This window comes from Vipera berus (genome assembly GCF_964194415.1).
Source record: "Vipera berus genome assembly, chromosome: 2".
Classification (NCBI taxonomy): Eukaryota; Metazoa; Chordata; class Lepidosauria; order Squamata; family Viperidae; genus Vipera; species Vipera berus.
The window spans coordinates 11,183,780-11,312,215 of NC_138203.1; the positions used below are offsets into that span (position 1 = coordinate 11,183,780).

Below are 128,436 nucleotides of genomic sequence, written 5' to 3' on the forward strand. Positions count from 1 at the left end.
CAGCCAGGCCTGGTCTGTCTCGCCACCCTGCATCAGCAGCTCTTGGCACAGCGGTCGTGCAGCATAGGGGTGTTTTGGATCGGGGGTCCTCTCTGTATCTCCCACCTGCAACCTTTAGGCGTGGCCAGAGGGTCCCTCAGAGGCCTTCCGGCACATCCATAGTCCCCAAGAGGGCAACTGGGAGGACAAACAGCCGATGCCTGGGCAATCCATTGGCACTGATCCGCCATTGCCCATGTTGCAGAATGACAACTCCTGCACTTGGTGTCGTTGGTCAGATGGTGGCGGGGATCTAATGGGACTGAGGTCAGCAACCATGAGCCTGCCTTGACCTCCGGTTGCCGGGGTGAGGGTCCTTTCCCTTGAAAGAGAGACCTCGGCCATGATTTGGGGAGAGAGGGGGCAGCCGACATCCCCTACCTGCCGTTTCTCACCAACTCTTCCCCTCTGCAGGCGGATGTCCTCTTGCTCTGCAGCAGTGAGCCCCACAGCCTGACCTACATTGAGACGACGGAACTGGACGGGTAAGGGTCTGAGCCTCCCTCCCTCTCGGTGGGCAGCCTGACCCTCTGTCCTGCCTCCTGAGAACCTTCCCATGATGCCCTTGGTCTGGAGCCTCCCACCTGGGTGATCTCTGGGTGGTGCATCCTCCCTCCCCTCTCTTGTTGCAGGGAAACCAACCTGAAAGTGAAGCAGGCGCTGACCGTCACCGCGGCACTAGGGGGGGACCTGCAGGCCCTGAGCAACTTTAATGGTATGTAGGGGAGGGATGCCTGGCCAGCTGGGCAGCACTGGACCTCTGCCACCGGGCTCTGGAGACCCCTTAGACCCTGTCCTTGGAGCCCCAGAGAGAGAGGTTGAGGGCAGCTGTGGGGCAACTCTTGGATCTGAAGCCCCCTTGGACTCTGGTGTTACCCCACCTGCTTTTCCCTGGCAGTTTTTTCCCTTCCATCTCGAGCAGACGGTCCATGAGGATAGCAGGGTTGAGTGGGAGTGGGACCCTGGAAAGCGGGGAGTCAGGCCGGGGCCCTTTGGGGGGGCCTGGAGGGAGGGCCCTGAGCCACCTGCTAGGGCTGTGATTGGGGTGCTGCCTGCATTAGAGGTTCTCCCCTTGCCTGGCCAGAGAGAGGCCAATTCAGAAAGCGCAGCCGGGCGAACATTTTGTGGGATGCAAAGCTGGAGAGCATCACATCAGGAGTGGTGGATCCCAATTCCTCAACTTGTGCTGCTCCCAGCCTGAAGATGTTCTCCCAGCCTTGGTAGGGTGGTGGTGGAGGCCTGCCAGTTGCGGCTTATGTGTGATGGGGTGTGTTTGTCTGAATGCATAGGACCTTGTCTTCACTGCTTTCTGCTTTTTGACTCTTAAGTCACCCTGGATTAATAATACTAACGATAGGTATGCCTGAGGGCAAAGGCTGCAGACACGTTGCACGCTCTCCGTTGCACTAATATATGTGTCCACTACTACCCACTGCTGCACAGTGTGGCCTCCAGTCTCAAGAACCAACCCTTCCCCCCCCTCAGCTCTGGGCTCTTCCCAACTGTCTCTCTGCCTCCTCCCCCCACCTCCCACCCCAACTCCCCCCTTTTCTTCACAGATCTTTGCACTCTTTCCTTCTCTTCCTGTTTCTCTTCACTCCTCTGAGGGCCGAGGGGTCTTGGCGTGACACTCCGGCATGGCAGCACCTCCCAGGGTGGGTATGCTGGCAGGGCCCTCGCCCATGGGGTCCACCAGCCCCATGTGGTTGGCGGGGGGGGGGCTGGGCCAAGAAGAGAGGGGTCTCAGCCAGAGCAAAGGAGGACCCCGTTGTGCATTGCCCCTCCGGAAGGCAAGCTCTCTCTTTGGTCTCAGCTGCACTCTGGGACAGCCTGCCAGAAAACGGCCAAGGGAGGGAAGTAGCATAGGCAGCTGAGGGGAGGGGAGGATCCTGCCTGCGGGGAAGGGGCTAGGAAGGGCATATGGGGTGGGTGGGTGGCCAGGATGATTGTTGGAAGCCCCGGGGGGGGAAAGGAAGGGCTGGGAGTCATCGTCCTTTCTTCTGCAGGGGAAATCCGCTGTGAAGCCCCCAACAACCGGCTGGGCAGGTTCACCGGGACCCTTTTTTTCAAGAAGGAGAAGTTCGCCTTGGACAACGAGCAGCTGCTGCTGAGAGGCTGCATCCTCCGCAACACCGACTGGTGCTTCGGGCTGGTCATCTTTGCCGGTGGGTGAGGAAGAGTGGCTGGCCCTGGCCGGGCAAAGTCTGGGGGGTGGGGTGGGGGAGGTTGTTTGCAACCCCAGCCCTCATTGAGCTCTTCTCTCTTGGGATCCTCGCCACTGCAGCCCTTATTCCCTCCCACCCACTTCGCCCTCTTCCTTGTACCGGAGGGCTGGCCACTTCTCAGGCAGGTTCCGGAGCAGCACAGCATGCCTGAAGGCCCCCCCCCTCCAAGCAGCCCGTGGAGGGCAGTGGCCTCCTGGCTTCCCTCCTCCCCCAGGCCAGTTGCAGAGCTGGGGGAGTCACCTGAAGGGATCACCCAACGGATCGACCGCTGCTGTGGTTCTGTAGTTGATCCTAAAGGGGAAAAGCTCTTCACCACTTCCCATTTTGTTTGCCTTTAGCTCTTTGATTTTCAGTACCAGAGCTTGCAGGTCCTGCTAATGTCAGCACAGGGCAGGTTATGGATGTTTCTTCCTTCAGTTTTAAAACCTCACTCTTCTTCCTCTTCCAATCCAGCTATATATTGTATATTCAGTGTAGGCCATGAAAGATGCTTGGTGTGACCAGCTTGCAAAGGCAACTTGAATTAAAATTTGGAATAAATTAATAGGCTGGAGGGCTTGGCTTTGCCTTGTAGCATAACTCAGATCCTGGGTGTATTTTAAGATTTCAACGATTAGTGCTTACGGATCTTTATGGGCACTAATCAACCACTCTGCTACGTGAGCATGCCAAAAGGCGTCCATTCACCCCTCTGCAGCATTTGGGAAGCTGGTTCCCCAAAAGGGCAGAGCCCCACTCCCTTGCAGAGGCCCCACTTCCCTGGGCCAGAGCTGGCGCCAGAGGCTCCTGTGCCTCTGGTGCCACAGTTGTGGCACTGCTGCATTCAGTCACCCCATGGCCTGCTTCACAAAAGGGAGCCTGCGTAGCTCCAGAGCCCCTTGCCGGGGTCATTTTCTTGTCTTCTCCCCCAGAGTAAGCACCGCCCTTCTTCTGCCCTCTTCAAATTCATTTCTCTCCTTTCCATCTGGGGATGGATCGTGAGATGGGAGTCTGGGGACAAGGGACAGGAAAGGCTCCTGTCTTTCTGGATGCAGAACATGTTGATTCCCAAATTAAAGTAAACCCACCATGGTTGGTTCCCCAGGGCCAGATACCAAACTGATGCAAAACAGCGGAAAAACCATTTTGAAGCGGACCAGCATCGAGCGTCTCATGAACTACCTAGTTTTGGTGGTGAGTCCTGCTTGTTGGGTTGGGCTTCATAACTTGGGCTGCCCCATAGATACAGCTGGGTTGTCTGGTAAATGTTGGTCTTCCTCGGTCCAAATGTGCCTGCCTCCCTCTTGGAGACCTCTCATGTAAAAGAGGGAAGGAGACTTTGCAGAATAACAAGAGTTGGAAGGGATCCTGGAGGTCTTCTAGTCCAGCCCACTGCTCAAGGTTGGTCCAACCCTAGACCATTTCAGACACGAGGCTCTCCGCTTATTGGGTTCTCAATGTTCTCTGAGCTTGGCATTTTTCTTAACAGACATTTCATTACCTCAGTCCATAACCACTTCAGTGGGTGCACACAAAGTGAGGTTTGGTATCTCTTTGGATGCAGCAGTTGGTCCTTGCAGGCCTTGTCTGATGGGGCTGTTGTTTCTTCTTGATCGCTTTTCCTTAAAGGGTGTGTTGCTTTAATGGGTGTGTGATAGGAGGAATTAATTAATTAATTAATCAGGCAAGTCATAGAAGAAGAATGTGTAACCAAGCTATGCCAGCAAACCTGGAGAATGACAAACTATTGATCAGATTGGAGGAAGTCAGTCTGCCTATCACAGGGGTAGGCAACCTTGGCTCTTTTATGACTCGTGGACTTCAATTCCCAGAATTCCTGAGCCAAGGTTGCCTACTCCTGGCCTATCAATACCAAAGAAAAGAGCTTTAACAGAGTCTCCTTAATACAATATCCTTAATTCCTCATGCCGGCAAAATAATGCTCAGGATCACTGTCAGGGAATTGTGCGGCTGGTGTTCAGATGAAGTCAGAGACACTGACACAAACGCATAGTTTTATATGAATAAATACATTTTACATAAATATTTTCAGCACAGGAGCATCCTGAGGTAAATCTCAGAGCACAAAAGGGCCCTCCACACCCACAGGAAGATGAGCCTGACTAGAAAATTGGAGGAAGGAACATAAATAGCCTTTGTTATGCTGATGACCTCATTCTAATAGACAAAAATTCAAAGGATCTGCAATCTACCAATAAAACTCAAGGAGTAGTGTGGGGAAAAATCGACCGGAATTAAATACAAAGGAGATCAAACTAAGGGCAACAGGTGGAACAGCCATCCTTAGAGCTGACAATGAAAGTATCAAAAAGCTAGATGGTTTCTGCCTTTGAGGATCACCCACCAACGTTAAAGGAACAAACAGTCAAGAAATAACGCCAAGGATTAGCACTTGGTGGAGCTAGACTACTGTACCGGAAGGCCCCAGAAAAGATATTCAAATGCCTTGATGTGTCTCTGTTGGCGAAAGTCAAAATTGTGCAGTCCACGGTATTCCTTGTGACACTCTCTGGAAGCAAAAGCTGGACCTCGAAGAAGATGGAGAGAACAAAAGAGGGGCAGCAAAGTGGATGACTCAATTGCAGGCGATGGGTTTCACCTTGGTAGATCTGAAGGGCCAGGTTGGAGGGCCAGATCATCTTGGAGAAGGTTTCTCGGTGGGATCACCATTAAGAGTGGACACCATTCTTATATTCAATGGGGGAGAATGAACTCAGAGTCTCTTACCTTTGACCTTTGGTAGTTCTTTTTTGAATGACTGATAAACGGTCAGTGTTTATATATGTCTGTTGCCTGATTGGTCCTGGGGCAAAGCTGCTAGGAATTCTCTCGGGGAATTCTTGCTTGGTGTAAAGCAGGGCTATCCAACTTTGGCAACTTTAAGACTTGTGGACTTCAACTCCCAGAATTCCCCAGCCAGCCATGAAGTCCAGGTTGGACACCTGTGACATAAGTGTCTACAGTTTGCCGGTTGCAATTGTAACTGAATTGAAGGGAAACTCATCAAATTTGCAGATGACACTAAACTGGCAGGAGTATCCAACACCCCAGAAGACAAACTCAGGATCCAAAAAGATCTTGACAAACATGAACAATGGGCCCTATCCAACAAAATGAATTTTAATGTGGAGAAAAGCAAACTTTTATATTTAGGCAGGAAAAATCAAAGGTACAAGTACAGACTGGGCGAGACCTGGCTTAAAAGCAGTAATTGTCAGAGGGACCTTGGAGCCCTAGTGGACGATCACTTGACTATGAGCCAACAGTGTGCAGCCGCCGCCAAAAAAGCGGGTTGTATAAACAGAGGCATAGAATCAAGATCATGCAAAGTATTAGTACTGCTTTATAAAACCCTAGTAAGACCACACCTGGAACACTGCTGCCAATTTTGGTCACCATATCACAAAAAAGATGTTGAGAATTTGGAAAAAAAAATTCAGAGAAGAGCAACTAAGATGATCGAAGGCCTGGAGACTAAAACATACGAAGAACGATTGCATGGGTTTGACTAGTCTAAAGAAAAGAAGAAATAGGCGTGACATGTATTTGAGGGGCTGCCACAAAGAAGAGGGGATCACATTATTCTCCAAGCACCAGAGGGCAGGACAAGAAACAATGGTTGGAAACTAATCAAAGAGAGAAGCAACCTGGCATTAAGGAGAAACTTCCTGACAGTGAGGATAATCAACCAGTGGAACATCTGGCCCCCAGAAATTGTGGGTGCTCCATCACTGGAGATTTTTAAGAAGAGGCTAGACAGTCACTTGTTTTGAGATAGTATAGGTTCTCCTGCTTAAGCAGGGGGGCTGGACTAGAAGACCTCCAAGGTCCCTTCCAGCTCTATTCTATTCTGAATTCCTCTGTGTTGTGAAATTAAACATGTTTCATTATGTCTTCTACTGACAACTGATGTCCATGCAATCCTCTAACTAGTGGGTGGCTCATTGGCTGCCAGCTGTGAATGAGGCTGGCTTTGTCTCCTTTGGCTTTTGGCTAAAGGCCTTTGGGTTCACCTAGGGCGGGCTTACCTTGATAAGCTTTATTGGATGATGGCAAAGGTGTCTTTTTAGAGCCAGGAGCTGAGCTGAGAATTATTGCCATCTATTGTATACATGTATGCATGTATGTATGCATGCATTGATTGATTGATTGATTGATTGATTGATTCTTGTTAAATTTATCTCCTGCACATTTTGCTATCAAGCAAGGGCTGGGTTTCTTTGCCACAAAGATGCCAAGGGGTGATTCAGTGATGAATATGCTTGATGAGGATGAAGGGGGAAATTTGTTTTTCTTGCTTTCTCCCTCTGGGGGAGGATTTTATTTTTCCTTTTCCCACAATTTTTAATATTCTTTTTCTTCTTTCTAAATATATTTTATATTATTTTGCATTTGTTTTATCGGTTTAATATAATTTTGAATAAAACTACTGCACAAGAAAAGTTGCAGCAACATAACCCAAAAGGAAGCAGCTGCCTGCAAACAGCGACCAAACTTCACTCATGTCAGTGCTCTGATGTTGTTGGAAGTGAAATGTTTGGAACAACACCAAGAATCCGCTTTTGCAAATTGGCTGGATAGTATCTCTGACCCAACTGGGATGACAGTTGCATTGTCAGCCAGTGGAGAAGACCCTCCCTTGATGCAGGAAGCACTCTCCGTTGGAGGTCTTCAAAGAGAAGGTCTCTAGTGGATCCATCCCTGAGCAAAAAGGCTGGACTAGATATCCTCTTCTAACCTTTTGATTTGGTGTGACAGACTGGTGTGGCTCAGGCACTCGGGAGGGAGGGCTACCTGGTCTGGGCCATGGCTGCTCTGGGTGAAGGTGGTAGGGCTAGTCCCCAGACTGGAAGGTCCTTCTCTGCCACCTACGCTGCTACCAATTTCTCTCCCTTGGTAGATCTTCCTCTTTTTGGCCATCATGTGTTTGATCCTGGCCGTCGGCAACTGCATCTGGGAATACAACCAGGGCTACCGGTTCCAGGTGTACCTGCCCTGGGCAACGGATGTCAAGTCATCATTTTTCTCTGCATTTCTTGTGTTCTGGTCCTACGTCATCATCCTCAACACCGTGGTGCCCATTTCTCTCTATGTCAGGTAAGAGGGCAACTGAGGGGCCAGACCAGCCTCCCACCACCCAGCTTGGAAGGAGAACCCATTGAGCCTGGTGGTCTGAGCCTGGTGGGGTGGGGGCAATTTCTCCCCTGCTTCTGGAAGAGCTGCCATCATGGTGGGATGCTCCGAGCAGCAGGCTCAGTTGGAGGAGCCACCCAGAACCCAGGTCCCTTGGATCACTGCCAAAGAGAGGCCTCTCCTGTCACCACAGACTCCCGAGGGGGTGTCCGTGACTTGACTTGGGGAACAGGAGGAGAGAAACGTCTCCATTCACCAGCCAAGGGGCCTTGTCCCTTCAATACAGGGGACAGTTCCCAAAGGCATCAAGGGCACCCCAGCCATGGCCAGCAGTGACCCTTTGCCGTCTTTGTGTGTGGCTTGCTGCTCTAGACAATGTCACATCAGCTGGTGGCACAGCTGGCTGAATCATATCGCCTTGCCAGGGTGGGAGCGGGCACCGGACACTTCCCTCCCTGCCAGGCACCCAGTGTGTGCCTTTCTTTGCTCCAGCGTTGAGATCATCCGCCTGGGCAACAGCTTCTACATCAACTGGGATCACAAGATGTACTACCCACTCCATGATATGCCTGCCCAGGCCCGCACCACCACCCTCAATGAGGAGCTGGGGCAGATTGGATACATCTTCTCAGACAAAACGGGGACCCTCACTAAGAACATAATGACCTTCAACAAATGCTGCATCGCTGGGAGGCTCTACGGTAAGATGGGGCCAGATGGAGAGGCGCCTCACTGTAGGATGGCAAGATGAAAACAGATCAGAGCCAGCCCCGCTTTCTCTGGAGAAAAGGAGGAGATAAGGGAGAGGGGGGGGGCTTTCCCAACCTGCTCCCGGCACTTTTGGCTCTCTGGCCCCCAAATCACTTTCAGATAAGGGATGAAGGCCCTTTGCAAGAGATAGAAAATGGCAAGCAGGCATTCCTGACCGGAAGTATTCTAGTCATGAGGCTCATTATTCTGGAGGCATCGTCAGGCATAGTCAGACTGCGCCCCCCCCCCCACAATGCTTCTGTCTAAGATAGGCTCAAGGGTGGCCAAGAGGTGGATACAGCAATTTGGGGAAGGTCTCCCTCTGACTGTAGCGTGTGCTTAGCATGAGGGTCGAGCATGATGTCTCCATGGGTGGTTTGGTCCTGAGCATCCCTCTGTCTTGACATTCTTGGTGATGAGAGCCAAGGTTTGGAAGTTTCAGAACAGAAACGGAGGAACAGGAGCCCCCACCACCACCACCGCCGCCATGTCCCCTGGAGCGTAGAGGCCCTGGTTGTCCTTCAAAGCCGGTCTGTGTTTTTTCTCTCCCACAGGAGATATTCTGGATTCAGATGGATTCCTGGTGGAGGACTTTGAGGTAAGGGACGCTCCACCAACCCTCTTTTGAAACGGGGCTGGTTGTGTCCCAGCAGTGGCGGCTTCTAGGCTGCCATCCAGGCTTAAGGGAGAAGACCAAGTCTCGGGCAAGGAGAACTCGGCTCTCCCGTATTTTGCAGTAACCTTGTTCCCAGGCTATCTGCTCTTCTGCACAGCAGCACTTGAGTGCCGTCGCTGAAGGTGGAAGAGTCTTCAGCGGTGCCTCGCCCGCTTCCAGTTCCCCCAACCCTACCTCAGCCTCGGGACCAAAAGGGCATCTGCCCATAGGTGGGGTGAGGGAGGCAAGAGATGGGGAAGCCCCTGTGGCGCCATTTACTGAGAGAGCAAGATGCACAGGTCTTGTGATGTCCACTTACTTCCCACTCTGGGTGACCAGGGGACAGTGGGGGAAAGAGGCTTTGGCCACCTTCCTGTCCAGCTGGGCTGTTTTTGGACAGGAACTTAGTAGTCTTGTAGAGTACCGTCCCTTGGAGTAGAAAGGAAACTGGCACGAGGCTGATCAATTTGCCTCCAGCTCACCTCCCCATATCTTACATCACTGAAGAGGCTGGCAGCAAGCAGACCTTAAGAGTAAGAAACCCCACCCCCACCCCCTTCACAACACTCAGGTGGGCTGTTCCCCACTAGGGGCAAATGCAGATTCCCTCCTTACCTGCAGCTGAGATCAGCCTCTACACAGGAACCAGGTGCTGGGTGCGAAAGGAGAGCGGCAGCCCAGGGTGGCCTTGCAAAGGCCTTCTTTCTGGAGGGAGGCAGAGATTTTTCCCCTTCCAGCAGCTGGGATGAAATTGCATGGAGGAAACTTCCCAGGCACCAGAGGCCCTCTCCAGGAAAATGTTACCCTCCCCACTCCCCCCACTCCCCGGCCATCAGAAGCTGGACACATAACTTTTGGCCCAGAGGAAGAGACAATGGGTGAGGCCAGGGAGGGTTGAGGATGGCATTAGTATTGGCATCTCCTCAGGAAGTAACTTGTTGGGGTTTCTTCATGGTGAGCCAAGCAGTATGTATTCGGGAGCCCTGAAAAGTAGCTTTACCTCCCTGCTATGGGGGCTGGCTGGTGTCCAGAGAATGTCCAGCTCAGAACAAATGAGGTTGACCCTCCTCATTTCCTCCGCAGGCAATGGACAAAGTTGACTTTTCGTGGAACCCTTTGGCCGACCCAAAGTTTGTCTTCTATGACCACAGACTGCTCAAAGCGGTGAAGGCCAGAAATGAGTCCACACACAGGTTCTTCCGCCTCCTTTCCCTCTGCCACACGGTGATGCCGGAAGAAACAAAGGAAGGTGAGGCTGCGCCCCATGGCAGAGCCGGCAGGGGAGGACACGGTGGCTGCGGGGGGGGGGGGGCCGCTCACGCTTGCAAAACAACCAGTACCTTTCCTCGCCCGCAGGCACACTGGTCTACCAAGCCCAGTCCCCAGACGAGGGGGCCTTGGTGACTGCAGCCCGAAACTTCGGCTTCGTGTTTCGTGCCCGCACCCCCACGACCATCACCGTGGTGGAAATGGGGGAAACCCTGGTGTACGAGCTGCTGGCCATTCTGGACTTCAACAATGTGCGCAAAAGGATGTCCGTCATTGGTGTGTCTCTCTCCCTTCCCACTCTGCACACGGGTTGCTCAAGCTCTCCTCCTGCCCAGCGGTTGCCTTGTGTTCACAGGAGAAATTGTCATTCTGCACAACTCCCAAGACCTTGGCTGGGTTCCCCTGGTTTGATGTGCAAGTGGGGTCCTTGGTGTTCTTTGAGCTTGGTGTGTCTCTTGCAGATGTTTCATGGCCAAACCAGGTAGCATCATCAGGGCTGAATGTATTGCCTAGTTGGGTAATGAAATGTCTGTAAGAAAACAATCAAGGTCAGAGAATACCAAATACCCTGGGGTGGTGGTGGTCACCATTGTCCTCCTCCTCCTCCCTCTCCTCCTCCTCTCACCATCCCTTCTAGCACTGATGATGTGATGGGTAATGAAACGTCTCTAAGAAAACAACCAAGCTCAGAGAGCACCGGGCACTCCACAGTTCTCCTCTCCTCCTCCTCCTCATCTCCCTTCTTCTTCTTCTCCTCCTCCTCCTCTCACCATCCCTTCTAGCACTGATGATGTGATGGGTAATGAAACGTCTCTAAGAAAACATCCAAGCTCAGAGAGCACCGGGCACTCCACAGTTCTCCTCTCCTCCTCTCCCTCCTCCTCCTCTTCTCCACAAACCCCCCTCCCTTCTAGCACTGGTGCTGTGACCTAGCTGGGTCATGGAAAGTCTGCAAGACAACCACCAAGCTCAAGAGAACACCAAGGAGCCCACAGCTCAATCCAGAACCACAGTTATTCTCTTTTATCAGTGATGTCCTAGTGTAATTATTGAGGAACAATTCAGACAACCCGTCAGCAGTGCAGAAGGACTGGGACCTTTCCGATAGGCTACCTGGGGCATGTTTGGTGATTTGGAGGAGGAAGGCCAGAGGGGAGGGAAGAGAGATGAGGAGGGAGGGGGGGCCCCTTCCGGTTTGGGTCTCTTTCTGAGCTCCATCTGCTGCAGTCTCACCTTCTGCCCTTCCTGCCTTGTTCCCAGTGCGAAACCCGAGAGGTGAGCTGACTCTGTACTGCAAAGGGGCCGACACCATCCTGTACAAGCTCCTCCACCCCTCCTGCAAACAACTCGAAGAAGAGACTACCGAGCACCTGGATGTAGGTGCCCCTGTCCCAGTGGAGACGCAGCTGAGGGCTGCCCTCCTGCTTCTTCCAAACGCAGGCAGGAACCTGGCTTGCTCGCTTGCCACCTTCTTCCTGGCCCCACCGATCTGTCAGCGGTGCTGCTTCCTCCAAGCTGATACAAAGCTGTGTGCCCTCTACCCCTTCCCTGTTCCCCAGGCCTTCTCAGTGCCAGGAACAGAGCTGGGCACAGAAGCGAGAAGGCAGCTGAGCTGCACAGTTGCTGGCTGGCCTCCCTCTGAAAGCCCAGGGCATCTAGTCCAGCCTCCTGCTTAGGCCTGGGTCCCCCAGAGCACCTCTGATGGGCAAGCATCCGGTCTCCATTGGGGAGACCTCAGGTGTTTCATGTGGCAGCTGCTGGGACTCACTGGCTGCTCCTCTAGCCTGGCCTGGACCCTCTTCTGTGTGGGCTGATTTCCCCAGTTGTGCAGAATCCTGCTCTTTGGAGCCATAGAGATCAAACCTGCTCCCTCATCTTCATCGTGAGTCCATCAGGACTGTACCTTTCCAGGCTGTGGGGCAAAGGGCTCCCAGAGGAGCCGCTGTCAGGCCCCAAGGCAGCCCCTTTGGCACAACCGCCGGATGGAGGCCCCGGCTCCAACTCCTGGAGTTTGGCTCTGCAGGTTTGCAGCCAGAGGCGCTCCTGATCTGTGTCCTCCCTCCCCGCAGGCCAGATGCAGGGCAGCAGCTCCCAGCAGCCCCAGGAACAGGGTGTGTGTGTGACAGGCCCCGTGTGAGTGGTTTGGGACTCAGAGCCTGCTGTCTTCCTAGGAGTTTGCCGGGGAAGGTTTGCGGACCTTGGTCGTGGCTTACCGAGACTTGGAGGAGTCCTACTTTGAGGGGTGGCGGAAGCGTCACCACGAGGCGAGCACCAGTTTGCAGGACCGAGAGGGAAAGCTGTCCAAGCTGTATGAGGAGATCGAGAGAGACCTGCAGGTAGGCTCCCAGCAAGAGGTGGCCGGCAATTGGCACGGTGGGAGCCATTGCCTTTCTTCACTCACCCCAGCAAATGCCAGTTGGGCACCACTTGCTGCTGCTCCCCAGGGGAATCCTCCGATGCTCTTGAGGCACCCAGTGCCTTGTGGCACCAAGTTCTGCTGAAAGGTTTGGTGGTCACGGAATTTCTCCTTCAGTGCTCTTCTTGAGAACTCTGCCAAGCAGCTAAAAAGTATATAGAGAGAGGGAGGTAGGGAGGAAGAGAGAGGGAGGGAGGGAGGGAGATTCATCTGCAACATGGTAAATTACAGGCAGATTCCCCAGAACGTGATCCAGCTTGGATGACCCTAGAATGATTAAGCTTATCGCAGGGGAGGATTATCTCCTGAGAGGAGACCACAAGGACATTTTATGCTCCATTTTCCATTTCTTGAGCACTGGTCAGTCTGGAGAAGGAGAGTGTTAGGTGCATGGGGCCTGGATTCTGGGCATGCATGCTATTCTAGATCAAGCTGTCATATACAGGCTGAGAATTTTTTAATCTTAATTTTAACTGGGTTTTAATTTTCTCAGGGTTCTATTTAAGCTTTTTTAATTTGTTTTAACGTTTGTATTGACTTTCTTTTAAATGCCCTGTAAACCGCCCTGAGTCCTTCAGGAAAGGGCGGTATATAAATCTAAATAAATAAATAAATAAATAAATAAATAATTATTTTTCCCCTTGCTAAGATCCCTGTATTGGTCTGTATAGATGGATATGATCACTGATAACAGCTCTTGCCAGATAGCAGAACTCATGAAAATATCTTTTATCATCCAGAAATACCTTTATTTGCATGCAGAGTAGATTACAGCAGATGAGGTGAATTAGATGATAACGCACGATATTTCCAAGGTCAAAAGACAGTATCGACTCACAGTGTCTGCGCGTGTGTCTGCCGGTTATGGAGGAGGAGACTCCCCAGGGAGAAGGAGGAGGAAGTCCATCCCAGAAAGGGGAGGGGTGTAAGGCACATGATCAGGAGAAGGAGGAAATATGTCCTAGGGAAGGAGGAGTTGGCTGACCAGGTCAAGATAGCATATTATAATTTCCCCAAACAACCACGTGGTGGCAGCACACATGCCTTGCCTTTCGAAGTAGGCCGTGTGATGCACAGTGCAGGGAAGGAGTCAGAAGGTCTTTAGCCAAGGACATTCAGGGCACGAGGGAAAAAAAAGGATGAACCTGAGACCTATTTACACCAACTCTGTCCCGGTGGCCCTCCCTGCCTTTCTGTCACCACATCCGCCCACCCTTTGCACTGACCTCCTTTGGATCTTTAAGCATCTCCCTTCTCTCACTGGAGGATCGTGCCCCCTTCGTCCCTCCATGATTTCTTTCCTCCCTCTGGGCTCCCTCTTTCCTTCCTTCGCTGAGCAGCTGGTGATGGGGTCCTTCCTCGTTCCCTCCCAGCCACCTCAACACCTGCCCTGCTTGTCTCACCGTCGCCCATTCATTCTGGTCTGTTTCAGCACGTGCTTCTTAGGTTCCACCACATGAAACTGACATGCGCAGCACTTGCTCCCATATAATGGGTCTCATGTGCACCCTTTTCACTGTTTTAGAGAAATGGGCCTTCCTTGCAGGTGCCACCCGTCCCCTTTCTACCAGCACTTGTATGCCTTTAAAATGTCTAATTTAGGAGTTCCCTTGCAAGTGAAGACGTATTGCTCAGATCCCATCAATCTGGAGGTGTCTTTTCACCGCCCTGCTCAGTCAGAACTGTTGTCCTTTCCTTCTGGGGCACCGCTCTGGGTGCTGCAGAAGTTCTGGCCTGCAAGCCTCTTAAAATGTTCGGCTTTCCCAAAGCTACATGGCATTACAAGGGATTTTTTTTTCATTGCTTGCCTGCAGTGCAATACCAAAAGATTACAGGAAGGCCACAGATCCAGTGAAGGCTCGCTTGAGAAAGGCCAGCCTATGCTGGGCCCTGATTTGATGACTCCCTCTGCCCAGTTTGTCCTGCCCTTTCCCCGATACACAAACACAGCTAGCATGAATACTGAGTGGCTGGCCTGGCAACAGACGGCTCTTTGGAGAGGGCACCAGTGGCTTGAGAGGCTGGGCCAGGATTGTGGCAGGCGAACGATGCTTGCAGCAGGTTGGCAGAGGCATCGCACCTGCACCTCTCGGCTCACCTTTCCTTCTCTCCCTAGCTCCTTGGTGCCACCGCCGTGGAGGACAAGCTGCAGGAAGGGGTCCCCCAGACCATTGAGATCCTGGAAAGGGCAAATATTAAAATCTGGGTGCTCACCGGTGACAAGCAAGGTACCGGCTGGGGAAAGGGGTGGGAGGCTGAGGCCCAAGCTCTGAGAGAAACAGGTGGCACCCCAGAACTACCAGGGGGGGGCTTTCAGGGCACCTGGACCTCCCTGCTGGTCTTCTGTCATGACAAGAAGGGTCCTGCTCCCACACCAATGCCTTGCTTCAGAGCCCCTGCTGCCCTGCTCCTGGGCAGACGCAACATATTTTCAGGGTCTTTCCTGTTGGTGGGAGGGGAGGCAGGGGGGCTGGTGTTGCCTCGATGGGCGACCGAGAAGCCCTCCTGCTTCCAGGAGCAAAGAGAGAGACAGGCCAGCCAGCTTTTCAAGCCAATTTCTGGCCTGCTGGGAGCCAGGATCAGGAGAGGAGCATGGAAGGAGGCAGGGTGGGGTGGGGATGATGGGGAGGAAGCAGAAAAGCCGCCTAGTCTTTGAGGAACAGGAAATTGCACAGCCAAAAGTAGAAGAAAATGGGTTCTACACGTGGGCAAGAAAAACAGGTGGTGGGGCAGAGAGAAAAGTGCACAACTTGGAGGTAGCTGAGTCCGGGGAGCTAGCAAAGAATTAAGAATATTCAGCCGCAGAAGATCCATCTGCTGGGACGGTGGGTTTACTCCTTGGGCTGGCGTGCCAATTTCCCCCTCCCAGCCCCATATAGAAAGGCAACTGGGGACCAGAGGAGAGAGCTCCCTATGGGGGAAAGAAGGGGGGGGTCTTTCTCCTTCCTGAAAATAATGGACCTGGTCTGTGTGTGGGGGGGTGTCTGTTTTTTCCAGAGACCGCAGTGAACATCGGCTATTCCTGCAACATGCTGTACGATGCCATGAAGGACATCTTCATCATTCATGGCAATAGCTGGGAAGAAGTGGAGCAGCAGCTCATGTGAGAGAGAGAGCTCTCCCCCCCCCCCGTGTTCTGCTGCCCCTTCTTTCCCATGCCCATCTGGGGGGGAGGGTAGTTGTTCTGAGGGGGGGGGGAAACAGCTAGCAGAGAAAGAGGCAGAGGAGACGGGCCTCCTTGTGAGAACCTTCTCCATCCAGTTCCTGGAGGGCCTCAGGCTCTCTGCCGTCTCATTGGACATGCCAGCTGTGACCAAAGGTGGGTCTCTCTGAGGGGGAAGACCACTTCCTCCTCTCTTGCCCCTCCCGGACTCATCTTGGGTGTCTGATGGAGTGCTTCCTAGGACTCCCAGACAGGAAGGGGTCCTCTCCTTGGTGTCCCCCCATCTCCAAAGCGTGTGGGTGGGTGAGTGGCTGGGCCACCATATCAACCTTCTAAACTTTGCCTTCATACAACCTGCTTTTCTGGGTTCATCCAGCACAGTCAGATGCAAAGGTTTGGGTGGTGTTAACGGCCATCGCTGGGTCTTCCTGCGATGATTGTGTCCACCCAGCCATCTCTCGAGGGGGAACTGAGGCAGGGTGATCAGCCAAGCACGCTGGCAGAGGCTGCTTCTCAATTGGTTGGCTCATTCAGACATTTTCTGAACCAGATTGGACCCAGATTGTTGGGGGCAATTAAGCTGACTTTGTAATAATGCCGCTTGGGGTGTGTGTGAAAGCCCTAATAAGCAGGCATATACATAGAATGAAGGCTACTGCTAAGCTTGTAAGCCGCCCTAAGTCTTTGGAGAAGGGCGGGATATAAATGGAATTAAAATAAAAAAAATAAAATAAAAAAATTCCTCTTAGGTTTCTCTGACCTGGGGCCATTTAGTGGCTTAGGCAATTTGGAAACCCCACCCCACCCCCTACCCCCACCAGAGCAAATACATCTTAATGATAATAGGACTAGTAATAAGAGTGGACCATCAAGGCAGCAGTGGCTCCATTCACAGCTCAGTGGGGACATGATTTTGGCTGGAAAGTTGCACTGGTTGGGTCATGGTGCTGGGGCTCTGACAGCAAGTAAGTGTGCCTGGTGGCCTCCTCCCCTCAAGCCATGTCAAAGGCACAGTTGTTTCTGGGGGGTCATCCTCCCGGCTCCCATATGTCCTTGGCCCCGTCCATAGGAGCATCAAGGGGCACCCTGCATGTACTGTCCCTTCTCGCTTCATACCCTCTGTTCTTTTTCAGGACAGCCAAGGACAGGATACAAGAAGACCTTGATGCAAAGTCAGAAAAGTTTGAAGTCAAGAGGTCAACCTCCAGCTTATGGAACAAAGATCCTGGCACTGGAGACTACGGCCTGATCATTAATGGACAAAGCTTGGTAAGGTGGTGCCTGAGGCCAGGCCCCTTTTGCAACAGACCAGGGGACAAACTGGCGTCCTCAGCCCTCCCAGCACTTGGCCAACAAGTGGGAACTGGCAGGAATGCCATGCCCTTGCCCTGAGACCATGTCGGTCCCGATCCTGCCAGTCATGTGGCATTGAAGACCTGGAGGTGCTCCAGGTGGGGTGTTACTGCTGTTGGGGGTGTCACGGGCTCTCGTTTTGGCAACCACCGTAGGTTTCTAATGTGAGGTTTGATGCTATGAGGAAGGCAGCCATATAAATCAATTTAATAAATAAATTAAGTGCCGCTCCAGGACAGACAAAGGGCTGGTCCTGAAAGAGGTGGAGGTGTCTGGCCCCTCAGTCAACGCAGGACCATTGGCCTTTTTCTTTCCTCCAGCCTTGGGAAAAGGGCCATCCTCTCTTGCATTCTCACGCACCCACTCTGCCCCTTGGCAGGCCTACGCGCTGGAGGGGGAGCTGGCAGAATTGCTGGTGGACACAGCCTGCATGTGCAAAACGGTGATCTGCTGCCGGGTGACTCCGCTGCAGAAGGCCCAGGTGGTCGATCTGGTGAAGAAGTACAAGAAAGCCGTCACCCTGGCCATCGGAGATGGCGCCAACGACGTCGGCATGATCAAAAGTGAGTGTGGCAGGGGCCGCTCAGTTCTCAGCCAGGCCCAGGGGAGAAGCTGCAGGAGCAGAGGGAATCCGGGCATGACAAGCCAGGCCGAGGGGGCATGGAACAGAAAGCAAATCCAGCGGGTGGCCGTGGCTCCCGTGGCTGGCCCTCTCTCTGATTTTGGAGGCCCAGCAGAGCCTTGGCCTTGGATAAGCATCTTGCGTTCCCTTGAAGGTCTCTGCCCGAGTCTTCCTGTTTTTCCTGTGCCCCATCTCTCTGGGGCACAGCAGCTGTGGGGATACATGGATCAGGCGCCCACCAGCTTCTCCTGGTCCTGCTCCCTGCTGAGGGCCTTCCTGTTTGGTCTTCTAGCTGCCCACATTGGCGTTGGCATTAGCGGCCAGGAGGGGATGCAGGCCGTGATGTCCAGCGACTTCTCCTTCGCCCAGTTCCGCTACCTGCAGCGGCTGCTGCTGGTCCACGGCCGGTGGTCATACATCCGCATGTGCAAGTTCTTGTCTTACTTCTTCTACAAAAACTTTGCCTTCACGCTGGTGCACTTCTGGTACGGCTTCTTCTCCGGCTTCTCCGCCCAGGTACTTGCCTCTGATAAGACCAGGCTTCCACCGGAGAGGTAGCCGACTGGGGAGGGTAAGGGGGTGGGGGGAGGTCAGAGCATTTCCACGGCCTGCTCCAGCTAATGGCCTGTGCCCAGCAAGACTAGGCATCTCTTTTCCTATTCCTTTCAGACGAGTGGCAATTTGGTTTTCAGGGCCAGGTGTGGCTTTGGTCAACAAGTCAATTGCTAAGCACATTTGATTTGTGCTTAGATTGTAAGCCGCCCTGAGTCTTCGGAGAAGGGCGGGATATAAATGGGATTAAAAAAAAATTTCTCACATCATATTTTCAGTAAAGACAAAAAGGGCAACTAAGTGATCAGAATTCCCTGGAGGGATATTCAGTAAGGACGGGATTGGTAGGTGTGTAAGCTCACACTGTACTAAGGCAAACCAGGTTCTCTGCTGTAGAGTCGGCCTTGCAAGCCAACATAACAGTTGCCCATTTACAAAGAAGCCTATGTAGTATGTACTGACCCACAGCCAGAATGCAAAGAATTGTCCTGAGGATAGAATGGGGAGAAGAGCAGGATATTGAGAGTCACCTGTGGGCAAGATGGGTGTGATAAAATTTTAATAAATAAATTGTATCCCTCTTTGACAAAGGCAGAACACCACATCTAAGCAACAGGAATCCAGAAAGAAATACGGGCATCCCCTCTCCATCCACGGATCTCCGGATTGTAGGTTTGGTACCATTCCACTTTCCTGTCTCATGTCCTTCCCTCTTTCCCTGCAGACTGTGTACGATGAATGGTTCATCACCCTTTACAACATGGTGTACACCTGTTTGCCAGTGCTTGGAATGAGCCTCTTTGACCAGGTAAGACTCGCTCGTGGTGCTTTGGCGAGGTTTCAGGCCGTGAAAGTGAAGGAAAAGCAATGGAAAAAGAAGGCTCCCCCCCCGGGGCCCTCTTTCACGACACAGTCTCATTTATAGAGTATAGCCGATATCTTTAAAATTATTTTCTGAGCCCAGTAAGTCCTAAATTTCTCTCCAATGATCCGCTAATACATTTCTTTCTTTCTGGTGCCCTCTAGTGACCAGCCTTCAATGTCACCCTATCAGTTTATCTATCTGTCTGTCCTATCCTATCCTATCCTATCCTATCCTATCCTATCCTATCCTATCCTATCCTATCCTATTCTACTCCACTCCACTCCATATTTTCTATTCTATTCTATTCTATTCTATTCTATTCTATTCTATTCTATTCTATTCTATTCTATTCCACTCCACTCCATATTTTCTATTCTATTCTATTCTATTCTATTCTATTCTATTCTATTCCACTCCACTCCATATTTTCTATTCTATTCTATCCTATTCCACTCCACTCCATATTTTTCTATTCTATTCTATTCTATTCTATTCTATTCTATTCTATTCTATTCTATTCTATTCTATTCTATTCTATTCTATTCCATATTTTCTATTCTATTCTATTCTATTCTATTCTATTCTATTCTATTCTATTCTATTCTATTCTATTCCACTCCACTCCATATTTTTCTATTCTATTCTATTCTATTCTATTCTATTCTATTCTATTCTATTCTATTCTATTCTATTCTATTCTATTCTATTCTATTCTATTCTATTCCATTCCACTCCATATTTTCTTTTCTATTCTATTCTATTCTATTCTATTCTATTCTATTCTATTCTATTCTATTCTATTCCACTCCACTCCACATTTTCTATTCTATTCTATTCTATTCCACTCCACTCCATATTATTCTATTCTATTCTATTCTATTCTATTCTATTCTATTCTATTCTATTCTATTCTATTCTATTCCATTCCACTCCACTCCATATTTTCTATTCTATTCTATTCTATTCCACTCCATATTATTCTATTCTATTCTATTCTATTCTATTCTATTCTATTCTATTCTATTCTATTCCATTCCACTCCACTCCATATTTTCTATTCTATTCTATTCCATTCCACTCCATATTTTCTATTCTATTCTATTCTATTCTATTCTATTCTATTCTATTCTATTCTATTCTATTCTATTCTATTCTATTCCACTCCACTATTCCATTCCACTCCATATTTTCTATTATTCTATTCTATTCTATTCTATTCTATTCTATTCTATTCTATTCTATTCTATTCTATTCTATTCTATTCTATTCTATTCTATTCCACTCCACTATTTCATTCCACTCCACCCCATATTTTCTATTCTATTCTATTCTATTCTATTCTATTCTATTCTATTCTATTCTATTCTATTCTATTCTATTCTATTCTATTCTATTATTCTATTCTATTCTATTCTATTCTATTCTATTCTATTCTATTCTATTCTATTCTATTCTATTCTATTCTATTCTATTCATATGGAGATTTTCCCATGGTAAGGATTCTTAATTCATTAATTAATGAATTAATGCCAAAGTCTTAACTGAAGTCCAACTGGATTCTTATTCCACTTTTTAAAATCAGCCCTCTATGTTCCCCCCAAAGTAAACCCCGGTGTCATATCCATTCTTAACACAGGCCATCTCATGATCCAGCTGCACTTGTCTATTTCCACTTAGTCCTAACTTCCCCTCTTTGGGGAAAGCCTATAGAGAGGAGGGCTGGGGATCAACCCCAGAGGAAACAGATTACCTGGGACCCTTTCAGGCCCAGTATTAGACGAAACAATGTTGGTCACTCTGCTCATGACCCCTATTGGAAGTAAACCTCTCCTGATCCTCTGAGATCTCAGCAGCATGTTATAACATCAAGATGGGATCTTAGCAGGCTTCCTGCAAGGATTGGTGATCTGGGGAGTGGAGTAATCCAACCCTGTGTGGGGAGCCACAGACCTTCTGCCCTGTAGTATTTAGCATCTATGTGAAACTCCTGGCAGAGAAAGCCTTCAGTTCAAAGTGAGGTACCATCCGTGGCCAGGCCAGCAATGTTGTGGGGGCCTAGAAATGGTGCCTCATTATTAGGGTCTGGATGGGGAGAAAGCAGCTGAGATGAACCCCTAAGAAAGCAGGCCTGCACTCTGTCCACAAACATCTCGTCCTCTCTGAAACGTCATTTCTAGCTGTGGTTCCAGATGGGCTCAAACACACTCCAAGAGCAGGTCCATGACTTGAGGGTCTTCCTAGCCTTCCAGGACCTGCTAACAGTGGGGGGCAGCTGTGCCAGGTGGGGCTTTGCCCAGCTTTGGCAAGTATGCCAGCTGCAAATCTCCTTGGAGCAGGGACTCCTGTGGTCATCACCAACTTCTGTACTCCTGCAAAGCATTCTAAAGCCAGCCGCGTCTTCCCTCAGTCCAGTGGTTTGGTGACACTTTGCTTGGTCCAGAACAGAGCAGTCCACAGGGCTGAGTCTGGGAGGAGGTGCTGCTCCATCACAATTGCTAGTTGTGGAACAGCTTTTTTCTGGAAGGTCCACCTGCCCCAACCCTGTTGGCCTCCCAGAAGCAGGAACAAGCGTGGCCAACTCCTGGGCTTTGCCTTTGTTTGGAAGATGGGGTTAGGGTTTAGGATGGGGACTGCAGGAGCAGCGGCTGCCACCTGGGTCCCCAGCTTCCTCTTTTTGCTGCCAGGATGTGGATGACCGCTGGAGCCTGCAGTTTCCCGAGTTGTACGTCCCTGGCCAGCAGAACCTGTACTTCAACAAGAAGGAGTTTGCCAAATGCACCCTCTACAGCATATACAGCTCCCTGGTGCTTTTCCTGGTCCCTTACGGAACCAGTTTTGATTCCGTGCGGGGCGACGGGAAGGATGTGGCTGATTATCAGTCCTTCGCCCTCATGGTGCAGACCTGTCTGCTCATCGTGGTGTCGGTCCAGGTAAGGGGCTCCGTGTCACCAACTGCTCCAGTTCTGTGGGCCCCCCACCCCCAGAGGACAGGTCCAAATCCTGACATCAGGATTTAGCATCAGCCCACTCAGCTCGTGAGTTAAGCAAAAGCGGGTGTATAGTTTTACTGGCAGCGCCCAGCCTTGTTGGCTTGCGTTAATCCTTGGTTTACCATTAAGCTGCACAAAGGGTGGTGGGGGTAAGGGGGGGGTTCAAGTCTGGGAAAGCTGGTCCACCAAAACAACAGAAACCTAGCAAGGAAGCCAAGCCCCCCCCTCATTGCCCCAGGCAGCCTAAGAGGAGCAGCTCAACTGAAGAAGGGAGCGCTGAGGCTCCGGTGTGCACGAGGCATCTGAGTGCGGCTGGATCCTGTGGCTGCTGCCTGGAGGGGCTTTCAGGGCATGTGGCTTTTCTCGGCCAGGCTGGCAGATCCAGCGTGAGCGTGGGGTGGGTGGGGTGGGGGTGAAGACAGCTAGCCCCAATTCACGGAAAGTGTTGGGGTCCTGTTCAGGGAGACAGAGCAGCTGCTGCTACCACTGCTACGTCAGCCAGGCTGTCTTTTTGCAGATGGGCTTGGACACAGCCTACTGGACGGCCGTGAACCAGCTCTTCCTCTGGGGCAGCCTGGCCATCTACTTCATCATCACCTTCACCTTGTACAGCGACGGCACCTACCAGGTGTTCACCTCCTCCTTCCCCTTTGTCGGTATGTTCAGAAGCGGCAAAAAAACATCCCCTTGAATGTCAAATAGGTCCTCCCCATCCCTGGAGGAAGCTGCTCTCCCGAGGGGGGGGGCTTTGCCTCAGGAGCAGGGCAGCACCACAGTGGGAGGGGGGAGCGCCTACGTCCCCAGGGTTGGCGGAAGAAACCGGTTGCCTGCATTCGCTTTGAACCCCGGACGAAGCGAGGGCACCTCAGCCCAGCAGGGCAACTGCAACTGGGGCTGTCCATCTCTCCCCCTCTCAGGCACCGCCCGGAACATCCTCAACCAGCCCAAGGTGTGGCTCTCCATCTGCCTCTGCATGAGTCTCTGCGTCCTGCCGGTCATCGGCTTCCGGTTCCTGAAGATGCAGCTCATGCCGACCTTCAGCGATCAGGTACTCCACGTGGCCCAGAATTTGGGTAGCTGTTGGGCCCCAGGAGGTCCAGGGCAGGGCCTTCCTTCCCCTTGGCCTGGGGCCGTATGCCACTGCCGCCACCCGTCCCGTGCTGAGGCCGCTCCGAGGTTTGCAGCCGGGAGCAATGCCTGGATGACCGTTGTGCAGAATGTGGGCAGGAAAAAAAGAGGCTCTTCTTAAAAAGGGGTGCCAGCACCGCACCGTGCTTGGCGATGGAGGAATGCCCCTTTCTGCCAAACTGCGTCGTCCTACGGCGAGGGCTCTTCTGCCTCCAGATTCTGAGGGAATTTGTCTGCTGAGGTTTTCTCTTTTATTCGAGAGCTGATGGCAGGATCGCAGCCCTCCCCTCCTCCTATTTCCCCCACAACAACTCTGGGCTGGCTGAAAGGGACTGGCCCATGGCTGAGGGGGGGCTGGATCCCGGCTCTCCCCACACCCAGCCTCTGCGTGGCTCCAGCCTCTTTGGGGGAGCCTGTGGCTCTATAGGCCTGTCTTGCGAGAGGAACTGAGCAACCTTGGTTGAAAGAGGGTGTGTGTGTGTGTGTGTGTGTGTAAACAGGTTGGGTGGGCGGGTTCTCTGCCCACCACCACCACCACCGTGATTGACTTGCAGAGGGATCATCAGGAGGCTCCTTAAGTTGTCTAGAAGCGGGGTGGGGGGGATTTGGGGATATATTGTAAAATTTTGTTTTTGTAAAACTCTTTAATAAAAAAAAAAGTTGTCTAGAAGCAACTGCAGTGACTATCATGTGGTCCTGCTGCCCCCTAGTAATCATTTGGGGTACTTCACCAGTCCTGACAGGCAGAGCTGGTTCTGTGGGTCCCCCAGCCCTCCTCTTTCTGCTACTGCTGGCTTCTTAGAAGCTGGGAAGAGTTGCCCGGCACCAAGATCCAGAGCAGAACTGCCGTATCTAACGCCCAGGTACTCGGGGCAGGCTGCCCTGGCTCTCTCACTCCCAGAGCACGCAAACGCTTTTCAACCAGGGGAGCTAAAGGCTAAACGGGGTGGGGGTGGGAGAGCCCTAGGTTGTCCTCAAAGATCAGGCGCATCCCATCAGCAGGACAGGTGGGCTGTGGAGTGATAACAGGCATTAGCTTCTGAATTTTTTTGGGGGGGGGGAGAGGAAAGAAGGGAAACAAAAGAAAAGGAAAGAAGTGAAATCCCAGCCCCCTACAAGGATGAAACCAGGATGACTTCCGGAAGAGAGAGAGCCAGTATGGGAAAAACTAGGAAACTTCTCTCCTCCTCCCCCCCCCCCCCCCCCCCCGCCAATGAATGCAAAGTGGTGAAGCTGCTCAAAATCTGTCAAGGGTGAGCCAGGGAAGGGCCTGGAGTGTGATGGGGGTGTATAGCCTCTTCCTACCGACCATCTGGCGGGTGACACAATTGGGGGAGGGGGCGCCACCCACTGTGCCTCCATCAGCTGGACGCCACTCAGAAGCTTGGCCCGGGTGTGTGAGAGAGGTTCAAAGTACTCAAGAGACCCAAATGTGCAGGGGAGTTAAGTGTGTGTATCCTCCCAAACACCCCCACTCCTCCCACCCACCCCGCCTCCCAAACACCCCCACTCCTCCCACCCACCCCCCCGCCTCCCAAACACCCCCACTCCTCCCACCCACCCACCCCCGCCTCCCAAACACCCCCACAACTCCCACCCACCCACCCCACCTCCCAAACACCCCCACTCCTCCCACCCACCCCGCCTCCCAAACACCCCCACTCCTCCCACCCCCCACCCCCTACCCGCCTCCCAAACACCCCCACTCCTCCCACCCACCCACCCCGCCTCCCAAACACCCCCACTCCTCCCACCCACCCCCCGCCTCCCAAACACCCCCACTCCTCCCACCCACCCCCCGCCTCCCAAACACCCCCACTCCTCCCACCCACCCACCCGCCTCCCAAACACCCCCACTCCTCCCACCCACCCCCCGCCTCCCAAACACCCCCACTCCTCCCACCCACCCACCCGCCTCCCAAACACCCCCCCTCCTCCCAAACACCCCCACTCCTCCCACCCACCCACCCGCCTCCCAAACACCCCCACTCCTCCCACCCACCCCCCCGCCTCCCAAACACCCCCCCTCCTCCCAAACACCCCCACTCCTCCCACCCACCCACCCCCCGCCTCCCAAACACCCCCACTCCTCCCACCCACCCACCCACCCCGCCTCCCAAACACCCCCACTCCTCCCACCCACCCCCCCCCCGCCTCCCAAACACCCCCACTCCTCCCACCCACCCACCCACCCCGCCGTCTCAGCTGGCCTCTTCTCTGCCCTAGGTGGTGCGCAAAGTGAAGCAGCTCCGCAAAGCGCCCGGCCCGCCGGCCCTGAAGCGCTACCTGCAGCGCAGCGCCTCCCGCCGCTCCGGCTACGCCTTCTCGCACCAGCAGGGCTTCGGCGACCTCATCACCTCCGGGCGGAACATGCGCCTCAAGGGCCCGCAAGCCGGCTTGGTCTCTCTCGCGCCCTACGCCCAGAAGTACCGGCCGCGCTTGGAGATGACAGAGGCGGGCGCTTCCTAGCCCCTCCGGCGGGCGACCCTTAGGGCGGCTGGGTGGGGTGGGGGGCCGGAGGGACCCTTGCTTTCGCCTGCGGAGATGGGACTTGGCCGGCCGCGGAACGCTACGGACAGCCAGCGGGGGCAGGAGGCGGTGCGGACGCGGCCCCCTCCCCGAGACCCGGCAGAAAAAAAAAGAGCAGGCAGGGGGAGGGGGAGCCGCTCCCCCACAAGGGCCAGGCTGGCGAGGGGGCTTCTAGCAGGCTCAGGGCGACAGACCCCCTTCGCAGTTCCCAGGATTCGACCTCGGCAAAAGCTCATCCCCGGCCCTTCTCCTGAAGTCTTAACGCTGACCCGCCGCTGCTTCTGAAGGCTTCCCGCGCAGAGGAGGGGGGCTGAAAGGGGCCCTGCCTGGGCAGAGACCACCACCACCCCGGAAGGCCGGGTGGGCGGGCAGGTCTCCCCCGTCTCCAGCCCAGGAGAAATGGGGGGGGGTAGCGTTGCGCACGCTGCCTGAAGAAAGATACCACCTAATGGACCCAAGCGGAGGGAGCGGGTTCAGGTCCAGCAAAGGCCTGCGGGCTCCTGGCTCAGGAAGATGGAAGCCCCAGAAGAAGCTTGGAGGGGCCCCGCAACTGTTCTGGATGCATCACCTGCTGGTCAAGTGGGGAAGGAAGCCTGGAACAAACTCTTCTTCCGACTCCTGGGCTGGATGTGCTACTTTCCACTTGCTAAAGAGCCTTGGTGTGTGTGTGTGGGTGTGTGTGGTGGGGGGGGGCGAGGGAGAAAGAGGCTGCCTCCTGAGATTTGCTCACCTAGTCTGCAGAAGATGCTGGGCCCGCTGGGCGGTCTGTCCTCCTGGTCCTACACATGCTGTGACCCATAGCACAACTGGGCTGTGGGGCCAGAGTTGGTGGCTTGAACTTTGGGGCCTCAACACTGGGTCAAACTGGAGGCCGGAAATGCTGTTGGCAACCAGCAGGTCGTTCTTGTGGGGTTCTGGCATCTTTACAACCTTAGAAGGTTGAGGGCCATAACGGGGGGGGCTGGTAAAGGAGCCCCTCCCAGCCAGCCCCCCTTGACACAAGAAAATCTAGGATGCAGGAGATAGGCACAAATTGGCCTAAGGTTGACTCCAGAATCGGGGTGGGTGGGCTTGGCGACAGGCCCTTCTATAATGAAGCAAGGATGAACAGGCAGGATGGCTGGCTGGAGGGGGGCAGGGTAAAAGAGATGTATTCATCTTCTGGGCTAGAGATGCCTTGCTTGCTGGAAGAAGCTACAGTCCCCTCCCTCCCCCACCCACTGCTGGGGTGGTCAAGCATCCATCTCTCAGCAAAGCTCTCCAGCATCCCGGTGGTTTTTTAGTTGACCAGGCCACAAAGCTCTGCTGCCCAGGCCACTCGGAGGGCAGGCACCCTACCTAGTGCCCTCCCTTTGGGGGGCATCCCTGGGGTGGGGATGCTGTGAGGTGGGAGCTTGCTGGAAAAATTTGTCCCACAATGTTCCCCTGCTAAGGTACCTTCCCCCCCCCCGCAAGCATTTCTGTTTAATTCTTAGAACAGTATTGCTTCATCCAAAATTATTGCATAAGACAGTTATGGAAATTACGCTCAGCCAGGATTAGGGAACGGAAGGGATATTATGCCAGTCAAATCTAAATCCAGTGTTGTAATTTTTTTACGCCCATATGTTTATGCACACAGCAATTGAGGCTTGCTGAGGGTAATATATTTATAATGTTGAGCTCTTAAAAAAATAAATAATATAAGGGAAGTCTCTATTATTTATTTGTCACATCTCCAAATAATTGCAAGCACTCTCGTCTTTTGATGTATTTGAAAATAAAACCACCCCAACTACCCCTCTGCATCTTTCTATTCCAAAGTAGATCCTGGGGTCTCTAAAGGCAAAACTCGCTTCTGAGGAATTGCATCATTTGTTGCTCTTAAGTGCCTTTGGGGTGTTTCCCCCCTTAATTTTTTTTATTCTGCTGCTCTTAGCCATGGGGGGGGGGAAATCAGCTATTTGTGGAGCAGCAAAACTGACCCGGCATGCAGTTAAAGCTTTGCTGGCTGAAGACACCCAGACGGGCAGCAGAGAGTTTGTGGTTTCTGGAACAGCTGCAGCTGCTGCTCTGTCTCACTCATTTCGCACGGCAGGAGCCCCTGAGCAATGCTGGGACTGGGGTTTGTTTCCCCCCCAAAAATGTCAATCTCACACCAGCCCTGGGGGTCAAGAATGGCTTGGAGACGGACAGCATCTTAGCCTGGGGACTGAAGCAGCCCCTTTCCTGGTTGGTAGAACTTGTGGAGCCATTAAGCACTCCGAGGAATCCCCGAGAAGGCGACCAAGAGGGGAAAATAGCCAGGCTTCACCTGGTGCATTGTGCAGACCTTCCCGTTCCAGTTTGGGAAGGAGGAGGCCGCGGTCCAGTTTGCCAGATGCGTCTCTGCGGGCTGGTATGCTACAGCTGAAGCATTCCCTTGCTTTATTGATTTACCCACCCCCACCCCCAAAAAAGCAATTAGATTTGTCTGTTTACTTTCACAAAGCCCAGATAGTTCTTTGTATTCACCTTTTCCGGGTGCTTGCAGACCAACCGTTTGATAGGCTGTTCTAGGATTTTGCCAGGTATGGCTGTCAAGCTCTTATTTATTTATTTATTTATTATTTATTTTTAATTCCATTTATATCCCGCCCTTCTCCGAAGACTCAGGGCGGCTTACAAGCTTAGCAGTAGCCTTCATTCTATGTATATGCCTGCTTATTAGGGCTTTCGCCCGCCCCCCCAAGCGGCATTATTACAAAGTCAGCTTAATTGCCCCCCACAATCTGGGTCCTCATTTTACCTACCTCGGAAGGATGGAAGGCTGAGTCAACCTTGAGCCTGGTGGGATGCGAACCTGCACTAATTGCAGGCAGCTGGTGTTACTTAAGGAGGCATTAGCCCACTGCTCCACCAAGGCTCTTAGTCTTCATGTCCTTCTTTTTCCTTGACTCTTCACTGAACTCAGAGATAAGAGATGCTGCCTTGCAACAGCTCTACGAGAGTTGGTTTGGCCCTCCCAAAACAATAAAGAGATCGGCAGGACTTAAGGATGACACACCTTTCTTACCGGGTGGGACTGCTGTCCCCAGATTACACCATAATAAACAAGTCAGATGATGGAGATGCCACCAAGAGCCTTGGTGGAGCAGTGGGCTGATGCCTCCTTAAGTAACACCAGCTGCCTGCAATTAGTGCAGGTTCGCATCCCACCAGGCTCAAGGTTGACTCAGCCTTCCATCCTTCCGAGGTAGGTAAAATGAGGACCCAGATTGTTGGGGGCAATAAGCTGACTTTGTAAGAATGCCGCTTGGGGGTGTGTGTGAAAGCCCTAATAAGCAGGCATATACATAGAATGAAGGCTATTGCTAAGCACATTGATTTGTGCTTTAAATTGTAAGCCGCCCTGAGTCTTCGAAGAAGGGCGGGATATAAATGGAATTAAAATAAAAAATAAAATAAAATAAATAAACCTCACTTTTTGGCATTTTTTTTTTTTTGGTTAGGGAAAAGGATCTTCCCCAGATTTGCCAGCCGTCTCCGATTCTCCAAACAGATCCCGAGCTCAGCAATGCTCGTCTCTCGAAGGGAACAAAAAAGAAGATATGATTTGGTTCAGACCTTGTACTTCAGACAAGCATGGCTTGCTCTATAAACCCACATCTGGCCAGGTTTATACTAAGGCAAGCCAGGAATTGGAGCCAAATAACAAAATAACAGAAGAACAGAGTTGGAAAGCTCTTTGGAGGTCTTCCAGTCCAACCCCCTGCTCAAGCAAGAGACCCTATAATGTTCTGGACAAATAGTTGCCAATCTCTTCTTTAAAAGCCTCCAGTGTCAGAGCATTCAAAACTTCTGGAGGCAGGTTGTTCCACTGGTTAATTGTTCTCACTGCCAGGAAAATTCTGCTTAGTTCTAGGTTGATTGTCTCCATCCGTTGCTTCTTGTCCTGCCTTCAGGCGCTTTGGAGTTGGGTGCTCTGCGCCACCTCAAGTTGCAGGTGCATTTGGGGGAGCATTTGCACATGTCTGTCCCATTTGCCACTCATTCCGGCAGAGCCACTAAGCCTACAGAGAGTGGCCCTTTTGCCCAAAGGAGGCGTTTCTCCCACCCTATTTCTGCAGAGCCCACCACCCCAGAGAACCCTAGCTAGGCTGCAAGGAGGGTCAGGCTGTGCTGCCCCTCCTGTGTTTTAAAAGCCAGGGCGCCCCGGTTCGTTTAAATGCCCTGCCAGGACTTGCTTTGTGCTCCTTTTTTTAATTTTTTAAATCCGATGGCTTTTTAATCCGCTGACAAAGTTTAGGCTGTTTTTTTTTTCCAGGGCCCAAATGCCTTAAAATAGTGCTAGTGCTTTTCCTCTGGTTGGAAGTTAGGCACTATTATTAGATTTGGAGCGTAAATCTTTTGGCAGCCTGACTGCTGGGTGAGGAACGCGCCAAGCATGCGGCTGTGGGTTTTTCTGGTTTTTTTTTAAGGCTTTAAATATCACCTGACCTGATGTTGTTGGTCTAGTTACAGAGCTGAGGCTTGCTCTGAGTCAGAAACCCAAAGCTTAAGAATGTTCTTGGAAGTCTCTGAGAGGAGGAGGGGGGCAGGGGGGGGAAGTGCTGCCTCCCTTATGGAGCGGCCAAGAGATGAGATGGAGTCTCCCACCTGGCCTTAGCATTGCACAACATTCCCACCTGTCAGAAGATTAAAAACTTGGCTGCCTCCTGGGAGCATCTTCTCAGGAGCACTCGACAGCAAAAGCCTAGGACCAGGAGTGGCTGCCACCTCAACCTGCAGAGAAGGCCAAGGAGGCCGAGGTCTGCAAGGAACGCCAACCCCCCAAAGGGATTGGCAGGTGCTAGGCAAGTTGGAGAAGGTGAGAGGGTGACACGTACCAGGGAGCAGGCTGATCGGGCCCTCCAGGAGGAATCACAGTTGTTGGAAGAGCCACGGCCACTGCTGGTCCTGCCCTCCATGGGTCTGCAGGCACACGGAGAGAAAGCTGGTGCTTTGGGCTCCTGTCCGGGGCTCAGCGCTCCAACATATTCATCAACAGAGGAGGGAATGGAAGAGTTGCTTGGCCCTTTAAAGGGTGGTAATAGGAAAGTGAAGAAATAATGACCTTAAGCACCAGGCAGGGGATGCAACTGTTGTTTGGATTTGTAACCTGTTGGATTTCCACACCCAAAGAATAGTCATAAATAGCTTCATTGCAGCTTGGAGGAAAATATCAAGGGGGGGGAGGGGCAATGGGCAGGGAAGGGATCGGGGGTCCTTGTGGATCCCATATTAAACAAGAACCAGCAATATGGTGGTGCTGCTAAAGAGGAGGATGTTGTTGTGCTCTGTTGGGACGCATTGGTAGGACCCTAATTCCAACTCAATGGAAGAAATTGTTCCTCTGTCTCTTACCCGGATTTGGTGTTCTGGCCAGCGCAGACCAAAGACAAGGCAAAGAGGGGGTGAGCTTGGAGAGAAGGTGGAGAATCTGGACCGAGCAATGCCAAGATCTGGGTATGTCAGCCAGCAGAATGCTGAGCCAAACATCTGAAGGAAGGTTTTTCCTACGCGAAGGAGTATATTTACTCACTCTGCCCTTGGAAGGAGAGCAGCAGAACCAGCAGGCCTTAATGGGAGATGTTTCCTGATGTTGACAACCAGCGGTGGAGCAACCGCTTGGTCCCAGAAGCCCTCCTTCCCCTGGCATTGGGTGGTTTGGGCCCCAAATACGTCAGCAGATTTTGCAGCAAGCAGGGGATGGGACTGGATGATCTCTGCGGGCCCTTCCGCTGCGTATGACTCCAAGTGCCTGGAGGGTCCATAAAGGCACCGGGATTGTAAGATGGTCTCACGAGGTCGATGATTCGTTAAGGTGCTTCCAAGTAAAAGGCATCACGCAGGAATGCAATCATTCAAAGCTTTATTTAACGATAAATAGAAAGAGTTCCCTGGCATGGAGGCATCCATGCCTGGGTTGAGCTCATGGATCAGCAAGCAAGCAAGCAGAAGAGAGAACAAAGAGAACAGAGAGAGCAGCCCCTGAGCAGAGGTTTTTATGGGGGGGGGGTCTCAGCCCCTCCCTTACCAATTAACTCTCGCCAATGGGGCTGCAGGGGCCGGGGACCCCTGACCCATCAGTGGGAGCAAAGAAGCCTCTTTGCTCCCATCTGATGGACCTTTTTGGGGAACTGCCATGGCTGGCACAAAAACATCTAACAATTATGGAGGGGGATGCTCAGCTGGAAGACGAGTCCCGTCTATAATGCTGGGGGTGTTTCTATAGGAGACGAGGAAGGAAGGGGACACAGGGTGGGAGGGTCACCGGCCACCACCCCGGAGCGGCGAAGAGACCGGGCTCTTTCGTGGGGGCCGAAAGCGGGGGCAGCATCGGCGGAGCGAGCGACGGCCCGGGCCTCCTCCTTCCCAGGCTCGGAGCCGAGAGGACTTCCGAGCGGTCGTTCTGCCACTCAGCCCCGGCGGCCACGGAATCGAGGCTCCCCGGGGGGCTTCCAAGGCGCTCTGCGGAGGTTGCGGGGCTTGGCTGCCGCAGGCTTCTTTGCGCCGATGATGCATCGCTCGCATGCCGGGGTGGGGCGCGCCGAGCCCGGCCCTTCTTAGCGCCCGCCCGCCCCCCCTCGCTCGCGCAGGAGCCAGCCGGGGCCGCCGCGATCGCCCAGCTGCCCCGCCGGAGGATGCCCGCGCGGTGAGTGACGGGGGTGGGTGGGTGGCTGGGGGGCGAAACTCGCCGGCCACCCGCCGTCCTGGAGCCTCACTCGGAGCCGGCTGCAGCTGCGCCGGGCTGCCGGAGGAGGGTGGCCGCTTTGCGGGCCTGGGGAACGGGCCGCTGGCGGGAGGGAGAGGGGATGGACAAAGGAGGGAGGCATGGAGGTGGCAGCGGTCGGTGGGCCTTCGCGCTTTCCCCGCACCCGCGCGGAGAAACGGCAGCCGGGAGCCTTGTTGGGCGCAGCTGGTACCGAGGGTGGGGAGAGAAGGCGCTGGCCCTGAGGCGTGGGCGAGGAGCCAGAGAGCAAGCTCCCTCACTCACCTCCCCCATCTTCCCTGGGTATGGACGCGGAGCCAGGATAACACATGGAACCTCCATACTCAGACGCAATCTATCTGAGTGAGGCCAGGGCCTTGTGAGCTGCTGAGAAGGACAAGGCCAGCATCGCTTCAGCAAAGGCAGTTCCTGCATTCCGAGACTTGGCCAGGAGGAAGTGAGTCAGGCTGGCATGACCTCCGATGTGGCATGTCTGGCCTGCTGATTCCCCAAGGTGCAACTTAGGCTCCAACCATTTTATTTCCGTCGTTTATTAGATTTAAAGGTAAAGGTTCCCCTGCACATGCGTGCTAGTCGTTTCCAACTCTAGGGGCCGGTGCTCATCTCCGTTTCAAAGCCGAAGAGCCAGCGCTTGTCCGAGGACGTCTCCGTGGTCATGTGGCCGGCATGACTAGACGCCAAAGGCACACGGAACGCTGTTTCCTTCCCACCGGAGTGGTCCCTATTTTTCTACTTGCATTTTTACGTGCTTTCGAACTGCTAGGTTGGCAGAAGCTGGGACGAGTAACAGGCGCTCACTCTGTTACGCGGCACTCGGGATTCGACCCGCCAAAGTGCCGACCTTCTGATCGACAAGCTCAGAGTCCTAACCCACTGAGCCACCGCGTCCCCTTATTAGATTTACAAACCACCTTTTCTCCAGTAGTGCAATGTAGAGCACTTTCATGCCGGCTTCTCTCCCCTAGACACCCTCCTGGGGCCGCTTGTAAGAAAAGGGAGACTGTCCCCGTGGGCCTTTCCCACTCAGGAGCCTGGGCTTCCGCAGCCTTAGGAGGACCCATGGCCTGCTTGGTGGATGAAATAACCGGGCCCACCGGAGGCTAACCAAGCTTGGCAGATGCAGCCACCGACTGTCGGTGTGTGGCGCAGACTCAGCTAGTTAAGCAGGCATGGGGGCTTCTCGCTCTGGCAACCCCTGGACGCCCCAAGAGGAGAGGGTGCATGGGCTGCCAATGGAAAGATCTGTGCCTTGTGACGGAGCAAGTGAGGTGGGCATACGTGTTTGTGGGTGTCTCTGGGTGAGAAAGAGAGTAAACATCTCTCCCTGGATTTGTGGCTGGTGCTATTAATGCCAGTTGGCAGCTGGCAAAGATGCTGTTGTGGACAGAAGGTTGGACATAATCTACTCCCCCCCCCAAAGGCTCCTCTGTTCAGGTGCTGGAGAATCTGGATCAGAGCAGATAGCCAGTTCTAAAGAGGCCGCTCAGTGTCTTGGCACCTACATGATCCACAGTGCAGTGGTCATGCATGACTAGGAATCTGGTCCATCCAGCGGGGTGAAAGCCAGACCCTTGCAGGTGCTCAGGGATAGCTCAGCATCTCTACCGCATTGGCCCTTTGTGCTTTCCTCTTCACCTCCTTTTTGGCCAGGCAAAAACTCCTGGGCTGACCATGGGCTGGGATGGGCAGCGGAGCCAAAGGAATCAGCCAGGTGGAATTAGAGCAGAGCGGCTGGCAGCCTCTTGGTTCCACACAGCCACCGGTCAGCCAACGTTCCATCCCAGCCAGAGGTGTTCTGGGCAGGGCGTGGAGGTCCATGTTGAGAGAGCCAGCAGGGCCTGTGCTTCCTCCCGAGTGACTGGCATGGCTTCAGAGACACCCCAGGACCAAAATTGGGCCAGCATTACAGGCCCACCAGCTTCTCACCGTGATTCCGGCATTGTCCGGGCCGAATCTACCTGCCCCCACAGAAGCCCCCTTCTGGCGAGGGACTTGGGCTGTTCAGCAGGCCACAGAGGAGATGCCCCCCCCTTCTCTGGCAGGGTGGGCGGCCCCACCTGCCTGGCTGAAGTCTGTCGGCCCAGATTTTTCTTAGGAGGAACCTCCTTCAGGTCTTTGGGTTTTATTCTGCTTGGTTTACTATTAGACCCGTCATTCTGCTGTCACCTGTTCAGGCTCCGTTAGGATGGGGACAAGTTGTAGATACTGGAAAAGGAAATAAGGAAGCGGAGAAAGAGAGTCATCAGTCAATTCTCTTTCCACCTCGTGCAATTCTTGAATCAAAGCTCCGGTTTGGGTCTTGGATGGTTGGGCTGGGCAGCCCCGTCCTGCCCTTTCCGTGGGGCCAGCCGTGCTTTCACCATCTGAGCCCCTTTTGGAGCAGCTGCTTCCTTGCTCACTTGCAAGGAGTGGCCGGGCTGAGCTGAGCTGGCAGGTAGGCAGGCCTGAGTGGTGATGACAGCGAGAGAGGACACCCGAGTGTTGATCTCTGTTGTTGGGGTGGAAGAGGTGACCTTGAGGATTGGTGGGGTGGCTTCTGCTGCAAAGAGCCTTGGTGGAGCAGTGGGCTAATGCCTCCTTAAGTAACACCAGCTGCCTGCAATTAGTGCAGGTTCGAGTCCCACCAGGCTCAAGGTTGACTCAGCCTTCCATCCTTCCCAGGTAGGTAAAATGAGGACCCAGATTGTTGGGGGCAATTAAGCTGACTTTGTAATAATGCCGCTTGGGGGGGGGGCGAAAGCCCTAATAAGCAGGCATATACATAGAATGAAGGCTATTGCTACGCACATTGATTTGTGCTTTAAATTGTAAGCCACCCTGAGTCTTCGGAGAAGGGCGGGATATAAATGGGATTAAAAAAAAAGTTTGCTCACCTGGGATTCGAGGGGTTCCTTCACTGATTGTCCTTTTCACCTTCTGAGTCATTCACTGTCCCTTGCTCACAGGTCTTCAATTCTGCACCTTTTCCCCCAGGAGCCCGACACACCTTTGCACAGCCACGCTCCCAGATTCTTGGTGGAGTTCAAGGATGAGCTCTGCCTTGGGTTTAGTTTGTCTTTAGTAGTGTTATCAGTGTTAGATCCCTGGCCACTTTCTTTCTTTCTCTCTCTCTCTCTTTCTCTCTCTCTCACTATTGCTTGGGCTTATCACAGAATCACAGAGTGATGGACAGAGTAGATGGTGGTAACCAGCCACTGCAATCCCCTGCAGTGTTCCAGGAACTAACTCGGGAGGTGAAGAATCCATAGCCTCATAGATAGACTCTTCCAGGGCTGCACAGATTTTACTGCCATATTTTTCCCTTTCTATCTAGATCAGGGGCCTTCAAACCTGGCCCTTTTATGACTTGTGGACTTCAACTCCCAGAATTCCTCAGCCAGGCACGCTGAGGAAATCTAGGTAGCTGCAACTTATGCCTGTTATTTCTGGTCCTAGTTTCCATCATAGTACCTGAATGCTGCTGTCTTGTCTCATCATGGTCTTTCCTCCAACTGAGCATCCCCAGTTCCTTCAAACCCATAGGACCCGTCCTCCATCGGTCTCTCTCTTCTTAGCCCTTCTCCAGCATCTCCGTATCCTTCTAGGAAGGTGGTGCCCAGAATCATTCAGAGCACTCCAGGAGTGGTCTCCTGGGGCAAATAGAGAGAAATAGTAGTAGTAGTAGTAATAGTAGTAATAGTAGTAGTAGTAGTAGTAGTAATAATAATAATAATAATAATAATAATAATAATAATAATAATAATAATAATAATAATAATAATAATAAAAAGTTGGAAGGGACCCTGAGGGTCATCCAGTCCAACCCCCTGCTCAGGCAGGAAACCAACCCTATGCCATTTCAGACAAATGGCTGTCCAGTCTCTTCTTAAAAATTTCCAGTGTTGGAGGCAAGTTGTTCTACTGGTTAATTGTTCTAACTGTCAGGAAGTTTCTCCTTAGTTCTAGGTTGCTTCTCTCCTTGACTAGTTTCCATCCGTTGCTTCTTGTCCTGCCTTTGGGCGCTTTGGAGAATAGCTTGAGTTCCTCCTCTTTGTGGCAGCCCCTGAGATATTGGAACACTGCTATCATGTCTGCACCTGTCTTTCATAGGCTGTTCTAGCCCGAAATACACCAGCTCTTCTAGCCACTATCTCAGAGACTGCTGAGATAGTGTTCCACTTGGGGTCAATGACCACATCCAAGACTTTTTTTCAGTGCAGTGCTGCCAAGAAACGAAACCCCTCCCCCCTTGTATCTATGCACCAGCGGTCAGTGTGTTGTGTTGGGAGAACCAGAGTCATCTTGTCACATGTTCAGCTTGTTGTTGTTACCACACCTAGGTCCTCCTCTGACGTAATTCTTCCCAGCCACGCGACTTGCTGTGTGCATGTCTGCCCGTTTTTCTCCTCCCTCAATGAATGCCTGGCATTCCTCTTCGCTAAAGGCCATCTTGTTCCTCTCAGCTCAGCCCTCCCTTCTCCCTGTCCGGATCAAATTGCAGTCTTGTCCAGCCATCCTGGGTGTCACGCAGCTCTCTCACTTTTGTGTCATCCATAAGTTTCATAAGCTGCCCCTTGATTCTGTCATCCAGGTTACTACTAAAAATGTTGAATATTATGGACTCCAAGTTTGATACTGCTGGGCTCTGCTGGCTACTGCTCTCCAATTTGAGGTAGAGTGATTAGTGCCAACTCCCTGGGTGTTGCCAGCTATGGGCCCACGAGACTGTAGTGCCACCCAAACCACACAGCTTGTCAGTGAGAAGGAACCTCATCAAAAGCTTCGCTGTGCCTGAGTAACTCTGTCCACAGCAGGGGTAGGCAACCTTGGCTCTTTTATGATTTGTGGAGTTCAACTCCCAGAATTCCTGAGCCAGCCATGCTGGCTCAGGACTTCTGGGAGTTGAAGTCCTCACCCACCTTGTCAAGGAAGGAAAAGAGATTTGCTTTTTGCTATCCTGTCATTGTCTTCAAGATCCTTACAACCCTCCTGCTAATGTCTTTCCAGGGTTCAATGTTAGGATCAGGGAGGTTAGGATTAGGATCCTTTTCTCCTTTTTTTTTGCAATTGGGGGACTACAATCTGCTCTTCTGGCACCTCCCAGAGACATTGGAAGAGGTCTGGCCAGCTCTTCAGCCAGCTCTTTCAGTTCACTGGGGTGGATTCCATCCAGGCCTGGAGACCCAGGGTCCTTCATCTTAGCCAGAAGATCTTGACCAGGGCTCTTCAAACCTGGCCCTTTTATGACTTGTGGACTTCAAGTCCCAGAATTCCTCAGCCAGCATGCCTGGCTGAGGAATTCTGGGAGTTGAAGTCCACAAGTCATAAAAGGGCCAAGTTTGAAGAGCCCTGATCTTGACTGACCCCTGGCTTCCACTGCTTTGGTCATTCCCAGTAAATGCTCCTCTCATCAAATTTCGCTTAACTAATTTGCTTTCTAAGAGAGAGGAAAGTAGGAGCTGGCTTTCTCCTGGCCATTGGTCAAGAAGGGAGTCTCGTGTCAAGGTCAAAAGGCCTTAAGCTTTGTTGCTGTATCCAGTCCCTTCCTCGCCAATCAGTTACTCACTGCTGTCCTTACCGCTCCTGCTCCCCTGAGTAGCCATCCGCCAGAGAAGTACCTTTTAATAGGATGCACTTAGCCATTACACCTCTGCAAGGCAGCCTCTCCTCTCCAAACCTCTGTGGCTTCCATCAAGGTTGCAAGTTCATTCAACTTCACTTCAGCAAGGCTTGCATAGAATCGGGAGTCTGATCGCACGTGGGCATCCTCATGAGAAACCTGGATGATGAATGGCGGTTTTGTCCCTCTCAAGAGCCACTGCCTCCCTTCACAGCTTCCCTGGACAATGAGTCTAGATCAGGGGTAGGCAACCTTATCTCTTTTATGACTGGTGGACTTCAACTCCCAGAATTCCTGAGCCAGCCACGCTGAGGAGAAAGGGAGAGGTTTCCAAGCTGAGCCATGCTGGCTCAGGAATTCTGGGAGTTGAAGTCTACAAGTCATAAAAGAGCCAAGGTTGCCTACCCCTGGTCTAGATTGATGAAGCAAGGGGAGGAATATGGTGGGAGGTGTCTTCTTGTGGGTCGCTCATGAAGGTGAAAGCTACTTTGGGGGGCAGAGATTGGAATGGCTGCTGGGTCTTGGTGTTTCCGATGGGGCGGTTTTGCCAGTGGCCTTCATCCTGTCCCCTTTGCCAGCTTCCGATGCTTCTCCTGGGACCCAGCTCCTCTTCAAAAGGTCTTGGCGTCTGCTCTCCATCACTCTTGGCTTCCATAGGCTGACCACGGATGAAGTCCGTTAGACGTCAGGAAGAGGCCAGAGACGGCACCCCTGCCAGAACCCCATCTCTGGCTGTGAGGTCACCCCCATGCTCTGGGGAAAGGAGGGGAAAACAGGTTTGCCCAGTGGAGGGTGGAGTGGTCAGGCAAAGAGTAACGCCTTTGCTGCATGAGTGACTTCCCTTCTCCCAGAATGTGTGAGGGGGGCCTGCAGGTGACCCTATGTGTTTCTTCTGCCTGTTTCATTTATCTATGAAACGAGCTTATGCAGTGCCTGTCTCTGGCCTTGGCAGTCAGGACTGACTTTGGTCAGAAGACAAATGGCACATTGTCATGGTATCTCTCTCTCTCTCTCTCTCTCTCTCTCTCTCTCTCACACACACACACACACACACACACACACACACACAGTGTGCTTTGTCTCCTCCCTCCCTGAGTACTAGGCAAGGACTGGGTGCCGCATCTTGTCCTGTGAAGTAAAGGCACAGCTCCGGCTGGGTTAATGTTGTGACTCCCCTATTGTTGTTCCCTCCGGCTACTGGCATCTAGGGTAACAGGGCAGATTAGGGACTCCTTCCATGGGGACATCCATGAGCGCTGGGAAGCCAGTCCCAGGATGGGAAGGTCTCCCTCAATTCCTTCCCAGAGGCCCAGTCCTTGCTCTTCATTCTAGCCAGGGAGGGGGCCGGGCCCTACTGCTTGGTTGCGGGGCCATAGGGAGGGATCCTGGGAAGACGGAGAGGAGGAATGATGGATTTGCTGCAGATCGCCCCAGCTGCTTCCTGGAGGGGGTGCTCTGTGTCTTTTATTTGCATCCCCCCCCAGCATTTTCCTGCTGCCGAGGATTTTCTCTGCAGGGGGAGACAGGAGAGTGGCAGGCTGAGGAGGCCCCTTCCTTCCCCTCTGCACAGGGGCTGGGGGCTTTGGGGGGGGCTTTTCTGGACCTCCCCTTTGCCAGACAAAAGGAGGGGCCTCCACACCCTTAGAGGAGTCCCCCCAAAAGAAGCTAGTGGAAGCAGATGGGGATTCTCTGGAGCAGGTGCAGCCCTGAGGCTCTGATGGAAATCCTCTGGACAGGCCGTGGCCTTCCGTGGCCTTTAGTGCTACCCGCTTCCTGCTGTCTTTGCTGGTGAAAAGGTGGTTTTTGTTCTAGCAGGCGTCATTTCCGTCCCTTGAGCAGCAAGTTGAGCAATCAGCTTAGAGAAAGTTCTGCTTCTCCTGCCCTTCCCTTCCTGCATTTCCCCCCAAACCAGCCAAGATGCCCGGCTGCCTGGCGTTGGGTCGGGCGCCAGGATGTGGAGAGGCGGGCCTGTTTATTTTAAGGCTGCTGCTCACCAGGAACTGCCAGCCAATCAGTGCCTGCCTTGGCGGCCAGTAGATGGGCACCCAGCCAAGCAAACCAATCAGTGCCTGTTGCCAGGCAATAAATGATGCCTTGCCTACCCTTGAGGGATGCCTTCCTGTTTCCCCCCAGCCTGGGGGAATGGTGGCTTTCCTTCCTTCCATGCCTGGGTTTCTGACGGCAAACGCCCAAAGGAGCCATCCTGCCTGGGCTCCCTTGCCCTCTGTGCCAGCTCAGGAGGCAGCAAGCGGTCAGATCCCTTCCCCGAAGGGTCCAGACTGCACAGGGCAGGAATTCTCTTTGTTCCTCCTCGGCAGCTCCTCATCCTGCTGGCATCCAACCGGAAGAAAATCCCTCCCAGCGCTGGCGACTCCCTTGGCGCTCCTGGGCTGGCCTTGCCCTGCTGCCCCGCTCTGCCCGTGAAGCTGAATGTGGCTCCCTTCTGCTCATGCAGTCAATCAAGTCCACTCTTGCCGGACCAACCCTGTTCCACAGCTGCACAGATGTTTTGGCGGGAGGGGGGGATGGTGAGAGGGGAGACCCCTGTGGCTGAGTGAGTGTGAATACAAAGCAGAGGCTGGGTGCAAACAACCTTCTATGGAACATAGGTAGCTGTAACACAGTCTCTAAGTCTTGGCATAATTGGGTTTAATTGGATAGCCATTTGTCTGAAATGGTATAGGGTTTCCTGCATGAGCAAGGGGTTTGACTAGATGACCTTCAAGATCACTTCCAACTACTACTACTACTACTACTACTACTACTACTACTTATTGTTGTTGTTGTTGTTGTTATTATTATTATTATTATTATTATTATTATTATTATTGATCATTGCACAGTCAGCCAGATGTTTAGACTAGATTTGGCATGTTTGTCTACCTACCGAGTCCTTACCAAGGACCTGGGATAGGCAGATGTGGATGTTTGATGGTATTACAGGTATCATCGCAGGATGGAAGCAGTTCCTAGTAAGGCCACCTTTTGCAATTGACTAATGGCGAATTTCTCAATGCCAATGGTGTTCAAGTGGTGCTCCAGTTGTTTTGGGATGGCACCCAAGGTGCCTACTGGAGCACCACTTGAACACCATTGGCATTGACAAATTCGCCATTAGTCAATTGCAAAAGGCGGCCTTTATAATATTATTATTATTATTATTATTATTATTATTATTATTATTAAACTTTTATTCATAAAACATGAAACAGTCAAATGAACACTCAAATTGACTGGTACTAATGGTTGACACGGGCTGCCAGCATCCTAGGTATCAACCAGGTATCTCCTTAAAATGTAAGATGTTCCGAGTAGTGCATTTTTTGTAGCTTTTATTTTTATTTTTTATTTATTTTAATTCCATTTATATCCCGCCCTTCTCCGAAGACTCAGGGCAGCTTACAAGCTTAGCAGTAGCCTTCATTCTATGTATATGCCTGCTTATTAGGGCTTTCACACACCCCCAAGCGGCATTATTACAAAGTCAGCTTAATTGCCCCCAACAATCTGGGTCCTCATTTTACCTACCTCGGAAGGATGGAAGGCTGAGTCAACCTTGAGCCTGGTGGGATGCGAACCTGCACTAATTGCAGGCAGCTGGTGTTACTTAAGGAGGCATTAGCCCACTGCTCCACCAAGGCTCTTTGCTGGAGTTGTTGTTATTATTATTAGGCATTTTCGGCTTTGCAAGGAAGTTGGCCTCTTAATTCCTTTTTGTATGGATGGCTGATTTGGGGTCAGCGAGACACTGCCCTGCAGAATGAAATATCCCTCCTCTAGTTTTTGGATGTGGCCAGTTGCGATGGCCGATTTCAGCCCACATATTAGCCAGTTTGCCAACTGTCAGGTAGAACAGGACGTTGCTGAATGATTGTGAGCCAATAGCAGAGTCGGGGAGTCAATCAACAGGGCTGGGAGGCAGGGTTGATCCTGGAGTGTCTTAGGCCAGTTCCTGGTTCCCTTTTCTCCTTCCTGGGGTGCTCTGGGGTACCTCCACTGAGGCTGATGGTTCTGTCGTTCACCTTCGTTCCTAATGTGAGTTGCTCGGTGTTGCCACTTTGCTACTGAAGGGGCCTAGAGGAGGCTGACTGGTTAATTCATTCCATATGGGAGGGAATTAGTACCTGGATTTGAATTCGCTGCCTCTCTCCCTGCAGGGCAGCCTGGGGCCGTCCTGAGCCTGCGTGTGTGCAGACCGGCTGCAATTGCTGTTCGAATCTTAGTTCGGGTCTGATTCAGCTGATTGGGAAAATCGAACGAATCCGATGCTTCATTTTAGAAACGTCTCTTTGGATCATTTTGATTTCCCAGACTTAATTCGGAAAAGCTTCAAAATAGATTTGGAGGAATCCAATCCAGTGATTCTGTTTGGCATTCCATTTTGATTCAGAGACTTAATCCAGTTTGCTCCAAACTGAAGCGCTGCCCAGTCCTGTCCGGCTCACTCTTTCAGGGTGGGGGCTTCTCTGCAGGGAAGGGCAGCCCCATCTCAAAGGCCCTAGGAAGAAAATGAGCTGGGAAGTATGGATGCCACCGCTTAGTGGAAAAGGCTTCAGATCCACCTGGCACAGAATTTTGACCGGCCGAGTCCAGGAGAGGAGCCTTCTCTGCTGTGGCCCCCACCCTCTGCAGGCGAGGGCCGCTCACACCTTCCTGGCCTTCTGGAAGAGCCTTCAGACCTGGCTCTGCCACCTGGCCTGGGGCTCCCAATAGAGCTGTGCTATGTTCAGGGTGGCTAATGGGGTAGGCAACCTCGGCTCTTTTATGAATTATGGACTTCAACTCCCAGAATTCCTGAGTCAGCATAGCTGACTCAGGAATTCTGGGAGTTGAAGCCCATGAGTCATAAAAGAGCCGAGGTTTGCCTACCCCTTGTAGGAGATTCCCCACCCCTTTGCCCATCCTCTTGTATTTAGATTGTTCTATAATTTTAATTCTTTTGTATTATCTTTTAAGGGATGCGGTGGCTCAGTGGGTTAGGATGCTGAGCTTGTCGATCAGAAGGTCGGCAGTTTGTCGGGTCAAATCCCAAGTGCCATGTAGCAGAGTGAGCGCCTGTTACTCGTCCCAGCTTCTGCCAACCTAGCAGTTCGAAAGCACGTAAAAATGCAAGTAGAAAAATAGGGACCACTACGGTGGGAAGGTAACAGCGCTCCGTGCGCCTTTGGCATCTAGTCATGCCGGCCACATGACCACAGAGACGTCCTCGGACAAGCGCTGGCTCTTCGGCTTTGAAACGGAGATGAGCACCGGCCCCTAGTCGGAAATGATTAGCACACATGTGCGGGGGAACCTTTACCTTTATCTATATTATCTTTTAAATCTTTTTATCGTATCGTAAGCTGCCCAGAGTCTCTCTAACAGTGAAATGGTTATAGGAAATAATAAATAAATAAATAAAGGTGGGGCTTTTGAAGCCCTTGGTGGCTTCTGCTTTCCCCGGTCAGCAGCATTTTTATCTTTTTAAAGGGCTCGGATATCAGTGGCTCTGGGCGGCTTAGGTGTGGGTGCTCTCCAATGTATCCCAGGACTCCCAGTTATTTACCCCTCTCTTCCATTGACCTCCCTTCTGCCCCCCCCCCGTCAAATTCACCAAGCTCCACCCTCTTCTCAAGTCCACCTTCCACGTGCAGCCCCAGAGAGGCCCGAGGTGTGTTTCTGCTTGCTGCTCATCCTGGCAAAGAAGTAGCCAGTCTTCGTTTCACATCCTGAAGGCTCTTGTTGCAAGTTGTCCAGCTTTCACCCCCCCCCCCCCATGGAAAGACCTGGCCTTGGGCAGCCCGAATCTTTCTGTGGCTTGCTCTGAGCTCACCGTCCTCCCTTTTTCTCCTCCCTCCAGCGTGCAACCTCTCCATCAGTTCTGGAGCAAGGAGAAAAGGAAGGATCCACATCCACATCCTTCGCTTCTTTACCATCAGCTGTCAGTTCACCGGCTGACCTTTCTGCATGTAATATGCACCTGGATTTTTCGCTCCCCAGGTTTGCCTTCACCTGGGAAAGGCTCTAAGGCCCGTCATCCCTTAGAGCAGACGTGTCAAACACAAGACCTGGGGGCCAGATCCAGCCTGCAAAGTGGTTTTATGCAGCCCGCGAAGCCATCCTGGAAACAGTGAGGGAACGGCCCCCGCTGCCTTGGCCCTGGCCCAGAGACCTGAGACCCTCAGATCTGTCCCACTCCTGCCCAGGCCCCCATAGGCACCCTTGATGCGAACGATGTACAGCTGGCCACACCCACCCAGTAGGCCATACGCACTCCAGCTGCGCCCACCCAGTAGGCTGCGCCCACCCTGGCCATACCCCCCCCCCAGGGCAACCACAATGGTGATGTGGCCCTCAATGAAATTGAGTCTGACACCCCTGCCTTAGAGGTTTGGACCATTGAACCCCCCCCCCCCAAGTAATTCCAGCCGCCACCTTTCCCCTGCCTGCCCTCTTCACACTCCGTGGGCCTCTGCGGCTGGGACGGGGGGGGGGGAGACACAGCAGACTCCTCTTCTCCCCCATGCTGGAAGCTCTTTCCAAGCTCCATTACTTGCATCCTCGCTGGAGCCAAGGAGAACTGGCCCCCATCTGGGCCTAAATCTCCATTCTATTCCCCCCCCCCCGGTGCAAAAGGAGGCCCAGGCTGTTGTCCCGCCCAGAGAAGCCCTCTTGGGCTTGATCCCTGAGCCGAGGGCCTGTGCCGGGGAGTTCCGCGGGTGTTTGCGGGCAGCGGGGGACGTTTCGGGAGCTCGGGCGCAGTTTCCACCGCCGGCTCTCCCGGCGGCCATCAGTCGCCTCATCCTCAGCCGCAGCATCCGGGCCGCCTCCCTCCACCTTTGCGCTTCCCGGCCGCTCGGCGGACGCTGCCCGGGCCGGACCGAGCCTCCGGCGGGGCCGATCGCTCCGCTTGCGAGGCTGCGCGGCGGCGGCTGGGCGAGCTGTGGGCCGGCCCGCGACGTCACGGCGGCGGCGGCGGCGGCGGCGGAGCGGGATTGCGCAGCCCCGCCGCATTGCCAGGGATGCGAGGCTGAGCCGCCAGGCGAAGGCGAGGGCGGCGGCGGCGGCGGCGGAGGAGGAGGAGGAGGAAGAGCCGGTCGCGGCCGCATCGGAGGGAGCGCGGCGGACCGAGGTGAGCGCCAGGAGGGGGTGGGCCGCGCCCGGCGGGTCCGCAGACCGTCCGCAGCGGCAGGGCGGCCGCCGGTCGGGGCTGGGCTGCGGCCGGAGGGGCTGCGCCGGGAGGGGAGCCGGGGGTGGCGGCTGATCGCGGCGGCTGCGGCCGCCTTTGTGCGCGGCTGCTCAGGGCGTGTCTGAGGCCGCCATTGCGGAGCCGGGCTCGGGGGCCGCCGTCGCCGCTGCCGCCGCCGGGCTGCTCGGGCTCGGGCTCGCTGTGTGCCGCGGCGGAGAGGCGCGCCCGTCCCCCTCCCACCCCCCCGGCCGGAGGAAGACGGAGGAAGATGCTGCGCCGGAGGGAGGGAGGGAGGGAGGGAGAGAGAGAGGGAGGGAGGGGCAGCGGCGGGGCTTCGGCCAAGACCCCGCTCTGCTCCGTTGCCTGCGGAGGGAAGCGCCGGATCCTTCCCCGGCTACCCAGTTCGCTTGGCAGCGCCTTCGGAGGGGTGGGGGAGAGGGAGAGCGAGGCTGGTGGCCCCGTCTGGACCTTAACCGGGACCAGGACCCCAAAAGCCGAGAGGAAGGACGGCCATCAGGTGGCGAGGTTCGGTTTCCGATGTCTGCAGGGAGCGCGGGCTGGACTAGATAGCCTCGGGGATCCCGCCAGCTGTCAGCCTCCAGACCGGAAAGGCCTCTGCTCAGCGGCCGGAGCGTACCTGAGGGGTGGGCGCCGCTTTCTCAGGGCTGGTTGCAGCTTCTGTGTTCTACCTAATTTCTGCCCGGGTTCGCACAACCCCAGAGCTTTCTTGACGGTTCTGATTCCCTGTGTTGTGGGAATTACCCCCGTTAAGCCAATTACCGTTAGGGCTGGTTGGTCAGAGGTGACAGTCCTGCTTTCTCAAAGTTTGCCTCTAGCAACAGCGTTTAGTTAAGCTGAGATGGGCTTGGTTAGGACTTGGATGGGGGACCACCAGGAGACATTTGTAGGTGATGCTGGGAAGTTCGGGAAGTCTGAAACCTGCTGAAAGAAGTTCCCCTTTTAAACCCGTTTTAGTGTTCAGCATGTTGTGTGAGCTGAGGTGGGCTGGCAAAGATCCATTGGTGAGCCCTGAAGGGGGCAGGTTGACCAGCTGTGGCCCTGCTCTCTCATTATGGGGTCACATACCCCCCAGTTTTTCCATGGAGACTCTTCCAACCTTTGGAAGCTGCACGCAGAGGGATTCTGGTCCAGAGCCCTCTTCTAAACTCTGCTAGACCCCTCCATTTGCCAGAGGGCACCTGCAGGCTTCTCTCTCTCTACCCTGCTGCCCCCTGGCATGGGCACGTGCCAGGAAGGGATGGGAGGATGGACTGGGATGGGTCAGGAGCTGAATAGCTGCTCCCCATCATCAGCTCCCTGTACTTACACATCCTGGTTGGGCTGCAGTAGGGGGATTACTTGTGCCCAGATGGCAGCCCCGGCGGTGCCATGGCTGGAGAGTGATGGGCACAGCGCTCCAGTTCCCCTGAAGCTCAGCCCAGTTGGCACTGACTGGGGGCTGCTCTCTGGCTTCAGAGGGGCTGTTTCCCGGCCTGCCCCAAGAGTGGGGCTGTGCCCTGGTCCATCTGACCCGTCAGGGAGGGCTGGTGGGTGCTTTGTGCTAGAGAGGCTGGCTTGTGTGGTACAATCCTTGCATGGATTAGGAAAGTTTCAGAGAGCAAGGTGGCTGCAGCTGACCAGCCGGCCAACCTCCCCGCAGAGGCCTGAGCCAAGCCGGACTTTCACTGCTGGGGGCTCAGAAGGGCCAGGGGAGAGTCACCTGGGCACCGCAGCAGTGCCACTCAGCTGTCTGAAAGCAAAAGCTTGGTCGGCAGTGGCAGGAGGGGCGGGAAGAGGCAAGGCGAGGGGCCCCCTCAACTGGGCTGGCCTTCCCTGGCTTCATTGGCATCTGAGGCACGTCCAGCTTGCGGCCATTTCGCCTGATTCCCACAAGGAGGGGCTGCTCAAGAGCTGGCTTGTCCTGCAGAGCCTGCCCTTCCCTGGCACTGTGGAGAGAGGGGGGGGGCAATCTTTGTGGGGGGGGCAGGAGGAAAATACAATCCGTGGAGCCATGACGTTGCTAGGTGGTTGGAGGTGGGCGTTGGGTCATCTTCAGCGGAGAGCCTAGTCTTGACAGCTCTCCAGCGGAGGTTTTTTTTTGGGGGGGGGAAAGCTTTGACTCTTCTTCCTTGCATGCCTCCACCCTATCCTCCTGCACTGGTGAGAAAGCAGGTCCCTCCTTGGGGAGGGAGCCCTGGTCGGCTGCACTGAAAGAAAGGCGACTTTGTGGGGATTTGTTCTCGGAGGGAGCAGGCTTTGCAGGACGGATGTTCCCCATGGCAGTTCCCTCCGCCCCTCTCTTCCCCCCCCCCCCCCGCCTAGGCTTTGTGCTCTGCACAGTGGCAGAATCGGATGCAGGGAGGATGTGAGCATCCCCAGGGCTTCTTTCTGCCTGAAAGCCTCAAATGATGAGGCTTGATCAGAGCCCCACCACCTCCTTCCCTTCCCTCCCTTTGCAGCCAGGCCTTTTCCAGCTTGGCGTGACTGCTGTCCCCTCCCAGTGCAGGGAGAAGGGCAGGCAATCCGACCCTCCCCAGTGGCAGAAGATCTGGATGTGCTGAGCTTTCAAGAGAGAAGCCAGAGGGGAAAGAGAGGGAAAAACTGCCATGTTGAAAGCGGGGGGGGGGGGGCAGGCCAAGGAACCCTGGGCTGAAATGAGCATTCAGGAGGCTGGGCTGAACAGCAGCAGATGGGAGGGCAAGAGGCAGCAGTCTTCTTGGAATATCTTAACACCCCCTCACCCCACCCCGTGGGCTTTATGGGCTTTCAGATGAGCTTCCCTGGGGGTGGGGGGGCTTGCTGCTGGATGATGAGCAGGGGGAGGCCTGGGGACGGAAAGACCTCCCCCTTGGATGGGCATTCTGGAGCACCAGCATAAGCCAAGCTGTGGGGCTACCACCAAGAGGGGTAGGGGGACAGCCATGGAGCCAGGGCTCTCAGCAGCCACCCCACCCCCACCCCCATCCTGGCATCCTGCGGTCATTCTACTGAGAAAGCAGGAGAGCAAAGGGAGAGGGATCCAAAGACGATGGAAATGGGAGGTTGCGGACAGAGCAAAGGAAGCTATCCTGTATTTTGCGATGGCCTGAATTTTGGAACTCATTTCCATACAATGGAGTGATGATACAGATTTATTAACAAAGACTAAGAAAATCCCCAATCCCAGTTGGTGAATGCTTTGGCAGAGCCCGTCCCAGCGAGGGCCTGCAGCAGGCAAATCCCACTCAGCCAGGGGGCGGCACGAAGGAAGGAGCAGCCTGCAGAGTTGGGCTGAGGGGCAGCGAATCGAAGCTCCGTCAGCAGGATTTAAGAAGCAGCCAGTGCCCAGCTCTGGTAACTGCTTGTTTGCCGAAGAAGCTCTTCCTGGGGTTGCACAGTTGCTGGCTGGGTCCTCCTCTGCTCCCACTAGCAATGCTGGAGTGACACCGTATGGTACCCGCCTTTTTTTGGGCCCTCCCAGGAGTAAGGAGTCGTGTCTGCTTGTCGGTTCCCTGTCACAGGCAACCTCAAGTGGTGTGGCCTGGGGTCCAGGGATGCAGCAAAAGTCCCGTCCAAGCAACAGTGGCTCAGGAGGAGCCAGGAGGGCCCAGCTTGCTCCTGTCCTAAGAGGGCAGAGTGGGAGTCTGTCCTGGGTGACAGCTAGCCCCAGGAGCTTTCCGGAACAGAGAGCTCTGCCAAGCACCAACTTGGGTTTCTTGGCACCAACCGCGGCATTTGGAAGGGGCTCCGTCATCCTTATTGACACCTTTCCTCAAGGAAGCTCTGGAAGCCATAGAAAATGACAGCATGGCAAAGCCCCTCTAAATTGGGGAATGTTGGTCTTCCCTTTTAAGGAAGGAAGGAAGGGAGGGAGGGAGGGAGGGAAGGGAAGGGAAGGGAAGGGCCCAGCCCTTCTAGCCCCAGGGCAGCTGTGGCTTTTCCATGGGCTTTCCTGGCCTTCTCCAAGCCAGAGACGGGAAGGCCCAGGGCTGTTTCCTCACCATGATTGAAAAGACCCTTATGTAGGCAGCCAGGAGTGGAAAGCTGCCACTGAAGATGGGTTTGACAGCCGTGACGCAGGAGCCTGATCTGGAATTGACAGCTCCCTCCTCCCCTCTGGCCTCTTCTTCAGTACCTGTGGGCCAGAGCCAAGTGAGTCCGCCATCTGTGCCCCTTGAAGGGTGGAGCTTTCTTAAGCTCTGGCCGTGACGGAACTGCCCCCTTGGTTGGCCTTTGGGCTGCCCCAAAGACAGGGCATCCCAGCAGCTCCCTGGTGTTTTCCTGGTCTTTGGGCCAGCTTCTGAAACCCATCCCCACCGGCTCCCCTCTGCAAGGGATGTCCGCTAAGGACGGAGCTGTGGGTCAGGCCAGTCTGGGGCAACCAAACCCATTCTGGGAAGACGTGGGAAGGGGCGGTCACCGTATCTGCTCCCAGCCAGGATGGCAGGCGTAGCCGTGCCTGAGTCTGCCCAGGGCAGGGGGGCTTTGCTGATTAGGTGCCATCAGGTTGTGGCCGAGTCTTAGAAACCACCCAGATTTTTTTTATTTTTTTATTTTATTTTTAATTCCATTTATATCCCGCCCTTCTCCGAAGACTCAGGGCGGCTTACAAGCTTAGCAGTAGCCTTCATTCTATGTATATGCCTGCTTATTAGGGCTTTCACACACACCCCCAAGCGGCATTATTACAAAGTCAGCTTAATTGCCCCCAACAATCTGGGTCCTCATTTTACCTACCTCGGAAGGATGGAAGGCTGAGTCAACCTTGAGCCTGGTGGGACTCGAACCTGCACTAATTGCAGGCAGCTGGTGTTACTTAAGGAGGCATTAGCCCACTGCTCCACCAAGGCTCCACGACGGTGTCTGGAAATTGCCCTCCTGCTCTTGCAGGCTTTGTCTTCCCCAGACTGAAATTCAGGAGGGGTCGGTCATTTGGGAATTGTAGCCCGACCCCTGGATGGTCCTCACCTTTTTCAAAAGTTTGAAATGCTTATCCTGCTGCTCCTGGCTCCCGGGTGAAAAATCAGGATTTGGGTGGCCTCTTTTTTTGAGTTAACAGATCGATTGAAGATACCAGCTGTTGTGGGATCCTTGCTGCTCTCTAAGTTCAGTAGTTTCCTTGCAGACGTTTCACGGCCCAACTAGGTAACGTCATCCATGTTAGAAGGGAGGGGAGGTTGCTCTCTGTTTATATACTAATGGCTTGCCCTGTCAGCGTTGGTGGGAGTATTTTCTTTCAGGTGGTTCCTTGATGAAGCTGTTGCTTACTCCCTGGAGAAAATCAAAAGGGTAATGAAGCAACATTAAGCTCAGAAAGAAAACAGCCAAGCTCAGAGAGCACCGGAGCTCACCAAAGCTGCTGCTTTTCAATAAAATGGGGAGTTGCAAAAGGAGTTGCCAGGCTCCTCCTGATTTTTGCCATCGTGGACTAACACCTTCTCCTCCTCCATCGTTCGTTCGCATGCCTTTTCTTTCTCAAAAAGAGGCTTTTAAAGGTGGTCTGTATTTTTGAAGCCAGGTGTTTCTGGCGGAAGATTTGAGCCCCAGGGCCAAATCCAGGGGAATTATTTTTGTTCTGGCAAATAGTGGAGAGGTTTTAGGGGAGGCATCATCCCATGGGGGTGCTACGAGCCGGATTGTGGACAATAACACGGAATGCTGTAGATGAGAAGGGAAGCAAAGCCATCCCCAAAGGGCCAGGCCAGAAGGAGGAGAGGCGTCTCCCTCTGATCTAATCAAGCAAGGCTAATGTGCAGCCTCTGGCGGTCCAGCTTTCCACAGAGGAAGGAAGAGCTCCATTTAGGCCTTTTTTTGCTGTGTTTGTGTGTGTGTGTGTGCGCGCGAGCTTGGCCTCTTGAACTGGCTCCAAGACAGCCCAGTAGCAGCCCATCTCTCTGGACCCTGCAGTGGGAGGAACAGGAGGCGGAGATGTGTGTGTGTATGTGTGTGTGTGTGTTGGTCTGATGAGGAGCAGAGTTGGATCGTGGCAGGCGAAGAGTCCTGCTTTTAGGTGGAAGCAAATGCGGAAGCCCTCTTATCCCTGGCTGGCTTGCTCTGCCTTGGTGTGCCCTGTGCGTACGTATGTTGCGACACCTCGGATTTCATTCTCTTTTCTTCCGTTGAGCTTTCTCTTCCCCTTCCCCTCCCCCCTTAACGTTGCTCGGCTTCCTAAAGGCTTTCCTCTTTCTCTCGCCCTGAAAGGCTTTCAGACGTGGCCCAGACGTGGCCTAGCTTGTTCAGCTCCAAAAATGGACTGGAAGTGACCAGGGTAAATAGGGGCTTTGTCTGGATGGCCCTAGATGGGGCAGCCGATGGGTGCTGAGAAGACACGGGAAGGCAGGTGGGCTGGGTGTGTTTCTTCCCATTTATCTTAGCTTCTAACAAATCCCAGGGTTTGGGACCGGACAAAAAAGCTCATAGCTTCACCGCTACCCGGTTTGAAGAGAAGAAAGATAATGTTCAGATCCAGAGGCAGCTACGGTCCAAAAAGGCAAAATGCGGGTGCTGTCAAGGCTCTGCCCATTTTTTGCATCAACATGCTCCAAAACCAGGGGGAATTTTGACTGCATCACCGTGGCCACCATCTGGCCTTCTTGGACCATCCCTGCAGACCTTCCTAATCAGACGCAAACCAGTTTAAATCGAAGCACGTTGCTTCTTTTAGAGCTCGTGCCAGGAAATCTGGCAGCCGCTATGGGAAGGTCTGGAAAAGCCTTAGGCCTTGTTTTCTTTATTTGTTATGTTTATTTATAAGTGACTCAACCTGACCCATCACAGACCCTCACTTGACACGCCCATACCTGAAGCCCTTATAAACAGAAGCATACTGATATCCCCTAAACCAGGGGTAGGCAACCCTGGCTCTTTTATGACTCGTGGACTTCAACTCCCAGGATTCCTGAGCCAGCGTGGCTCAGCTTGGAAACTCTCCCTTTCCCCTCAGCATGGCTGGCTCAGGAATTCTGGGAGTTGAAGTCCACGAGTCATAAAAGACCCAAGGTTGCCTACCCCTGCAACTCTGCTGAAGATGTTACCACACCTGGTAATGAAACGTTCAGAAACCAACCCACAAGCTCGGAGAACGAACCTTCACCCTTATTTATAAGTTTACCTACCTCCAATGTCACCATCGAGTGACTTTGGGCACTTTTTGCTTGATCCTTGAGATCCACTTTGGGCGTAACACACAAAGAACATTGTTGTTGTAAAGGTCCTGTGCCATTTTAGGGGAATGATTTCAGAAGGGGTTTGCCCTTGCCTGCTTTCCAGGGCTGAGAGAGAGTGACTGGCCCAAGGTCACCCAGGTGGCTTTGGGCCTCACGCCGGACAAGAACTCTCCTGGGTTCCTGCCTGGCGAATTCAGCACGACACCACACTGCCTCCCTCAACAACTTCTGTACAACCCTGTCAGTACAACAGAGTTGTCCATTTGGCCCATGGGAATGTTGGGGGAGCGGGATGAAGTTCAAAATGACGGAAGCTGTGGGGCTAGAGCAAGATGGGGGTCTTCTTCCCGGGTCTGGCCTTTGATCTTCACTCCAGCAACCCCTTTCTAACTGGTCTTCTGAGAAGACCACAGACGGAGCAGGTGAGAATGCCAAGTGTGCAACCACATCAGATTGCACCCCAATCCCTTCCTTGCTGGGCTATGATTGGGTTGCTGCCTAACCCATGAGAGCATAGACGGACCTGCTGGTCCCGAAGACCCCACCAGGTCCTGAGCCAGGTCGTAAGCCAGAGTCACCAGAACAGGCTTTGAGACCCCCACCCCCATCCTACCCCTGTGTGAAAGGGAGGCACCAGGAAGGCTGGGGAGGTGGGGGAGCTGCCTATGGTGTTTGGTGAGGCTCCTGTGTGCAAAGACGCACCTGCAGAACAATTGTCCCGTTGCCCCCCTGGTGGGAGACTCCTTTGTAAAGTCCTGGGAAGGGGCTGCTGAGGTGTTCTCTGAGATATGGCTGGGGGTGGGAGAGCTGCTGAAAGCTGACTTTGTCCTCGGTGACTCTGAGTGCCGTTTTTGTCTTTGCCAGGTCTTGGGCTGCCTTGAGGAGTCGTCTTCTGACAGACCGCTCTGTCCCCCAGGGCCCTTCCATGGGTAGCTTCAATGCCACAGGTGCCCTGGCGAATGGGACCGAGGATGGATAGCCCCCCCAAACTGACAGGAGAAACGCTGATAGTTCACCATATTCCCCTGGTGCATTGCCAGGTCCCGGACCGGCAGTGCAGCAGCAACAGCCAGCGGACCAATCCTTTCTTTCCTTCTGACCTGGGGGTTGGGCGGACCGGTTTGCTCCCCGAGAGGACTCTCCTGCAGGCGGACACGCTGGTCTACAACAGTCTCCTCAGGGCGTCAGACGAGCCTCCAGAAAAGGGGCCAGTGGGTGGGCAGAGCCCCTCCCCCACCCTGGCTGCCCCCGCAGCCCCTCAGAGGCAGAACCCCTTCCTGCTGAGAGACGGCGAGGTCTGGGATCTCTGCGAGGATGACCCAGGGCAGAAGTCCTTCCACCTGCATGTTGGCCAGTCCGCCTTCCGCCTGCATGAGCCGGCACTGCCTCCCTTCCATCTGCATGGCAGTAGCTCCGTGGTGAGGCCCTGGTGTGGCGGCCACCGGGTGGACGTGGTGGAAGGCCACGCTGACCTACCGGCCGATGAGGAGACACAGGACAAGGGCCAGCTGGCAACGGAATGCATGGAGCTGGACGAGTACAGCTGCCACCGTGGGGACCCCTCCAGCCTCTCCCTGGAGCAGGAGTGGGCTAGCGAGTCAGACGACCTGATGAACAACCCGGAGGCCATCCGCAGCCGGACGTGCAGCTGCTCCAACTCCGAACTGCAGCGCTGCCGGTGCTACAGCCTCTCGAGCCAGTCGGAGCCCCTGGACCAGCAGATGGGGTACGTCAGCGACTCCTCCTGCAACAGCTCCGATGGTGTCCTGGTCAACTTCAGCACCCTCTACCAGAGGCGGAACGGTCACCCTCACACCAACCTGAACTCAGGTCCCTTGTCCTGTGACTCCTCTTCGGGCAGCCAGTCAGACATGGCTGCCTTTTACCTTGACCTGCACTCCTCATCGCAGGAGTCGAAGATGCCTGGAGAGCTGCAGGATCTGGAGGGGCCAGGGAAGGCCTGCGGGTGCCACCATCCCTCTTCTCCGGTCCTGGATGCCAACTGCAACTCCTATCCACCACTCTGCGATGCGTGCCCATCCGATGGCTCTGACCTGACCGCGTGCTTCCAAAGCCAGGCACGGCTTGTGGTGGCCACCCAGAACTACTACAAGCTGGTGACGTGCGACTTGTCCTCCCAGTCTTCCCCCAGCCCTCCTGGCTCCTCCATCACCAGCTGCTCCGAGGAGCAGGCCAGGGGGAGCCCCCTCCAACCCACCGAGTATTACCTCTTCCAGAGACCCGAGGAGAGCGACACGGAGGGGTCCCGGGATGAGTCACAGGAGGAGTCAGAGAAGAACACCATCGAAGGACAGGTCTACATCAATGTCTCCCCACCCAGCCTGGTCGGAGGCAGGCAGCGCTCACGGAGCTATGATCGCCACCTGGACCGCAGCCCCTCCAGCCGTCTGGGCTCCCTGGAGCGCATGCTGAGCTGTCCGGTCAAGCTGAGCGACAGCCCCTCCTTGACTCTCCAGAGCTCCCCTCCCAAGCGCGTCACCTCCTTTGCAGAGCTAGCCAAGGGCCGGAAGAAGAATGGCTCCTCACCACCCATTCGGACCAGCCGGGACTCCTCCCTGGAGTTCTCGCCCATCTCCGAGGGCCAGAGGGACAGCTCCGTCTTTCTAGAGAGTCGGGAGCGGCACAGCCAGAGCCTCCCGCCCCTGCCGTTGGCACGCTCTGAAGGCGAAAATGCCAGAAAAGCCCCTGGCTCCAGGGAGGTGCCTACCTGTGGGCAGGAGGGGGGCGAACAGCTCTTTTTCTCCGCAGTGTCAGAGACGGGAGCCGTTGGCAGCAGCATTTTTGGCCAGAAGGACATTCGAGCCCGAGCTGATGGTAAGCCCACCCACCCACCCCCGGTCCCCTCCCCACTGCAGATGAATGCACTGTGGCCTCTTTTTCACAGCTGGTTGAGGGAGAATGAGTGGGGTTTTGGTCAGGAGAAGCCCCTTTCCATTGATAAAGTGCCCCCAACTCCATATTAGGACAGGGCCCAGAGATACCCCCGTGTCTATTGGCAGGGAAGAGCATGGAAGTTGCTGCAGGGATTGATGACCAGATGTCCCGGCCAGGGCCCATCCTCAATCGCCAGGCGTTGTGGCGAGAGCCTCCAAGCTGGGCAGGTTGAGAAGGTTAGATGGATTTTAGATCAGTGAAGGTGAACCATTTGGACCCGGAGTGTCCAAAATTGAGAAAATGTCCACCATGACTCTGCTGGCGAGTTGTCCCACCCGCTTTGGACAAAAAGGGCCTCTCCAGATGCTCCTCTCCTTCGGAACTTCTGAAGCCTCCCTAGAGAGCCCCTGCTGCCACGGGGCCTCGGGAGTATCAGAAAGTTGCACCAAAACACTTGCATGATTGTTGGATGCCTCAGGACCTTCTCGTATGACCTCCAGGGGGTCCAGAGGCCGGGCACGTCACCAAAAAAATACCATGGTGTGTCACCTGTGATACACGTACTCTAGGTTCACCATCACTGTTCTAGATTCTGAGGAGGGTGACTCTGCTTCCACAGCACTTTATTGTGGCTGGTTCAGTTGGACAGGAAAACTGCTTTGTACCTGCAATTGAGGGAATTGAGGCTCAATGTCCACCCTCCAGCCACCATCCCATCCTGGCTGAGGGCTCCTGAACTGCCCGATGCACTTTCTTTGATGTCTTGAGACAAGTCTGAAGAAGACAGCCAGCACTCTGTCTCCAAGCCCAGCCCAGCTGCAGCGCTTTTCCAGCATTTACAATCCAGCTCCTGCTCGGCCTTTATGTCTGCCTAGGACGTGGTGGCTCAGTGGGTTAGGCCGCTGAGCTTGTCGATCAGAAGGTCGGCAGTTTGGTGGGTCGAATCCCGAGTGCCGCGTAACAGAGTGAGCGCCTGTTACTTGTCCCAGCTTCTGCCAACCTAGCAGTTCGAAAGCACGTAAAAATGCAAGTAGAAAAATAGGGACCACTACGGTGGGAAGGTAACAGCGTTCCGTGCGCCTTTGGCGTCTAGTCATGCCAGCCACATGACCACGGAGACGTCCTCAGACAAGCGCTGGCTCTTCGGCTTTGAAACGGAGATGAACACCGGCCCCTAGAGTCGGAAACGACTAGCACGCATGTGCGGGGGAACCTTTACCTTTACCTAGGACCTATCAGGCAGGATGGGAAGAAGGAAGTGTAGATAGCTGTTGTGAGCTTTGTGGGCAACACAGTGAGTCTCTGAAGCCACAGCTATGACCGCTGGTTGTCCCAAGGACTGGCTGGGCAAAGAGGGGCTCTACAGCAGGGCTTTTCAACCTTTTCACCCATTGTACCACTTTTAGGATATGGCAACATCTGTCTACCACCAGTCACCTAGCAAGGTGTCAAGAACCTGATGACCAAAAAAAAAAAGTGATGAAGTGCAGGTAGTCCTCAACTTACAACAGTTTGCTTAGTGACTGTTCGAAGTTCCAATTGCACTGAAAAAAGTGCCCCCCAAGCCACAGCCAAGCAAGAGCCTGCCCAGCGGCGCTCTTCCTCCTGTCCGAGGTTTTCATTGTTGTGAGCATTTCTGTGTGAGGATTGGCAGCGGGGGTGGGGGGTTGTTTGGTTTTTATCCCCCCCCCTCTGCTGGGTGATTGCAGCTGGTTTTGGGCACTTCACATGACCCTGGGACACTGACCATCATAAATATGAATCAGTTGCCAAGCATCTGACCCTGGAGATGCTGCAATATTCCAGCTGATCGGCGCTCCTTCTGGGCTTAGCAGAAGCGCAAGGATCAGTGCTGCTTTCCAGCTGGAGCCTGGCACTGATCATGGCACTTCCACTGAGCCCTGACAGCCCCAAAGAAGCACCAATCAGCTGGAAAGCGGCACTGATCCTGGCGCTTCTGCTGAGCCCTGCCAGCCCTGCAGCTCCAGCCATCTTTCCTCAGGCTTGTATGGTGCCATCATTGGTTCAGCTCATTCCCCTCCCCTGCTACTTTTCTAGGATGGTCACGTACCACCTGCCAGGTGCCAGTGTACCACAGGTGGTACTCGTACCACTGGTTGAAAAGCCCTGCTCTACAGCCCTGGGGAGGGACTGGAATCATCGTGTGGGCAGGAAGCCTCTGAAGGCTTCTGGTCCGAGAACAGGATCAAAAATTAGAAAGCACAAGTCTAAATTTTGAAAGAGATGATGGGGCAGTTCAGAAAAATTGAATCTGGATGTAAAAACTGACGTCCTGGACCGCAGAATGAAAACTCAAGCCAGTTTCATTGAGTTGGAGAAGTGAACTAAAATGATGAAAGGTAAACAGGGCAAATGAAGAGATCTCCAATGAAGAAGCGCAACTCTAACACCCAAGGCTAGGCCTGGGAACTGGGAAGAGGTGGGGGAAGGGCAGGAGATGGAAGGGGCTCGGAGACCAAGGCTTCTCTTGACAACCTGCTTGACTTGTGGCAGTGGAAAGCACCTTGGCACCCTGTTTGCTGAGGAGGCCTCCCCACATCCTCCTGACGCAAGAGGGGAGGACAGATGGACAGTGGTCAAGCCTTTCTAGGACCAGGGATGGAGGGGATGGCCCTGCTCAGGCTTGAAAAACACCAAAAGGGGACTTTGAGGGACTCCCCACAAGCCCTGAACTCCTTCAAAATTCAGCAGATGGGCTGGTTTGGGCACATGCTAAGCCAGTCTTAAACCTCTCTCCCTAGCCTCCCCTGGCTTGGACTGCTGGGTAAGGCAGTGGCCAGACCTTTCAGCTGAGCTGGCTAAGTGGGTTGCCCCAAGTTGGCCATGAGGGGAACAGTCAGCCAGGGGTCTCCCTACTCGGCAGGGTCTGGGGGAGAGGCCTTAGGGAATACATAACCTGCTGCTCTGGGGTGTGTGTCAGGGGCTGCCTTTTCTCCTGTGCCCCCACCCCCCCAAGAACGTCAGCCCATCCATCAGGCCAAGCAGTGCAGAGCTGGGCAGTGCAGTGCAGGCCAGCTGTGCAACCTCTGCCCTCCTTCCCTTCTGCAGGTGGCGTAGCGGATGGCAAAGTGGTGCGCTACAGCAAGGACCAGCGCCCCACCACGTTGCCCATCCAGCCCTTCGTCTTTCAGCACCACTTTCCCAAGACGGCGAAGGGCCGGGCCCTGCACAGCCATTTGGCCTCCAGCCTTTCCCAGCTCTACGGCCTCTCGGCCACCACTGCCACTCGCCCAGCCAGCCGACCCCTCTCCTCTGCTTCCCAGTCCTCCACTTCCACCGAGGGCCCTGTGGGGCAAGGCCAGCGTTCTGCTGACGGGGCGGCTTCTCTGGGCGACGGCCATGCCAAGAGAGGGCCGGGACCGGAGACCACACGCCTTTCTCCGCTGGGCAGCTACTCTCCGGTGCGCAACAACGTGCCTTTCTTCCAAAACGGGGAGTCCTCCTGTTCACCCACCCCAGAGACGCAGCCCCCCCGGAGCAAGTCTTGCCCAGTCTCTGCCAACCTCCTGCCCAGCAACAAAGCTTCCCCAGCTGCTGGCAGCTGTGCCACCCAGAGGGATGCTGGGGCTGGTGTCCTGCACAAGCAGAGTGAGAGCTCCTCACCAGTGGCCAAGAAGGAGGAACCCCCCAGGCCCTCTGCACCACCGGCCAAGGACCGGCTCCCCGGTGGCTCCCTCCTGCCGTTGTTGTCCAGTGGCTGGAGCCTGGCCAGAACGGGGAGCCACAGTGAACCCCACTGGTGCGGTGAGGCGGCCAGCTTCAACTCCTTGGGTGTTGGCGTCCCCCGGCCCCTCAATGGTAGGTGGGCACCACAGGGAATGATTTAACTTTGCATGCCTGGAATGTATGTGTGTCCTATGGGTCAATAGCTTGGGGGTGGGGGGGGCATGCAGATGGGCCTGGTTCTGTGTGATGGTCCATTTGTCACCTGAATCGCTCTTTGACCCGGGACAAAGTGGGGGAGGGGGTAAAAGGCCTCTGTTGGGCAGGCAGGCAGTCTGACCTCAGGGCCTCCTCCACACCCTCTTTTGGCCTCTATGATGATGCACTGGTCAAGTTGCTCCCCTGCATGAGGGTGGGGAGGGAGTGTCTCCCAGGCTCTAATGCTGCTTCTGCTGAGTTGCTGCTCAGTCTGCCCCTTTGTCTCTGTCTCCTCCTCCGGTTCGGCTTTCCCTCCCCCGCCCCGACTGGCCTGCTGCGGCTATAGCCAACCACCTCTCTCTGCAAGCCCTGAAGTGGCGGGAGTACCGGCGGAGGAACCCCTTGGGGCTGGACCGCGTTTCGGACCTGGCAGGGCTGACTGGCCACCTGGACTGGAAGCAGCCGGAGAGCAAGCTGCCCTGGAGAAACCCCCTGCTGGAGATGCCGGCTGGCCGCCCTGGACCCAAACTCCACGGTGCGCCTTGGCCAATGCAGGCTCCCCTTCCCGTCTCCCCTTGGCTGCTCGGTTGGTCAGCCCAAGGAAAGGGGGCCACGGGGGCTGTGGACTTGACTTGCGGCTCCCTGGAAGTGTGTGTGTGTGGGGGGGGGGCTGCAATGTCGCCTGCCACCCGTTGCTTATTTCCCCTGGCGTGGAGTTTCTGTGGGGGTCAGAGATATCCTGGATGTGATTTATGTTATATATTTGTCCAGGCATCCTTGTTTATTTCAACTGCCTATTTCTTTCGATGCTCTAAGCCACCCAGAGACTGTCTGGAGTCGGGCAGCCTCTGAGCCCAATAAAGTAATAGGATGGTCATGACGTACCCCCCCCCCCCTGCCCCCGGCTGTGTCTTGCAGGGCCGGCAGTGAAACAGCCACAGCACAGCTGCCCCGACTTCTTCCCCGACTATTTCTCATTGGCTGAAAAACCCCCCGCTGAGTTCTGCCTGTCCCCTGACAGCAACGCCGAGTCTGTCTCCATCGATCTGTTGCAGAAGAAAGGTCAGTCTGGGGTGGGGTGGGGAATGAGAAGGGCAGGGGGCCCTGGGCACTTGCACCATTCCAAGGTACCTTCCATATGAGCTAGGGGTGCCATTTCCTGGGGGTGGGAGCCTCCTCAACAGCTGCTGCTTGTTGGAGGTAGAGGATGGAGGGCGGTGAGGAAGGCCCAGCTCCCCTTGCAGTGAATGAGGTTGTGCCCCTGGGCGCTTGCTCAGGGCCAGAGGCTGCATGGGGGCTGCAGTCATTACCTGGAGCAGAGCCGTTTTTTGAAGGGGTGGGGTGAGGGGGACAGATCCTTTGGGCATGGAAGAAATCCAGTATAGTCAGGAGAGGAGGCTCTGAACGCCCCCATCTGTTTCAACATTTAAACTCCCACAAATACGTCCCTAGTTAAAACAGGTGGCTGTTAGGCATGGAGAGCGTGTTGATGTGTGGGGCGGACAAGGAGTGGTTGCAGCCTTTTGCCCTGCATCAAGCAGTAGGTATCTAAGGAGCTCCCTCATCTGCTCTGCTTTCAGCTCCCCCCCTCCCTTATGGCTTGAGAGGTAGATCAAGTAAGGTTCATTTGACACAGAAACCCCCCCCCCCCACAAATGTCTGTAGCCAGACCAGGCCCTCCAGAGCCCTGGAGAGGAAGGAGGGGCCAAGGGGTCTGTTCGGCTGATGGGCGAGCTCAGCCTCCTTACTTCTTCTGCCCACTAGGTCTTGTCAAAGCAATCAATGTGTCCGTGGACCTAATTGTGGCCCATTTTGGGACCAGCAGGGATCCTGGAGTGAAGGTGAGCTGGCTTTCTTCTTGGCTTCCTCTCCCTTTAAGTGCCTCCATCGTTCCAGCGATAGGCCTTCCCTGACATGTCCCTCATGGGCACTGCCAGTGGTGCCTCTGCCACCTTGGGGCAGTTGAAGGAGGCAGGAAGTGGGGTGGCCTTGGAAAAGATGGAAGCATCAGCCCTGAAAAAAGAGGGGCAGGTGAGGAGGAAACTCAAGTGGGCCCGTCTTGAGTCTCTCGGCTACATGATTCTGTTAGACACAAAAATAGACACACATTGAAATCCACTCTGTTTGAGTTGCAAATAGAAAAGAAGTTTGTTAGACTTCACAACAAAGTCTAAAGAGTAACGGTCTGCAAAGCGTGGTGGATTCAGGAAGGCAAACAATGCAATGTAGCCAAGCATTGAACCACACCCCAAATTCCAAAATCACATATTATTATACATCCTATCGTGATGCCCCATTCCCTCCCCCATGGCCCCATTGGCTTAGAAGCGCCTAAACAGCATACATTATCTCCACCCCTGTTTGCTTACATTATACTAATAAGATCCCTCCCCTACTGTCCTGTTTACTCAGACCATATATGTACATGCTTATCAATTCTAGAGGAGAGATGTCTCCCATCTTCTACACCTGCCAGGGGTACCAGGCACCAGAAGGTACTTAAAAAACGATTCCTAGATGGTGACTCACACTGGGCCCCATGGTAACTCCTGTCCACCCCCTCCTTCCACTTGAGGCTTGTATTTTTCCCCATATACTCAAAGCATCTACTCAGGCAATTGATTATAAAATGATTATTATAAAATATAAAATGTGATTACATGATAATACTAAAAGCATACAGTCATGGCCAAAATTGTTGGCACCCCAGAAATTTTTCCAGAAAATCAAGTATTTCTCACAGAAAAGTATTGCAGGAACACATGTTTTGCTATACACAGGTTTATTCCCTTTGTGTGTATTGGAACACAACAAAAAAGGGAGGAAAAAAAGCAAATTGGACATAATGTCAAACAAAACTCCAAAAATGGGCCGGACAAAATTATTGGCACCCTTTCAAAATTGTGGGTAAACAAGATTGTTTCAAGCATGTAAAGCTCCTTGAAACTCACCTGGGGCAAGTAACAGGTGTGGGCAATATAAAAATCATACCTGAAAGCAGATAAAAAGGAGAAAAGTTCACTTAGTCTTTGCATTGTGTGTCTGTGTGTGCCACGCTAAGCATGGACAACAGAAAGAGGAGAAGAGAACTGTCTGAGGACTTGAGAATCAAAATTGTGGACAAATATCAACAATCTCAAGGTTACAAGTCCATCTCCAGAGATCTAGATTTGCCTTTGTCCACAGTGCGCAACATTATCAAGAAGTTTGCAACCCATGGCACTGTAGCGAATCTCCCTGGTCGTGGACAGAAGAGAAAAATTGATGAAAGGTTGCAATGCAGGATAGTCCGGATGGTGGATAAGCAGCCCCAAACAATTTCCGAAGGAATACAAGCTGTCCTGCAGGCTCAGGGAGCATCAGTGTCAGCGCAAACTATCCGTCGACATTTAAATGAAATGAAATGCTATGGCAGGAGACCCAGGAGGACCCCACTGCTGACACAGAGACATAAAAAAGCAAGATTACAGTTTGCCAAAGTGTACTTGAGTAAGCCAAAATCCTTCTGGGAAAACGTCTTGTGGACAGATGAGACCAAGATAGAGCTTTTTGGTAAAGCACATCATTCTACTGTTTACCGAAAATGAAATGAGGTCTACAAAGAAAGGAACACAGTACCTACAGTGAAATGTGGTGGAGGTTCAATGATGTTTTGGGGTTGTTTTGCTGCCTCTGGCACTGGGTGCCTTGAATGTGTGCAAGGCATCATGAAATCTGAGGATTACCAAAGGATTTTGGGTCGCACTGTAGAGCCCAGTGTCAGAAAGCTGGGTTTGCATCCGAGATCTTAGGTCTTCCAGCAGGACAATGACCCCAAACATACGTCAAAAAGCACCCAGAAATGGATGGCAAGAAAGCGCTGGAGAGTTCTGAAGTGGCCAGCAATGAGTCCAGATCTGAATCCCATTGAACACCTGTGGAGAGATCTTAAAATTGCTGTTGGGAAAAGGTGCCCTTCCAATAAGAGAGACCTGGAGCAGTTTGAAAAGGAAGAGTGGTGCAAAATTCCAGGTGAGAGGTGTAAGAAGCTTATTGATGGTTATAGGAAGCGACTGATTTCAGTTATTTTTTCCAAAGGGTGTGCAACCAAATATTAAGTTAAGGGTGCCAATAATTTTGTCCGGCCCATTTTTGGAGTTTTGTTTGACATTATGTCCAATTTGCTTTTTTTCCTCCCTTTTTTGTTGTGTTCCAATACACACAAAGGGAATAAACCTGTGTATAGCAAAACATGTGTTCCTGCAATACTTTTCTGTGAGAAATACTTGATTTTCTGGAAAAATTTCTGGGGTGCCAACAATTTCGGCCATGACTGTATATATTTTTATTTTTAAACTTCCTCACTACTTCCAGTTATTTTCCACAATTCTGTGATTATAACCATAAAAAAGCATTGCAGAAATTTATGTGGCCTACCTTAGAGGGCTGGTAGGCAATCAGACCAGAATGTGGGGCCAAGAGCTTGCCCCTCCCCCACCTCCACTCACTCGCCTGGAAAGCTATCCTATCCCTGGTGCCGAGCCCATTGGGTTTTGCCTGGGGGCCAGTCCAGGGAGGGTCCCACGCCCCACTGGACATGCACGCCTTGTGACCGAGGCAGGTTCTTTGAAGAGCAGCGCCCCTCCAAAGCCCCAGCTGAGCTGGGCTGCCCCCCCCCCCCCCGCCAAGCAGAGGTGTGGGGAAGGGTGGGGGCTGCTGCTGGGGATCTGGGTGCTTCCTTGTTTCTCCTTTTGAAAGGAAGGGCGGAGCTTTACCTGCCAATCAACTCCCCACCTTCTGTGTTGTTCCTGATGGAGGTCTCTGCAAACCCTGCAGTGGGGGAAGGGGGAGGGGAAAGGCACGCTTTTAGGGAGGGGCTGGGAGGGCTGGGGGGGCGGGTAAGGGCAGGGGTGGCTCCCACCATTTGATCTCTCCTCTCTCCTCCAGGCCAAGCTGGGGAACAGCTCGGTGAGCCCCAACGTGGGGCATCTCGTCTTGAAGTACCTGTGCCCAGCCATCCGGGATGTCCTGAGTGATGGGCTCAAGGCCTACGTGCTGGACGTGATCGTTGGCCAGAGGCGGAACGTCCCCTGGAGTATCGTGGAGGCCTCCACCCAGCTCGGTAGGGAGCTTTGGGGTCTGGCCTTCCGCCTTCCGGGAAGGCTCAACAGGACCCTCAAGGTTGCCATTTGCTGGGAGGCTCAGTCTGGGCCTCCGAGGGTTGCCTGCCCTCCTTCTGCCCTGGGAAAGCCCCGGTCTCCTTTCCCAGCACTGGCCAGCCCTTGCCTGCTTGGCTTGCGGGCCTGACCCAAAGGAAGAAGCTGGCACCCCTCAGCCTGGGACATGGGTGAGGGCTGTCCGTGGCACCTGTGGCATTGCAAAGCACGTAGGCTTGCCAGAGTGCCAGCAAAGGAGAGCTGATCTGTCCCGCCGCTCAGCTGCTTAAAAGAGAATCGGCCGCCAATCAGAGGCAGTGGGGAGCAGCGGGTGGGGGGGGAAATACTGGCTTGGAGGTGCACTCTGGGGCTCCCCTTTTGGACCTGAGGGACTGGGGGCTCCCATAACTGAAGCCTTAACTGAAGGGAGCCACAGTGGCCAAGCCCTAGCACCCTGCCTGCTTTTCTGATGCCCCCTCCTCTTTCGCAGGACCCTCGACCAAAATCCTGCACAACCTCTACAGCCGCGTCAACCAGTACCCGGAGCTCACCAGCCACAGCATGCGCTTCAACGCCTTCATCTTCGGCCTCCTCAAGTAAGCAGGGCTGTTTCCGCCCGCCCCACTGCGGCAAGGACAAGGAGGGCAGGGGGTGTGGGGAGCGTTGCTTTGCTTCCGGGAAGGAGGCAGCATGAGGGAGGGGTCCTCCTAGAGCAGTCTTTCTCAAACTCAGCAACTTTTAAGATGGGTGGGCTTCAACTCCCAGAATTCCCAAGCCAGCCATACATACCTCAACCCTAACACAGCCATGCTGAGTGGGGAATTCTGGGAGCTAAAGTCCACCAGTGAGAGGCCCAGAATGCTGGAAGGGAGAAAAGGCTTACACCAGAAAAGTGGGAGCCTTCGTTAGCCATCAGCCTTCTCCTGAACCTAAAACGGCGAAGTAGGATTTTGTACTAATATGGGGCAGGCCAGGGGTAGGCAACCTTGGCTCTTTTATGATTCGTGGACTTCAACTCCCAGAATTCCTGAGCCAGCACAGCTGGCTCAGGAATTCTGGGAATTGAAGTCCACGAGTCATGAAGGGGCCAAAGTTTCCCCCATGCTGACTCAGGAATTCTGGGAATTGAAGTCCACGAGTCATGAAGGGGCCAAAGTTTCCCCCATGCTGGCTCAGGAATTCTGGGAGTTGAAGTCCACGAGTCATGAAGGGGCCAAAGTTTCCCCCATGCTGGCTCAGGAATTCTGGGAGTTGAAGTCCACGAGTCATGAAGAGGCCAAAGTTTCCCCCAAGTCCACGAGTCATGAAAGGGCCAAAGTTTCCCCCGTGCTGGCTCAGGAATTCTGGGAGTTGAAGTTCACGAGTCATGAAGGGGCCAAAGTTTCCCCCATGCTGGCTGAGGAATTCTGGGAGTTGAAGTTCACGAGTCATGAAGGGGCCAAAGTTTCCCCCATGCTGGCTCAGGAATTCTGGGAGTTGAAGTCCACGAGTCATAAAAAAGCCAAGGTTGCCTACCCCTGGGGTAGTCAGTTAAAAGGACCAAATCTGCCCCAACTCTGTATTGCTCCAAGGCGGCTCTGACAGGCAGGGCCGAGAGGCTCCTTGGCGGAGAAGGAAAACTGGGAAGTGGTGTCAGGAGCCCCAGGTGAGGGAGGTCAGCAGTGCATGGACCTCGGTCGAGGCACTGAGGGAGGCGGCGCCACACAAGGTTTCCAGCTTTCCATAATGCAGCATGAGCAGCCTCTGTCCTTGGGCCAGACTGACTGTCTTTGCAGGTTGCTCTTCCCCAAATGGTGCTTTGCTTAATAAAAGTGCAAGGAGATGTTTGTCTGCAAGCCAAGATGCAGAGCTTCATTTGACTCTGTTCTTCAACGTGCCACCATTCTTCTTTATTCTTAAGCAAGCATCCAGTTGCATACATAGCTTACGTACAACTGCGGTGCCAATTACCATTCTGTTCTCGGATTCTCATCCTGCTATCATTTTTCCATATATATTTTTTTGTCCAAATCAAGGCTGCAAACATACCTAGCAGTCCTGCCACCTGTTTTCCACCCAGGTGGGTTGGGCTGAGAGAGAGGGGCAGCCCCAAAGTCACCCAGCGGCTTTCCTGCCTAAGGTGAGACTAGAACTCACCATCTCCTGGTTCCTAGGCCAACACCTTCACCACTACACCCAGTGCCTGGCTTGTGTCCCCCAATGGTTCTTCTTGCAACCCAGCCCTGGCCCGGCACTCTTGCCTGTTCTCACCCTCTCTCTCTCTGCTCTCTCCACCGACAGCATCCGGTCCCTGGAGTTCTGGTTCAACCATCTCTACAACCACGAGGGTAGGTCCTTGGCTCCTGACCTGCGTGGGGGAGGGCTGTGTGCTGGGGGAGGCTCAGGGGTGTCGCCCAGGGGGTGGCAGGTGCCCTCAGGAGGCTCATCCACTCTTGACATACAGACCCCTGCCATGCCATGTGACCTTTCCTGGGCTTCTGAAAGAAGGCAGGAATGGGGGGGTGGGGGGCGGGGGAGGGATGGTAGGTGGAGCTGAGCAACCCCGAGCCTCCTGATCTCCTTTGGCTGGCCTGGCTGGGGTTCTGAATGCTCGAGCTGCCGGGGGGCCCTGGTGACGGTGCCCTTCTTCCCCCCCCACCCCCAGATGTGCTGCAGGCGCACTACCAGCCGACAGGCTTCCTGCCTCTCGCGCACGGGGCCTGCCAGGGCCTCTTCGAGGAGCTCCTGCTGCTGCTCCAGCCGCTCTCCCTGCTGCCCTTCGGCCTGGACCTGCTCTTCGAGCACCACCTGCTGCAGGTGGGCAGGTGGCAGCAGCAGCAGAAGGAGCTCCTGCGAGGCCAGCAGGGCCTGCTGCTCTCCGCCCACTCCACCCTACAGCTCATGCGCACCCAGCGGGCTGGCGAGGGCTCCCGGGGCCCGCCCCCCTCGGAGAGAGCGGTGGAGCCGGCCAAGGGGGGCCCGGAGCTGAAGAAGGACAGGCAGGCCAGCTGGTGGCTGCAGCTCACCCAGAGCTCCCAGGTCTACATCCAGGACTCGGCAGAGGGCGCCCGCCTCGCCCACCACGAGCGCAAGAAGAGGGCGGGGGCCAGGCCGGCAGAGGCTGGCAGGGGCCCTCCCCCGAGGGAGGGGGTGGTGGAGGGTGCAGAGGCCTGCCCCCCCACAGAAGCCCCCCCGGTCAGAGAGAGGCTCCCGGCTGAGGAGGCCAAGCCACCCTGCAAGCCAGGCCCTCCGGCCAAGGAGGAAGGCAAGGAGAAGGGCCGCCCCTTCTGGATGGGCAGCCCCCCGGATGCAGTGCTGGCGGAGCTGAAGTGCAGCAGGGAGCAGGACCAGGCAGCTGCCCTGGGGAAGGATCAGCCCGTCGCCCACGTCCCCAGCAGCGGCCAGCCCAAGTGGGCGCACCTCTTTGGTTCGCGCCAGGCACCCAAGGAGCCCAAACAGGCCAACAGGTACTGTCCTTGGCGGTCGGGATCGGGCTCTGCCTTGGGGGCATTGCTTTGGGGGGGGGGGACAGCCTGGACCCTCAAGTGGGATGAGCTGAGGATTTATTTATTTATTTATTTATTATTTTTATTCCATTTATATCCCGCCCTTCTCCGAAGACTCAGGGCGGCTTACAAGCTTAGCAGTAGCCTTCATTCTATGTATATGCCTGCTTATTAGGGCTTTTGCCCCCCCCCCCAAGCGGCATTATTACAAAGTCAGCTTATTGCCCCCAACAATCTGGGTCCTCATTTTACCTACCTCGGAAGGATGGAAGGCTGAGTCAACCTTGAGCCTGGTGGGACTCGAACCTGCACTAATTGCAGGCAGCTGGTGTTACTTAAGGAGGCATTAGCCCACTGCTCCACCAAGTCGGATGGCCGACTTCCAGCGTGAGAGCTGCACCCTGGACTCTCCGGCCTGCCCAGTTCTTTCTAACAGTAGGTCCTAGGAGGGAGGGGGCGATAGGAGGGTTGAAGCAGGGAGTGGGGCTGAACTCCCCTTTGTTAAATTGTGACTAGGGCAGGGCAGTGGGGTCCTTGTGGCCCACCCTGAGAGAGAATTCTTACAGGAGACCTCGATAAAGAGACGGTCTGTGTCCTCTCCAGGTTTGCTTTGTGGGCATCAGTGTCCTGTGGCAACATTGCCCAGCTGCTCAGGGCAGAGCCTGGGTGTTTGTGTGTGTGGGTGTGTGGGTGTGTGTGTGTGCAACTGCCATCTCTGCTGGCAGATATGCTGGGGGGACCTCACCTAGAGCCCCCTGCCATTCCCAGGCAAAGCTGCAGTGCCCACTGCCCCCCCAGCCTGACTGCTGCCTTCTCTGCAGGCTGCCCTCCGGCTGGCTGAGCTTGGACCGCTCCATCTTCCAGCTGATGGCCCAGACAGTGGGCGCTAGTGTGTGGCGAGAAACCGAGACGGCGCCCAAGCAGCTGCCCACAGCCAAGGGGCAGCCGTCGGACAGGAGGGCCTCCCCTGGTGCCCCATGGTGAGTGCCCTGCGGCCGGGGCTGGTGTGCTGGGATGCCCCAACCTGCCTGGCTCTGCTCTGGGACTGGCAGACCCTGGACGAGGCCCCTACTGCCATAGACCCCATCGCAGGCTGATGCTGTGTGGCTGTCCTCGGCTGGCCTCCCAAGCCCTTTGGGCAGCCGATCTGTGGAAGGCAGGGAGGGGGCTGCCGGCCCTTAAGCGCGCTGCTCCTGAGTCTGCTGAGCAGCAGGATGGGGGCAGCCAATCTCACTCCAGAGCCTGCTGGCCGGACCTCTTTTGCACTGGCTGTGGCGACTTCTGGCACCTTGCCCTCCCGGTTCCCTGACAGAAGAGGGTGGCCACAGCTGGCTGGAAGGCATTTTCAGGAAGGGCTGCCTGAGCATCTGGTCCTTGGAGGGTGAGACCCCCTGCAGGGTGGTGTGATAACCCAAGAACAATGGAGGGAGTGACAAGTGGGGCAAGAACGGGACTGGGCGCTGGATTTTAGCCTGGCAGGGGTGGGGGGACCCAGCTGGTCCCCTGCAGTCAGCAAGACCCTTGATGGTTGGGGGCAGCTGTATCAATGCAGTAAAAGCTTTAGTGGGAAAGCCAAAGCTTACTCCCCCCCCCCCAGGTGGGAAGGAAGCTGGTTCAGACTGCCTGCTGCATCTCCAGGGCTGGGTGGGGAAGCGCCCAGCCCCTTCGGCATGCTCTCTTTCCCCCAGGGCGGTGAAGGCGCTTTGCCACCACATTGCCACCGAGGCCGGGCAGCTGAGCTTCAAGAAGGGAGATGTCCTGCGGGTGCTGGGCAGGGTGGACGCCGACTGGCTCCGCTGCAGCCGCAGGGAAGGAGCTGACAGCGGGCTGGTGCCAATCATGTACGTCACCCACCTGGAGGATGCCGATTATTGATGGGCAGGCGATCCCTGATGATGCCCAGGAGCCAAGCCGGCCAACAGGCCCCTTGCCAAGATTCGGCCAAGGACCCAGCTTCTCTTGCCTGCCCTGGGCGGGGTGGGTGGGTGGGTGTTTCCTCCTCTGCGCGGGGTCTCCTGTGGCCAAACTTTCCCTTGCATGCGCCTCTCCCCTTCCTCTTCTCCACGGCTCCCACGCCTGGTCCAAACGGGAAGGGGGCCCCTGCAGTGGGCCCTCGGAAGGCCTGCTCCAGACTTTGGGGGACTGTGGGCTAACCTGTATTAACGTTGGGCAGGGGGAGGGAGGGAGGGGGAAGCGAGACGCTGATGGGAGCAGCGCGGCCTCTGTGCATGTGTGTGTGTGTGGACAGGGCTGGTCGTAGTCGGTCTCTGCAGGAGCAGCTGACCAGTCAGAGAAAAGCGTGTGAGACCAGCCAGCTTTCCCACCGAGGGTGGAGGCTTTGAAGACAGAAGGGGCGCCCAACGAAATGGCCCTCAGAGCACAGATCGGGCGGCGTCGGTGGAACCTCTTGACTAGATGGGGAGAGGGTTTTCGTGGGGGAGGGGCCGGAGCGTTCACTGTTTCCTGGGTTGCGTTCTGACCATTGGGGAGGAAGGGGGCTCCCCTCCCCCACAGCCAGTGGGCAGTGCCAGTCAGTATTTGGGGCTGGGCTGGGTGGGCCTCCTGCCTGCCCACCTCGTCCCCTCAGAGGACACGGAGGAGAATTCAGGAGTCAGTCCTGCCGGCGTTGTGAGGGTGGCGCCATATTTAATTTATACTTCCGGCGTTAGAACAGGGTGTCTCGCCTTTATTTATTTCTTTATTTATGACACGTATTAATAAAAAAGGTGCTGATTACAAGGTCCCTTGACAGCCGTGCCTCATGATTCTCCCCCCCCCCAAAATTCCCGGCTTCTATGCAGGGCCAAGACATTGGTTCTCTCCCCCCTAAAAAAAACTCTAACCCCCAAAACTCCCTCCCATTTACACAATTAAGCTCTTTTGATGCTTCATTCAGAAGGAATTAGCTGGGCTGGTGTCCCTTTTGAGGGGTCACTCAAGGAACCCCAAGGAAGGCAGGTCAGCCTTTACGTGCCCCGAATGTGCTGTAGCAGTTGCACAAAGGGGGAGGACAGGACAGGAGCAGGGGAGGGAGGGGGCCTTCACGCTGCTGCAAGCAGGACAGAATCTCTGCCCAATGAGTGTGCCAATGGGTCCACCTTGGCAACTGAACTCCTTTTTCAAGCCCTTGGAATCAAATGTTTCTAACCCAGCAGGCTGCTTGGGCATAAAACCCACTAGGGTTGGCAGGCCTGGTGTTTTATCTGACCAGGTTAGGCTTGTGTGAACCTGCCAACTGGATGTCGCTTATTTCCAAGAAAAATGGCCTTATTTATACCCTTCACCCCCAAGTCCAGATAAAGAGCAGCCCCCCCTTTTTTCCCCTTGGTACCCACCACCCTGGCTGGCTGAGGAATTCTGGGAGTTGAAGTCCACAAGTCGTAAAGCTGCCTTTTCCATGGGCAGAGCTGCAGGTATGGCAAAGGTGCCAGGGATCAGCTGGCAGAGAACTGGCTGGGGGCCTGGAGGGAGGGGCCTCTGATCCTGGGCACTCAGATGGTGTGCTCTCAGCTGCCACCAAAAATGTCTGAGTGAACCCCACAGGTTGCGATGATGGAGTTTGCCGTGGAGTTGGCTTGTTTCTTGTGCCACCATTCTGGCTTAAGCGTCTGAGAAGCCATGGTTTGAATTGCCGTTGAATCGTGTCCTCCCAACAAGCGCTCTGTGCTCCATGGCTGTCCCCAGGAGGTTAGAAGGAGGGAGGGCCATGCTGCCAGGGTAGACCCATGGCCTTGGACACATCCCCTCCCACAGCACCCCAATGCAGCAACCACAATGGGGTCAAGTTAGCATCAAGGACAGCCCCGCCTACAATGGATTGCGATCACCAAAGCGTGGGTTAACATTGTGAGGAGGGTTTTTGCCAGGGCCTGTATCAGGCTGGCGAAAGGCCCTTTGTGCCACAGAAGGTCAGAGGGGGATCCAGATGCCACCCGAAGGGAGAAGGCCGTTGCAGCCCATGTGGTGAGAGGGTACGGCTGGCCTCCACTGAAGTAGAACAGGCTCCCACCACCACCGCACCCGCCAGCTGCCTGGTCTGTCTGGAGAGCCTCTGGCAGTGGCACCCCAGGGCCTGCCTTACGTGGACACGGCCCACCCAGGAGGGTGAGGTGGGCCTTGGAGGGGTGCTGGGGAGGGAGCCACGGATTCCCCTACTGCGTGACATCCAGCACCTGCTTCTCAAGGGTGGTTTGGCCCAGGGCGTCATGGGTGAGATGGCCGTAGGTGTGGCCAAACTGGAACTTGTAACCTGAGAGAGAAAGGAGGGAAGAAGTGACCATTGTCGGCAAATCCGCAGCCACAGCTAATGCCATCAATGCCTGGGGGTCTGCAAGCTCTGAAAGAGGCACGGGACCTCTGAAGGGGAAGCCGAAGGAGGCTGGCAGATAAGACATAATTGTGGGAATGTGATTGACAGCACACTGAGGTGCACTTCCCTGGTCTGAGCTGCAAGTGGGCACAAACGTGGCTCCTGCCTTGGGAACAGGGTGGGGGGGAGGCACTGACTGCATATGGGACTGGGGATTTCCCCCTCTGTGTCTCCTCCCTCAGAAATACCTGTTGGGGAAAGCCCCCTTCCCCCTGGAGGAGTGTACAGCATATCCAGAAGACCCTGCTTGGACAGACGCCTGAGCAAGAGGGGGCAGTGTGAGGGGCTCTATAACTGCTGGGTCCATTGGGGTTCCTGAAAGAGCCCCAACCTCTTTGTCTAAGATCTGACCAGCTGAGGGGTTGCAGACCCTGTGTGTGGGGGGGGGATGGCACAGGAAGGAGGGGCCCATGAGGAGCAAATCAGCTGCAAGGCTGCCAGGGACAGTCCTGCTGGTCACGTGCCCAGAAGTAGCCGTGCAGAAGGCAGAATGAGGTCCTCACGCCCACCAACCCAGCTGCACAAAGCCCTTGTTTGCAGATGCCATGGAAAATGCCAGGGGGCCAGACTCCAGCCATGTGTTGCTGGCAGAATGCAGCTTCCTCTCCTGCCCAAAATGGGGCACTGAGGCTTTTCTAAGGGCCTGCTGCCCACAACGCTCTCCTCTGTATGCCTGCAGCCCACCGGAAGGGGCCCCTTCTGCTGAACAACCAGGATAATGGTCTGCGTGCATAAGCAGAGCTCTGGCCTTGTGTGTGCATTTTGTTTCACTGCTGCCAGGTGCCTACCAAGGGGAAGAAAACAACGAAGTCTGCTTCCCTGGCACAGGCGGAAGGGGCATGGACACCCCTCCCCCAGGACAGAATTCATGGCCTCCAATGTGGGGTTGCATTCTAGAAAGAATTAGGCACAGGAGACAAGCCCTCGTTTTCTATGGGGCGTCCACACAAGACGGGTTTTCTAGGGAAGCCACAATGATCAGTCACACATGAGGCTTATCTAGTTACTATATCAGAGTGCCGAAGTTCAGTTTGTTTCATTGGGTCAAAAGTGTTGTGAGCTGCAGCTGTGTCCTTCTGAATCCAGTTAGTCTGGGGCAGGAGTGTCCAATCTTGGCCACTTTAAAACCTGCGGACTTCAACTCCCAGAATTCTCCAGCCAACATGGAGACCACAAGTCTTAAAGCTGCCAAAGTTGGACACCCCCAGTCTAGGAGCTCTGGGTTAAATGACCCCTATCCCCTTGGCAGCATTTTGTGAACAGTCAGTCAAAATTGGACAGTCCGAAGGCCTCTGAGACAAAGAACTGGGGGGAGGGGCTGAAAAACAGGGCTCTCCTTGCCCTCCAGAGAATGCTGTTTTGCTGGTCAGCCTCAGTGGGCCTGCAGGGACTTGTGGACCCTGGCACCTTCTGGAGGCCCAGGGTGAAGACCCTGCATCCTCCCGAGTGGGCAACTTCTGGCTGCTGTGGCACTGGGCTGTCCAGCCCATTGGTGAGAGGGTTTAACTGGATTAGTGGCTGTTGTCCCAACTGAGTGTATCAACTGTGTGTTCTCAGGGCCCCCAACCCATAGCTGGACTGCCTGCAGTTCAAGGGATCCTCCCAGAGAAGCCCTGGCACCCTTTGCAGCTGGGCTGGTGGGAATCTGTGCAAAAGTGGATTTGGATCCTTTTTTTTCAGGAATCTTCTTTATGGGCCTCTCAAGGGGGCTGTGGAAGAGACCGCTCAGAAGGGGGCCCGGAGGGTGGGAGCAAGCCAGCCAAGCCCTGGAGTTTCTGCCTGGCCAGTTGTGGCACAGCAGCAGCGCTTCATTCCACTGTGAATGCTTGCCACCCCTTGCCAGTTCCCATCTCTGGCATCAGAGGTGCAGCAGACCAAAATCCCACCTCCGGTGCTGAGGCTGCTTCTTTGGCAGGAGGTCAACTTCCCCAGAGCCGGTTGAAAGATGCTGGGGCCGTGCAGGGTGTGGTGGGGAGGTGCAATCCAAAGGATGGGGGGGCAAGTGGGAGGGATAGGAACTCACCTGGCACATAGCCTCTGTAGTGGGGCAGGAGGCCCCTGTCTGTGGGGTACGTCTTGGCCAGGGGCGGGAGGGGATCCCCCCTCTGCGAAGAGCCTTGCCCCGTTTTGTGCAGCATCTCATCAAACTCCATCATTGCCCGGTGGGCAAGAATGGGGTAGCTTGCTCCAATCAGGAACTGGAGGCGAGGCACGAAACCGGTGAAGCCTGCATGACAAAGTTGAGCTTAAACCTGCAGGCCCCACCCCCCTGCGAGGGAGCCCAGCCCTGGCCCTCCTGCAGGCGGGCAACCTGGGCTCAGCAGCAGCTTGGGCTGGTTCCCGCCAGCCAGGCGTTTCTGAAGCTATCGGCATCGAGTGTCAGTTCCGCTAGGCAGAAGACTCCCTCTCGCTTTTGAACCCCCAAATGCATACCGCCGGACCCACACTTGTTCCCGGTAATTGCCTCTTTCTCAGAAGGCAAGCTGGCACGTTTCCACAAATTGCCTCTAAGTAAATACCCTTAACTGGCGCCTCTGGATTCACCCTCCCTCCACTCGGTCTTCTCTGCCAGCCCCTTGGCTCCCAGGCTGCCTTGGAACGCTCTGCCTGCAGAGCCACACACCCTGGCACCCCCCGTGCCCCTGGCCCTAACAAACAAGGCCCTGAAACCCGCCCCCCCCCAAAGACACTCGCAGGCCCTGGCTCTCAGTAGGCTGTGGCAGCAAGGAAGGGGGGCAGTAAAGCCGCAACTGGTGCCACGCAAGAGGGAGGGCAGGGAGGAAGAGGCTGGGGAGCCTAAGGGCCAGTGCTTTTTTTGTAAAAGAAAAAGGTGCCGGAACACACACACGTCATACAACCCGCCTTGCCTACCCTACAAGGTTCCATCCAAAAAAAGGTGCCGGAACTCCGTTCTGAGCGTTCTATGACAAAAAAAGCCCTGCTAAGGGCACAGATGTTGGCCTCTTCTGGGCTGGTGGGAAGGGTCCTTTCAGCCTCTCCTCCTGCGAGACTGAAGGAAAACCCCTTTGCTCTCTGGGTCGCGCTTGCTCCCTCCTCCCCTTGGGGCTCCTGAGTCCTCTGGAATCTGACCTGAAACAAAGCTTCTCTCCAGCGCAAGGGGCGTTCCTGGGGGCCGGAAAACCGGGGTGGCAGCGGCGGCGGCGGCAGCAGCAGTAGTCCCAGCTTTGGGCAGGGCAGGGAGAGGCTAGGAGCAGAGCAGAGCCAGCCGTGAGTCCCTGGAGGCCTCTGGACACCTGCCAGCTCCTCTCAGTGAAGCAGCATCTGGCAGAGGAGGCAGAGGGCCCCAGGAAGGGCCCCCAGAAGAGCAGCAACCTGTGGCCCCATGCACTGCCTGACTGCAAGACTGGAGGCGGCTCCTAGCATAGGTCCCTTGAAGGGTTCAAGTGCTCTTTTACTCTGTTTTTCATCGTTGTTCTGGGGGACACCGATGCAGAGAGACACAAAGGCATCAGGGAGGGAGGAAGGAGAGGGAGGGAGCGAGGGAGGGAGAGGTTTGACCCATAGTGGGAGACTAAAGCACCCCCCCTCATGTCCCCCTACTCAAGCCATGACCCAGTTGGGGACCCTCTGCTGGGGTGTGAAGGACAGAGGAAGCCTTCATTTGCACAAGCCTTGGGAGGAGAGCTCAGGTTGTGCCCCTTTTTTGTCTCTCTACCCCAAGCCCCCTCTGGAACGGGCAGGCATACCACGGACCTCTCCCCCTGCGGCTTGGGCTGGAGGAGAGCCCCTCAGTGAGGGGAGTCAGTCCTTCTCCAGGAGATGCTCTGGAACCCCCCACCCCTTGGCTGGCACCTGCCCTGCCTGCCACTTACTCTGCTTTCCAGCTGGGGGGCTTCAGTCGCCTTCCTGGCTTGGCCTCGGCCATGGGCTCCCTGCTCCTGCTGGGGCATAAACTCCAGCCAAGCCTGCCTGCAGATTTCTCCGTAGGTCTTGGCAAAGTGGTGCTGGGCCCTGGGGATGAATCCTGCCAGGAGACACAGGAGAGCTGCTAGGATGCAAAGTGGGGCCAAGGAAAGGCACTGCGCTCAGCTAGGAATTGGTTAACTGGCTTCTCTGCTCTGGGCAGTGCCACCACCATGGGGCACAGCTGGTGGGCTGGTGCCCTTTTCCTACCCTCTGAGATAGAGGGAAGACTGGCTTGCTGGCACTGGCTGTTCTGGCCCCATCTGAGGTGCTCAACATTGATGGGGGGAGGCTGTGTCTAAGCTACCCCCCCACTAGGACTCCCAGTCCAGCCTTTCCCTCCCCCCCTTGGCTTTGCTGAGTCTCGACCATCCCCAACTGCAAGGGACCCAGAAATGTCTTGTCAGCCCCCCCCCCACCAATTCTTCAGCTGACCCTCCTGACCCTCTCAGCTGGGGGAGACCCGACCTCCCAGCGCCACTTACCCGTATAGCCGGGGATCGCGCTGCAGCCTTTGCCCCGGGACCCCCGGCCGTGCCCCGGTCTCTCTTTTGGGGCGCAGAGGGAGCAGTTGGGCAGCAAGAGCAGCCGGCCAGAGCGGGCGGGGGCGGCCAGCAGCTGCGACGTGAGCTTCCCGTAAGTCTTCCCCAGGGTGAATTTGTAGCGGGGACAGTAGCCGCCGTAGCTGCAAGGACAGGAGCGGAAGAGGAGACCCCCCCCCCGCCCAAAGCCGCCGTCAAACTTTCCTGCCCGTCAGCGCTCCCCGGCTCTGCGCCCCCCCTCCCCTCCTCATCCATCCCCGCTAAGCTCAGCGGCCGGCCTCACACTGGCCCCGTTGAACTTGCCCGAAAGCCAGCCGAGAGCCGGAGGGCAGAGCCCCGCCGCCGCCGCCACTGCCCCGCTGAAGTCGGGCTCTTGGCTCCGGCCGGAAGGTGTGTGGGGGGGGGTCCCCGCCGCCTTCCAGCGCCTTCGCGGCGGATTCCACGGACCGAAGGAAAGAGGCGCCCTTCTTCCTCGCCGCTTTCGCGCCCTCCTCCTCCTCCTCCGCCACTCGTGCACCCGCGAGGAATCTGCCCTCCCAGGCCTTTTGCACGCTGAGCTTCGCCCTCGGGTTGCTATGGAGGGTCTGCGCCCAGAGAACTGGCGGAGGGGTGGGGTGGGGTGGGGGACTAGTTTGCGTGGCCTGGAAGAGATGCCCTCCAACGCCCTGGCGGGACATTTCCGACCGGCCTCCCCATTGCGGGAGCCCCAGCCAGGCTCTTCCCCCTTGGAGAGGCCAAAGCCAAACCCGCAGAAGGGCCAGGGGAGCCGGGGACTCGGGAAGACTCTTACCCAGGGAGGTAGTGGGGCTCTGGGGTCATCAGGACCTGGCTGAGTTTGGGGGCAAACGCCGTCGGGACCATGATCGGCGGAGCGGCTGCCGTGAGCCCTGGCTGGGAAGGGCTTTGTATGTGTTGGGGGAGGAGCGGAACGGGAGCTGCTGCCCATGGAAACCATCGCCAGGCAGAAACTCGCCAGCCTTGCCAGGCCGGGGTGGGGGGTGGGTGGGATAAAGGCAGGCCACACGAGGTGCAGGGAGTAAGCGCAGACCAGCCGCCTGGTGCATGTGTGTGTGTGTGTGTGGGGGGGGGGAGCGATCTTGGGCGTCTTCAATGCTGGGGGAGGGGAAAGAGACCCCTTTCTCCCCACAGCCTTTCCTTAGAAGTGCCCTCAGAACATGCCCCTTCTTCTCAGGGAGGGCCAGGCTGGCAAGTTGCCCTCGGCCAAGGTAACTGGGTCTCCCTCAGAATTTCTCGACCTGGCAGCCTGCGTGGCTCTGGGGGCAGAAAGGCCCGGACAAGGGGGCAGCGGGCAGCGGGCGGAGGGGAGGGCAGGCTGAAAAATGGCCAAGAAGCCTCCCTGCCCCTTCCCCTTTCAGAATCCCCCCCTCCTACCTTCAGCCTTTCTTTGCTACCCCCTCAGTTGCTTCTGTCACACATTCCTGTTTTGCTTTGAAGTATTAACCATTTGCTTCGGGAGGTCCATGCCTTGGGCTTCTCCAGGGGGTGTTGCAACACCACAGAGATATCACTAACACACACACATACACACCACGTGCACACACACGATGAGGTCATCAGAGAAAGGATTCTTGGTTTGCTTGCGTAGAAATCCTAATGTGGAGAAAGTTAGCAGGTGCCATCAATGGGCACACTCAACCCTCCCCCCTTCCACCCTTCCTCCCCCCTCCCCCCATACCTGCATTCACTGCAGAGGGATTTCCCCAGCATTCCTGTTGCTTTGGTCCTTTGCCACCTCCAGACAAGGGTGGCATCCTGAGGTCCCCTCGGCCACTTGCCTTGTCTGAACCGGGCTCTCCAATGGCCACGAGCAAAGGCAAAGTCTCCGATGGTGCCCAATGGGACGAAAGCAGAGCCCATCAGGATAGGCATAAAACATGTATTTGGAAAGAAAAGCAGAAAAGGTTGGCAACCAGGGCTCTTTGGCCCGTCTTGAGGATACCGGTTAGCTGAGCTTTGCCACCCCAGCCCCCGCAAGGCTTGCCAGGGCCCCCCCCCCCCGGCCTCACCACTGATGCCTCACCTCCGGCCTTGCCTATATGCTCCCTCAGGCCCACTGCTCAGCTCAGCTCAGGCCCTTATGAGGGTCCTCCTCAGGAAGGCTGGGGGAGGTGGGGCCCCAGCAGTTTCTCATCAGCCTGAACATTGGGGAGGGGGCTCTAGATGGCCTGGGGTTTCCACAGGATCTCGGCCAGGCCCCTCTGCTGCTTCTCCGGGGATGGGCTGCCCCAGAAGGGTGGGTTGTTTGGAGAAGCGAGACCCTTCGCCCTGCCCGAGAAAGGCATTTGGCATGTGACAAACACCGATCAAAGAAAAGGGCCCCCCTGTCTCCAGGGGAGGCTTCCTCTGCCGGGTCTGTGGTAGCCCGTCACTTGCCCTTGGGGGGGAGGTTTCTGCAGCTGACAGGCCCAGGGTCCCCCCAAGCGCTAATGCTGTTCTCGGTGCCGGGCAGGTTGAGACATACACACACACACACACACACACACTCCACGCAGCCCAAGGGCAAACACTCCCACCCACCCCCCCGCCATGTCTGAACTCAGTGATCAGTTTTGCTCACAGATGCCCTGTCAAGTCAGCCCCTCTCCCCCCCCCCCAAGATAAGGGGCCACATCCCCCTAGGAACAAGGATAAAGAAAGGAGCCCTGCCATTCAGAAGGGTAAAAACCACAGCAGTCTCTGCAAGCCATCTGCCCTCCGTGGTGGCTTAGGGCCTGGATTCATACCTCTTTCCAGCAGAAAAGCCTCAAATCAGTCAGAAAAGGGGTCTTTCCACACCCACTCCAGCCAGTCTGGAGAAGAAGCAGGGAGGGAGGCCCTGGGGGCTGGAACCCACTCCGCAGCCCCCATGGCATGGATTTGAGTGGGCACTGCCAACCCAGGGGCCAGGGGCAAAGTTCAGTCTGTTGGGCTGAGACACCTGGGGTGATGGAATGTGGGGCTGAGTGTGGGGGCCTCGATGGGGCTGGCCTGAAATCCTCCACTGCTCCACCCTATTGATAAGGGGGCTCATGACCAGCCAGGGAGCACCAAAGCCTTGGAAAGAGCTTGGGGGGGCGCTTGGCCGAGAGGGGGCAGCAGTGGGGACTGCTGGAGTGAGAGAAGTCTCTTTGCTGGGGGCGAGGTCAGAGAGCAAGGACTGAGGAGGGGACACACGCCATTGGAAAGGGAGGGTGTGGGGGCAAATTGAGAGAATCGGGGTAGGGGTGTTAGCAACAACAGTCTGGGTGCTCACCCACTCTTGGCGATGTTTGTTAGGCTGCTGAGGAGAAAGAGTAGAGGGGAAAACATTTTGGGGGTGACCAGTAGGGGAAGACCTAGTGGAGCCCTAGGCAGGGGTTTCGGGGAGTGGAAATGAGCAGTTGGGTTTTGGCTTCCCTCCGTGGATCCAGCTGGTGGCACCAATGGAGACCTTGGCCCAGGCTGCAGTTCTAGGCAGACGGCAGTGCCATTTCCAAGATCAACTTCACTTGGAGATGATGGATGGATGGATGGATGGATGGATAGATGGATGGATGGACAGTTAGTCCTGGCACATATTAGGAAATCCTGGCTGAACAAGGATGGAAGGACTGTCCTGTTTTAAGTCCTCTTAGCCCTAGCCCCCAAGTGATGATCCTCCTGGAATTTGTGAGGTGGCCAGAGGCCCTCTCAATGAGGTGGCAGGCTGTGGGTGACTGTGGCTGAGACGGGTTGGGGATCCTCTCCTGTGCCACCTGCTTTGCTATGTGGCAGAATCCTTGGCCAAGCTCCTGCACCTGAAGGTTGGGCAGACGGGGACTCTCCCCAGAGGTTGATGCTGGATGACCTCCATCCCCATCTTCTGGGAAGCATTCAAGGAAGACTCAGGAGCCCTTGGGCCCGATGTTGGGCTTCTCCAGGTGGCTCTAGCCTGGCCTGCACAGGTGGTCACACAGTCGCCCTGTTTTACCTCACAGCAACCCAGAGGAGGTCGTGCCTTTCCTGTGCTGTGATCAGGTCCCTCCCAGAACCACATGGAGCTTTCTCCCCGCAGAGTTACAGGCTGGCTGGCTAGGGGAAGTCTTCCAGGAAGACAGACTGCAGCCAAGAATTCTGCCACGTAGTGGGTGGCACAAGAGAGGATCCCCAACCCATCTCAGCCACAGTCACCAGTTGGGGGGCCTGCCTCAATTTCCCTACTGTGAGCTGCATGGGTAAACACTTCCCTGATGAAATTTGTCTCTTTGGCTGTAATCTGCCTTCTGACAAAGAGGCCTTTTGTAGGATTATCTGGGTTGAGGTGAAGACAAGAGGACTGTTTGCACATGGATAAGGAGGGTAGCAACCAGTGTGAAAACACCCTCCAGGTGCAAGTTGGCTCATGTTTGGTAGAGAACCACGGAGATGACCTTGGAGAAGGCAAGAGGGGACAGCTGGCAAAACATGGACCAGGCCTAGGAAGGGAGGGGGTATCGGTGGGAACTACGGTAAAAGGCTCTCTTTAGGCCAATGGCAGGGGGGGGGGGGAAGGAGGAAAAACTGCCAGGCTTCTCGGATTCTGTTTCTAGAGCCCTGATCAACAGGGCAGAATCCCAGGATTTCAGGGGCGGCCTCTTCCTGGCTGCCTCCCCGCCTTGAAGGACTGACCTGTTCTTGCAGGTGGTGGTGGTGGGGGGGGCAAGAGGCTGCCTGTGCAGATGCCCCCACTAAAGAAGAGAGAGACGTCCTCGGACAAGCGCTGGCTCTTCGGCTTTGAAACGGAGATGAGCACCGGCCCCTAGAGTCGGAAACGACTAGCACACATGTGCGGGGGAACCTTTACCTTTACCTTTATACAAGATGAAATGATGCAATGCAACGTGAAGTTGAGTGCAAGGACTGTTCGGCGCAGACTGCAGGAATTTGGCCTAAAATCTAGAATTCCACAAAAAAAGCCACTTTTATCTCTCAAACAAAGGTTGAAAAGACTAAACTGGGCTAAAACCTGTGTTACCTGGACAGAGGAACAATGTATTATTTGGAGTGATGAGACCAAGATCTCCCTGTTTGGTAGTAATGGCATAAAATAGATAAGGAGAAGAATTGGAGAAGATGTACCATGTACCATGAAACACCCAGTCAGTGTTATGATCTGGGGTTGTATGACATCAAAAGGTGTGGGCAGAATTTGTGTGATTAATGGGAATATAAATGGCCAAAAATAAATTAACGAAATACTTGAGCCCAAACTGAAGCCTTCCGCACATGATCTTTTCCAAGACAATGAAGCATTTATATTTCAACAGGATTCAGCTCTATGTCATGTTGCTGCTGTAAGTGGTTTCAAGATAATCATATTCTACTGCTGGAATGGCCTGGCCAACTAAAGAAACTTGTTAGTCAGAAGCGACCCAGCAATAAAACCCAGTTAATAGAAGCAATAATTCAATCTTGGTTCCACATTATAACAGCTGCAGAACTAAAGGACTTGGTTCACTCCATGGGAAGACGTTGTAAGGCCGTAATTCATGCTAAAGGTTACCCAACTAAGTATTAACTGACATGTGATAATTTTTGTATATCTCATTTTTTCTACGGTGATAATTTTTGTATATCTTATTTTTTCTATGTTTCAATTTTCTTCTTTATAACTGCTATTCTAATAGCAAATCCTTCATATAAGTTATTGCATTACATTCCTGATTAAATTATCTTTCCATTGATATATAATTTCATGGTACTATTCCAAAAAAAGTGGTGTTATTAGCCATCAAACCTCAAAAATACACTTTTCCCAAAAGAAAAAAGAAAAAAAAAAGAAGAGAGAGACTCGCTGTCATTTGCTTTGAGCAACGTCTCTGACCGGCCCCTCCCTCTTTTTCTTAATAAACCTAAATAATGCCCGAGAAAAGTGCCTGGCACTCTGCCACTCCATCCAGCGGAGGAGTCCCCGTCAGAGGTGGGTGCCCTCAAGACGGAAGCATACACTCCGGAGACCCTGCCTGGCCTTGGCATGAAGACTCCTCCCCAGCACCAATTTATCCACTTTCAAACCTTGCATGGGGGGGGGGGAGTTTCCTGCCAGAATCATTGCTGGAGGGGCGCTCCGGAGAGTCACAAGGAGCCTGGCAAAGGGCAGGCCTTAAAGGACCCTCCGGAGCTACTGGTCAATGCCAGGAACCCATCTGCTGATTTTGTGCCATGCGCTTGGAGCCCAGCAGGGGGCAGCAGTCCCTCTGTTTGGGCAGCCTCTGCTCAGCTAGAGCAGTGTTTCCCAACCTTAGGAACTTGAAGATGCGTGGACTTCAACTCCCAGAATTCCCCAGCTAGCATAGCTGGCTGGGGAATTCTGGGAGTTGAAGTCCACGCATCTTCAAGTTCCTAAGGTTGGGAAACGCTGAGCTAGAGATCAGCTCCATCCCAGGGGTCCTGGTGACCCTCTTAGCCAGCCTTCCTGGACCTGGTGCAGCCAAAGCAGCCAGTGAGTCTGGCAGCACTTCAAGGAGCCCTGCTTGTCCCACGCCCTCTCCCCCCCCATCCCCAAAGGGTCCTCAGCTCTGCTTCCCAAGCAGTTTGAGCAGGGGCCATCAATGGACGTTTAGCTAAGGGTGGACCAAGGCCGGCTGAGGGTGCCCTGAGCACAGTGGCTGTGTCCAGCCAGAACGGCTGAAGAGAGTCTGGCTGAGCTGCTCCTTTGGACAGCTGTGGGGGTGCCTTGCAGCCCATTTTGACCACTCCTGCTTTCCGTCTTTTTTTGGCGGTGGGGGGACATCTGCGTAGAAAGATCAGTCCACCGACTAATCTTTGGGGTTCTGCCAAGAGGGTTGGTAGTTTAACCTTAAGTATCACCAGCCCTGATAATCCCTTGAGGCTGGCTGATTGGACCTAGGGCAATTCTAGGGGTGTTCACGGGCCCAGTGAAGCCCTGGGCCCCAGAGGAAGTGCTTCAGATGGACGAAGGGGCACGAAGTCATGCGCAGGTTTATTTCCAGTGCCTGACAGACACCAAACCTGCCTTGTCCCCAAGCCATTACACCTGGAGTTGAGGTTTTCACCGAGCTGTCTCTAAATGATTGATTAGCCAGGGGATATCCTCTTTCATCTCCTTCTTCAACTTACACTCTGACTCATTTGTCCGATTTTCATTTCACTTTGACGTTCAATTTTTGCTTTGATCCAGCTCATTTTTAAAAAGATACCTCCTGACTGAGGTGGCCGCCCAGAAGACAACTTGTTCGACTGGCTGCAAAGACTTCAAAAACCTCTACCTGGAGGGAAAATGAAGGAGAGAGTTGTGCTACTTGCCCTGACCCCAGAAACCCGAAGCCAAGAAGCTGGTCAGGACTGAATTTGACCCTAGATCAGACACGTCAAACACAAGGCCCGGGGGCCGGATGCGGCCCGCGAAGTGGTTTCATGTGGCCCGTGAAGCCATCCTGGAAACAGTGAGGGAACGGCCCCCACTGCCTTGGCCCTGGCCCAGAGACCCTCCTTCTGCCAGAGACCCTCAGATCTGTCCCGCTCCTGCCCAGGCCCCCATAGGCACCCTTGATGCGAACGATGTAGAGCTGGCCACGTCCACCCAGTAGGCCATACGCACTCTAGCCACGCCCACCCAGTAGGCCACGCCCACCCAGGCCATACCCACCCGGCCCCTTGAGGGCAACCGCAATGCTGATGCGGCCCTCAATGAAATTGAGTTTGACACCCCTGCGGCCTAGATGAACATCTGGTCCTCCTTCAAACTCAAGATGTGGGGGCAACGGGGCGGTGGGGCGGAGGGAGATTTGACACCACTCCTTTCTGGATGCTCCTCTTTCTGCTGTGCTTGGCGTTCAGCTGCAGGCGTTTTGTTGGTGCCCCTTGGCAGAGGACTTGTGCGAACAGCGAGTGGTGATCTTCAGGCAATATAACGTAACTCAGCAGCGGGAAGGAAGAGGATCCATCAGGCAAACAGTGGTTGATTTTCCAGCTTTCTCTGAGGATGGAGAGGAGCGAGCAGAGCCTCCCGCCCACTCCCCATCCACAATGGGGGTGGGGGGTGGGTGGGGAGGTCACGACCCGGGAGGACAGAAAGGAAGAAAGACCCAGCCTCACGCACTGCATGCAACCTGGAGTTCTCAAAGAGATTAAACAGAAGAGACATCCCACAACACATACCTATTTGAAGGGGGGGGGTCTCTTTCTCCTTGGGCCCCAAAGTCTCCCTCCTGAGCGCTGGATTCAGGGGCTCCCCCAGAGGAAGGGGGGGAGAGGAGGGGCTATGAGGAAGCTGGGCCCTCTCTGGTTCCTTCCTCTGCCTCTCCTATCTCTGGATTCCAGCTACGTTACCAGCCACAAACTTCCACACCTGCACGGCGACCTCATGGCTTGCGCTGCCTGGAGCACCTGGAGCACTTTGATGAATGGTTCAGCACGGATAGTCCTCGACGTACAACGGTTCATTTAGTGACTGTTCGAAGTAACAGCAGCATTCAAAGCAGTGACTTATGACCGCTTTTCAGACCTGCGACCGTTGCAGCATCCCCAGGGTCACATGATGAAAATTCAGACGCTTGGCAAATGACTCAGATTTATGACAGTTGCAGAGTCCTGGGGTCACGTGATCACTCTTTTGTAACCTGAGAAGCAAAGTCAATGGGGAAGCCAGATTCACTTAACAACCCACCTGACTAACTTAATGACTGCAGTGATTCCCTTAATTTTGATTCTTGCTGTAGCAAGAAAGGTAATCAAACAGGACAAAATTCACTTAACATTTGTCTCGCTTAGCAACAGAACTTTTGGCTGAGTTGTGGTCCTAAGTTGGGGACTACCTGTACAAACATCTAAGACATAAATGAAATATCATTCCAGCATTTTCTGAGTTTCGGGGTTTTAGGCAGCAGGATGTTGTCTTGGAAAGTAACGGCTACGTTGGACAACCTGGCTTGTACAGGTCCTCGAGTTACAACTGTGATGGAGCTGTGATGATGATCATAAAAAGCTCAGTCCTGTGACCACACCGATTGTATGTCTTTTTTGGGGGACAACTGATCAGCAAATGGCACAGGTGCACTTTTGCTGAAAATCCGAAGTAAATGCTGGGTTTTGCAAAGCCATCCTCAAGTGTGGTCGTGTGAGCCTGGGACTTTGCAAACAGCCGTAAATGCAACCCGGTTGCTGAGCACCCAAAATGTGGTCATGTGATTGCAGGGAGGGGGAGGTGACCACCAGACTGAGTCCAGATCATTAAGGATCCCCAGGTAGATCTATTGAAACTTCAGAAGGTCACTGAGCAACAGGTTGTAAGTTGAGGACTACCTGCATTTGATAAAATTCTGCTTTACTTGCACTTGTGAAACTTTTTAAAAGTAACTGGAATTTCCTGTGCTGGGTCTGTGGCGGTACATGGCACAGGTATGGCTGAGGCAGTAACCTCGACCTTCTTACTCTGCCACAAAGAAGAGGTGGAGGGGTGGGGAAGGGAGGTTGGCCTCTTCTCCAAAGCACCTGAGGGCAGGACAAGAAGCAACAGATGGAAACTAATCAAGGAGAGAACCAACCTAGAACTAAGGAGAAATTTCCTGACTGTCAGAACAATTAATCATTGGAACAGAAGTTGCCTCCAGAAGTTGTGGGTGCTCCATCACTGTATGTCTTAAAGAAGAGAATTGGACAGCCATTTGTTTGAAATGGTATAGGGTTTCCTGCCTGAGCAAGTGGGTGGATTAGAAGACCTCTAATTGATCCCTTCCAGCTTTGTTATTCTGTTTGTAACCTAACTAACAATAACTGAGCCTTGATTGACAATAGGCACAATAGGCAGCCCTGGTCAATATTTATGGCTCATCAGATGATGACAGAGACACGGAATGCAAAATATAGAAAGCGTGAATTAACCAATAATGTTAAATGTTTGAGCTGGCATTAAAGAGCTGTGTGTGTGTGTGTGTGTGTGTGTGACAGAGAGAGAGAGAGAGAGAGAGAGAGAGAGAGAGGGAGAGAGAGAGAGAGAGAGAGAATCCTTTGGTATTTTGTTTTGTTTTATTTAGCAACCTGCATGCAGATGATGATGCTATGTTGTCAGCTGAGAATCTGGATTATTTGTATTAAATGCTAAACCTAACCGCGAGAAGGAGGGCTCTGAAAACGATCAGGGGAAACGAAGGGAAGACTTGCAATTTCTGGCAGAAAACCAGAGCAAGAACTGCCCCCCCCCCCGCAGTCAATAGAAATGGAGGTAAATAAGCGGAATGGATTTGTGCAGGAAGCAGATGTTTGCTGGGAGAAGGATGGTGCAGGAGGGGGGAAAGGGAACGGTGCAAATGGGGGCAGCTGGTGAGTTGGGTCTAGGAAGGGAGAGGGAATTTTGGCTGTGGTTGCACCAAGTTTTTAGAGGGGGAGAGAGGGAAGGGGTTTCAAGAAAGGAGGGCAGTTACCGGTGGGGGGTGATGAAGTGGAAGGAGAGATCTACCGATTGCAGGGCTAGAAAGCTACGGAGAGAGCCACTGCAGAAACTTTATGGCTGATTTATTGACCACTTCGGTTTCCACAGCTGCCCTCTCGCCCAGGGGTGGCACTGGGGTAACTTCGCAACGAGGAAAGAGGGATGGGCTTTTGCCGCCTCTGAATCTGTCAGGAGATGGTTAAAGTGGGGAAAAACAAAACTGCCCCTCTTTTTGCCCCACTGGAACAGCGGGTGAGAAGATGGGGAGCCAGAGGGAGGGAACCCAGGAGAGTGCCAAGCCCCCAAAAGAAATATGACGCAGGATCGGGGGGGGGCGCAAGGGAGGGGGCCTGAAGCTGCAAGGACAGACCTCCAGGCCCGGACACCTCTGGCCAGCTGACCTCCAAGGTAAGGGGGGCAAAATAGAACAGTTTTTGCCCATCCTTGGAACTGGAGGGGGCTGGGAGGAGGAAGTGGAAGTGGAGGGACCATGTTGTGGTAATTGGCAGGTGGGGCAGGACCACCTTGGCCTGAGAAGAGAAAGTGCCAGGTTGTGAGACCTCAATTTTGGATCCTTCCCCTTCTGTGGGGCAGGTGCAACCAGCATCCACATGGCCACTTGGCTCAGAGCCAGCACAAAACCGTCTTGCTCCATTTGGGTCTCAGTTAAGAGGCTGCAATCCTCATGGCAGACCATGGGATGGATGCGCCCTTCGAGGTAGGCCAGCTCAGGAAACGGATCCCGCAAAGACTCGGGGAAAGCTGCTTTATTGCAGTGGGTGTCACAGCCGCATCTTGAAAGCTGTCTCCTCCTACTACAAGCAAGGGTGGGGAGGGGGCTATCTTGAATTTCTTCCCACCAGGAGTGAATTGCCAGTTCTCCTCCCTTAAGCCAGCCTGCCTGCCTGCCTTTCTTTCCTTCCTTCCTTCCTTCCTTCCTTCCTTCCTTCCTTCCTTCCTTCCTTCCTTCCTTCCTTCCTTCCTTCCCTTCCCTTCCCTTCCCTTCCTTTCTTCTCCTCTCCATATTCCTTTATGACACTCCTGTTGCCCCTCGAAACTGGAAGACATCCAGGGCCCCAACCAGCACCTTGGATTGCACTAAGAGACACACAAGTGATCAGGGCATCCCTGGGAGGGTTCTGGTCCAAGGCTGCTTCATAAGCATATGCCCCTCAGTTTCTGGCATTAGCCTATATTTCTGGGTGGTCTTCAGGGGCAGCAGCCCCCCCACCGTAGAGTGAACCCTAATGATCTAGTAATGAGAGGTCAGAAACCTCCTTCAGTGCCTCCTGTGCCAGATAAAGTTGCAAATGGACCAATGCCAGGGTCCCCGGGCTGCAGCTCTCCCGCCCATAAAGGAGCACTCTTGCCTGGTGACCGCTCCATCATTCCCTGGATTCTGTCCTCGTGGCTATTTTGTCCTCAGAGCTATTTCCCTGGGGACCTCACCAGCCAGAGGACCCTAATTGTGCTCACAAGGTCTTCTGCTTCACCCCTTCCAAGGATGGACATCTGCTCGTCCCTCAGCAGTTGCACTAAAGGGCAGAGGAATAGACCATGTCACCCTTGTTATTGCCACAGAGCAGAGCAGAGGTTCCGTGGGTGCATGCTTCCTTGGGCCACTTTGAGCAGGCTATGCATGTTTGTCTTCTGCCAGTGTGTTTCATCACCTACTTCATGTCCTGAAGCTGCTCAGACCAGAGGGTGGCGTGGGACTGGCAGGTGAGGATTGGCCAATTGGAGCAATCCTGCCTAGTGCCCTGCCTAACTCTGTATTCCAGAGGTTGAGGGTGTTCATCAAAGCTGTTCTGGAATGCTGGGAAACTCCCTGGGCACCAACCTGGGCACATCTAGAGATACATCAGATGCCTGGCAGCTGAATCACTCTCCTCTCTGCGGAGGTGGTGGCTCCACTTAATTTGCCTGGTCGTGCACCAGCAATCTGTCCATGGCAAGAAATGTTCCCAGCAGTCTCATCTGCTCCCAGGTAAACACGGCGCGAGTCATGCCAACAATGGCCCGGACAAGCTAAGGCTTGTGGTGGTGGTGGTGGCAATGGAGACCTCTGCTGTCTCAAGCCCCAGAAAGGAGGCTAATTTTGCTCCTCATGGCCCTGGGAGGTAGGCACCACCTGCCCATAATCCCCCATGCTGACTGATGTGATGTCATCTAGGATTGAGGAAACCAAGGGACTGGATAACATCCATCTCTGGTGTGAACATCACTCCCACTGCTTGCAATCACGTATGTCCTTCAGGCAGCTAAGAGCAGAGCGCAGGGCTGGATTGGAGAGGGGATGGGATCGGACCCTCTGGGGGATGAGCTTTTCTGGGAATTTCTCAGTCCATCATCCAGGACCACCTGCAGAGACTGGTACCTGGAAGGACCCAATTGAGAGTGGCTCAATTCTACTCATTAGCTCAGGGAGGAGCTGGTTGGCTGTTGAATTCCCACAAGGGGCTCATATGGCTGATGCTGTGTTGATTTGCTTTGCTCCTGTTGTTTGAAATCCTCATTTTGCCTGGGTTGAACACTGCCTCAGAAGCCAAACAGTTAAATAAAAAATTAGTATAAAATAAAGACATAAAAAACGAAGGCAAGAGCCCCCTTCCCAGGACTTGAAGGACGACACACCTGGCCCTCCAGCATGGAACCACCATGATTTCCTGTCAGCACACCTGGAGAAGCGAGTTCCACAGGTGAACAAACACACTGGCTCTCAACTCCTGGAGTCGCCATATGCAGAAGCAGCTTTGCTCTGCCTCCAACATCTGGGGAAAAACAGCAGGGACGACACCTGCTCGGCCGCTCCATTAACAAGGCAGCAGCCTGGCAGATGTTGCGTCCTTATGGCCAGGATGTCCGGTAAACGCGGAGACTTTCCGAAGGGGCTGGATCCTTACTCGGACGAGCCGTTTTCCGGCTCGTCCGCGGATCAGGGCGGCTCTCCAGATGCGCTGGACTCCGGTCCCAACATCTGGAGGGCGCCCTGGCCAGAGGTCCTCCACCTCCGCCATTCAGCCCGGGGCGCGGACTGTGTTCCGTTCCGCGGCGCCGAGTGCAAGCGGCCGGGCGGTCCGAGGCCGGGCAGAAGGCAGGGGCGAGCTCGGCCACGGCCCAACGATGGGGCGCCGGCGGACGGGCGCGGACCGCGGAGAGGGGCCGGCCCGAAGCGGGCTCAGGTTGAGCCGGAGCCGCGCTTCCCGGCCGCCCCCGGGAGGACGCCGAGCGCGGTCAGACGCCGCCGCCGCCGCCGCCGCCGCCGTGCTCGGCTCCAGCCGCGGCAGCCGAGGAGTTAAGGCTCGCTCCGCCCGCCGCGGCTCCGCCTCCGACAGGCGGCCGCTAGCGGGCCGCAGAGCCACCGAGCTCTCCGGAGGCCGAAGCCCGCGGCGTCCGGGGGCGTAGCGCAGCCGCCCCCCCTCCCGCCTAGCCTCCCGCGCCCCCGCGCATGGCCTTGGGGCGCTCCGGGCATGGAGCGGGAGAAGCTGCCGCGGCGGCCCGGGCTCTCCCTGCGGCTGGACGAGGTCGAGGGGGAGGCGCCGGGCCCGGGGGGCTGGCAGGCGGGCGGGCGGCTGCGGCCTTCTTCCTACCGGGCGCTGCGCAGCGCCGTCTCTACTCTGGCGCGCCTCGACGACTTCTACTGCGAGAAGATCGGCGCCGGCTTCTTCTCCGAGGTCTTCAAGGTGAGCGCGCCGGCCCCGACGGACCCCCCGCCCGCCCCGCCAGAGCCTGGCAGACCGTCCGTCCGTCCGTCCGCCCGGGCGAGCGAGCCAGGGGGCCGGGTGGGCGGAGGTGGGCAGCCGCCGAGACGGGAGAGCGCCGCCGGGAGGGGCGGGCAGGCCTGGCTTGCCCCGCGCGGGGAAGAGCAGCTCTCCCCCCCCCCACCACCACCCCGCTGCCGCTCTGCCGCCCCCTCCCCGGAGGCCAGAGGGAGGCTCGGCTCTGTTTACTGCCGAGAGGCTTCGTGGAGGGGGGGGGCGTGGGCTCGAAGGGGGCCGGGCCGGATTTGGCAGCCGAGAGACGGAGGAGCTACGAGGGAAGCGCCAAAGACTGGCGGTGGCGGTTCCGTTTGTAATGTCGCCTGCTTCACATAGAGACGGACACAGAGCTGGGGTAACGATGAGTTTATTCTGAACAGAACGAACTGGGAAAACAGGGAAGCCTGGCGTCTATTTGTACCTGCCCAGGTGGATGGCATCCAATCAGTTCAAACCTGGGCTTCCTGCCAGTGCAGGTGACAATGGGTGTAGATCCTGGCTTCCCACCAGGCTGACCATGCCTGGGGCTGTCAACAGCTTAAGTCATTAGGCTTATCCTGAGTGAGCAGTCATCGCCCGGAGCTGTCCAGCCCCTCTGCTGATCTGCACCATCAGCCTCCTGCTGTGCTGTCCTTTGTGTATGCTGGGAGGCATACACTGCACCGTTCACTCGGCCCGGGCAACAGGCACCCCGCGCTTGCACCGGGTTTGCTCTCAGCCACGGCTGCTTCCTCCGGATTGCTGCGGGCTGGCCTCGGGCTGACAGCAGGGGTCCCTCGTGGCCCCGAAGGGCCCCGCAGCCGGCAGCCTTGGCTGAAGCCCCCCCCCCAGTTTGCGCTGCAGGTCAAGCTGCCGCGGCGGGGACCCGTCCCGTCCTGGAGGCCGACTCCGATCTGGCTCGGGGAAGAGGGTTCGGAGGGTTCCTGGCCCAGGCAGCCAGGTGTTTTCCATTGGATTTGGCGTTTTTATCCAGCTATGGAGGCCTTCATTGTTAGGACTGGTGAATGGGCAGGGCTGCGGACTCTTCCAGCCACTCACTCTGCCTTGGGATGCTTGGCAGGTTCTGTGGCTCTGGTGCCAGCTGCTCTCCTGCTCCCGCAGGGAGGGGCAATTTGGAGGGGGCTTGGAGCCAAATTCCGAGGTCACCAAGTGACAGATGGCTGTCATGATCCCCTTGAGGCAAGGAGCCCTAACGTTGGGTCACCTGACGGGAAACCGCTCGCCCGTGTCCTGCCCAGAACCTCTGTGCCCCCCCCGTCCCAGAAGGGGGCTGGATTCTGACGCAGTTGTTTGCCCCTTCTGTTGCTCAGCCTGGAACAGATGGCCTCAGTGTCAGCTTACGCTTACTGTGGGATGTAGCCCTGTGCCCCTCTGGCCCTTTGCCAGCTGCCGGTCCTCTGTCCACGTGCAGAGTTAACAAGAGGGATCTGCAGCCCAAGACAGCTGCTTAGCATCTTGGCAGAGGTGAAGCCATGGCAACCAGCAGCGGGCAAATGGTCTCCTGTGGTCCAGCCAGCCAAAGACCCCTTCCTCTTCGAAGGTTCCCTTGACAGGACTTGCCATGTTCCAGGATGGGGGTCTGCTGACAGCCTTGGTTTGGAAGGTTGCCCTGCGTGGCACAGCCATGCTTGATGGCACATATGACCCCAGTGGCCGGACCAGTTGCCAGCCGCAAGAGGCACAGGAAGGCTGTGAACATGGCAGAGTCTGTGGTGACAGGAGTGGGGGGCTTTGATTGAGCTGGGGGGAAGCTGGGGGTCCAAGTCATCTTTGCTGCTGGAGGTGGGGCAGAGATCCCAGGACAGACTGTGGCTCAGTCAGTTGGAAAGCTCTGATCTCCTCTTTTGGGCTGATGCACGGAGAGGCCTTGGCTGGCCAACCCTTCCTTCTCTCGTGGGAGGAGAGGGGAGCCGGTCCAGCTCTGCTCTGGAGGGGTCATCCCCCAACTCAGGCAAAGACAGGAGGGAAGCCAAGGCTGGCCAAGTTGGAAGCATTTCTGGCTGTGACGGGGAGGGGACCTGTGGGGAAGGGAAGGGCCTCTTTGGCCAGGCAGAGGAAGCTGATGTGGGACCAGGAGGCTTTTTGCAGGGGAAGGGCCAGTCCGCTTTGTGCACTTGGGGTGTGGGGTCTCTCTTGTCCAAAGAATCGTTTTCTCTGGACTCTTTGGCTCAACTTGATTCTCTGGCTTTCCTGGAGAGAAGCGCCTCCTGCTGGCTGCAGGGAGAAGTGCTTCCAAAGGGTCCGGATGGTCTCTAGGTGCTGTGCCCCTCTTCTGGGCATGCTCCAGCTCCCCTGGATTCAGTGGGGTCCTCTGCTGGGACCGGGAGGTGGGCCTTCTCTGACCGTCCCCAGAGCTCTATCTGTTTCCGTCTTTCCTGGGGCTTTGTGTGTATTTGGGGGGAGGGGCCCTCTTTTAGGATGTTTTATATCCCTCTTTCTTCAGAACTGTGTGCTGCTCTGTTCCGTAACTTTGGCTTCTGCTCTTGTTAGCCCTGTGAGCCACCCAAAGGCTTCGCTTTGGCCAGGCTCTGCACTGAGTAGATGTGGTGACACCCCTGGGTGGAGTGGGTGAGGGGTGGGGGGCTGTTAGCCCGGCCAGTGGTGAGCAATGCAGGGACGGTGGTGGTTGAGCAACAACGGGGGGCGGGTGTGTGTCTGTTCCATCTCCCTCTGGAATGAGCCTTTGCAAGTCCTCCAGCCTGGATCGGGGGGGGGGCTGCTGCTTTTGTGGGGGGAGGGGGCTCTGAGGCCTCCCCGTTGTTCCTCTCTGGGCCAGCCTCATTTGGGCAGCTCCTCCTGCTGCCGGGCAGGCAGCCAGATGGGGAGGTTGGCTTGGCTGCTCTGCCGGGTTCTCCCTGGGTCTCCTCCCTTGCAAGGTGCCTGTTGACCCCTTTGCCTGGCCCGGCTGGCTGCCGTTGCTAAGAGGTGCCTTTCAGCCCACTCTGCTGGGTCACGGGCCACCAGAGCCCGCCAGCCGGGGGCGATTGACCAAGTGGCCACTGCTGAATTCAGATAGGCTGGGCTGATGGGCCTTGGAGTCCGGCAGCCTTTGTTGCTCTCAGCAGGCCCAGTGCGTGAGGCTTGGCTTGTTCTTTGGAGGCAGCCGGCTTGAGTTCACACAACTCACCCTTATCCGTTCAGGCCCAGTGGCTGCATTGCTCCAGGTGCTGAGCTTGGTTGGCGATGGTCCTGGTTAGTTTTTCCATTGGTCTTAATGCCCCTTGCTTAGCGTGCTGTGAGAGTCCAGTTTTTTCGGTTGGTTCCTAGTTTAGGGCAACGTGAACCAGAAGCTAGGTTAATGCTCAGGAACCAAGTTGGGTGTGTTGTATGAACTCCGTCCTGGGAGCTGTGCCAGGCTCCCAGGCCAGCCTGAAACCTGGTAATGCCCTGCTGCCATCTAGCAGTTGCCGGAGTTTGGCAGCCTCTGGCGCTCGTCCGGGAGACTCCCTGCCGAGGCTGTGACCTGCGTGGGGTGAGGAGCCTGGCTGCTCCGCTCTGGCTGCCACTGGGGACCTCGGGGCTGAACCCTTTCAGCATCAGCTGTGGAGGGGGAAGTTATCTGTCTGGACAGTTTGCTCCAGGGAGGGGCCGTGCCTTCGATTTGGAAGGGTTGCAGCCTCTGGGCAGGAAATCCTGTCCGGCAATCTCGGGTGTGTGTATGTGTGTGTGTCTCCCTTGGGCCAGTATTGGGGTTATCAGGTCAAGTGCTGAGGCCGTGCCAGACCCTCAAGGGTGCCAGGCCCTCAAGAGTAGCAAAGTGGGGGTGGGTGGGAGCTGCCCCAGAGACTTAGCTTAGGATGCTGGCTCTGCCTTCAGCTTGCTGGAGTCTCTCTCTCTCTCTCTCTCTCTCTCTCTCTCTCTCTCTCTCTCTCTCTCTCTCTCTCTCTCTCTCTCTCTCTCTCTGTGTGTGTGTGTGTGTGTGTGTGTTGAGCAGGCTGAGAGTGACGGCAAGCAGGGAGAGGCCTGGCCTGGCGCCTCAGACTGACTCATGGACGGGCTGGCATGGGAGCAGCCCCACTCTCTGGGACTTGGGCGGCGGTGGGGACAGGGGGCCTGGAGGGAGGGCCGGGTGCCCTTGGGGACCGAGGGGTTCTATGTGTGTGTGTGTGTGTGGGAAATGCCAAGGCTGCACTTCAGCTGGCTGCCTTGGAGGTAGGCAAGTGGCTCTTATGGAGCTCAGCTCTAAAAATGTGCTGGGATTCTAGGCCGGCTGCCAGGGTGGACATGGCATGCGGGCATGGGTGGGTGGCCGGGAGGGGCTGCTTTCTTCTCTGGCTCAGCCAGGAAGCTGGGTGTGCCCAGAGTTACTCCCACACAAGGCTGGACAGAGGCCTGGGGTTGCCTGTGGACTGAAGGCAGTGGGGGGAGGGGATGCATCCTATCGCCCCTGGGGGTCTTCAGGGCTGCCTTCCAGGTGCATTGGCAGAGATCCTTGATTGCCCAGTTACTGCCCTCCCTGCCTGCCTTTTTCAGGGGCCACCTTAGTACTCCCTTTGCCAGCCCTGTCTGTGAAGTGGTGAGGCTGTGCCAGAGCAGTTGGCCCCCAGCCGCCGAGGTCTCTGTGCTGGGAGGGGAGGTGGGCTGGATCTCTGCCGTGCCTCCAGCTCCGGAGGTCGGCTGGCGCAAGGCTGGCACAGTTGCTCTGCACTGCCCGGCTGGGGCTTTGCCTTCTGGGAAGCTTGAGCAGTGACTGGAGTGGGAGAGGCTTGGTAGGGGGCAGAGTGCCTCCTGGGGGTGGGGCTTCTCAGGCTTTGGGCAGGCAGAGGGAGCTGAGTCGAAGCCCATCTCTGCCCTCTCCGTCCCTGCGTGAACAGGTGGGGGCCGCCTTGCCCCTTGTTGGGCCTGTGACCTGGGCAGAAGGGGGCTCGCCTGGAGCAGTGCAGAGCTTTGGGGCTGGGGCCACTCCTGGCCTGCCCCTTCCTTGGGCAGCTCCTCTGCCAGCCACTTTCCATCTTCGAGCGCACAACCGCTGAATGGACCAAATAGGCTGGATTCTCTCCACGTACCTGTTTCACCCATGCCAAGGTGAACATAGCGTGAAGGCTGTTGTGTGAATGTGCCTGGGTAAAAGCAAGATGAGGAGATTCGGAGGCTTTGAACAGGGTAGTGGGTGTGTGTGTGTGTGTGAAGATGAAGAAGAAGAGGCCAGGGTCAGCTCTTACAAGTGGGGTGATGCTCCGGTGTATCCGGAGGTCCGAGCCCCATTGTCTTCCTGGGACTGGCTCTGTCCTGGCACTCTCCGGCATCTTTGGGGTCCTGCAGCAGTGCTAGGGCTGGGCCAGGGGCTCAGTCCTCTTCCTGAGCCGACAGGGGCTCAGGGTCGCTTTGGGGGCAGCGATGTCATGTGGGTGGATCAATGGGCAGCAAGTCTGGCCTTCCGGAGAGCATTCTCGCCTTTGTATTGTTATATATTCCCTTTTGCCATGGCAAAGTGACAGGCCAAGGCTGCGTTCTGCCAGCCCGGGAGGAACTCTCAACCTGCAGGAAGAGAGCTGTCCTCTGGTGGGGCTGGAATCGCTGACCATTGCAGTTCAGCAGCCCGTCCAGCTTCTCTGGGGAGAACACTCTCCTGATCACCCTTCCTCAGTGGTGCAGCTGCTGTTGGGGGCCCCAGTGGGACCAGGTGCCCCAGAGAGACGGGGGACATTTGGCTCCTCTTCGGCTTGCCTGGCTGCTGTGCTGCCGCATCACAGGGCCTGCCAGCCTCTGTGGCATCAAAGGGTCGCTGCAGTGGGCCTGCATCTTTCTTCCTATGTGCTCTCTCCCCGAGAGCCCCCCCCCACGGCATTTGCCTGTTTCCTTCCTTCTCCCATACTCTCAGCATGTGTGGGACAGGCCTGAAGCCCATGTTGACCCTTCCCCAAGGCCCAGGGGGTCTTTGCCTCAATACTCCCCATATGCCCTTCTCCCACCTGCTGCAGGCACCCTCTCCACCCCAGACACGGAATCCAGCTTGGCTGCTGCACTTGACCTCCCACGGCCACAGTTTGGGGGTACCCTTCAACAACTCCATCCAAAGTGACCCTGCTGGGGGTTCTGGTTGGGAGCGGCAGCCTGTTCTAGTCCCCTTAACTGAGGGTCCCGGAAAGACCGTCCCTGGACACCGAGAAGTGCAAGGGCTGGGCCTGCCCCCCCCCCGCGTGGGAGCAGCTTCTTTGCTGGGGAGGCAAGATGGGGGAGGAACGTGCTGGCCTTGTTGCCTGCTTCAGTGGAGGGACAGTTCCTGGCAGGCAGCTGTTCTCCAGCTGTGGGCCTGGGCTGGCTGGATGCCACAAGGGGCCCTCTAAGCCCTGGAGGCCCTGTCTTCCCAGATCTGCAGGGGGCTTTGATGGGCAGGATCTGCGCTCTGCTGAGAGCAGAGGAGCTTGGCTGGCAGGAGCATTGCCTCTCGGGTGGAGGCGGGGGAAGCAGGAGACGTGCCAGGCAACTGGCTTTCCTCCTTCGGAGGCCCTAGCTAGCTCAGGCCTACAGAGGCAGCTTGAGGGCAGCCAGAGGACGGGGTCCCTCTCTGGGTGACATGACCCCGTGTGACCCTGGGCCTCCCCTGCTGGCACAGCTGGTGTGCTCAGCCTCAAGTCTCACGGCTCCTTCTTGGGGCAGAGAGCTCTGCCAGGCTGGGCATGGGATGGATGGAGAGGGGGCATCTGGAGCTTTGGCATGGAGGTACCCCCATCCCTTGCTGAGAAAGGGGGTAGTGGGCTCCAACCAAAGAGGAGGGGTGTGTCCCCCACACTGCCCACCCAGGGAGAGAGACTTAACTTGGGCTCCTCCCGGTTGCACAACCCAGCCCCTTCCCGGAATGGGGGGGGCAGTCATATCCAGGGCCAGAAGGATGGGGTGGGGGGAGCAGGCACAGCGGAGGGAGACTCAGGCATGGACTAAAAAGGACAGGAATGATCTCTGGCTGCAGAGCCCAGGAATTTGAGAGGGAGGATGCACCCGCAGAGGGGGCGGTGAGACGGCTGGGCCTGTCCGGGCAGCTGTTCAACAGGCCTGCCTTGCCCAGGGCATGAGGGCCTGCAGACTGCTCCTAGGCCCTGGGCGGTGGTGGTGATGGGGGGATGCTGCTGTGGCTAGTACAGATTCATCCTCCAACTGGGCTCAGCTCCTGGCTGAAACTCTGTCCCTGGGAAATGACATTTCCAGCCACTTCCCCCTCCTTCCAGTCCTGTCCTGGCTGGGCCCTGTTGGGGAAAAGCCTGACCTTCCACAGTGGGGAAACTGTACCCCTAAGTCTGTGCTCCGGGGTGGGGGTGGGGGCGAGACTGGGTTTCTTTTAAGGTTTCTTGAATGGTTTTATGCTAGGCTGCCCAGAGTCACGTTCGGTGTGGCAGGTGGCTATATAAATATGATCTATAAATAAATAAAGGGGCTCCTTTTGGCCTGCAAACCTGGCAGCCGCCTATGGGGCTCTTACTCTCTGGGCAAAGATCCCGCTGGGCACCTGCACAGCCTTTTGGTTGGCCACTGTGGAGCTATGAATGGAGCCAAGGCAGGGAATGCTGGAGTTGGCTTTGGGGTCACCAGCAGAAGCTCCTGGCCCTGAAAGAGCACCTGTGTGCCACCTGGGCAGGTGCCCTTCGCCTTGTCCTTGTGCCTGGTTGATGGCAGTGCTGGGGGAATGGGCTCCTGAGCGTTGGCATGCTTGCCCTCCCCCAATTTTCCTGCCCCGTTAGCCCTGTGTGGGGTGCTAGAAGCTTTTCCGATGCACCCAGATTCCTGTCCTAAAGCAGAGGTCGCTGGAGGGTCAATGAGGGAAGGGGAGTGGGTAGGGTGGCAGGCTGGCACAGGAATTGTGGGGCATAGGCATCGCCTCCTCTCAACGCGCCCTGGCTTGGTGAGCCTCCCGAGGCCCCACCAAAGTCCTGAGTCCTCTTGACCGGTTCTGCCCTGCCCTTCTGTTTCGCCAGCCTCCAGGCAGGGACGCCACATTCATCTCTGTGCAGCTTCAGACAGTGGCTGGCGCAAAGGCCATAAATCAATAAAAAATACAGCTGCTCAGCAATTTCCAGATGAAATCTGCAGTTATGCTAGAATATGAGAAACCTTTGGAACGAGGAAGGTCAGGAGAAGCCATCGCAACCTGGGAGTGGGAGGGAGGATCCTCGCTTAACAGCAGGGCCCACGTGTGTTTTCTGGGCTACCCCCTTTCTGCCGCTCCCCCTCTTTTGCTCCCCCCTTTTGCTCTTCCCTAATGCCCACTCTTTGGGCCCTCCTCAAAGGGGTGGTGGTGCCCTCTGCTTCCCTGAATGTGAGCCCATTGGCAATTTTGGGGAGGGAGCTCCAGCAGAACTGGGGGTGTGTGTGTTTCCCATGATGCTTGTGTCAGGTGTTTGGAAACTTTGGCTGAACTGTTGAGAGCAGCTTTTCCAACCATGGCACTTGAGGAGGTGTGGACCCCCAGAATCCCCCCAGCCAGCCTGCCGATTGAGGAGGGGGCTGAGACCATGCTGGCTGGGGCATTCTGGGGGTCCACACCTCCTCAAGTGCCATGGATGGGAAACCCTGGGGCAGAGGCCATGTCGGGGCGGAGATTGGCCCCAGGCTCTCAAGCATCTCCAAAGCTTTGAGTCTGTTTCTGCCTTTCTGGTTTTGGCTGATTCTGAAGCTGGTACTCCATCTCCTCGGAACATTTAACTTTGGTTCCCATGATTCCCAGCCTAGGGACAGGTTGCCTGGGCGTTTCAGGGGTTTGGTTCAGCGTGTGGAAGCTGGAAGAGCTCTGCTCCCCCAGGGCCTTTGGGCACGGACTGCTATTGGGGCTGGTTCCACGGGGTGCCATCCAGACTGGGCTCAGAGTTTTCCCTTTGCGCCAACTACGGGGCCAGGGTGACCCAGAGTGACGGACAGCTGTCCCTGCAGGTGAGGCACCGTCAGTCGGGACAGGTCCTGGTGCTGAAGATGAACAAGCTGACCAGCAACCGAGGGAACATGCTGCGCGAGGTGCAGCTGATGAACCGGCTCTGCCACCCCAACATCCTCCGGTACGGCACAGGGGCTGGTGGATCTCGGGGCTTCCCTGTCTGGAAGAAAGCAGCCCGCTTGGGTGGGGAGGAGGGCCCAGAATATCTGGGAAGCTGGGAGGGCCAGGCATAAATGCTCAGGGGTCTAGTGGAAGAAGGGCTGGGAGGCTCCACCACCTGCTCCTGGCCCCCTCTTGCCAGGGGTCTCCTGGTGCCACCCCGAATGGCTTGAGAGAGACCCACCCGGAGCTCCTCATGTGTAAGCACCCTCTGGGAGTGGGGAAGGGGTGAGCATGGCCTCTGGTGTCCGTGGCAGAGCAGGGGGCAGTCCTCCTTTTTATCCAGGGGTGCTGGTGACAGAGGGAAGCTAAGGGGTGCCAGGCAGGGGTCTCACTGTTGATGGGTCCTCTCTTCCTCTTCAGGTTCATGGGGGTCTGCGTTCACCAGGGCCAGCTGCATGCGCTGACAGAGGTGAGGTGTTAGGGGCTGGGCATCAAGGATCAGCCAAGGGCCTGGCTGTTCTGGGGGACCGAGGCCCCCTGCAACTTGCCCTTCTTTCTCTCTCCGCAGTACATCAATGGGGGGAACCTGGAGCAGCTGCTCGACAGCCCCACCCCACTCCCCTGGCCCGTCCGCCTCAAGCTGGCCCTGGACATCGCCCGGGGGCTCTGCTACCTCCACAGCAAGGGCATCTTCCACCGGGACCTGACCTCCAAGGTGTGTGTGGGGGGGCTCTGCTGCACACCCACACCCACATCTGTGCCTCAAAGTGGGCAGGGGATTCAGCAGGGGAATCCAACACTGGATCTCGGATGAGTGGTGGGGCAGCTTGACACCAGGGGTTGTACTGATTGGGGAGGGGGACCTTGAAGGGCCTCCCCTGAAAGGTATGCTGGAAAAAGAACAGCTTCTGCCATGGGGTCCCCCGAAGTCCTGGACCCAGCTTTCTAGGGCCCGGAGAAGGGATAGCAGAGACTTTTGGCACCTGGGAAGCCTTTGATGTGGTCGTCCCCTAAGCCCTCTCCTTATTCCCTGGGAGGGGGTTGTCTGGTCAGAGATACCCCATCCTGGGAGATGCCTTTTACCTGGAATGGCCTCTCAAATGTACTCTTCCTTCCACCGCCCCCCCCCCTCCAGAACTGCTTGGTCAGGTGTGAGGACAATGGCTACACAGCAGTGGTGGGTGACTTTGGCCTGGCAGAGAAAATCCCCACCTACAGGTGAGTTTGGCTGTTGCTCCCTCTGTTCACCCTCCCCCAACCCCCAAACTCCTGACCCTGCATTCTCACAGCCCCTCCTCCTTCTCCTTCCAGTGAGGGCAGCGAGAAGGAGCCCCTAGCCGTGGTGGGCTCTCCGTACTGGATGGCCCCCGAGGTCCTGCATGGGGAGCTGTACAACGAGAAGGTGAGCCCCGGGAGAAAGAGTGACAATCAGAGGGAGACGGGGCGGGGGGGGAGGATGAGGGTGCCTGCTTTTCCCCCTCCCTGGCTCCATTCTTCCTGGCCTCCCTGCTTCAGGGCTCCCCCGGCCCCTCCGAGACCACCCCATCCCTGTCTCCTGCAGGCGGACGTCTTTGCCTATGGCATCATCCTCTGTGAGACCATCGCGCGAGTGCCGGCCGACCCCGACTACCTGCCTCGCACTGAGGTAAGCCCCCCTCCACATCCTTCTGCAGACCCAGCAATAGGGGAGACTGCCGGCCCCCTTGGGGAGAGAGAGCTTAAAGCGGACAGACGGGTTGGCAGAGACGAGCCCCGGTCCTGCGCAGAGTCTTGGTGGAGCAGTGGGCTAATGCCTCCTTAAGTAACACCAGCTGCCTGCAATTAGTGCAGGTTCGAGTCCCACCAGGCTCAAGGTTGACTCAGCCTTCCATCCTTCCGAGTTAGGTAAAATGAGGACCCAGATTGTTGGGGGCAATAAGCTGACTTTGTAAAAATGCTGCTTGGGGGCCCCCGAAAGCCCTAATAAGCAGGCATATACATAGAATGAAGGCTATTGCTAAGTACATTGATTTGTGCTTCTTGGATTGTAAGCCGCCCTGAGTCTTCAGAGAAGGGCGGGATATAAGTGGGATTAAAAAAAAAAAGAGTCCAGGAGCTTGGAGGGGTCTGGAAGGAGCTGAGCTCCGAGGGGCTCTGAGGGGGCTCCTTCCTCCAGTCAATCCCTGAATGCTTTGTCCTTGGCAGGGGATCAGATTTCGGGGGGTGGGGGGAGAGGAGGGGAACGGTGCATGTGTGAACTAACTTGCAGCCATGAGATGCCACAAAGAAGTGATGGAGCCTGGCTCCATCTGGCTCCCTCGGTGTCAGGAGTCCTAGTGGCAGGAAGCCTCACCAGTTTTACCCCCTGGCTAGTCTTGCACCAGGGCAGTTCTTGATCCACCCGTGGCATTCGCCCAGTTGCCTCTTGTGACTCAGGGGAACGCGGCTTATTCAGCCAGCTCATGGACGAGTGGATTTTTTGGGGGGGAGGTTAATTGAATCAGCACACTGCTTAAACCCAGTGCATCTGTCAAGACCAGCTTGCAAAGGGGGTGCAAGAGGGGCCATAGTTCCTGTCACTGAGCTTGGCTGGCAGAGGCTGCCTTGGCTTAAGTGCCGCTTACCTGCCACTCTTTGTGCCTGGTGCAGCGGAGAACCATCTTTCCCTCCCGAAGCGCTAAAAGCTATGGAATGATTACGGCAAGCCGAACGTTGACTGTGATGCTAAAATGTACAGAGGGTCACTTTTAAAAGCCCCCCCCCCAAGCCTCAGGCTGCCCTCCAACGTGGGGTCTTCTTCATTGCTTCTCAGAGGCCTTTTCCTGCAAAGTTACTTGCTGGTATGCCAGGGTGTATCCTGGAGGCATCTTGACCCCGGTTCCCCCCTGGCACCCCTATTTGGATGCCTGGGTCTTCGGGCAGGGTCCTGGAGGGCATGCAAGGTGAGGCTGGCGCTCTCTGGGTGAGCTTCTTTCATTTGGGAGCTCTAGCTAGTGCATATTCCTGCCAGCCTATTTGCAGCATAAAACCCAGGGGACTGAACCTTCTGTGCCCAGCCAGCCCAGAAGCAAACTCCTGGCTGAGGAATTCTGGGAGTTGAAGTCCACTAGTCATAAAAGGGCCAAGTTTGAAGACCCCTGAGCTAGATCAACCTTTTCCCCAGACTGGCAGCTTCCAATTGTGGAGACAATGCTGTGTTCAGGGTAGCCTTCCCAGACCAGACCAAGCCAGTTGGCAGCTCCCTCATTTGTGACACCTGATGATCCCTGGTAGGTGGATTCCCACCCTGGGAGACCCCAATAAATGTTTGTTTTTTGTTTCTGAAGAAAGTCTCTCTGCTGCAATGCCATTTATACAGCGGCCCAAAGGTTGAAGAGCAGACAGGGTCTCACTGGAAGCACTCTGTATTGGCGGGGGGGGGGGCTTGTTTGGGAAAGGCTTTCCCTCTTGAGCAATCCCCTTGAATTTCTGAGGGGGGGGGAACACGGTTGCAATTGGGTGAGTCCAGGCAGTGTGGCAGCTAGCTGCCTGGTCCTGCCTCCCAAAGAGCATCTTTCTTTTGGGGGGGAGGGGAAGATAGATCTTCCCCCGCCCCTCCCTCCCTTCACCCTTTCTCTCTGCAGGACTTTGGCCTCGATGTGGCTGCGTTCTGCAACCTGGTGGGAGCCAACTGTCCAGCGGCTTTTCTCCATCTGGCCTTCCACTGCTGCAAGGTGGGTCCTGGCGCCTCTTCCCCCCCCCACAAGGAAGGTGGGATGCTGCTGAAGCCTGGCTAAGAGCCCTGGAAGGGACACTCATGCCAGGTGGGGTCCCTTGCAGAGCTGCCTGTTCCGCTGCGCCAGAGGGAGGGAGTGGTCCTCAGAGGAGCTGCGGGTAAAGCTGCAGCTTTACCATCCAGGGGCAAAGCCACCAGGCAGCCTGGAGGGTCCCGCCTATCTTTCTGAATTCCGTGGGGAGTTTTTCCGGGGATGATGAATTGCAGAGAGCAGGCTGAGCTGGAGGGGAGGGGTTTCCTAAGGAGGGGAGGCCAGCTCTGCTCCACAGGTAAAGGCAGAATAGGGAGCTGGTGCGGAACGTGAAAGGCCAGGGGGACCACTGAGATGTGCGGAGGCCTGCTTGCCCATCGCCATACACTGGGCCTGCAACTGGACCCGAAAGAGAACGAGCCGGCCCACGTGCTTCCTTCTCCTGCCCCCAGATGGAGCCCACGGCCCGGCCCTCCTTCCTGGAGATCGTTCAGCGCCTGGAGGCGATGCTGCTGATGGCGGGAGACCCTGGCCTGGCCCTGACGGACAACAATGGGACAGCCCTCCCTGCCAACTCGGCACCCACACTGAATGGTGAGCGTCTGTCAAGACGGGAGTTTCCATGCAGGGAGGGGGCGGGTGGGGAAGTTGCCCCCCTTGGAAGAGGGATCACGTGGTTGGGTTTTGTTTTGTTTACAATTACGATTACAGGAACCGTCTCCGGTGCTGGGAAGGGGCGAAGGTAGGAAGGATGGAAATAGGCAGCCTCGGAAGGCCTCGCACCCTCGGCTTGAGTTGGGGGCAGAGGAGGGCTTTTCTCCTGGGCCTAGGAGCCGTTGGGGAGCAAGTGGAGAGAAATACGCACGATTCTCTGGGTGTGCCAGGGCAGTTACTTCCCAGCCCTTCAGAACGTGGTGCAACTGAGCTGTTTCCTGGTCTAGCTTCAGCTTTTGCAGTGTGTAGGGCAGTCTGAGTTGCCATTCTGGGGTGCCTCTAACATGTCCACCCTTCCTTTTGCATCCAGGTCAAACGGCCAAGCAGCTGTCCTTCCCCAACGCCCCATCCGGCCTGCTTGGCCAAAGGCTCTTGACCCCAGAGCAGCCCCTCTCCCGCAGCCAGTCGGACATGTTCCGCCCTCGGTCGCCCACCTTGCCTCGTGCCCACGACACTCCACAGCGAGTCAACCCCTTTTCCCAGCGACAGGACCTCAAGGGAGGCAGGATCAAGCTCTTCGACACGCCCAGCAAGTCCTTGATCTCCCTGACCTTCAACCTGCCACCCCCCTCACCTCTTCCACCCGGCACCCCCATCACGCCAGAACCCACCGTGGAGATGCAGTGCAACTTTGCCGAGCCCATCCCCATCTTGCGCAGGTGTCGCTCGCTGCCAGCTTCCCCAGAGCTGCCTCGCCGGGAGCAGGCACCCCACAGTCCGCTCTCGGCCCTGGACCACACCCCTCCGGACCCCCCTGTTTCCTTTGCCGGCGAGTGGATGGACTGCAGTCCGGACAGCCCGGTTCCAGCATCTTCCAGCCCAGCACCCCTGTTGACCAACGGTAGCTTCATCAGCACGGCTGTGTCGGCAGCCCAGCCGTGGACCCCCAACGGAATACTCCTGAACAATAACAGCAAGCCGCAGGGCTGGGGCAGGGGCTTCTCTGAACTGAGTGTGCCCCCCACAGTGGAGAGACCACAGACGGAGTGCCCGGGGACGGCGTTGCCCTTGAGCCCCTCCAACAGCAGCTGCGTGATGGAGCAAGACGAGGTGCTGGCCTGCCCGGCCTGCTGCCTGGTTCCCTTTAGCTTCAGCTTTGCTTCTGTCTGCCACCGGCCGGCCGCCAGCACCCCCCGTTACCAGAACCTGAACTGCGAGGCCAAGAGCCTGCAGTGCCCGGAGAGGCACCCCCAGCATTGCAAGGGCCTGGCGCCGGGCCTGGCAGAACCCAGCCTCAAGTTGCCGGAAGCCCAGTCCTGAGGCTGGCCCTGCGGTGGAGGTGCACTTCAAAACCGCCTGGATGTCCTGGCTGCCCTTCAGACCTCTGGGAGCTAGGTGGGCTGAGCGGGTGGCACTGCCCCATTGGGACAGGCAGGTGCGATGTTGCAGGCAGGGCTGCCAAGCCCGTCAGAAGGCAGGAGGAGCTGTCTGATGCCCAGCCTGGTCTCTGTGCAATAAAGGGCTGCTGCTGCTTTGGCCCTCCCCTGCCTGGCCCCGTTGCAGCCTTGGGGTCGAGCCCTTGGTTTCCCGACCTCTTGCTCAGGTGGGGCGATGCCCTCCAGCATGGGTGGGTGCTGAGAAGGAAGATGCAGGGCTGGGGTGAAGGGAATTCGGGCTGGGGGCGCCCCCCCCATGAGGCTGGCAAGGGAAGAGCCAGCTCATTCTGCCATCTGGGCGGGACTGGCACACTCTGGGCATGGCACCATGGGGTGTCCTGGAGGGATGGGGCTGGGAGACAGTCAGGATACATACCTGGCCCATCCCCTCCTGCCTTGCGTGGGGCGGGTTCAGTGTGGGTCTGCCTGGCGTCTCGGCCCTTCTTCTCTTCTTGGCACCAGTGGAGAAGGCAGCTGCGTTTTTAATAATACTTGGAAAATACTTGTTAATATATTCAGCTTATTTAATGTGTTGGAAAAATAAAATAAAACCTGATGACAGTTCCCCCCCGTCCTGGCCTGAGTGGTCTTTGATGAGAAGACGAGAATCAGGGAACCGGCAAATTGGGGGACGGGGGTGGGGAGCTCTGTCTTTTGGACTGTGGCTCTGCCCCGAAGCCCATAAAGGGTGTTTTTGCCTGGATTCTGTGGATTTCTGATGGAAAATGGAGGGAGCAGAAACATGGAATAGTCAACTAGAAAGAAGAAAATTATCCTTTATTTTGTGTGAAAGCAACTTGTGGACTGGGGGATGTGTAGATTCTAAAGAGGGACAAAGAATAAAAAGGAATTATAGCGTGAGAAAATATCTGGAATACGATAAACATATAAACACACTGTGAACAATGTCATGTAGCATACCAATTATTTTCTGGTAATATTTCCAAATGCATTAATGCAGGGCTTTTCAACCAGTGGTATGGGTACCACCTGTGGTACATTGACACCTGGCAGGTGGTGCGCAACCATCCTAGAAAAGTGTTAGCGGGGGAGGGGAATGAGCTGAACCGGTGGCAGCACCGCACAAGCCTGAACGAGAGACGGCTGGAGCTGCAGGGCTGTCAGGGCTCAGCGGAAGCGCCAGGATCAGCGCTTCTTCTGGGCTGTCAGGGCTCAGCGGAGGTGCCAGGATCAGCGCTTCTTCTGGGCTGTTAGGACTCAGCGGAAGCACCAGGATCAGCGCTAGGCTCCAGCTGGGCCCAGAAGTGCAGGTCAGCTGGAATGTATGGTCACAGTGTCCCAGGGTCATGTGAAGTGTCCAAAACCTGCTGCAGCCACCCAGCAGATGGGGGGGGGAATAAAAACCAACCCCCCCCCCCTGCGAATCCTCAACAGAAATGCTCACAACAATGAAAACCTCAGACAGGAGGAAGAGCACCGCCGGGTGGGCAGGCAGGTGTCTTGCTCAGCTGTGGCTTGGGGGGGCACTTTTTTCAGTGCCACTGTAACTTTGAACAGTCGCTAAGTGAACTGTTGTAAGTCGAGGACTACCTGTATGTACTTCATCACTTTTTTCCTTTTTTGGGGGGGTCATCAAGTTTTCGACACCTTGCTAGGCGACTGGTGGTACTCGGAGGTTGCCATATCCTAAAAGTGGTACAATGGGTGAAAAGGTCGAAAAGCCCTGCATTAATGAAAAAAGCCACAGAAAACTCTTGTATATTTTAGGGAGAAGTCAGACTGCATCCCCTGGTCTTTGCTACATCCTTTCAGATGATGGAACGAGGGAAGTTTTTTCCTCATCTCCACCGTCAGTGCAGACTGCAACCCTGCAAGCCATCTGCAAGGAAAGATATGCTGAGCGTTTGCACACAACCGCAAGTGTCCATTGTGGGTCCCCAAGGAGCACGGGGGGTCGTGCCAGGCCTGGGAGGCTATTCGGTCACTCTGCGTTTTCCTCTCCAGCCCAGCTGGAAGAGAGCAGCCTGTTCTGGGGTCTGCTGACAATTCATTCAGGCCCATCTGCTCCTTCCTCTGCTGCCTTCACCTGGCCCAGACCCAAAGACCTCCCCCCTCCGAGACCCCCTTGCGTGCTTGGCAGAGGGCAGAAGCATCGTGACATCGTGGCTTCTTCGGTAGCATAGAAGGAAAAGGAGGACTTCCCTCGGGCACACCTAAGATGCTGCACCTCCTCCTGCTGTCTCCGGGGCAGGCGAGTGTTGGGGATGTCGACCACACACAACACCAAACAAGCTGAAGGCCCTTGCAGGTGGCTTCGGTCTGTGTGTGTGATGAAAAGAGACTGAACAAGGTCAGGGAAATAACGGCTGCTGAAGGAAGACGAGCGGTGACCCACAACAAAGATAATTTGAGATGGTTTGATGAGGAGGAACGAGCAGGAGTTTAAATTGCAAAGCAAAACTTGAGAGGGAGAGAGGAATGAAGCATTGGATCCCGCGGGGATCTGTCTTGTCCTTCAATGTTTTTATTAAGGGCCGGATATTTATTCAGGGGACTAACGGGCTGCTTTTCAACTCTGCAGAGGATCCAAGAGAAGAGAAGGGGGATGGTCAACCCCAGGGAGATGGAACAAGCCTGCAATCCAATCTGGGCTTGTTAGAAGGCTGGCTGTGAGGACAAGATGTGCTTCCACAGGGGAAAAAAATAAGTGGGAGACGACAAGGCACACTGGGGGAGCAGGGATGGCTTGGAAAAAAGGGACATCAGGGAAGCCCTTGGGATGGGGTGTGTGCGAGCCAGCTGTTTGAAGGGCTGGCACAGTTTTGGGCTGCATTTAAGAGACAGGTGAGGTCCTTGCAGGATCTGCTCTTACTGCTCTGGTGAGGCCACATCTGGAGGACCGTGCCTTGGGCTCTGCACTTTCAGAGGGAAGTTGAGAGATGCTGAGCAAGGTGATCCCTGCCCTAGTAAGATCACACCTGGAATACTGCAGCCAATTTTGGTCACCATATCACAAAAAAGATGTTGAGAGACTGGAAAAAAATCCAGAGAAGAGCAACTAAGATGATCAAAGGCCTGGAGACCAAAATGTACGAAGAACGGCTGTGGGACTTGGGTTTGGCTAGTTTGAAGAAAAGAAGAAATAGGGGAGACATGATAACAGTCTTTCAGTATCTGGGGCTGCCAGAAGGCAGAGGGGGGAAGGTTGTTCACCAGAGCATCAGAGGGCAGGACGAGAAACAATGGTTGGAAACTGATCAAAGAGAGAAGAAACCTGGAATCAAGGAGAAACTTCCTGGTAGTGAGGACAATCAACCAATGGAACAGCTTACCCCCAGAAATCGTGGGCGCTCCGTCACTGGATGTTTTTAAAAAGAGACTGGACAATTATCTGACTGAGATAGTATAGGACCTCCTGCTTGAGCAGGGGGCTGGACTAGAAGACCTCCAAGGTCCCTTCCAGCTTCTATTCTATTCTATTCTATTCCTATTCTATTCTATTCTATTCTATTCTATTCTATTCTATTCTATTCTATTCTATTCTATTCTATTCTATTCTATTCTATTCTATTCTATTCTATTCTACTCTACTCTACTCTACTCTACTCTACTCTACTCTACTCCACTCCATATTTTCTATTCTATTCTATTCTATTCTATTCTATTCTATTCTATTCTATTCTATTCTATTCTACTCTACTCTACTCTACTCTACTCTACTCTACTCTACTCTACTCTACTCTACTCTACTCTACTCTACTCTACTCTATTCCACTCCATCTATTCTATTCTATTCTATTCTATTCTAATTCTATTCTATTCTATTCTATTCTATTCTATTCTATTCTATTCTATTCTATTCTATTCTATTCTATTCTATTCTATTCTATTCTATTCTATTCTATTCTACTCTACTCTACTCTACTCTACTCTACTCTACTCCACTCCATATTTTCTATTCTATTCTATTCTATTCTATTCTATTCTATTCTATTCTATTCTATTCTATTCTATTCTATTCTATTCTATTCTATTCTACTCTACTCTACTCTACTCTACTCTACTCTACTCTACTCTACTCTACTCTACTCTACTCTACTCTATTCCACTCCATCTATTCTATTCTATTCTATTCTATTCTATTCTATTCTATTCTATTCTATTCTATTCTATTCTATTCTATTCTATTCTATTCTATTCTATTCTATTCTATTCTATTCTATTCTATTCTATTCTATTCTATTCTATTCTATTCTTCCACAGTTCAATGACTCTGAGGGAAGGAAAAAAACTTGAGAAAACTTATGTTGGAACTGATGAGATCCTGAAAAGGAGACCTGAGAAGTTTAAACCACCAGATGGTGCCTGTTTGTGGAAAATGGTGCACAATGTGGTGTTTGTGTAACCACATTTTAGATATCTTTGTTTCCTCTCCTCCCATCCCCCCTTGTCTTTTCTCCTCTCCTTTCCTCTCCTTCCCTCTTTTTTCCTCCCCTCTCTTCCCCTCTCTTTCTCTCCCTTCCCCTCTCCTCTCCTCCCCTCCCCTCCCCTCCTCTCCAATAGGAATAACATATAAGGAAGAGGACGGTAAGTGAAACCCAAGAAACCTCCTGCCATCTCTCTCTGTCTTTTGTCCCACCATCTTCTACTCATCCTTTTTCTTCCTCATCAGCTTTCTGAGGCTGCACAGATTTGTGGGTAGTTACAGAAGTCCAGGAAAGAGGAGGGGAGAAAGCTATGTGCCCCCCGCCGCCTCTGTAGCCCAGCACCTGGCTCGCCATTCCCGCACAGACCAGATTGAACCCACTTCCGCTGAAATACTTCCAGGATGGCATCTGCTGCCCATGCCCAGCAGGGCATGTGCCCCTCTGATGAATTTTCCCGCCCTGCCCTTTCCACCCAGGGCTTTGGCCCTGCCCTCCCTTGTGTTTTCTCACAATGACCAGCCAGCCCCCCTTCGCCCACTCCCTATGAAGTCTGGGGCTGGTGTGTGTGTGTCCTGAGAAGGCCTCCCCTGAGTGCCCCTTGTTCAGAGAGAGACGTCCCCTTGTTTTGAAGAGGAGGAGGGAACATGGTTGAGGCAGGAGGGCATCATGGAGGAAGGTCAGTGTGCTGGACCAGTATGTAACCATCTGGCCAGAGCATATACTTAAGAAGAGTATTTAGCATTTACAGGGTTAATGTTGTATGCTTGGCAGAATTGTATGAAAGAACATGTAGCATTTACAGGGTTAAAAGCTATTTCCTTAAGAGATGGTTTCTGGGAAATGTAGTCTAGTTTTTAGTAAATGCTATAGCTTATCTAGAACAGTGGGAGGAGTTTCAAAGTTTATTGTAGGATATCCTGGCTACGTGCCATTGCATTATCTCTCTGCATGAATCCAAGCCACGAGGCTTCTTCGCTCCGTGCGAACATGGGGTGAATTTCCCTTTTTGTTTTACACTGCTAGAATGGACAGATATGCTCATGAACAGGTGAACCTAACAGCAAATGTTAAGTCTGCCTAGGATTCCTGATCAATAAATATTTGTTTAAAACTGTTCTGCAGAGTTTATGTGAAGTGACCAAAACATGCTGGAACCACCCAGCAGACGGGGGGGGGGGGAATAAAAACCAAACACTCCCCACCCCACCCCCGCTGCCAATCCTCAACAGATGTGCTCACAACAATGAAAAACTCGGACAGGAGGAAGAGTGCCACCAGGTGGGCAGGCATGTGTCTTGCTCGGCTGTGGCTTGGGGGGGGCACTTTTTTCAGTGCCATTGTAACTTTGAACAGTCACTAAGTGAACTGTTGTAAGTTGAGGACTACCTGTATTTCATCACTTTTTTCCTTTTTTGGGGGGTCATCAAGTTTTTGACACCCTGCTAGGTGACTGGTGGTCCTCGGATGTTGCCATATCCTAAAAGTGGTACAATGGGTGAAAAGGTTGAAAAGCCCTGCTCTATATCCCTTTTCCAATAATTTATGTATCCAGGAATTTGGTCTTGTTGATTTAATAAAGATGTTTTTCATCGACCTTTGCCCAGGTCTCCACTATACTTCAAGACTGGCACCAGCTTCTCAACTTCCTTGTTGTCTTCTTGCTGTCATAGAAGTCTTTGGCAGAGAGCAAAATTTAATTTATTGAATTTTCAAACCAACCATCTCCCTCACAGACAAACTGGGCCGTGTTCAGATAAAATATCACAACATAAAAACAGTATATAAAATTTAAAAAGGCAAGGATGAATTCAACATCAACATGAAAATTCATTAAAAGCTGAGCTTGTAGCCCACAGCTGAAGCCTCCTACTGTATATGAGCCCCACAGAAGGCTACAGAACCATGTTTTATGTCTTTAGTGAAGGCCAGGAGAGTGGAGGGGGTGGACCTGTCTCATCTCCCAAGAAGCGAATCTCCCATGGGGGGCGGGATAACAGCAAAAAAGTCTTCCTTCCTGGACCCGCCCCCCCTCCCTGTTGGAGTTCTGTGATTGGTGGGGTCTGCAACGTATCTTCCCTGCCTCGCCAGGTGGGACCAGCTGATATAACAGACGGCTTCCTAGGTAACCTGACCCCACGGCATGGGGGGCTTTATAGGTCACAACCAACATCCTGAATTGGAAGCAAACTGGCACCCAATGCAGCTTGCATGGTAAAGCTGATATGTGAGCCGTTCTTGGGGCACCCAGGATGGCCCCCACGGCCTCATTTTGCAGGGGTAGCTCCCATGAAAAGCGCATTGCAATAATCCAAGATGTTTCTCCCCCCTCCCAGCTATGCAAACCAGGCAGATGGCTGGGGGCTGCGTAGATTTCTCTTTCCTTCGGGAACCCCTGGAGGAGGGGGCTGGCCAGGGGTTAAATTATTTCCCTCCCAGTTTGCAACTACTGGACATTTTGCTTTTGGTCACCTCAGCATATTTGAAAGGCATCAACAGGTGGCGGGGTGGGACTGAGCTGGAGGCATCAAGAGCTGCATGGACAACATTGTCTCTATGAACTGCCCAGAACAATGAGAGTGAAGCTCCCTAAAAGGGCAAAAAGTCTTTCTTTGAAATGAGAATTGGGGCAGCGGGGACCAGGGGCCACGAGGCTTTGTGGTTTGTTTTGGGAAGGAAACTCAGACTGAAGGGGGGGGTTCAGTCGGTGGAGGAGCAGCTTGGAGTGTATATTGTACTCCAGACCATCTCAAGGGCGACCATCTCAAGAGATGGGTTGGGGGGGGAGGGCTAGCTGGGAAAAGCTATACCAAAGATGTGGAGCTGTGGGGGGACAAGGCACCCCCTTCCTCCCTCTTCTGACCAGAGACCGTCTGGGGGAGAGCCAATTTGGGTAGCCAGGCCTTCTCTGCACCCCCGGAAGGGGAAAGTGGAGGCCCTCTTTCCTTCTAAGTAAAGGCCAAGCCAACCGCTCTGGGTCCTGCTGGGAAGGGATGTCAAGGTTGGGTCTCCTGACGGGCCCCTCTTGGCGAAGAGTGGAAATGCTTCCTCTCTGGGTGGCTCCCCCTGCGCCCCTCCTTCCTGGGAGTTTAGGGAGGGTTTAATCTGGATAGGGTGTAGCCTCCGGCTGACGTCTCAGTGCTGGACCACCAGATGGGGGGAGGATCGTGTGCCGCAGGAGGCGCAGGAAGGATCGGGGAGACTTGGGGTGGGGGTAGCAAGCTGGCAGTGAGCCAACAGCGAGGTAGTTGCCGAAAGGAAATAGCAAAAGTCATCCTGGAAGGGAGAGAAAAAAAAAACCCCATGAGAAAGTGCCCAAAGGCAACACAAGAAGCAATGGATGGAGACTAGTCAAGGAGAGAAGCAACCTAGAACTAAGGAGAAATTTCCTGACAGTTAGAAGAATTAACCAGTGGAACAACCTGCCTCCAGAGGTGGTGAATGCTCCAACACTGGAAGTTTTTAAGAAGAGACTGGACAGCCATTTGCCTGAAATGGTATAGAGTCTCCTGCCTGAGCAGGGGGTTGGACTAGATGACCTCCAAGTTCCCTTCCAACTTTACTATTATGATTATGATTATGAAATGGTGGAGTCCTCAGCTTCCTGTGGCTGAAGTGGAAGGGAGGGCAGAGCTGGTGGGGGAGGCTGCTCCCCACCCAACAGCCTGGGGAAGGGAAGGGGAGGAGTGGGGGGGGCTGGAGGGTCTCTTGCAGCTGCCAGAACCCTTCATCAACTGGAGAAGACAGTTCAGGCAATTCACTTTAATTAAGTGCAAGTGGTCCATACTGGGACCACACACACACACACACACACCACACATCCCTCTGCAGAAATAATCCTTGACTTACAACCATTCATTTAATGACCATTCCAAGATAAAACTGTGCTGAAAAAGTGATTTACAAGCAGACCTCGCACTTACGACTATCACAGAATTCATGCAGTTGCTTGGCAACCGACATGGATTTACAACAGTTTCAGCATCCTGGAGTCACGTGACCCCCCCCTTCTGCGACTTTCCCAGACCATCCTAGGTGGGATTCTTTTGTTTGGGAAAAATGGTGCAAGGGGGGGGGGGAATACCATGGCATGGCATGGCATGGGCGGAGAGGAATCGCTTCTCTCCCTCCAAAGCCAGAATCAGACCCCACCTGTGAAGCTACTGGGGTGGGTGGGGGGAATTAGGACAGAGCGAGGAAACCGTTCTTCACAGACAGAACTCAAGGAATTCACTGCTCCGAGATTTGGTGATGGCTAATATTTTTTTTAAATCCAGCCTGCATGGTTTCCCTTCCGCCAGAGGGGAGCCCTAGCCCTTTGCACAGCACCCAAACATCAGAGGAGCCGGCTGGGTCAGGGCTGGGCCCATCTTGGCACCCATGGAGGCTTCCAGCTACTAGCCAGGGGGAGAAACCAAATGTGCCAAGGCTGGGCTTAGCAGGGCTGCTCTGGCGTTTGCGTTGTCCTTCGGGGCTCAGAAAGAACATGCTAAAAGAGGGGCAGCCCTTCCTCCTCCTCATAGTGCAGAGGAGTCCCCCAGCAGCTCTGAGCCCCCCCTTTTGTAAAGATGCTGACCAGCTGTTTCCACTGTCAAGGTCTGCTGGCTGTGCAGACCTTGGGCTTCTCTAGCCTTCCAACTTGCCCTCCGATTGAGCTCTAAATGGGACCTTTGGCATCCTCCGGAGTCTTCTCCCGCAGGCTCCGTAATTGGGCTTCTGGGCTCTGCCTGGCAGGGGAGTTCTTGAGGGCAGATAGCCCCGTCTGGATGGGGCCTCTCCAGCTGAGCCACCCACCCCCAACTCAGTTTGAGAGGCGACTGGACTCACAACAAGCATTGGAAAATGAAGATGCTCGTGACTGAGCAGCTCCACACAGCCCCCCCACACACACTCTGCTAAAGGGAGAAGAATGGGGGGAAAGCCGACCCTCATAAACAGAGCACGCCCAACTGAAGAAGGGGGTGGTGGTCTCACCTGTGGGCTCCACTGTGGTGGCAAGCTTCTCGCAAATATATTTTTTCCATCCCTCACAGGAACACAAATGGACAGCTCCCTCATGCAGGTAGGCACAGTCGTGTCTATATCTTATTTCTCCACACTTTGGACTCCTGGCAAATAGATGGGGAAGAAATGGAGGTAGTGACAGATTTTATTTTCCTGGGCTCCAAGATCACTGCAGATGGGGACTGTAGCCAAGAAATTAAAAGACGCTTGCTCCTTGGGAGGAAAGCCATGGCAAATCTAGACAGCACACTAAAAACCAGAGACATCACCCTGTCAACAAAAGTGCGTATAGTCAAGGCTATGGTCTTCCCAGTTGCAATGTATGGCAGTGAAAGCTGGACCATAAAAAAGGCTGAGTGCCAAAGAATTGAGGCCTTTGAACTGTGGTGCTGGAGAAGACTCCTGCAAGTCCCTTGGACTGCAAGGCGATCAAACCGGTCAGTCCTAGAGGAGATCAATCCTGACTGCTCTTTAGAAGGCCAGATCCTGAAGCTAAAACTCAAATAATTTGGCCACCTAATGAGAAGGAAGGACTCACTGGAGAAGATCCTCATGCTGGGAAAGATTGAGGGCAAGAGAAGAAGGGGACGACAAAGAATGAGGTGGCTGGATGGAGTCACTGAAGCAGTAGGCATGAGCTTAAATGGATTCCAGAAGATGGTAGAGGACAGGAAGGCCTGGAGGAACGTTGTCCATAGGGTCGCGATGGGTCAGACATGACTTCGCAGCTAACAACAACAACAACACTTTGAACTAGGAAAGCAAGGAGAGAAGCTGGCTCTGGGCCTCTGCTCTGCCCCTGCCCCTGCCTCTCCGCAACACCACCCCACCTGTGTCAGGGACCCCTGCCTCTCCCACAGCACCACCCCACTCATGCCAGGCTGCAGAGGGAGGTGGGCAAGGCCAGCCAGAGGCAGTGGTTAGCCAGGAGGCCCCTTGGCCGGGTTGCATCCTGCCCCAAAACAAGGAGGGGCCTTAAGGGAGGATTCCCTTCCTTTCAGATGCTCTGCGTATTTTGCCAGTGGATTCCAATGACCTATTACTCAAGGGAATCTGAAGAATGACTTGGCAGTTCTTTTATTTATTTCATAAGCAAAGCAAAGTACCCCCGCCCCCACCCCCAGCCATGACTCCACCTCATGCAGGCTGGATAGGTGGGGTGAAGGTTTTAGTGTGTGCAAAAAGCAGAGCTTCCAATAAGTCTATTTATGTCTGGTGTTCTATACAAAAAGATTCACTCTATACTTCTGTCAGCTAACAACCCCACATCCAGCCGCCGAGATATGCAAAACCTCAGAAGTCTCAAAGGAGGTTCGGTTCTGCTTTTCCAGAGAGTTGCAGGGTGTCTCCTAGTCCCACGTCTTCCCGTCAGGGGCCCAGGAAGAAGGGGAGGGAAGGGGAGGGCTGGCTCTGCCACCATCAGTCCAACCTTCTCAGCTTCCAAAGAGCAGCCCCCCCTCCCGCTCACTGCTGGGGCCAAGCCTCCCAGCCCTCCCCTCTCCCCTTTGGGTCAGCCCCTTAGGCAAAGCATGGAGCAAGAGGGGCCCGTGGGAAGCCGAAGCCTCTAACTGACCCCAATGGGGATGAACAATGGGGCATCCCTGGAATGGCCTCCATCCCACTGGGGTGGCATTTCAACCCTGTGGAAATCTGGAGTGGTGAGAAAAGGCAACTTGGTCCAAGCACAGATTCTCCCAGGGGCTGGTTATGCAGTCACAACTCACCTGTCTGAAATCCCAGAGGCAGGGGATTGATCAACCCAGAAGAAAGAACTCCTTGATTTTTTTAGGCCAATCCAGTAATCATTTGATTGTTCAAGGCTCTAAAACAAAACAAAAAAGAAGATGCTGAGTGAAGAGATATCAAATCAATCAATCAACATCAAAATGCAAAAGCGGGAGGTCCCTGAGCATCCTAGGAGAGAACACACACACACACACACACATACACACGGTCCCAGGGGAGCTTTTGCAACCTTGATGGAGCCACAGTGGGCCGATGGGGAGCCCCCACTAGTGACTTGGAAGGCATGGAAACCACACGCTGTCTGCAGGGGAAGAGTTGCCTCTGGTTTGAGGGGGGGTTCTTTGTGGGGCTGGGGGTGCACAAGCAGGACCTCTTGGAGAGGTGCTGAGAGAAGCCATGAGAGAAAGGCTGATTACATCAACACCAATTTCCTACCAGGTATTTGATTTAAATGTCCACTTAATTACATTGTTAAGAATGGAAACCAATGAGCAGGATTCTCATGCCCACCAGTCAGATGTCTCCCCCCCACCCACACACATACATAATTAGACACAGAAAGCACCTACAGAGAGACCACTGGCAACAGGCTTCTAGAGGGAGAGGGAAGCCAGGGGCATGGAGGAATGAGATGCCAGGGCCTGTTGTGATTAAGTGTCAGCCTGTGCTCCCAGCAGCTGAGTCCGATGAATCTGAGGAGGAGGAGGAGGGGTTTGGAGAGCCTTTGGTGTCAGACGGAGGCTCTGATGCACTGCAGGACTCTCAGCCTGGCCCCTCCAGTCATGTTCTTCATGAGGCTCAGCTGTGTGAGGAGGAGGTGTCGGACTCAGAAGAGTCACAGCTGAATCTGTGCAGAGACACTAGAAGCAAAAGGCAATCCAGCAGAGCAGAGCAGAGAAAATCAATGAGGCAACTCAGTGAGAGGAGGAGAAGGCAGTGAGAAGCCACGCCTTGGGACTGATAATAAAAGGGGAAGGTGTGGGCAGGGCTGGTTGCTGAAGGCAACCGTTTGGAGACATTCTAAGGAAATCCTGGTCTGTTCTTGCTACTTCTGTTTAACTCTTCTTTGTTGACTTGTTTGATATTTTGATTCATTTATTGAAGGAAATAATCTGTTGCTTTTTTGTTTGAACTGTAAATAAATTTGGGTTGGGTTTTTCCAGCCTATTGATTGTAAAAAGGAAAAAGGGGTTGTCCCTGACACACAAACAGGGCCGTTCGTAGGCTGGAACAGAACAGGGCCCCTCAAAAAGCTCTTTTCCAAGCAATGATGGTGCTGATTGGAGACTTGCAGCTGAGAAAGACCACAGCAGACCCATCGGTTGTGCTGCTTGTGCGAAGACCACTCAGAGCTACAACTGGGCTGGAATGTAGCCATGTGGGCAATGATGGACAGGCCACGGTGGGCAGCCTCTGGCTCCTTGGGGGAGCACCTGTCTTCAATTACCTCTGCCCAGGCGGTGCAATTGGGCTGAGTGGAGCCCTTGTGGTCCCTTCGGTGAAGCAGTACCGTCTCTTGGGACCATGGGGGGTGGGGTGGGGGATGCCTCGTCTGCCACCCTGCCTCCCCTCTGGAACACTCCCCCTTCTCCATCCCCACAAGATCCCTACGGCTCCCATCCCCTAGCGCTGGGGGCAGGGTGTGGGTTTTATTGCAATTCAGAGACTATATTGTAGATGCTTATGAACTGTCTCTTCTTTAATCACTCCTACATTTTAAAACATAAGCTGTCCAAACTCATCTGGAATGAAGCGGTCTCTTAATTATATCAAGCAAACAAATCTTTGTGTGACAGGCCATAGCAGGTTATCATACATAAATCAAGATGTCAACTTATGTGGTCACTAAGAGTCAACACTGATTTCATGGCATATTATCTATCATATCTATTATCTGTCTCATTATCTATCTGTCTATCTGTCTGTCTGTCTGTCTGTCTGTCTCTATCTCTCTAATCTAATCTAATCTATCATCTATCTCTAATCTATCTAATCTACCATCTATCTCTGTCTTTCTGTCTGTTTATCTATCTATGTATCTAATCATCTATCTTTAATCTGTCTGTCTGTCTGTCTCTAATCTAATCTATCATTATCTCTAATCTATCTAATTTACCTATCATCTATCTAATCTATCATCTATCTGTCTCAATCTGTCTTTCTGTCTGTCTGTCTATCTATCATCTATCTATCTATCTATCTATCTATCTATCTATCTATCTATCTATCTATCTATCTATCTATCTATCTATCTATCTATCTATCTACATCTAATCATCTCTTTAATCTATCTAAACTTATCTATCTATCTATCTATCTATCTATCTATCTATCTATCTATCTATCTATCTATCTATCTATCTATCATCTACTATCTGTCTGCCTGCCTGTGTCTCTCTCTCTAATCTAATCTATCCTCTCTAATCTATCTAATCTACCTATCATCTATATAATCAATCATCTATCTCTATCTGTCTTTCTGTCTATCTATCTAATCATCTATCTCTAATCTATCTAATCTAATCTATCATCTATCTATCTAATCTATCTATCTATCTATCTATCTATCTATCTATCTATCATCTATCTATCTATCTATCTATCTATCTATCTATCTATCTATCTATCTATCTATCTATATCTATATCTATATCTATATCTATATCTATATCTATATCTATATCTATATCTATATCTAATCTAATCTATCATCTATCTATCTATCTATCTATCTATCTATCTATCTATCTATCTATCTATCTATCTATCTATCTATCTATCTATCTATCTATCTATATCTAATCTAATCTAATTTATCACCTACTATCTGTCTGTCTGTGTCTCTCTCTGTAATCTAATCTATCATCTCTATCTAATCTACCTATCATCTATCTAATCTATCATCTATCTAATCTATCATCTATCTAACTGTCTTTCTGTCTGTCTATCTATCTAATCATCTATCTCTAATCTATTTAATCTAATCTAATTTGTCATCTATCTATCTATCTATCTATCTATCTATCTATCTATCTATCTATCTATCTATCTATCTATCTATCAATCATCTAATCACCTATCATCTCTGCCTTCTATCTATTGAAGGAAGGATCAGGGTGTGGTTTGGTGAGATCCCCTGATCTCCCTTTTGGCTTGGACCCACTGGCTTGCCTTTAGCCTTGATCCTGCCCAGGAAGCCTTTGCTACTCACTCCAGAGGACCAGATGTCTCCAGCATCCCAGGGCTCCTTCAGAATAAGCAGCTGAGAGGAAGCGTCATTGCAGGCCCGTTTGCTGTTCTCCCAAGTCCCCTCTCTATCAAAAATCCGCAGACACTTCCACCTAAAGAGCTTCCATCCCTTGGGACAGCAGCCTGGGGAAGAGACCAGAGGTCAAGAGTCTTCAAAGAAAACAGAAAAAACTAATCGCCCCACCCACCCACCCACCCACCCACCCACCCACCACATGCAGCCTCACCCACTTTGCAACACTGCTGCCCCCACCAGAGAACTTCCTTCCCCCATGAAAGATTTGCCTACCACCTCATGCAGAAGGCCCACTGCCTCCGCCTCCCCACAGCTGCTGCTGGGTTTTCCCCAGAGGGGCTGCACAAAAGCCCAGCTGTGGCTCGGAGGGAGGGGCTCCCTCAGCAGCCTTCCTGTGGTTTCCTACTCACACGCAAACCTGAAGGGCTCCCACAGTAGCCAGAAACGGGCTGCAGAGACTCCCCTGGACACCCCCCAGACTCAGAAGGGGAGCTTGGACCAGGAACGTACCAATCTGCCTGCAGGAGGTGGCCCGGCTGAGATCGGCCTTCAGGCTCTCCCTCTCGCTCCGCGAGACAGCCAGGCTGTGGTTGACTTGGCCCAGCAGGCGCTCCTGGTGCTGCAGCTGCCACCGGGTCTGGTTCTCGGCCACCCGGCTCTGCCAAAGGGCCACCCGGGTGGAGTTGAGCTCCTTCTCAGTCAGGTGCAGCAGGTGCCGGCTCTCCTCCAGGCCGGCTTGCAGGATGTGGCGCTCGGCCGTGTGGTCTCGGGAGGCTTGCTGGAGCTGCCGGGAGGCCTGCAAGTCTAGAAAGAGAGGGGGCAGTCGGGGAAGCAGAGCATGGGGTGGGGGGCACGGAGGGAGGGGACCAATCACTGGGCAGGTGGGGAGCCCACTCTGAGCTCAGGAAATGGCAGTGCAAGGCGTGGGAGAAAGCAATCTCTGCCACTCTTTCCCCCAAGCAAGCTGCAGGTGGAGGGTCAAGCCTGAGGTCTCCGCGACTCACATTGCACCCCAAGACTGACGCTGATGATGGAGAGAAGAAAGAGGCCAATGCCCAGAACTCCCAAGGCTACACCCCTGGTTCGTGAGCTCCACCCTGATGGAGAAACACACCACTCCGGACATCCTGGGAAAGGAAGAATTGGGGTAGGGTGGGGCTCAAAGGGGAGCTGGTGGTTGCAGAGTTCTATCGCCTGCAGCTGCCTGCTCTGGTGGGGGACGCAGCAGAATTTTGTGGGACCTGGAAGGACACCTCCCCCCCCATCCAGATAGACAGAAACTCTGGAGAGTCTCAGGGCGGGGGAATTTGGGCCAGCATCCTGAGCATGTGTTGGTGGCAAACTGCACTTCCCTCCAAACGTGCAGGATGCCTTAGGTGGCCTTGCAGCTGAATTGGTTTTTCCCCCCCTCAAAATGACAAAACTGCCTTGCGTTAGGGTGATGGCCTCTTTCATGCTCACCTGCGCAGCCCTGACGCCCCTGGACAAGGGCACTCTGTGTCCTGGTAGCAAACTGCTGCTTCCGGGGTTTGAGTCCCTGGGCCGCTGCAGGCACCCCTGCCTTGAGGGGGGTCTCTTGAGGAAGACTCTGGTCTGTGGAGAAGAGCAGGACGGGCTTGGAGGGAGCCAGACTGGGAGCGAAAGGTGCAAAAACCAGGTGACTGGGGTGCTGTGCTGTTCTCCCTTTGAAGCCTCCCCCCCCAGTTAGGGGCTGGGCGGCAGGGAAGCCCCGGGTTAAGGATGGCCTGGGTGAAGAAGGCATCCCTTGCTCTGCCCAGCTCTCCTGGGGAGGGGGAGAAAAGACCCCTCTCTGCTCAGGTTTGCCATGCTGTGCCGTGCCCCCCCCCCATGAGATGACTCTCAATTACTCAAAGGAAACCCCCTCAATGGTGCTGAGCACCGAGCCCAGCCCCAGAACTGAGGGGCTGTACGCTTCGGGCAGCCAAGGGCTTCCTGAGCACTCACCTTTGCCCCCCTGGGCGGCTCTGGGTGGCAAATCCCCCTGTGCCCGGGGTCCCTGGAGGTTCTCATAGGTGAACTCCCCCTCGTCCGGCTCTGGAAAACAAGTGGAGGTCAGGGGGCAGGAAGCACGAGGGGGGGGGAAGCCCCAAGAGGGCTGGCCTGGCTGGCCCCTACCTTCCCCAGGACTTTTCTCCGGAGGACTTCCTGCAAACTGCAGATCTGCGTATGTCACAATCTCAAACATCCGTGGTCACTCTGCCTCTGTGTGTGTGCACGCATGTGGGTCTGTGTGTGTTCCCCTTGGAGTGGCAGAGAGAAAGGAAGTGCAGCTGACTGGCTGAGGGGGCTGGCCAGGAGGGAGGCTTGGAAAGCAGAAGTCAGGGCTGTGGGAGAGCCAGCCCAGCATGGGGGTTCCCCAAAAGGAAACAGAGAAGGGCGGAAGCCGCTGCTGCTGACATTGAGACACCAGAAGTGTGAAGCACAACCCTGGGGAGAAGAAAGTGTTATGCAAGTGCCCTCCCCCCGGGTTCACTTCTGGACATTCGCTCACACGCTCAAAGCCCTGGAGCACAGCCAGACTCAGATCATTTTCAAGCAAACACAGAGGCACAAGCCCTTCTTTAGAGTACCCAGAGACCAAGCCAATTTAAAATAACAGCAAAACTTTATATACGTTTCTGTCACTCTTTCTCTCCCTCTCCCTCCCTCCCTCTCTCCTTCCCTCTTTCTCCCGCTCCCTCCCTCTCTCTCTTCCGCTCCCTCCCTCCCTCTTCCTCTCTCTCCCTCTCCCTCCCTCTCCCTCTCTCTCCCACTCCTTCTCCCTCCCTCCCTCTCGCCCTCCCTCCTTCCCTCTCCCTCCCTCCCTCTCCCTCTCTCTCTCTCCCGCTCCTTCTCCCTCCCTCTCTCCCTCCTTCCCTCTCCCTCCCTGTCTCTCACTCACTCTCACTCACTCTCTTTCTTACACACACACACACACACACACACACACACACACACACACACACACTTACCCATATCTTTCTAAACTAGGCTGCAGGCACACAGAAGCTGTCGCGTTTGGATCCAAAGATGACTCAAAGAGTGGGAAGGGGGCTGCAGGACCCCCTTTGTCTCCCCAAATGCTTGTTTTGTTCATTGACAAGTTGATTGACGTATGGTAGCTTTGGATGGGATTTGGGGAGGGGCCCCATGTGCTCAGGCCCAACTTCTTTTGTCAGCTTCAGGTGACATTTGCTTCTTTCGTTTCCTTAAGGGCTCCTTCTTCTGTACCTCCTAGAGGGACCTTTCAGAGGAGACACCCCCCCTCCACCCCTCCACACACACACACACACACACACCCCGGCTTTTGCCCACCCTGATTATGTGCCTGCTTCATCTTTAGGCAGGGCCAAAAAAGCCAACACAGTGCTAGGCTGCATTAACAGAGGGATAGAATCAAGATCACGTGAAGTGCTAATACCACTTTACAATGCCTTGGTAAGGCCACACCTGGAATACTGCATCCAGTTTTGGTCACCACGATGTAAAAAAGATGTCGAGACTCTAGAAAGGGTACAGAGAAGAGCAACAAAGATGATTGGGGGACTGGAGGCTAAAACATATAGGGAACGGTTGCTGGAATTGGGTATGTGTAGTTTAATGAAGAGAAGGACGAGGGGCGACATGATAGCAGTGTTCCAATATCTCAGGGGCTGCCACAAAGAAGAGGGAGTCAAGCTATTCTCCAAAGCCCCTGAAGGCAGGACAAGAAGCAACGGATGGAAATTAATCAAAGAGAGATGCAACCTAGAACTAAGGAGAAACTTCCTGACACTGAGAACAATTAACCAGTGGAACAACCTGCCACCAGAGGTGGTGAATGCTCCAACACTGGAGATTTTTAAGAAGAGACTGGCCAGCCATTTGTCTGAAATGGTATAGGGTTTCCTGCCTGAGCAGGGGGTTGGACTAGATGACCTCCAAGGTCCCTTCCAACATCATCATCATCATCATCATCATCATCATCATTATTATTATTATTATTATTATTATTATTATTATTATTATTATTTTATTTTATTTTATTATTATTTTATTATTATTATTATTATACTTCAGCCTTGCCTCAAAAGAGCCTGCTCAACACATGCCTGTTTTAGAGCAAGGAGGAGCCCCAAACCATAGGAAACCAGGGTCTCCAGGTGAGGAATTCCCAGGGCCAGTTTGGGGGAGCTGAGCAGATCCTTATCCCTGGGATTATTTCCCCTGTTGGGCTGATTGGGGGGAGGGCAGCAGTACTGGGGAAGCCCCTACTGAAGGAGATGGAAGGCCGACATAAGGGGTGGGGTCCCTGACTGAGGGTGGAACCTCTCACCCAATTACTATTTTGCACCCCTTGTTCAGCTCCCCTGTGAGTGCTGAGGAGGCTGCTACTCCTCCTTAGAGGGGCTTGCAGGCGTTTGGGGGTGGGTGGGCGTTGTCTGGGGCCAGGAGGGTCAATCTGGTCTGAGGGATTAGGCAACCAGAGGAGCTGGGCTGATCCTGGTCACCCACCTCTCAGAGAGAGGGAGGGAGGAAAATCGGCAGCTTCCACTTTCTTTCCTGTGGATCTGGGTCCCAATCCGATCCAGGTTTCTGAAATAAGATGCCAGGCCTGCTGCTGTGGAAAGGAGGTGATCCATTTATTCATGAAAGGAACAGGTTCGCTTCGGGGGGGGGGGCGGGCGGTTCTATAGAGAAAATGGGGAACTGAGAGGTTTTCTTTTTTTAGGGGAACTAGTCCTTCGTGCCAACTTGGGGGTGGTGAGGGTGTATGTAAATGTTGATTTTATTATGTGAGACTCCAAAGGTCAATCTTAATTGTCCTTCCTTGTGTCTTGCCTTTGCTGTGTATAGATGGTGTCTTGGCAGCCTATTTGTGGGTTTGGAGGTGTGTGAATGAACAGGTATTTTTTCTGGCTAATTAGAACATAAAATAATAGAGTTGGAAGGGACCTTGGAGGTCTTCTAGTCCAACCCCCTGCTTAAGCAGGAGAGCTTAGACCATTGCAGACAAGTGGCTGTCCAGTCTCTTCTTGAAAGCCTCCAGTGAAGGCAAGCTGTTCCATTGGTTGATTGCTCTCATCCTTAGGAAATTTCTCCTTAGTTCTAGGTTGCTTCTCTCCCTGATTAGTTTCCATCCATTGTTTCTCATCTTGCCTTTTGGTTGTTTGGAAAATAGTTTGACCCCTCATCTTCAAATATTGGAAGGCTGCTATCATGTCACCCCTGGTTTTTCTTTTCATTAGAGTTGTTGTTAGCTGCAAAGTCGTGTCTGACCCATCGCGACCCCATGGACAATGTTCCTCCAGGCCTTCCCATCCTCTACCATCGTCTGGAGTCCATTTAAGCTCACGCCTACTGCTTCAGTGACTCCATACAGCCACCTCATTCTCTGTCGTCCCCTTCTTCTCTTGCCCTCAATCTTTCCCAGCATTAGGCTCTTCTCCAGTGAGTCCTTCCTTCTCATTAGGTGGCCAAAGTATTTGAGTTTCAACTTCAGGATCTGGCCTTCTAAAGAGCCGTCAGGGTTGATCTCCTCTAGGACTGACCGGTTTGATCGCCTTTCAGTCCGAGGGACTTGCAGGAATCTTCTCCAGCACCATAGTTCAAAGGCCTCAATTAGAGTAGACTCAGTAGACTTCATTAGAGAAGACTCAGCCAATTCCTGTAACCATTCTTCATGTTTTAGCCTCCAGCCCCCTAATCATCTTTGCTCTTCTCTGCATCTTTCCAGATGTCTCAACCTCTTTTTTTATATCATGGCATCCAAAACTGGATGCAGTATCCCAGGTGTGGTCTTACTAAGTCTTAGTAAAGAGGTAGCAGAATGTGATCTTAATTCCATCCCTCTGTTAATGCAACCTAGGATTGCATTAGCTTTTTTGGCAGCTGCAGCACACGGCTGGCTCACATTTAAATGATTGTCAGCTGCCACCTTAAGTTTGCTAGTGCTTCGCTGTTTTGTGGTGACATTTGGCCATGAACTGTGGGGAGAGGGAATGAAGGGAGGGGGTGCTTAGGGGGGAAAAAAGTAGAAACCCTGCTGCCTTGGCAAATGCTTCAAGGTCACACAACTGGAAGAAGGAGGGAGACACATAACAACTTGTGCTCAGACTGATTGTTATGAAAACATCTTTCACAAACTGCTTTGGTCAAAATGGGGCATGCAGCAAGAGGCAGATGGGGGAGGGAAGTATTTTGGCCCACGAATCTCAGTTCCGGCTATGCATGACTGCAATACATTTGTCTTCTAATAAAACTATACCTTTCTCAAGAATTGGAGCTGACAAGGATAAGCAGAGCAACTCTTGAGCGAAAGAGAGCTTGCACAGAAAAAGAGAATACTGAGAGTAGTTAAGTTTACACAGCAACCACACAGATACACTGAGGTGTGTACAAAATTTTACTTGTGGGATAAGACAATAGCACAGTCCAGGAAAAAACAGTCCAGGTCATACACGAGTAATGAAATGATAGCAGATAACAACATTCCAAGGATTATCCGATACAGAGTCTTCTTACCAGTCTGTAAGTCAAACACAGTTCTACAGGTTTAGCAAAACAGTAGCAAACCCACAAACCATGATAAACAGCAAGTAGCAGCAAGGGAGAGTGAACGTAACAGAGAGAGAGAAGCTATGTCTCTAGCTCCCTCTTATGGCCGTAGGAAACAGCGCTGGCCAATCATTAGAAGGTATGATGCAATACATAACATAGTTAAAGTGATACATTACAGTTCTATAACAATGATACAATCGTAGTTCATATATATTGCCAACCCAACCAGTTAGGCCACAGACATATACCTAACATTCTCCCCTTTGGGTAGGACAATATATTGGTTTTTAAAACCTTAGGCCATAATTTTCACAACAAGCTTTGTGCTTAACTGCACCCTGGGCTTTAATAAAATGATCTGCAATGTTATCGTCGGTTGCACAGTATTCCAACCGTATTAGTTTATCTTTTATACACTGTCTGACGTTTAAGTATCGTAGGTCAGTATGCTTAGACCATGTTCTGATGGCTGCGTTCGTTGCCATCTTAATTGCAGATTGATTGCGGGTGAGATTCAAGGTGTTGGTAATGACTTACAAAGCCCTACATGGCATGGGTCTGGATTACCTACGGCAACACCTGCGGCCGGCGTCAACCTCCCTCCGTCCAGTGCGCTCCCACAGAGAGGGCCTCCTCAGGGTGCCTCCGATCAAAGAATGTCGACTGGTTGCCCCCAGGGGGAGAGCGATCTCTGTGGGCGCGCCAGACCTGTGGAACTGCTTGCCGGTTGAGCTCCGGATGGCCCCCGACCTTCGCTCCTTCCGGCGGGATCTAAAAACTTATTTATTTGAGCAATCTGGCCTGGTTTGATGGGTTTGGGGTTGGGGTTTAAACATGGTTTTTAATTATTGTATATATCGGGCATAACATTTAATTGTTTTTTAATTTTTGTATTTTGTCTTTTAATACTTATTGCCCTGTACACCGCCCTGAGTCCTTCGGGAGAAGGGCGGTATAAAAATTTAATAAATATAAATATAAATATAAATGAGAAATGGATTTTCTACAGTTAGTCCCATATCCATTAATACTTGTTTATAACATAGTAGTTCGGTACACAAAACAGACAAACAGGAAAATTCAGCTTCCATTGTGGACAGACTGATATGTTTTTGCCTAATGGATTTCCATCCTATTAGCGAATTACCTAACATTATCACCAAACCTGATGTAGATTTCCGAGTAGTTACATCAGTAGCAAAACTCGTATCCGCATAAGCAGTTAAAACCAGATCACAATTAGGTTCTAAATATAACGAGTAATGTATTGTTTGTTTTAGATATCTTAATACCCGCTTCGCTGCCTGCCAGTGCCTAACAGTAGGTTCGGCATTATATCTAGCTAATTGGTTAACGCTATACGAAATATCTGGCCTAGACCAATTACCTAGATATGAAAGACTACCAATCAAAGACTGATACACTGTTTTGTCAAATGCAGGATTTTTTTATATTAGCATGTTTAAAATCCTGTGCCATTGGAGTCTTTGCAGGCTTATAGAGTTCCATGTTGTATCGCTTCAGCAGTTGGCTTATCTTTCCAGCTTGCAATATCTTGTAACCTTTATCGGTCTTCACAATATCCAGACCTGAATAGTGATTGATTTGACCTAGATTTCTAATCCTGAACTTCTTTTGCAGTTGAGAAACGATGTTAGTTGCATCCTGTTCAGTCTTAGTAATAATTGCTATGTCGTCAGTAAATAGCAACAACAAAGAAATTACATCATTATCTTCCTTCTTAAACAAACATGGATCTGTGATGCTGGCAACAAAGCCCATTGCAGCTAACTCGTTTACAATACACTTGTTCCATTCATATCCTGATTGTTTCAAGCCATAAAGACACTTCTTTAGTTTCCAACAATCAGTTTTCCGGTCTGTTTTTACACCTAGTGGTTTTGTTATATAGATAGTGTGTTGTAAAGGCGCATGCAGATATGCTGTTTCTACATCTACATGGTTTATTTTGTACCGATTCTTAGCTGCCCAAACTAATGCTGCT

At 54.2% G+C, this 128,436-nt stretch overlaps 5 protein-coding genes across 16 annotated transcripts in view; 3 read left to right on the forward strand and 2 right to left on the reverse strand.

The window, feature by feature from the left end:
• LOC308660996 (phospholipid-transporting ATPase ID-like) overlaps nt 1-27,390 on the forward strand; it is a 49,917-nt gene extending 22,527 nt beyond the window's left edge. For 3 of the 5 annotated variants that reach the window (XM_081315650.1, XM_081315652.1, XM_081315651.1), the window contains exons 8-28: nt 454-524; nt 672-754; nt 2,046-2,204; nt 3,349-3,437; nt 7,165-7,361; nt 7,890-8,098; nt 8,702-8,745; nt 9,886-10,051; nt 10,159-10,347; nt 11,332-11,447; nt 12,243-12,407; nt 14,604-14,715; nt 15,485-15,590; nt 16,784-16,919; nt 17,383-17,566; nt 17,918-18,141; nt 18,773-18,985; nt 21,727-21,972; nt 22,550-22,688; nt 22,950-23,080; nt 25,387-27,390. In XM_081315650.1, coding sequence (XP_081171776.1) covers nt 454-524; nt 672-754; nt 2,046-2,204; nt 3,349-3,437; nt 7,165-7,361; nt 7,890-8,098; nt 8,702-8,745; nt 9,886-10,051; nt 10,159-10,347; nt 11,332-11,447; nt 12,243-12,407; nt 14,604-14,715; nt 15,485-15,590; nt 16,784-16,919; nt 17,383-17,566; nt 17,918-18,141; nt 18,773-18,985; nt 21,727-21,972; nt 22,550-22,688; nt 22,950-23,080; nt 25,387-25,629 — 3,222 coding nt within the window. In that variant the 3' untranslated portion in view covers nt 25,630-27,390. Of the gene's footprint in view, nt 1-453; nt 525-671; nt 755-2,045; nt 2,205-3,348; nt 3,438-7,164; nt 7,362-7,889; nt 8,099-8,701; nt 8,746-9,885; nt 10,052-10,139; nt 10,348-11,331; nt 11,448-12,242; nt 12,408-14,603; nt 14,716-15,484; nt 15,591-16,783; nt 16,920-17,382; nt 17,567-17,917; nt 18,142-18,772; nt 18,986-21,726; nt 21,973-22,549; nt 22,689-22,949; nt 23,081-25,386 lie in introns of all 5 variants that reach the window. The other 2 variants (XM_081315653.1, XM_081315654.1) reach the window with 2 other exon arrangements.
• Nucleotides 27,391-32,231: 4,841 nt separating this feature from the next.
• Nucleotides 32,232-83,821, forward strand: RUSC2 (RUN and SH3 domain containing 2). 3 transcript variants are annotated; one of them, XM_081320239.1, is made up of 13 exons: nt 32,232-32,344; nt 53,199-55,169; nt 58,299-59,048; nt 59,458-59,646; nt 60,030-60,173; nt 60,876-60,952; nt 64,038-64,212; nt 64,737-64,842; nt 66,527-66,573; nt 66,891-67,692; nt 68,553-68,711; nt 69,420-69,572; nt 83,705-83,821. In XM_081320239.1, exons 2-13 carry the CDS (start codon nt 53,273-53,275, stop codon nt 83,805-83,807), a joined length of 4,602 nt encoding a protein of 1,533 aa, XP_081176365.1. In that variant the 5' UTR covers nt 32,232-32,344; nt 53,199-53,272; the 3' UTR covers nt 83,808-83,821. The 3 variants fall into 3 exon arrangements, with proteins under 3 accessions (XP_081176365.1, XP_081176367.1, XP_081176366.1); XM_081320240.1 differs by lacking the exon at nt 32,232-32,344 and adding an exon at nt 45,063-45,132; XM_081320241.1 differs by lacking the exon at nt 83,705-83,821 and having other exon boundaries at nt 69,420-69,699.
• On the reverse strand, nt 71,120-77,429 carry CIMIP2B (ciliary microtubule inner protein 2B). The gene is made up of 6 exons (XM_081321900.1): nt 77,357-77,429; nt 76,510-76,709; nt 75,934-76,085; nt 75,191-75,305; nt 74,124-74,327; nt 71,120-71,980 (listed from the first exon to the last, which is right to left on the reverse strand). Exons 1-6 carry the CDS (start codon nt 77,425-77,427, stop codon nt 71,883-71,885), a joined length of 840 nt encoding a protein of 279 aa, XP_081178026.1. The 5' UTR covers nt 77,428-77,429; the 3' UTR covers nt 71,120-71,882.
• Nucleotides 83,822-90,295: 6,474 nt separating the features above from the next.
• TESK1 (testis associated actin remodelling kinase 1) lies at nt 90,296-106,055 on the forward strand. 2 transcript variants are annotated; one of them, XM_081318203.1, is made up of 10 exons: nt 90,296-90,636; nt 99,574-99,695; nt 100,097-100,145; nt 100,245-100,391; nt 100,812-100,894; nt 100,988-101,078; nt 101,238-101,321; nt 103,279-103,368; nt 103,854-103,995; nt 104,426-106,055. In XM_081318203.1, exons 1-10 carry the CDS (start codon nt 90,424-90,426, stop codon nt 105,373-105,375), a joined length of 1,971 nt encoding a protein of 656 aa, XP_081174329.1. In that variant the 5' UTR covers nt 90,296-90,423; the 3' UTR covers nt 105,376-106,055. The 2 variants fall into 2 exon arrangements, with proteins under 2 accessions (XP_081174329.1, XP_081174330.1); XM_081318204.1 differs by lacking the exon at nt 90,296-90,636 and adding an exon at nt 90,923-91,066.
• A 5,597-nt stretch (nt 106,056-111,652) lies between these two features.
• LOC308664244 (C-type lectin domain family 12 member B-like) lies at nt 111,653-122,158 on the reverse strand. Of its 5 annotated transcripts, none has more exons than XM_081321286.1 (9): nt 122,028-122,158; nt 121,857-121,946; nt 121,353-121,479; nt 120,896-121,018; nt 120,402-120,695; nt 119,838-119,998; nt 116,605-116,702; nt 114,851-114,984; nt 111,653-113,152 (listed from the first exon to the last, which is right to left on the reverse strand). In XM_081321286.1, exons 2-9 carry the CDS (start codon nt 121,920-121,922, stop codon nt 113,148-113,150), a joined length of 1,008 nt encoding a protein of 335 aa, XP_081177412.1. In that variant the 5' UTR covers nt 121,923-121,946; nt 122,028-122,158; the 3' UTR covers nt 111,653-113,147. The 5 variants fall into 5 exon arrangements, 4 of the variants coding, with proteins under 4 accessions (XP_081177412.1, XP_081177410.1, XP_081177413.1 ...); XM_081321284.1 differs by having other exon boundaries at nt 121,353-121,484; XR_014025632.1 differs by lacking the exon at nt 111,653-113,152 and adding an exon at nt 117,196-117,486 and having other exon boundaries at nt 114,960-114,984; nt 121,353-121,484.
• Between the last annotated feature and the right edge of the window lie 6,278 nt (nt 122,159-128,436).

Bases quoted from the DNA above. Each gene is read 5' to 3' on its own strand.
- RUSC2 (XM_081320239.1), top strand. From the start codon at position 53,273: ATGCCACAGGTGCCCTGGCGAATGGGACCGAGGATGGATAGCCCCCCC. The intron at 67,693-68,552 runs GTACTGTCCTTG...CCTTCTCTGCAG, and splicing joins GAGCCCAAACAGGCCAACAG to GCTGCCCTCCGGCTGGCTGA. The intron at 68,712-69,419 runs GTGAGTGCCCTG...TCTTTCCCCCAG, and splicing joins GCCTCCCCTGGTGCCCCATG to GGCGGTGAAGGCGCTTTGCC.
- LOC308664244 (XM_081321284.1), bottom strand. From the start codon at position 122,097: ATGTTTGAGATTGTGACATACGCAGATCTGCAGTTTGCAGGAAGTCCT. The intron at 121,485-121,856 runs GTGAGTGCTCAG...TCTTCTCCACAG, and splicing joins AGCCGCCCAGGGGGGCAAAG to ACCAGAGTCTTCCTCAAGAG. The intron at 119,999-120,401 runs GTACGTTCCTGG...TCTCTTCCCCAG, and splicing joins CACCTCCTGCAGGCAGATTG to GCTGCTGTCCCAAGGGATGG.
- CIMIP2B (XM_081321900.1), bottom strand. From the start codon at position 77,427: ATGGTCCCGACGGCGTTTGCCCCCAAACTCAGCCAGGTCCTGATGACC. The intron at 76,086-76,509 runs GTAAGTGGCGCT...GTCTCCTGGCAG, and splicing joins CGCGATCCCCGGCTATACGG to GATTCATCCCCAGGGCCCAG. The intron at 71,981-74,123 runs GTGAGTTCCTAT...TTTCTCTCTCAG, and splicing joins CTACAGAGGCTATGTGCCAG to GTTACAAGTTCCAGTTTGGC.
- TESK1 (XM_081318203.1), top strand. From the start codon at position 90,424: ATGGAGCGGGAGAAGCTGCCGCGGCGGCCCGGGCTCTCCCTGCGGCTG. The intron at 100,146-100,244 runs GTGAGGTGTTAG...CTCTCTCCGCAG, and splicing joins AGCTGCATGCGCTGACAGAG to TACATCAATGGGGGGAACCT. The intron at 103,369-103,853 runs GTGGGTCCTGGC...TCCTGCCCCCAG, and splicing joins TGGCCTTCCACTGCTGCAAG to ATGGAGCCCACGGCCCGGCC.